Source organism: Podarcis pityusensis (assembly GCF_964106645.2).
Source record: "Podarcis pityusensis genome assembly, chromosome: 6".
In the NCBI taxonomy this organism is placed as follows: domain Eukaryota; kingdom Metazoa; phylum Chordata; class Lepidosauria; order Squamata; family Lacertidae; genus Podarcis; species Podarcis pityusensis.
This window is the reverse complement of record NC_138030.1, coordinates 52665504-52801014: the sequence shown is the minus strand read 5'-3', so window position 1 is coordinate 52801014 and position 135511 is coordinate 52665504. Positions and strand designations below refer to the sequence as shown.

The following is a 135511-nucleotide window of genomic DNA, read 5'->3' as shown; positions in this document are numbered from 1 at the left end:
TCTGGTATCTCACCTGGCAATTAATTTTTGTTGAAATCATGTTCTCAGAACATGTGTCTGGACTGCAGGGTCAGCCCAATACATTGTGCTCCCAAGGCAAAGAACAAGATGGCGGCCCCACCCCACCCTCACCCTCACCATCCCATGTACACAAGTCAGCTGGCAATTGGATCTTGTTTCAGTACTGGCAATGTAAAGTGTCCCCACTAAATCTGAGAGCAGCAGGTTCCTTAGACGCAGGGGACGCTGTGTGCCACACACAACTCTGTACTCCGACCTGACCCCCAGCATCTACCACATGAGGTTGTTTTCTCACCTTCCTGTAGGGCTGGCCTGGGCAGGTTGCATGTTAGAAAGCACTGTGCGGGCAAAATAAGACCACAAATGGATTTGCAAAGGAGTCCTAAGATTTGCTGGAGGAAGTAATGGGATATAATATCGATTTAATAGTTAATAAATCAGCCCAGAAGATAAGCAGCAACAAGCAATGGAGGTCACATCCGCACCATTTCTTTAAAGCTCTTATACCACATTAAGAGTTGGGAGTAGGGAGGAGACCCCTCACTGAGCTACAGTTCCCAGCACCCTTGAGAAACTACAGTTCCCAGGCTTCTTTGGGTTTAAAGTGGTATAAGAGTGTTTTTTAATGGGTGGTGTTGATGTGATCACTATTGCTGCTACTGTTTTCACACACAGAGGCCTTACCCCTTGTCCCACTGCTTTCTCATGGGGGAAACTGCTCTTTAGCACTCAATCAGAACAAACGGCAAATTGGGTTTTCTCTAGATTGACATTTGCTCCCATTTGGCACTAAAGAATGGGCTTTCAATGGGGCAAGGGGAAAACTGTCCGGGCTCATGCCTAGAAAGCACAGATCAAGCAGAAAAACAGCTCAGACCAGTGCTTTCTAGGCACAGGAGGAGCAGAAGTGTGAACAAGCCACCTCTCTCTCTCCCCCTCTCTCTCTCTCTCTCTCTCTCTCTCTCTCTCTCTCTCTCCCAACTTACTAATGAGGTTTGTTAGGTCCCTGCTGATCATCTTCTTAAAGCATCCTGGTTCAGCAATCTAATCTTATAATTTTATTTCCACAATCTGGGATTACTGCAGCCTCAGGTTAGTGACATGTGAAGTGGGTTAATTACTAGCAAAAGGGGAGAAAAGAGAGTGGAAAGCTGACGAACAATGGCCTGGACCGAAACATCTGAAGCAAAATACAAACTCCATCTAATCATGCCATGCAATTAAGAGAACCCAGCGGTGCCCTCCAACCAAGCATCAAACCCCTGCCACATCCTGCAAGTTTCATTACTCATACAATGAAAATATTGCATAGATACACCTCTTTTACTTGAGTCGGTGCCAGCCCTTAGCCCAGTTTAAAAGTTTAAACGGTCCAAGGTAACCAAGAAAGCTGCAGCTTCTTGCATATCTCACCCCATTCCTCAACTAGTCCAGTGTGGTGTAGTGGTTAAGAATGGTAGACTTGTAATCTGGTGAACCAGGTTCGCGTCCTTGCTCCTCCACATGCAGCTGCTGGGTGACCTTGGGCTAGTCACGCTTCTCTGAAATCTCTCAGCCCCACTCACCTCACAAGAGTGTTTGTTGTGGGGGAGGAAGGGAAAGGCGAATGTTAGCCGCTTTGAGACTCCTTCAGGTAGTGATAAAGTGGGATATCAAATCCAAACTCTTCTTCTTCTTTTATCCATTGTTCTTCCCCACTTGCTGTAGACACCAGAAAAACCTAACCTTTGCTCCAAAGTAAGGGTGGAAGGAAGGTAGCCCATGGAAGATCAGCATAGGAGGTGCAATGGTTGCATCCTTTCCTATTGCTGTAGAACGTTTAGGTATTGGATGAAGTTGTACTTAGAGCAGACCCATTGAAATGAATGGAGAAGTCACTTAAGTTCATAGGTTTCAATGGGTCTACCCTGAAGATAGGTACAGTTTCTGGGTATGGAAGATAGGTACGGTTTCTGGGTGAAACCCTTACTGTAAACACTGGATTTTCTCGAGAGCAAGGAATACTAAGATGCAAAGAGGTTTTCATTTTAAACTAAACAAAGCCTGGAAGCAATGTAAAGATCCCCTCATTCTAGCTAAAGGGTGGAAATGGCTTCCATATGAAGGATGGACCTTCTGCTGTCAGTCTGGAAAGTTGCCACCAAGAGGACTTGACCTCCCTGCTGGATACAATTTGCTGATATAAACACTTCCTGCTTCTTGCTGTAGCCAAGCCAAGTTTCATACAGGGAATCAGGGAGGAGAGACACCCAATCATGTGGGACTTTCATTGGGAACTCCCACAAGTATTTGGAGATGGTGTTCCAAGAATCTGTAAGTGGTTTCATTCATTAACTCCTCCCCTCACCACAGAGTGTGTGCACACATGCAGGCAAGCAGACTCATGCACGAACACATAAACAACACTCCTTCCTCCCACAATAGCTGCTATCCAGAGCCCAGTTGCTTTAAAATGGCCTAGACTCAGCCTGGCCAGGGGCAAGAAGCTTTGTGCACCATTTAATGGAAAAATTAATGCAACAATTAAGGGAAAGGGAAATTCTAGCAAACCAAAAATGGCAACTTATTTCATACAAAATGATTTTGTTTTACCAGATGCTTCTCAAACAAAGAACATGACTGGGACCCTCCAACAGCATACACATCTTTATGTAAATATGTTGTTGTTGTTTAGTCGTATAGTCGTGTCTGACTCTTCTTGAACCCATGGACCAGAGCACGCCAGGCACTTCTGTCCTCCACTGCCTCCCGCAATTTGGTCAAACTCATGCTGGTAGCTTCGAGAACACCATCCAGCCATCTTGTCCTCTGCCGTCCCCTTCTCCTTGTGCCCTCCATCTTTCCCAACATCAGGGTCTTTTCCAGGGAGTCTTCTCTTCTCATGAGGTGGCCAAAGTATTGGAGCCTCAGCTTCACGATCTGTCTTCCAGTGAGCACTCAGGGCTGATTTCCTTAAGAATGGAGAGGTTTGATCTTCTTGCAGTCCATGGGACTCTCAAGAGTCTCCTCCAGCACCATAATTCAAAAGCATCAATTCTTCGGCGATCAGCCTTCTTTATGGTCCAGCTCTCACTTCCATACATCACTACTGGGAAAACCATAGCTTTTACTATACGGACCTTTGTTGGCAAGGTGATGTCTCTACTTTTTAAGATGCTGTCTAGGTTTGTCATTGCTTTTCTCCCAAGTTGCAGGAGTCTTTTAATTTCGTGGCTGCTGTCACCATCTGCAGTGATCATGGAGCCCAATAAAGTAAAATCTCTCACTGCCTCCATTTCTTCCCCTTCTATTTGCCAGGAGGTGATGGGACCAGTGGCCATGATCTTGGTTTTTTTGATGTTGAGCTTCGAACCGTATTTTGCGCTCTCCTCTTTCACCCTCAGTAAAAGGTTCTTTAATTCCTCCTCACTTTCTGCCATCAAGGTTGTGTCATCAAGGTTGTGTTAGGATATATGTAAATATATCCTAAGCTAAATATGTTATATGGTTATTTCCCTACATTATTTCATTTAATTGTGCAACATACGTTTACTTGTGACATGTCCATTGAACATGATGTATAATAATATTTTTTTATTGACATACCCTCTTTTATTATTACTATTTGTTTCATAAAATTTATATACCTCTTGACTGTAAAGAAAAACCTCGAAACAGTTTATGTTTCTAATCCAAATGGTTGGCTTGGCATAATTATGCCTACATCTTTATGTAATGCTCCTTACATATAATTTTTTCTTTTGCGTTATTTCTTTATATTCCTACGGTATATCCATTTATTATATTCAACATTTTTCTGTGTATGCTGCATAGGTTTTGATGTAACCCATGATGCTTTATCCTGGATGACTTGCTGTCATCTATGTTATATCTTACTATACTGAAAAATTCCAATAAAAATATGATTGGTTGAGTTAAAAAACAGAAAACTATGTACACCCTTGCTGCTATCCACAATGCAATCTCATGATAGTTTTTACTTGCCTGTACTTAGACACCTGCCTTTGGCAATTGGTATGGACTTGCTGAGTCTCTTCCTGTCACTTCTGGGGTTGCGGCGCTCATCTCGCTTTATTGGCCAAGGGAGCCGGCGTACAGCTTCCGGGTCATGTGGCCAGCATGACTAAGCCGCTTCTGGCGAACCAGAGCAGCGCACGGAAATGCCGTTTACCTTCCCGCCGGAGCGGTACCTATTTATCTACTTGCACTTTGATGTGCTTTCGAACTGCTAGGTTGGCAGGAGCAGGGACTGAGCAATGGGAGCTCACCCTGTAGCGGGGATTTGAACCGCCGACCTTCTGATTGGCAAGCCCTAGGCTCTGTGGTTTAACCCACAGCGCCACCCGCATCCCACTGGGTGCTTAGCCTTACCCCCCCCCAAAAAAGCCTTAAAAATCTTAATTCCTTTGAAAATATCATGCATACAGTGAGCCTTTTAGGAGCAAACTGGGATTAAAACTCTGTTCTATCCCCAAGTGTTTCCTCTGTCACTGATTAACTTAGATGTATCACTTTGTTTCCCGGAGTAGGAGGTCTCTGATCAAATTTACACACAATGTTTCTTTTACAAGCACCTTTTATTTGGGAAGTTTGTTTTTTCTTGGTGCTTTGTTTCCATATACAGTGGTACCTCGGGTTACATACACTTCAGGTTACATACTCCGCTAACCCAGAAATAGTGCTTCAGGTTAAGAACTTTGCTCCAGGATGAGAACAAAAATCATGCTCCGGCAGCACAGCAGCATTAGCTAAAGTGGTGCTTCAGGTTAAGAACAGTTTCATGTTAAGAACAGACCTCCGGAACGAATTAAGTACTTAACCCGAGGTACCACTGTATAAAATGAGAGCAATGTCTTTGGACCTGGTACTCCAGTCCCAAACACAAGAGAGACTGTTAGGATATCTTTGCAGTGAAGAAAGAGCACTCTAGTCTTCCCATAGTCAGACACATTCACTTTTAATTATCACTTCACGTATTCCAAGTCACGGGCCTGGCATGTTCTGCAGCTAAGCACTGGCTCAGATTAAGCCCCATGCTCTTCTAGATCTCTCTCTGGCAGGGATTCATCTATGGAGAAGACTGCAGTGCTCGGTTATCCCATAAGCACACAAAATTAATTTGGAACTCCATTTTTCTTGGCACGCTGTTGCCAGGATGAACCCTCCCCACTTCATAGTCTCCTTTTCCCAGAAGCTCACCATCTGAATACATGGAGCAAAAAGAGGAGATGAAAAGTCAGAAAGAAAAAGAGAGAGGCTCCAACCTATCCAGGGAAGCAGTGGCTAGTGTGGCAACAGATCCTGCTGAGCCCATTAACACTTTATTGACAGCGGATTATGTGATGCACATCTCCTTCCTCCTTTGCTTTGTTAACCATTTCCTTTTCCACCCACTCCCCTTTTTCCTACTCAGGCCAAACCCTGAAACCACGAAGTATTTCAAAGAGCTGGGGATGTTGAACACAAAAGCAAACTCATGGACTAATTAGTTGATTTTGAACTGTCTCTGCTGCCTCATTCAGCAGCTGCCTGCTCCTTTGCCAAAGTCCTGGGTGACTGTGCCAAGTTGGGCAGGCAAGCAGCTGCCGTGCCAACAAAGCAGCAAAAGAAAGGGGAAAAAGAAAAACCCAAGAGAGCAGCCGAGGCTGATGCCGGGGATCCCAGAAAGATCCCTTGAGATTTCCCACATTGGACTTCCGGTGTCTGTTCCACCAATGATGAGTACATGCACTCTATACACTTGGAGGGAGGAGAAGGCTCCGGTTATATTTTGGTGCCTGTGTCCCAAAACACCTTCCGGTCATGCCTCAGGCAGAGCTTTGCATTGCTCTGCTTATAAAGCCCACTGGGGATTGCTAAGAAAACTTCTACCTACTATGCTGAAGAGAAGCTAAGGAGGTAGACAATAAACTGCTCATTCTTAATTAATCCCTGGGAGACAGTGAGCAGAAGCAGGCTGCTTTTGTGAAGCTGCTGCAAAGGAAGAAGAAGATGTTGAAGCTGTGAAGGACAATGACATCTCACCCCAGATCCAACCCAGTAGAGTAGCTCACTAGCAATGGGTGGCTTGTCCTACTTATCTCCTCTTGCCACAACTTGCTTATCTGTGACCAAGGGCAAGGGGTGCAGGATTCCCCACTGCCTTACAGTGGTCTGCTCAGGTGTAGCGGGGCTGCCAGCAAGGTCCGAGTCTCCTAACTGGCAACTTCAGCCTATCAAATCTCCTGATCTCCCAGGTACTTTAAGCCGGGAGCATTCCACAAACAGCCCTCAAGTGTATACAGAAATCAGTACAGTCATTTAAGAGGTGTATAAAATAGGGGGGGACAGGAATTATTCATAATCAGAAGGAAAATAAAACACAAAACCAGATTATTGGTCTAACTAGTCATGTTTTGGGCAAACTGACATAGCAAAACTAACAGTGTCACCTCTGACACTGGTATACCTCCCAGCTGCCCTTACTCCTGGGTGACGTTTGCCCCCCAGTTCCCTCCCTCTGCATTCCAGCCGCAACCCCCACCCTACCCCACACACCCATGTCCTCAGGCTCCTCTGCTGTCCCCCTCACAACTGCTGTCACCATCCAGCTCACCCACTTGCCCACTGCCATCACTGTGCACTGAGCAGCCTGTCACAGGATTCCCCACCCACAGACTTCCATGGTAACCATAGAGAGAGGGAAAGTGGCAGGCGAGCACCTGGGCACTGCCATGTTGATGGGGGCAGGGTGGGGAAAGTCTTTGTTGCCATTGGCAACGGCTTGTGAAAGATCCCTGGGCAAGGAGCATCTTTTGGTTCATGTGAGAGTGTGGGACCAAAAAATGGGACATTCCAGGATCCAATCAGAAACAGGAATAGTTTCTGTAATTCCACAGTTTCCCACTCAAATTGGGATGGTTGCAGGGTATGTGTAAGACTGTGTACACACCTTTAAAGGACATTTTGCCCCTCAAAGAATTCTGGGCAGAATATTGTAGTTTACCCTCACAGACTTACAGTTCACAGCAACCCTTAGCAAACTACAGTGCCCATAAATATTTGAGGGGGGAAATGCTTTGAATGTGCTTTAAGGGAATAATGTGTGAACAGTAGCCTGTCCACCTCAAGGAAATGGAAGCTGAGTGAGTAATGTGGTATTTAAAGGGGCAGCCTGAGGGTAGCCAGAGATGCAACACAGAAGCTGCTGCGTTGAGGAGAAAATGAGCATTGCTAGCCAAGGCTTTTATCTTATTGGCTCCTGTGGAGAAAGGTGAGGTGGCTCAAACAGATTATTATATTGACTCTGGGAAGCTTACCAAGACAAAGTTTGAGAGCCTGCTCTCACTTAATCACACAGGCAGGGAAGAAATGGAGCAATTCAAGATGGATTTGAGGCCTAGAAACTGCACTGAGGCTACTTAATGCTAGCACCAGAAGCAGAACTAATAAATTACATGTGTAAGCCACCAATACTTCCATTCTTTTCATTTTATAGTGTTCACCAGGACAGCTCTGTGATGAAGCCTCAAGGGGGTAGGAATGTATAACACCCCTTATCCCCCTGCTTGTTTGCTTCACTAGTCCAGGCAGCCATCGAGTTGTTACTCACCTGGCTCCTGTACAGAGGTGTCTGCTAACCTTAGGCGTACTGAGATAGTGCTGCCCCTTGATGACAGCATCCATCTCAGTGCTAATCAGCTCTTCGGAAGGACAGCCCTGCTGCCTGTGAGACCAGGAATGCTGAACGAGCACACCTGACACTCCAATTGCTATGTGTTTCTCCAACAACCCAGAACATTTCCAGGACATCCCAAGTAATATTAATCCCTTCCAGTGAGTACTGTCAACCAACTCTAGGTTGGTCTGTTCTAAAGGTGCAATCTAGTCTAGCATGTAATGGTGGCATGAAACAAGGGCCCTCCCCTAATAACTGGTTTTCAAATGTACATGGTGGGTCTATTTAGATATGGTGGCTAATAGCCCCAAGAGGCCTATACTTCCATGCAGTTTCTGTGCATTAATTCTAAGCATTAAAGTAGTTTTAAAGAAAAATCAGCTGCATTGCTAGACCGTAAGAAATGTTAATTGAACAAAATGTTTAATTGACTATAATGTGAGTATGAGAGCCTTGAGACAAATGCAGTGCTGGGATGGATGCTTTAGAAGGGGAGATAATCCCAGCAGCCCTGTCCCAAGGCTTTTAAAAAACGCCTTGACTCTGATAGAACAATTAGGAAGGGTTGGCTGGTCCCTTGCTATATACTGCTTGAGTTCCCCCCATGCCACAGAGAGCAGGAGGTGCATTTGATTGTTTTGAGAGTCGCTGCATTCATCATTGCTATACGAGACCTCATCTCAACCCATCATAGTAAGGAGGGACAGTATCTATGTGGGTCAGGAAGATTAAACGGAACAGGCAGTTGTGAACTCACTGGAAGGGAATTCAAGTCAAGAGACTTGGGGGGGGCGCCTCCGTTTTCCTGCTGCCAAGGTTCATGCACACACCCTGGACTAGAGAAGTGGGTGAGGGGGCAAAGATATGACCCATATGGTGAGCTGTTTAAAAAAACAACAACCCCACCGAATTCTGTCCCTGACAACTAGCATTTATTAAACACATGTTAGTGTTTAACCTTGTGCTGTCGTCTCAATAAAAGGGATGGGGAGAAATTTGGCTCAGGTTACTTTGTTATGTGAAGCTGCCTAATCTGTGGTTCGCAAAACAATGATTGACCCAAAACACAGCTCTCTGAATTTTGCAATGCTAAGTAATGTGTGCCAAAAATAGGTATATTAAAGAAAAGTGTGTTTAAACATTTGTTATACCAGTGAAAATATAACAGAGTCATTACGTTCAGGAAATTGCTTGGAAAAAAATGTGTATAATAGGATAAATTGCATATAAAGATGTGCGTACTGGGAGAAATGCACAGTAAAATGCTGACAAATTCTCACGATTTACAAATAATAATACTAACTGCAAACTAATCCCCAAAAGTGGACCATTGAATTTAGGTTGGGGGGAAATGATAAGCCAAAATTGACAGATTTGTCCAGCCTTACTCAGTAATCTTGGTTGTAATCCTGTTATCTGAGGCTGTACCTGAGCGATAGTAGCTTGCCTAAAGTGACCTAATGAACTTGTGGCTGAGGTGAGATTTCAGCTGGGATTCTTCTGGTTCAGAGCTTACTCTAGCCCTCTGCAGGTGTTCAGCTTGGATATGCAAGGGCGAAAATGTGCAGAGGGATACGGTATGTGCATGAGCCCCATTCCCAACGTCACCAGGCATGCCCCCTCCACTTCCATCCTTAGTTGGTGTAAGTTGGTGTTCCAGAACAGGAACTTACAAGAATCCCCTTGCAATTGGAAACTTTTCTCCGAGCAAGAGTATTGCAATAGTATTGTAAAAGTAGCCCACTTCAGGGTTTTACTGCAGGGGTATCTAACACTGTGCACTCCAGTTGTTGGACTACAACTCACATCAGCCCCAGCCAGCATGATGGGAGTTGTAGTCCAGCAACACCTGAAGGACACAACATTGGCTACCCCTGCTGTCATCTCTTCTTACAGGAATGCTAGAAAATCCACATCAAGGGACAAAACCGAATTGTTTCCTCAAACTCTGAATTTATGCAGCTGATTCCCAGACTTAGGGGCCAAAGATCAGGGAGTTGTTTTGGTTGTGTATTCTTTAATTAAGCAGAATGATGAGTGTTTGTTTTAGAAACGAGACCTGATGTTCTCATTGATGTAATAAAGGATTGGTAATGTCACAAACACAGTTTTACGATCCTGGACCCGATTCCTAGGTAACCATTGGGACATGTCCTTGAAACTCCCCTGAGCATAAGGCCTACAATAACCTAGTAGTCCTTTTTATTTAAGCATTTAGACATATTCGATTGATAGGTGCTGTTGGAAAAGATGAGAACTGCTAAGGCACTAGGATGAGAAAATTATGTTTTCTGTTGGGGTGGCAGCGGAGGCTAGGAAACTGGAGATCATAATCTGTAGAGGGCAGGCTCTATCGCTGCTCCTTGCAACTATATTTTAAGAATTTCAAAGTGGATTAAGATTCTGCTCGCTTAAAAAATAATGAGGCAGCTGGGGACTTTAACCACAGCATGCAAACAATAAGCTCTGTTGGTGCTGCTAGATCAACACTTAAAATAAAAGGAAGAAGTGGAACCTGCAACAAAATGTTGCAATGTATTGTCACCTCTAAATCAAGTGCTCCTGTTCAGCGTTTGAGCTAGCTTTTCCTTCCAACCAGGGCTCATTTTCAATGGATTCTCAGCATTCCACAGCTACTGAGCATGCTCAGCCTTATTTGGGTTGGGGGGGATTTTTATGCCCTATGGGGTTGTTGTTGTTGTTGTTTTCAGTTGGCTAGTGCCAGTCCCTAATCTGGCCACCACATTCCACATCTGATTTCTAAATGTGTATCGCTTCTAATTGCTCCCACCTTTCCCAACATGATATAAATTGCCCAATATCCCATGGCTGTGCAGGTGTGTGTGGGTGTGTGAGTGTGTGTATACTGGCTTGGATTGCTGGAGCCTAGGAATCCATTCTCTGCATCAAGGATAATAAATCTGCAAAGCAGAAAGCCAAACAAATGCAGAGGTGATGGGCTGGAATGCTGCTAGGCAACTGCTAGGAACAAGCTTATGCTAGGTTTGGTTTACATTGGTTGCCACGGGCATCCCTGCTGTAGGCCTCTGCTGTGCCAGCCTCTTTTGCCCTATATTGATGTCTTGTCACAGATAAGCAAAGTGTGTTAGAGCCTAGGGAGAGACTGGGAGCTGCCAGAGTTGCACTTTGGTTGTAACTAAGACATATCTCACACCATGCACCCTGGCTACAGCCTGCTAGATGCTGCCATTAGTAATTCTTTGGGTAGTCTAGGAGCAACTGCACCCATCCATTGCCTTGAGGTTTCCTGGGGTGCTGAGGCAAGGAGAGGAGCCCCAAGGATGTTGCACAGCCCAAATAGAGAAGACCCCAAGAAGAGCCTGGAGCCATGCTCAGCCTCAGGCTTTGGTGAGTCCTCAGGGAAACAGAGTCCTACAAATGTGGGTCAGCTACAGAAGATGCCTCTCTGCTTTCCCACTGCTCACGCCCAAGCCCCTGCTGTCTTCCAGTTATCTGGTTGGGTGTCTTTCCTCACAGTCTCTCTTTCCTCTATTAGGGCTCTGTTTATAAGCACACTTGCTCCACTGACCTAAGCCCCAGGAGCACAGCCAAGAAGAGAACGGATGCATTCAAACACAAGACAATTGTCTCTTTTTTTCTTCTACTGGTTAACTCATGAGACAGGTGCCGAGGCAGGGGTGGCACAGATCCACGGGTGTGTGGGTGGCCACATATAATGCAATGCACAGCACCGCGTATCGCAAATGCCGATTGGACAATCCCTAGCAAGAAAAAAAAGAAATTTGAACTATTTGAGTGAGCAGGGGCGGATTAGATGGAATATTGGAGGAAGGGGGGAGGACAGTGTGGGTGTGTTTAGCATGCCAGCCTCTGCTTTTCTTTTGCTGAAAAGAGTTCTTTCAATTGCTTTTCATCCAATTAGCCAGAGACAAGGGGCTTCTGTACAGCAGCTAGGCTAATGCCCACACTGTCAGCACATTAGGGAGAGACTTGCTTCCAAATGTGCCCCCCTCCATTAATATCCTAGACAATTGTCCCTTTTTTATACACCCTGGCACCAGCTTGGACCCAATCATGCAAATGGGACCTTGTCTCACGGGAGGGGGAGACTGCATGCTCAAGAGAGTCACGGTCGGAGGTTGCTTGCCCTGCCTGGGTCTTGTCTCTTCCTTCCTCCCTGGCCAAGTAACAAACCCCTTAATGTTCCCCTGAGGCAGAGATGGCTACAAATGGAAGCAGAATGTGAAACACTCGGGCTGTGCCCACTTTGCTGGCTCAAAATGCAGCTAATTGTTCTTTTTCTTAGTCTGGATGAAAGCAGGTTTGGAGGAAAACACACCATAAGAAACAACAGATACAGGATAGATAGGGATTGTGGCGAATGTCGTGTACACAGCTCTTCCCAAACCAGTATTGGAGCACAGTGGCTGCAGAGTAACAGGTATGTTTACACAGCCTCAGAGTCATTCACTGCGAGGAAGGTCCTTTCTCCCAGACTGCTTGTGACTCTGAGGTTTCTGTGCCTTTGCACCTTCTCATTTGCTTGGGCTCTTTGGCCTTGAAACAATTTAGCAACAAGTAAGATTTTGTTGAAATACATCTTAGATTGGGGGCCACTAGGGGGCGCATTGGAAGATGGCTGACAATACCATCTCTCCGACCCACACGGGGTAATTAAGAGGCTGTTATGGGAGTAGGCAGCCTCCCTTGTTGCCCCAAGGAAATGGGGAACACTGCCCTTGCCTGCTGTGCCCATAAATCACCCCCTAATTCGAAAGAAGGGGGTGAGGGCCCTAGGCAGAATGCCCCCGTGTGGACCTCGGCTCTCCTGGACGCTGTCTCTGATCGCGCACTAGTTGCAGCAATTTGGAATAATTAATTACAAAAGAAGCAAATGCACATATTTCAAGTGAAGAAGGGGAGTGAAGTCTGCTAATTTAAGTGACCTCTGCGAAAGAAGACGACGGGCTGGAGAAACAGGAATATTTTACAATGAAGATACACCAAAGGCAGGGTATGTTGACAATGGGGCTGAATGGGGGGGGGGGACCTTTTTTACTTTCCTTCTATGTGATTTACAAGAACCCCTCCTCATTAGAACCGTTGGTTGAACTGACCCAAGCAGGATGATTAAGGTCTGTGTGGAGATAAACTTTAACCAAAAGTATGCTTTATGGAGACCGAGAAGCAATAAGAGCTTTTGGGAATGGCGCAGCAATTAATTCGGAGTCGCCATCTTGCCAAAGGATTTATAGCCGGGAGGAAGAACGGATTTGTTTTCAGACTGCATTCCTAGTGAATCTCCTCAGAGGTTTTGAGAAAGGAGGCAGATTGGTGAAGATTAATGACGCTAAGACTGTTTTGATGTATGGAAGTGATGTTATATGGAAAACGTCTGGATATGGCTACTGGATAAAAAAAATAATATCCACGCAGGATTACAAACTGTTCTAACCAGCTTGCGGAGACTATCAGAGGTCACAAAGAGAAAGGAAAAATATATGAAAATAACAACAAGAGATGTGGAAAAATAATAAGAAAGGACTGGATAGTACTGTGAACATCATAAGGTTAGATTTGTGGACATTAAAATAGCAGTAAGAAGCAAGAAGTTGATTGGATCCCTTCGGAACTTGGAATATGGGTACCCCCAACAAAAATTTATAATTCGGCTGTGTAATTTGGAATTTATGTAATTTGCTTTGATTTGATGTGATTGGTCGGTTAATAAAAAATTATTCTTAAAAAAAAGAAATACATCTTAGATTGCTTGAATGCTTTTATTTTTGTTCAGTAATGCAGGTTCCCAACCACCACCACCATGACAGTATGTCCCTGGAAGCATGAGCTGCTGTGAACTGCACTCTGCCAGATACCACTGCACTCTTTCTGCTTTACTGGCCTCTCCTTATTTAAAACATTTTAAAAAAACACTTTTTTTTACAGAAGGTAAAAGTGAAAGGACTTCTGCCTGCATAACGGGACTTCTCCCTCTCCTCTCCTGGTGTGCATACCCACCAAACCTGCTCTGTGGAGTTTGGGGAACTCCAGAACAGATTTTGGGGTACAGAGGAGAGGCGGTCCTATTGCACAGGCAGAAGTCCAGATGGGGTGTCTTTATTGAATTGCTGTGCTGTAAAGCACAGTGCTAGCAAGATCCAATCCACCACACACACCCTTTGGGGCCATGGGCCTGTGTCCCAAGACTAAGTACCTAGTAACAGGCTGATGGCTTACACCAAGTCAAACCATTGGCCCATCTAACTCAGTATTGTCAACACTGACTGACAGCAGCTCTTTAGGGTTTCAGTCAGGAATTCTTCCCAGTCTAGCAATGCTCCTGAACTTTGCCATTATTTTCAGGAAACTGGACTGTTTCTCTCCATTCTGATCAGCTGGCAAACCATTATGTGGTCTCCCAGTCATCCCATATCTATGGTCCCATGTCCAGCTGCAGCAGTAATTTAGCCCATCAGTAATGTAACTGACAACCATAGGCCCACAAGCAGCATTGCCTCTTTTTATTATTAAAAAAAAAATCTTTTTATTAAATTTCCAAAAATAAAGAAAAACATTGCATCTTCCTTTCCCAGCTAGGCCCTGAGAACGTTTCCTTCTACTCTGAGGCTCCAGCTGTTTAGGAACAGGGCTCTGGGAGGAATATCCTGCCCTATTCTGTATAGAAAAACATCTGAGGCTACCTCAGTGTTCATTTAACCATGAATACATTTCAGTTCCCCAAGGATATGTGGGCGGAATTATTTTTAGCTCCAAAGATAGCGAAGCAAGGCCCCCCAAAAAGGAAAAAATAGAGCGAGGAATTGACTGCTTGAATGGATATTATGCTTTTGAAGAATAGATTCCACAAGGCTACACATCCAAGGAATGTGCTTGCCTGTGGTTAATGTGAATCTCCACCAAGCACCTTGAAGGCATTCCTTTTTCTGGTCAGCCCCTGTTATTATAGTGCACATGCTAGGAGCATATGAATGATCTGAAGTATGTGGTCAATTGCTATAGTCTCCTTACTATTACTTACTAGGGGTGTGCATTTGTTTTGGAGGAATCCTTAGCCAAATCAGGCACATATGTATGGGACAGCTACATATTCCTGCATTGCAGGGGTTGGACTAGATGATCCTTAGGGTCACTTTCAGCTCTACAATTCTATGATTCAGAGAGATTCAGCAGGGTGGGTATCCCCTGATGTGCCCTGCACACCAAACTGAGTGGCTCTCTAGGGATGCCTTGTTGCTCCTGAAATCCCAGAGCATTCAGACTGTCTGTCTCTTTAAAATCATTTCATTTCCCCAAGTTCTCCATACAAGCGCAAGTCTGTGGCCCATAAGCTGACCTGTATACAGTATACAGTTAAGTAGTTAATTCATTCCGGAGATCTGTTCTTAACCTGAAACTGTTCTTAACCTGAAGCACCACTTTAGCTAATGGGGCCTCCTGCTGCCGCCCCACCACCACTGCACGATTTCTGTTCTCATCCTGAAGCAAAGTTCTTAACCCGAGGTACTATTTCTGGGTTAGCGGAGTCTGTAACCTGAAGCGTCTGTAACCTGAAGCGTCTGTAACCCGAGGTACCACTGTATATGAGGCAACTGGTTGTTTTTATATTTGCCTGCCTTGCTTTTAACTTTGTATTTTGTTGCTATTTTATTGTATTTTATTATATGTTACCGTATTTGCATGGTTGCTGTTAGCCACCTTGAGCTCCATTTGTTGGAAAGGTGGAATACAAATTTAATAAAATAAACAAAGTCTTCCATCTCCGATCCGTGCTTGGGAGAAAGAACCCAAAAGGGTACTCTGAGCCAAGCCCTCATTGATGCTTGAGAAAGGGGTAATGCAACAGGCACAGCTATAAAACCTCTCTCTGCCTTGCTGACTGTATGTTGCTAGTACAACACTGTCTCCTGCCCAGTTCTTAGTCTTGTGGTCTAGCTCTGACTCAGTGGCTGGACAGCTCCCCTGATGCTGTAGAAATATTGCTCCTTACTGTGCTGGACTCCTCACTGGTAAGTTGAGGAGCCCAAGGCACACAGCTCAGAGTTGGTGGGAACTGAATTAGGGAGGGGTGAAAACACAATTAAATACATTAGCAATTCAGAGTTTACTTAACATTTTATGGAGTAGTTGTCTTTGCATCCAAAAGGAAGTGGAAATCTCAGCTAATTCCACAAAATTTAATATGCTGGGCTCCATCTGCAAGTGATTGTGTCTATATAAGAAAGCAAGGAGACGTCACTGAAGGGAAGACTGGAAATTTTTATTTGATAATATGATTTGCATTATCCACTGGAATGCACTGGGATTTGTTTTTCACATGCACAATTGTAGTTTTAAGAATCAACCTCAAGAGGCCATCATTCCCAGCTATGCAAGAGAAATTTTCATGAGTTATAAAATGCTTTGCTCTCTGCAAACAGCACAATGAATTCTCCTAGGTGACAACACCGGAAAATCCCATCAATTTTGTTATGGGAATGAAAATATTCCAAAAAGGGCCAACATCCTTAAACTCCACCTAGTGATGTGTGCTGTAACAAGATGAACAATACATTAATATTCAAGGCAATTTACTCTGCATTCTAACAATTTGGAGAAAAGCTTCCTTCTGGTCATATTGCCTAGAGAACCTGGATTTCTTTATTTGCCTTATTCTGCAGCATATGGCTTTGTTCTCTGTTTTGAATCATTTGAGGCCATTTCCTGTGCTGGGTTTGGTTTTTCCCAGCCGTGCACCTGCTTGGGACATTCTGTGATCTGGATTGGGTATGTTGAAGCAGCTGCTTGGGCTGTCCAGTCTCTGGGCAGGAAGTTGGACCAGATGAACATTGTTCCCACCCAGTTTTCGAATTCTCAATTTCTGGGCATATTGTCCAAGTTTTGCAGCAAGTAGGAGTGAACTATATATTTTAAGCAAACTCATCCCAAATGTTAAGTGTTCACATTGTAAGCATCTGTTTGTTCTTCAGTTGCTTTGAAAGCAAATGTTAATCTGCCACAGTTGTGTGCACTGATTTTGATTGCACATTTATTCGGATGAAATCAAATATGTACGAAATGTCATTTTCAGGCTCTGAAGTCAAAGTTTGCCTTTATGAATTGTGATGTAGACTTTATACTGGGCTCTGATTTCTAGTGACAGATGAAATTGGCCATAGGCTGCCTATAAGTTTAACCAACATGGCCTGATAAAGGTGGAACAAAGAACAAGGTGCTTATCATATAACCAAAGTGGTGAATCCAATGAACTTTGCAAGGGCCCCTTTGTAGAACAGTATTTGTTGTTGTGTCACATTGTAAAATGAATATGGCAGCAAATTAAACAAACCGAAACAATTCCTGATTTCCAAGCAACCCATTGTTGAAACTTGGGGAAAGAAGCATAAAGGATTTTATTGTTCTTGGGGTTGGAAACATGGGCAGAGGCATTAGACATCATTGCTTGTGGAATCTATTCATAATCTCCACGTCATTCACTGACCCACACTACTGCTGAAAGCTGGCTTTTTGTCCTTTCAAGCCAAGGTATTGGTATACTGACATGCATACAAAAAGCTTTAAGGGTGGATATAACTGACAGATGAAGCAATATAGGTCTCTTCACAGAGGGCAGCCACTGCTGCTACTGCTGCTACTGCTGCTACTGCTGCTCTCATTTCTGAGTTTGGATTCTTCAGGTTTTTAAGACCACTTAGTTTGTATCAACCCATAGCAGCTCAGAAGAGGATGGGGGGGGGGGGGAGAGGCATCGGGGGTCAAATTAGATTGGCCATCATCAATCGCATGATTGAAATAAATGTGTCTTGTTCTTTAAATGCATGTAGTTTGTCTTTAAACACGCTGTTTAAATAGCGCACGTACACACACACACACACACACACACACACACACAGTGGTGCAATCAGGATCGGGACTCAAGCATGTGGGGAAGGGACTAGCCTTTTCCAGCCCCGTGTCACAGTTTGAATGAAAAATGCCTTCCTCTCTAAATTTTGCTCCCCACCCCCAAAAGTAGCAGTTTGGGAAGGAATAGTATCAGGGTGATAACATAGGGGGAAAGGATTAAAGTCCCCCTCCCCATAATTCAAAGTCGAATCCTTTTTTCTTTTTTTTTTTAAAGTGACAGTTGCTGTTATACAATTAAGGGTTCTGTGTAATTTCACCCTTTGCAATTCAGCATTACATGGGAAATCTGTGTGTCTTCCTAGCGGCCTGAGAAAAGAACAAGTCCTTAAGGTTGTTGATGCAACACTTTGTGGTGTTGTGTATGTGTGTGTTTTCCTCCTTAGAATTACGTTGAAACCTTCAGGAGAGGACCGTTGTGACTTCAAAACCAGAATTCAAATGCACAGTGAACTCTGTCATATGGCTGGACACATCTACCTTCATCACACGGCATGCATAACTGAGTGCTGAACGTTGTATTGCAGCTGAGGAACTGGCGCCTTTAAGAATGATGAGCATAACAGACACGGAAAATTTAAGTGAGCCTTCACAGAAAAGATGGTAAGACCAGATTGGCCGGTGTCATTTTGGCACGCAAGATTCTGAAAGAAAATCTAGGGAGAAGATGGATGCTCCTCAAATACAAAACCATGTTTAAAAGGATTTCAAAGAAAATACTGTGAGGATTGAGAATGTAGCATGCTGTGCTGTGAAAAATGGTTTTGAAACTTGCAGGATGAACGTGCACAGTGGCTCAACAGAAGCACTGCAAAATTATGTAAGGCTGACAGATATCTGGTGTTACTGACAGCACCTGTCCACCCTGCTTTTATGAATTTGACATTGTCTACAATGCTGGCAGGTCAAAAATTGCAGCAATGTGGGGCATGGTGCAGCAGGGCGGAGGGAATAGCAAATGAATTGTCAAACCTTACAGGGAAGAGACTGGAGGATTTGCATCAGAGAGAGTCCAAAATTGGTCCTGTTTCAGTCTTAGTCAAAGTGGGTTAAAGGGACCATTAATTTAAACAAAGGGACCATTAATTTAAACAAAGCCGAAACTACTTCAGCCTGCTCCTTTATTCCCTTTCTAAAAAAAGAGGAAGATTAGATTTTTGCTTTAGCAGGAGTCAAACGTTGGCTTTATGACATCCCCACAAAATCAGGTAATTCCATCTCCCTCTTACTACAGGGTAAATTGCATGGGAGAAAAGCTAGTCAACTTCTTTGAATCCACACCAGAAACAAAGCACATGGGGTTGAGGAAAACCCAGGTCCCTGGATATCAGCCTGAAGGTAGTGACAAAAGCATATCTGTCTGTGTCTGTGTCCCTCTGCGGAGCTGACACTGGAAAATATGCTGGCTCCCGAACATTTGAGCACACCCTCAGTTCTTCTCCCCAGGATTTTCACTGATCAACTTCCCCCAATCTGGTGCCCTTCAAATGTTTCCACAACAACTACCCTGTTTGCTCAAGCCAGCATGTAGCAAGGGTCAGGGATGATGGGTGCTATAGTTCAGAAACATCTGAAGGGTACCAGGCTGATGAAGGCTGGCCTTGTAAAATGTGTGAACACTAGAGAGAGGCAGTGTCCTGTCTCCAAGCATGATTCCTGCCCACCCCCCATTCAAGCTTGGAAAGAGATCTGGGGCTTGTTTGTGCACCCTTCAAGGTACTTAGGCTCCCTGAAAGTGTGGAACTGGGGACGGGGAAATAATCCCCAGAGACATGCTACACCTTCAGTGCAACAGAGGCACTTCTAGACAAACTTCTAGGGGCCACATCTCAGTGGAGGGAAGAGCCAGGGGTAGAAGTGGGCAGAGCAATAAATGTAAATGTTACCATTGTACAGAGTAGGCACAAATACACACACCTCTATCCTCCATCCAAGCAACCAAGAAGCATTTTCAGAGTTCAAGGACACATTCCAGCCAGACAAAAACACCCAAGGAGGATGCAAAGTAGGACTGGTGAGGGCTGTGGCCACAGAAGAATGTAGCTGGGGGAAAGCAGTCTGTAGGGGATCCCTACAGGCCAGACAGAGAAGTCTGGAGGGCTGCGCTTGTCCCCTGGATCTGAGTGTTCCCATTCCTGCTCTAGCCCTTCTCAAGTGCCTTTGATGCACACCAGGACAGCAGGAATGGTTACTGCCCCCGCCCCCACTCCTCCCTGATTTTCCTCTGCTCCAGCTCAGGTGGAGGCAGCGAAGGGCAGAGAGGAATGCTCATCATGGTGAGTGCTGCAAACAAACCGGAATTTGTTTTCCCATTCCTTTCTTAAACCTGGGACTTTGCTGAACTATTGAGCAAAGGAGGGATAATCTCCCCATCAAGGTGCATAATAATGAAACAGATGAGAAGAGGAAGTGGTGTCAAAGGCGTGACTCTGCTTTCCATCTGAAATCCACAAACAACTCTCCATTAACATGAACAGGAAGAATAGGGGGCAGAGTTCTCCCAAGGAAAGCCATGTGGGTTGCATCAAGGTATGTGCGCCTTGTTGCTCTTAAGATGAAGATGTTTCTCCAAACCTCATGGATGTGTGGAAGCAGTGATGTGCCACACATGACAACGCAGCATCTCTCTCAGAGACTAGAAACAATATTGCACAAGACTGAAGGATGTCATGATGGAAGGCCAAGAACCCCTCCAACAGGTATCGCTCAACCCAAGAGCTGTTCCTAGAGGTGGTTAATGACAAGGAAGAACCATGCAACTCTATGTTGTGTCCACCAGCAAATGCAGCAAACAGAAGCAACCATTTTGGCAAGGAAAACAGATGGTCCAATCCAAAGTGCAAACTACTGTAGCTGCATGAGGCCCTGAGCCCATAACCTGCTAGCCCAGGCAGCAAGTCTGGGATGCTACAAGAATGTCACATCGTCTTGAGACTGAACCCACTGCCAATGGGCATCATACTCCAAGTGCCTCCTGCTATTCAACTTGCAGTTCTCCATGTCAACTTTGCTGCTCCTCAAGGCCTTTGCTGCTGGGCTGCTCAACTGCTTGGCAGCTGCCAAGGGTAAATTAACCTCAGTGCTTTGCTCCAGCCCTGGGACATTTCTGCCCAATATCCCATTGGCCATTGGTGGTGACTGCCCAGCAGCTCTGTTTGGTTCACTTGAACTCTGGCTTTTAACGGGGACCCTCTCAAGGCACGTTTTGCTTTTCTCCAGCTCTTTCTCACCCTTGGCAGGAAAAGCCCTATCTAGGTCAGTCTTTGATCTTTCCAGCTCGGCTCTGGCCAGTGGCCTGCCTGGGGTGGAAGACATTATGGGTTCCATGGAAGAGCTTTGCCCATACTCGTCCATATCATCAGCAAGTGTGTCCAAATAGCTGCCAATGGAGATACTGTCCAACTTGTCATTGGGGTCTTGAAGGCTGTTCCAGCTGCCCCGCCGGGATGTCTCTTGACTCTCCACCAGGCTGTACTGGCTGCTGGTGAGGCTGCTGCAGCGGCTGGTCAGCGTCCCTTTCTCCTCCAGGAGCCACTTCACCGCCTCTATGCCCTCGTGCACTGCTACTAGCTGCTGTAGGATCTTGATGTCTATTGCTCTCAGGTAGGCCTGTGGGATAGGAAAGAAAATGCAGTATGAAACTATAAGCTGCAGGAGATATGGAATGGAAGACCTTCTGGAAGGTGAACTGGAGATACTTCATATATGTATGTATAGCACAGGAACATGAGAATCTAGCTCAGTCTTGACTGCACTGACTGGTGGTGACTCCAGAGATTCAGGAAGGGGTTTCTCCTAGCATGATCCTAAGTGGAGATGCTGGGAAGTGAAATTGTGGCATTCTGCATGCTATGGCCCTTCCCCTTGGCCACTCAGTGCAAGGGCCCTGCTTCCATGAAGAACCACCAAAGTCTGACGATGCAAATATAAATAAATACAGTAACAATGCCAACTGGCAAGGGGTGGTTCTTGGCACTGGACTTCTCTCAGTTCGACCAGGAGCTTCTCATGTGCTCCATGTGGCAGGCAACAATGAAAATGAGGGAAAAACACCAGGTGGCTGAAATGAAATGCAGTGACAACAGAGGTCTCACCAGAATGCCCCATGTATCGCATGAGAATTTACTGCCCCTCAGGAAGACAATTCCCCCCCCCCAAAAAAACCCTGTTGGGCCTGCAATAAATTTCACTTAAGCTACCTAGAATCCCCCCTTAAAAAACAAAAAATGGCCATTACATCTTTCCTGGTTTTGTGGTTGAGTTTTTCCACAGAAACCATTTTTTCCTGTAGCTACCTCATTTCCACAAGCTCCCTCAAACCTTTCCCCCTCCCAATGCAGTGGCATGGTGAAGATCAGAGGCCTTTGTATATAAACCAGTGGTAAACAGCTCCTAACAAAAAGCATAATCCAGCATTCTTTGATTTAAAAAACACAGTTTATGAATCAGTCCCCAGGTTTCACAAGGAGAAGCTGAGTTCCGTCAAAGTTCTCCCAGTTGTACGCAGCATTTGCTCTTGAATGCAGCCAGCACAAAACTCCACGATGCTGCCACAAACTCGGAAGAGAGGCAAGGATCTTGAAAAGCTAGCAAATGATTTGTTTAGAGAAGTTTTGATTTATTAGGCTAGATTCAAAGGCAGCGGTATTGGTAAATGATTCCAGCTGGACAAGATGCCATTGAACTAGCTGATGAGGCATGTGAGCACCATGGACAGAGGAGAAACAGTTCCAACAGCACATAGCGAAACGGGAAAACAAACAGCAGGCCTGTCTTCACCTAGAGACCAAGTGCACCACCGAAGGCCAATGAAGACCAACCCACAGAAAGCATGAAAGCCATCAACTAAGGGCAGCTTGACACATTATGATTTCTGCAGGCAACACCAGCATTACATTAGTGCTTCCCACAGCAGATGTCAAAAGTGCAGGTATAATGTTGACCTGCATCTTTGTGTACAGACGTCTAATCCAATCGGGGTGCATAGCATTTGAAATGTACAGAGTTACTGCAAGAAGCACCAGTGTGATACTTGTGTTTCCTGCAGCAACTCCAACATGAAGAGCTGCTCTGAAATGTATGTATAAACATTGAAACCCTCCTTTTCTTCTTCTAAAAGAAAAAGAACTTTAACTAACTAACTGATACCAAAAATCAGTACTGGGGATGACTATTAGAGTGCCAGATTCCAATGTATTCAGTGGAGAATAATTAGTACTAGACCAGATCTGTTTCAGGTACAGATGACTTGAATAGATGTAGATATATTCTCACAGTTTCTGCTCATGAGCTCAGACATGGAATAAATCCTCCTTTTTTGGAGAGTAGAGTTACTGGTAATTGGCCAGGGCACTCAGTTGGGCACTTAACAGGGAATGGCGAAGTGTTAATCGTGTCCACTTTTCCTTCGATAATACCCCATAACTAGTTTTGGGTTACAGGTTTCAAGACATTTTACATGGGCTTGAGGTGGCAAAATAATATTTACATACCAGCAGTTTTGCACTTCCATTGCAGCTGGTCTTGGAAAGGGGAAGTCTGAATGAACAGATGGAGGAACTGTGACTAAGGAAATACTTGTCCAGGAAGTGCTTTTTAAAAACCAGGAAAAGACCAGAGAACAAATGGCAGGTCTGCAGGACATGGATCCTATTGCACAAATGTATAGTTCTATTTTTGAATAAAGGCAAATAAACAGAACAGCAGCTGTTCTTTAAAGAGATGTGACTGCTTTGTAGTGGCAATTCCCAGTGGGCGGAATGAATGTGTTCAGTCTGAAATTGGATGGATGCAGGCAGTGAGCATAGGCTTCTGAATAGTTTTCCAGAGTCTCTGCTTCCATTGCATCTTTTAAAACATGTTAAGACCTAAATTGCTATAGGTTTAAAGAAAATACAGTGGTGATAGGGCCTACATCTCTGGACTGCACACTTAAATAAAAATGGCTCTGACTGTGGTGCAGATTGTTAGGGGAACAGTCTAAATATCCTACTGCATGTGGACCACAGGGATACTCTGGATATGTCCCCCTGGACCTTATAAAAACGTCTGTGCTGATGTTCCCATAGAGCAGCCTTCGTCAACCTGGTGCCCTTCAGTTGTTCTTAGGCTACACTTCCCAGCAGTCCCAGCCTGGATGGACAACAGTCAGGGTCAGGGATGATGGGAACTGGAGTCCACTAGGATCTGGAGGGCACCACAATGGCTACCCTAATGTGCTAGGAGCTAGCAATATATCTCCATGGTATATCTTCTATGCCCGGGGATGGTAAAATATGTAAGAATTCAATTTGATTGATTAACAAGGGACAGAAAACCACCACAAACTAAGAAGGAAGACAAAGTCCTTTGTGGGCCAATAATTATGTAAACACACCCAGTTTGATGCTGGCAGAAACATATAGGATGTTCCACTGAATGGGTCATCAGGGTCTTAACTGTGCAGCAGAAGAGTTCTTTGAAGTCCCTTTCCAGGACTGTGTCAAACCAATTCACAAAACAAAAAAACACTTGTTTATTTTTTAGTGTAGGGCGTTTAAGGCCACAATTCATTTCAGTGGTATATTACTGAAAAAACCCTGCCTCTTAATGACTTCCAAGTGAATGATCAGTCGAAGTATAAGCTCACAGCATGTTTCTTAAACTTATTTGTTTACATTCATAACACACCTATTTTTCATCTAGAACCCAAGCAGGAAGGCATGCAATTCCCAGCTAGTCACCCATCTAGGCATGGACCAGACCCAGATCTGTTTCATTTCAGCAAGGAGGTGGCCTCACGTGCCTTCGGAGTACAATGAGACATTGCATTATTAAGGACGCTAGGCATTGCAGCAAGTACAGGATTCAGGGCACTAAGGCCAGTATTCTAAATACCTTACTCTTAAGTGACTTACTTTTGAATAAACAGAGTAAGGTCTGGGCTGAAAGATTGCAGTGAAGTTATCTGATAGTGGTGGAGCTAGGGCTGTACAAAAAGCAAGTTTTAACAACCAGCCACCGAACGCGAAGTGGCTCCTTGAAATTGCTAAAACCATTGGGACCTGCAGCTTCTTGTACCAATCATGTACAGATGACAAACTCCCACCCCATCTCTAAGAACTGCATTAATCCACATTTGGGTACATCTGTGTAACATATTTGCATGGCAAGCACAACATGGGTGGGGATACCATTGCCCTGAGCAAGCTTCCACCCACATATCCAAAGACAGATAAGGAGTCTCATGTGGAAACATGTTCTTCACACCTGATTCCATTCTGCCGCTTTCTCTCTTACACACACACACAATTTAGGCTGAGTGGGGATTTGAACCCTGGCCTCACAGGTCCTGCACTCTAATCACTACACCACACTGGCACCAAACATGCAGAACCACATGTTGTGTAAAGGTAAAGGACCCCTAACAGTTAAGTCCAGTCACGAACGACTATGGGGTTGCGGCGCTCATCTCGCTTTACTGGCCGAGTTTTTCTGGCTCATGTGGCCAGCATGACTAAGCCGCTTCTGGCGAAACCAGAGCAGCACACAGAAACACCGTTTACCTTCCCGTCGGAGCAGTACCTATTTATCTACTTGCACTTTGATGTACTTTCAAACTGTTAGGTTGGCAGGGGACATGTTATGTAGGACATATTATTTTTTGTCCTAAAAACAAGCACCTGTCTATCCCCCCGCCTAATAATCCAGGGCAACAGTAAAAAGGAAGAGGCTAACCCTCCTCCACCAGTATATTAATTATTATTATTATTATTATTATTATTATTATTATTATTATTCCACTCAAACACCCACCAGTCATTGCCCCTTATGGTCATTTCCAATTCCTGCCTGTAGGGTGTGTGTGATTCAAATCTCGGCACAACCATGAACTTACAAGTTGGCTTTGAGCCTCACATTTCAATGTAGGACACACCGTACAACATTCCTGTAAGGCAGGGGAGGGAAAATGGTGGCCTTCCAAATATTGCTGGACTACAGCTACGGCTGATGGAAGTTGGAGTCCAGCCACTTGTGGAGGACCCAGGTTCCCCATCCCTACTCTAAGTACATTGAATACCCAAAAGGTACCATATATATAAGTATAAAGTTAAGTGCAAAAAGTTACATTGTGTTGTTTCAGATCTTGGGCCTATATATATAGGCCCAAGATCTAAAGCAATGCAGTGTAACTGTTTACACTTAATCTTAGCCTGAGAAAGAAAGGAAGAATACAGAAATTGAGACAACCCGGTGATTCTGAGTTCTGTGCGCCAAGGCCTCTCAGCTGTCATATTTATGGGCATGCTAAGTTCCCCTGCTCTCTTACACTGACAAGTACCATATCTGCCTGCATATCTGTTCAAAAGCAAGATGCTAAGGAGAGCTTTAGCAAAATGGGCCATGATTTGCAAATAATGTTGAGTAGTACAAAGAATTGGTTGGGTGTTGTTTTTTTAAAAAACAGATACTGGGATTTCATTCCTCCCTGCTTGATATCTCTCAAGTGCTGCTGCAGTGGCACAGTGTTCGCCCCAAAGACACTTGGTATTAATATTAATTAGTGATTAATGGGGATCAAGCAGCACATTTTCTGGTTTGATCCAAATCCCAACTTTCCCAGGGATTAAGAACAGACACAAACTTCCTCTTTGTGTTTGCCGCTAGTAAAATCAGGTCCCTCTGTCTTTTAGGATTGTAACCAAATTGAGAAATCAATTGTGCAAAGTACAATTAGAATCCAGCTGCACTGGCTGCGAATTAGTTTCTGAGCCCAAGTCAAAGTGTTGATTTTGACCTATAAAGCTTTAAATGGCTCAGGAGCTGCCTCTGCCCGTATGAACTGACCAGACCCTGCGATCATCATCTAAGGTTCTTCTTCATGTGCCTCCTCTGCGTGAGAAGATGGCAACATGAGAACAGGCCTTTTCTGCAGTGGCTCCCTGTTTGTGGAATGCTTTCCCTAGGAAGGTTTGGCTGGAGCCTTCATTATACACCTTTAGGCACTAGGCAAAAAAAAATTCCTCTTAAACAGACCTTTGGCTGATTAGCATCCAATGCCCTTTTAAATGTGTTGAGGGAGGGGAGATTATTGGTTTGTTTTGGTTCCTACTTATTATGTACAGTATTTTGTGCTTTTCATGTTGTAATTTTGTGTTTTGACTCGCCCTGAGATCTGTGGATGAAGGGCAGTATACAAATTTAATAAAATGAATGAATGAATGAAAAATTTGGCCTCATCAGCGTATGTGCAACAAACCCCTGACTTCAGTCTAAATAGAAAATATCCCACTTGTTTCAAAAAGACTTGATGCAATCCAGCAACTGGTCTAACTTAAGGGCGAAGAGCAGGAGTTTTGATGAGGCAAGAAGTTCCCAGTGCAAGTTATATCTCAGCTATAGCTCACTAAGTGGTCACAGGTTACTGTCATCCTCTACCTTCATCTCAGTTAGAGGATAGTGAAACTGGGCCATCCACAAATCTTTGCAGAATTCACTACTGCAATTACAGCTAGCTACCCTGTCGCGTTCCTGGGGTTAGTAATTGCCCTTTGGGGCAAGTAGCTTGCCAGACCCACTGCTTATTCCACTAAGAAACATCTAGGTATGTGCAAATGGATACAGGCAGGCTACACTGATATTTTATTTTATTTGCATTCATATGGAAGGGTGTGCCCAAGGCGGTGGGACTTGCCATATTTGGAAATCAGTCTCCAAAGTTAGCATTAGCTCTGAGCTAATGTATCCCAACTGTTTTCTTCCCCCATTTCTCAGCATCCTTGCAAATAAAAAAACCTCAGCATTTGAAACTGAATGGATGATAAATGAAGCTGAATGCCGCCTTCAACCTCCTCCCCGCAGTCTTTCTACCAGTTCAGAGACCTCAAGAGCATCTTTCTCATGCTGTGGAGCAGATGTATCCCTTAGGCAAAGAGCCAGCCAATCTGTGGAGGACAAGAGGCTGTACCCTTGTATACTATTTTCTCCCTGAGGAAGCAATCTAACAATAAACCACATTTCTTATTGTTCTCTTTTTTTATGCTGATGTCTGGGAAAGGATCACTTCCATGCCAAGATCTAAGTGGAAGATAATAAAAGGCTCAGGATAATTTCATCAGCAATATCTATGGATTAGATTGATATTCCTGCCGTTTATTGCATTTTTGTCACATTAACAGGCAAGTTGGAAAAGGCTCCCGGCAGTGGGTATTTGAACTCACCTGGAAGTAAGATCCACTGAAGACAATGAGACTCACTTCTCAGTAGGCATGTATATTGGATTGCATCAAAAGTTTGCAGACAACAACATTTAGCATTTGTACTGTGCATTTAAAGTGTTTGAAGCATTTCATAGTCATTATTTTTTAGCAATTCTCAAAACATTCCTGTAAGGTGGGCCACTGTTAGGATCCCCAATTGCAGAAGAGAGGCTGAGGCTAAGACTGAGTGACCTTAGTAAGCCCATGACTGAGATGAGATTTGAGCCATGAGCTTCTCCGTTCATAGTTCACAATCTCAGCAACAACACTTTGCCAGCCTCTACACGCCCATTATATTTATATAGCATGTGTCTGTATATGTGTAAATGTATATAGTGCAAACTGCACTCCTACGCATGCTTACTTGGGAGTATGTCCCACTGCATCCAATGGTGCTTTACTTACTCTATGTATCCTTAGCTCTTCAGCATCAGTCCATCACCAAATATCCCATTCTAGCCAATATCTCAAAAACATATATAGAAAGAGTATGTGCTTAATCAGTCCAGATTTCCACTGAAATCAAATTTCCACTGAAACATTGGCTGAATTGACACCATGGGTCCCAAGACCCTCAGTTGGTCTGTGAAACGGGGACTCGGGACTTGAAACGCCTTCCTGCCTCCAGCATCTGAAATGCAGGGAAGCATTCCAGTTGTTGTTCAAACCCCATCGCTCCCAACCAGCATGGCCAGTGGTTGGGGATTATAGGAGTTGTAGACCAACAACATCTGGAGGGCCACAATCCCACAGCCACTCTCTCATGGCAGGGGATGGCAGGAAAAACATAGAAAGGGAAAGACTGGTTGATTATTGCTAGAAGCACCGTTCCAGCAGAGTCACTTATGACAGGCAATACATGGTTTGTGCGCATTAGAACTGGTTTGCTGTGACCTGAGGTTCAAGTGGAAGCAGCCACTTATCACAGATGCTGCAATACTGGAGTTCTTGCATCAGTAGGGGGTTGAGTTGGATGACCTCTGAGACCCCTTCCTATGATTCTAATAATCAGCTACTACATGAATTGGACTGAAAAGATGCACGTATAAATGGTTGGGGTGCAGTTAACAAATGTAATGTGATGCAAACGTAAAGTAACAGATCCTCTGGATAAATGGAGCTCCCTCCCCAGCAAAGAAATGATGCACACTTATTGTCTCCAAACATTTGGGTTTAGAAAACGCAGATTCTCAATCCCAAACTGGAAGGCACAGCAGAGGCGGAACTTGGATAGAGTTGCCCATCACTTCTCTCGCACACAAAAGGAGGACTGTATGAAGAAGTGGATGGTGGCAAATCCTAGCAGTGAGGATGGGAAGGCACTGTCCACCTACCCCCCGAAAGGCCATGTAGCCCAGTGGGTACAGCATGCGTTTAGAAGGTCCCAGGATCTCTGCCAGAGCTGGGAGGAGACCTCTGCCAATCAGAGCAGGCATGCAGGGCTGGACGGACCAATGGTCTGAGTTCATGGGAAGGCTTTTTATATATACCACTGAGCTGTTAGGATGGGAATGAATCGTTGCCCTGTTCCACGAGAGCAGGGAGGGCGTGCTTCTAGCTCCATCGATAAAAAGAAAAGAAAGGGAGTTTCGAGTCGTGCTTTTCCCCTGTCACCCCACAGGTAACCCCAAAAATGGGGGCAGCAGAACTCACCAGCTCCAGCTTCAGTGCCTTGATCTTCTCTCCCAGGCCGTGGCGCAGACCCCGGCTGGGGCTGCTCCGGAGCAGATGAGCGGCGGGATCCTCCCTGAGCCAGCGGAGCAGCCCGTCCGGGGCCTTCTGCCCTACTTTGCTCTCCAGATCCTTCAGGTCGTGGGGCAGCGGGAGCTCGGCGCAACTCCCCGGGACCTCCATGCCCAGGAGACTGGAGCCGCCTTCAGATTGGGGCAAGGGGCCCAGCCTGGAGCAGTAGGAAGCCAAGGACCCCCCTCCCCAACTCCTTCCCAAAGTCAAAGCGGGCGGGCTCTACATGCGCTCGCAAGTAGCATCGCGCCTCGCTGCTTAATCAATAAATTGGCAGCCAGCGCCTCGGCCTGCACCCCAGCGCACCCCAAAGATCTGGGGCGGGGCTGGGGTGGCTCAGCAGGCGGCAAAGCCTCCCGCCCCAAGGATCCGGGGTTGGCCTCACTCTGCAAACCTCTCGGCTCCCAACTCTCCCCACTTTGCGATCTCTCTTTTATCACTGCTCCCCATCTGGGATTTGGCCAGTTATGAAACCCCCTTTGCTTCGCTCCCGCCTTCTCAAGGAGAGGCGGAGGGCAGCGGCCGCCCTTGCTTTCTCCTTCCAGGACCTTCGGGAGAGGCAGACACCCACTTCTGGCATGAGTTGACAGGGGGCTCCCTGCAAAAGTTGCCGCCCCACGCAGCAGCAGCGGGAGAGCGGGGAAAGGGCTGCCGCCCGAGCTGCGAAGCTGTCTTTTTTCCAGGCAGCCCCGAAGGACAAAAGAGATCCCTCGTCCCTTTAGAGAGTCTCCTCCCGCGCGGGGCCGTCCGGCAAAGGCAGGTCACCCAGTGACGTCCCGCGCGGCTCCTGCTGCTGCTGCTGCTGCTGCTGCTGCTGCTGCTGCTGTTTCAGCCTCTCCCACCTGCCCGAGCAGGGATAGGAAAGCACAATGCAGAGAAACAAACTGCTACAAGCCCGGCTACCGTAATGCACCTCGGATAAGCGCATCATGACGCTGCTGCCTTATTTCCCCGCGTGGGGAGCCATACTAATAAATGACACTAGTAGGCAGAACGGTTTAAAAGCTGAACATCCTGTTTAGCCTTCTCGCTTCTCCGTGCTTCTCCGTTGCGCGCTGGCTCTCCACTCTGGTCTTTCTTTCTTTTATTATTACATTGATAGCCTGACTTTCTTCCAAAGTTGAAGGCAAGGTGGCTTGATCTCCCTGCCAAGCACTGACCAAACCTGCTTAGGGTCCGCAAAGTTGCTGTTGCATCATGCGCTGGTCGGGCTATGTCCAAGATGTCGTCCACAAAATCCATCTACTATGATTTGGACAGAGACCGTGGCTGCAGACAGACAGCAGTTTCTAACAGGGAGTTTCGTGTTGCGTTGTGCACTTTCCATACTATCCTTTGCGCAAACGGAAGAGCGCTGAGTAGGAGGCACTGGAGCCTGGTGCCCGTAGGGCAAAAGACAGGGAGGCCAACAGCAGGGGGAGACAGAGCCAATGACTGGTGGAACTGGAGCCAATGACAAGCGGAGTCAGCTTCTCCTTTTGTCCACACCATTCTCTCTGCTGTGTTCTATTAATTAGGGCAACCCAAGGAGACAGAAGCCCCTGCCTAGACTGGACTTCTTTGTTGGCATGACTATCACCATCCTCAGTTGCTACAAGGAGGCAGAACCCCACTGCCCATTCTATGGTCCTGAGGGGCCTTAGTCATTCTCAATCCAAAGCCCACCAGCAGATTCTGCCTCACTGATTTATATGCAAGAAAGAGACCTGAAGGGACGAGGCTGGAGGTCTCTTTGTGATATTACTTTTCTCCATGACAGGTGGAGACATTAATAATAAATCCGGGCAGATAGGCTTACTCCAATGGTTTTCAACCAATGTGCTGTGGCACCCTGGGGTGCCTTGAATGATGATCAGGGGTGCTGCAGGCAACACCAACCTCCTTCCCTCTTTCTTTCCTTCTCTCCCTCCTCGGATGCCCGCTTGTGTCTCTGCCTCTGCATGCAAGGCTGTTTGCTGCAGCAGGCCTGGCTACAAGCTCCCTTGGCAAATGATGCCACTGGGGCTGGCCAGGGGGTGCTGGTTGCCAGGAGCTGAGGTGGCCTCGGAGTAAGCAAGCAAGTGGACGAGGGAGCCCAGCCAGCCAGTCCACCAACCCTTGCAGTTGGGAATGGACGGACAAGTGGGAGGCTGGGCAGGCAGACAGGTGCTGTGCTGGCCTTTCTTGTGCCTGCTGTGTGCAATGCCTGCATGGGAGCTGAGTGCCAGGTGCTGAAGGGGTGCCCTTCTGCCATGCAGGCCTGGCAGCACCCACTGCTGCCTCTTTGGGGCAGGGCAGGAAGCCCAGAGGAACCCCAAGGATAGTGGAGGCTGAGTGAACACTCCACAAGGGAGGGTGTTCAAAAAAGGCTTGAGAGGCTGCCAGCTCTGCAGGCAAGGGGTGACATAACTGGGCTCCTGAGCCCCACAGGGGTGCTGCAGAAAGAATGTAGTTGATCAAGGGAGCCGTGGACTCAAGGGCCCCATTTCCTCTTTGGCAACCTTCTGAGGGCTGCATTCATGTGGTGGGTGGAGCTAGAGGCAAAAGTAGGCAAAGCAACAGGTATGCCTTTTCCCTTTGTACAGTAGGCTGCACACAAGTTATAGGTTTCTGTACACACACCTATTTGCAAGTACCTGCCTATCCACCATCCTAGCAAGGCAGAGGCATCGTCACCACTCAAGGACATATTGCGCCCTGGCAGAAGCACTCAAGTGCAGCAAAGTGGCCTCAGGAGAGTCCCAATGGCCAAACAGAGAAGCATGCAGGACCACAGTCATCTGCTGAATGTACCCCACTCCTGATCTAATGAATCTTATGGAATCTGCATGGGGCAAAACTGCATGTGATGATGACAGCAGTCTCATCTCATTAAATGCAGGGCCTGCCCCAGTCAGGTGTGCCGTAAAGGAGACAAAGGTGTAATCTGAGGTGTGCAGAGGCAAGGTGGATGACATCTCCACTGCTTTCCTCTCCCTGCCCCACCCTGCTCTGCCCCTGCAGTCTGTGCCCCCAAGGTAAGTTTTCTTCCACCTGGACTTGAATACTAGAAGTCAACCTAAATAGGAGAAAAGTGACTGGCAGGGGGAACAGTGGCTGGGGAAGTGTTACACTCCCATGACTCACATTTTTTTGAGCATTAAATTGCATTTCACCCCTGCTTTATTCATGATTAGGGAAGCATAGTGTTTAAAGTCACTGGCGTACATTTGCCCCTTGTACGTACATAGAATAAAGGTGGTTATTTGGACAATAAGAGGTTTCTTTGAAGCTTGTTGGAATATTTACCAATAAGCATTGTTTGCATCATTTTGGATTCTTTGTGATTGTTCTAGTGACACGACCCTCCAACACTGGGGGCCCCTTTGGGGAATGATCAACGTTGCCCTTGAAGGGAAATTGATTCAGTTTAGAATCTAGACCAGCAGGGGATTTCAGATCAATGAACCAAATCAGCTATCCCCTTTCATCATCCCTAAGCCAACTCCTTTGACAGGTTAAATAACAAGATTGAGCCATCAAGTGGGGAGTAAGGGAAGGAGGCGTTCTTACTTCTGCATAATTCTGTGCCTCCCAACACAGGAAGAATATAAAGCATTAAATTGGCAGCTTTCCCATAATGGATCACTTTCTGCTCGCTGCACTCTGTGGCTTCATGCTCTGATGAAACCAGCTGGCACATGGCAAGGCACTGCAGCGCTAGCACATGGTTGCAATATCTCATTGATGCAATTTCTGTGGGAAGACATCTAAGCAGCCATGGATCGCCTTCTATCATGCAAACATCCCAGCACCTTTCAAGGCTCCAATTGTATCTGGCACCTTTTTCTGGAAAAATAGCGCTCGCTCTCTCTCTCTCTCTCTCTCTCTCTCTGTGTGTGTGTAATCTTCTGAACCGCCCTGAGATCTTTTGATGAAGGGTAATTATGTAGGTAGATAGATAGATGATAGATGGATTGCGCTTTAAGTTTGTTATTTCTCTCTTTGGAAGAAAGCAAAGCAGTTTTCCTCTGCATGCCATTGCTGAGAATCACAGATGGGCAGACTGTTGTCTCAAGTCTCAAGTCACCTCCTAATATTCTGCTGGAATGCCTCTAAGGGCATTCAAAGTTTTGACATTCTAATTTGTTTGTTTGTACAGTATGGTGGGCACTTTCAAAATGCTGGTGCCATGATAGATGTTATTTCAGGGCAGCTTGTGTAGTGCAGACTTCAAAGCCTGGGCTGGTCTCACTCCAGGCACAGCAAAAGAGCCTGCTTGCACTGGAGAAAGTGGGTGTTCACTAGATGGAGATCCTTCATTCTTCAGTATAACTGTCCCAATAAAGGAGAGATGTGGCACTGGAATCACATGAGCAGCTACTTAGGACCCCTTCAGACAACCTTTATACTGTGCACTCGTGATGACTTGTATTGAGGCAGCTATACACTGCCTTGCTTTTAATTCTGTTAGTGCTTGCAAGAGTTCTGGGGCAGACGTACTGCTTCATTTCCAACCAGTGCATGTCCCATAACATCCTGCTGAAATCCTATAACAAATCCTGTAACGTTTATAGCACAAATGTTGCAAGGTGTCCCACTTTTGTTGCAATGCTGTGATAACGTTGGAGAAGCAGCTAATAAAGCAGCATGATGTGTGAACAGTCCACTATAAGTTTACCACTAATGCACTATTATTGTATCAATGGCATTGTAATGACATCCTTGTATTAATTGTTTCCCTAACAACTATTATTGTATCAATGACATGTTGCAGAATATACAAAAAGCAAACAAAGAAATGCAGCCCCCACCAGTCTGGAGGGACCCTCAACCACATTGCATCCTACTCCTTTTTCATCATATATTGCTGTAGAAGCATCAAGCATGCAATTTCCTCCCCAGAGGAATGGGTGGTTACTAATCCTAAGAAGTGTCTAGGCACCTAGTACCAAGATGGGATACTGAGTTGGATGGAAGGACATGCTTGACCTGGTGAACCTGTTCATACTTTTTGACAGCTGTGGCCTCTTCTTTGTCCTGGAGTTTCTATTTGTCAATTACACCAGTCTGAATGGCTAGTAATTAGCAGAGCGATCTGGCTTCCCTTCTGGGAAATCACCCTGCTTAATACAGCTAGACACTACAGGGCGATGCCTGGAGGAGCCAGCCAACCATTAAATTGTTAATCTGCTTTAGGGGGCCTAGCAGACTCCAGCCCACCCATGCACAGAGGAGAGGGGGGTCAGAAAGGACAGAGGAAGGTGATAAGGTGCAAAGGAGGCCAAGGATCTCCTGCGTTTAGAAGTTGTGTAGAGGCAGCAATTTCAGCAGTAGCAGCTGCACCAGCCAAAATTCCATCTCCTAGCCCAAATGGGCAGGGGAAGAAGAAGAAGAAGAAGAAGAAGAAGAAGAAGAAGAAGAAGATATTAAAGCCCCAGTCTGCCTTGGCATGTGCTCACCCTGGAAATGAATGCAGCTATGACCCTGTTCCAAGCCTGGCCAGATGCAAAGGATGGTAAGGTGCCTCTACTTTTAATTTCTCCACCCTTGTATTAACTGTTTCCCTCTTCTCAAGGGCTCAGGAGCAGCTGGCCACCCTACCTGTTCTCTGACACTGCTTGGAAACAGAATGAAGTATTCTGACCCCACACTCTGTAAGAGAGACTCTCGTACATGGGCAGCGTTCTAGTTACAGACAACTAAATAATGAAGCAGCTTCTCTGTGAACTAATGTAAAGGTCAGATTGAATGTTTAGCCATACCAATAAACTATACCTAAGATCAAATTCATTTTCATGTCTTGATAAGCACTACAGGGGGTAATTCAACAGAAAGTCATTGTGCTTCATTCATGCACCCATATACAGTACTGCCTTTCTGCTATGGCACCAAAAAACGATTCACAATTTTTAAATATAAAAACAGGCAGAAGTTCTCTTTGGCTGGCTGGTCAGGAGCCAATTAAACTTTTTTCTCTGGTATCTTGGATGAAGCAGAGAACAGACACAGACACAGACACTCAAACCTAACAGGGGGAAACGATTTCCATGCATCTGTAAATAAGCTGTAAGACACCAAAACAAAAACTAATGAAACTATTTAACTTTACCTTTGAAGATTTTTTTCCTTGAACAAGGCTGCTTTGCTTCTGTCCATGTTATTATGCCGCCACCCAGTGGTGTAATAATGCAATCTCCCCCTAATTGAAATTAGGACTGAATCCGTATAGGCTCAACACGTGAAAGCAAGAGGAATGTGTCTGCTTTCCTTGCATCCCACCTCCACCAGTTGCAGTAGCCCTGGGTGCACAGAGCCTATAGCCCAATGCATGCATTATGTGCAGAGTATAGTTGCACAGAGAATGGAGCAGGGCTGCACTTTCAACCTACTTCCAACGCTGGGTCTTCCTTCTCCAACAACTAGGTGTGCAGAGTTAGCTGCAAGGAAAGCCCAGCATGGGAGCTCCTGCTGAATGGGACTTCTCTAAGTAAACTTGCGTAGGATTGGACAGTAGTGGTTTTTTGACAGCTCCAACATGGGAATTCTTCTGTTATTGGTTTCACTCTAAAAATGTCGGTACGACTATCATATTCTCAGGGTTAGCATTTTTCTTTCAAAGTTAATGACTTAATAACTATTGAGTTCAATATTTCATTTTAGGAAATTCTAAAAGCTGAAATTATATATTGTGTTTCCCCAGAAGCCTCAGTGGGGCTTGCTTCTCAGCAGGCACTTGTAGGACTGTGCTGAGAACCACCTGTAGCTGAAAAGGGCTCCAATGAGTTTAAACCATCACTGCTACTTGATGGAGCAAGGCAAGGGAGCCTGTGGTGCTACAAATATTGCTAGACTAAAAAACCCATTACCCCTGCCTATTGGCCATGCTGGCTGGGGCTGGTGAAGTCTAACAACAGTTACAGGACCACGGGTTCCACATCCCTGAATTAAGTTGGGTGGGACTTTTGTGTTGTTTAGATGGAAAAAAAGAAATAGGAGGGGCACTGTGTGAGAGAGGAAATTGGGTAGGCTTTCCCCCCCCCTTTGCATCTCCTTTCCTAATGTCATTTTAAAATAAGGTTACCAGACATCCCCGTTTCCTGGGGACAGTCCTCGGATTTACAAATCAGCTCCCATCTATTTAGTAGGAAGTTGGAAAGTGTCCCCAGATTCATTGAAAAAAAATCTGGTAACCTTATTTTAAAAGTTCTATCCTTGAGGCAAGGGCACTCATACTTTTAATCCCTCTCCAACCTTATTCCTCTCTTTGAGCTCTTGGAATAGGACATCCTTAAAGCACTGCATAAACCCATGACATACTAAACACTCGCCTGATAGTGTTAAGGGTGTAGGTAGCCTTCTGGCCAGCAGAAATGGCTGTGGCTACCGTCATCTTTTATCCCCCCCACCCCCTGCGCGCGCCACATTCATCCAGAAATGTAGCGCAATCGAGGCTCCCCTTCTAGCTGGGGGCGACTAACGATCCTACTGTGCGCGTTTTGAAGTCGCACCAGCCTCTGAAACTAACGTGTCGTGTTTCTCGGGATTTGCACCCACCCAGCAGAAGTCGACTCCAGGAAATCTGTCGCTGCCTTTTAGGTAACTCCTTAGTGTAGCAACTTGTTACGTGTGTGTGTGTGCGCGCGCGCGCGCCCTCTTTCTCTCTCCCTTTATACACGTGTCCCGGCGAAGATGCTGCAGAAAAAGCAGCTTGGCTTCGGATCGAGGTTTCTCTTTTTTAGCCAACCTTTGGGGGAACAGATCTTGGCACGCCTGCCTGCCCTCGCCTGCTCGAGGCTCCAGCCTGTGGCTTAGAAAGAAGACTCCTCGTCTTCCTCGCCTGTTGCGCTCCTTCGAGGAGGGGCCGGCGCTTGGATCGGCGGCCAAGGGGGCCAATGGCACTGCTGCGTCCCTGCCATGCGGCGCCTTCTTCCGCCCATCGACAGCCAAGCCGAGACCTCTGCGGCTGCTCCGCCCCTTCTCTCCGCCCGCTGGCTCGTCTTGTTCTGCCGGAGCCACTGCCTCCGCCGTCTCCTTTAAGAGTAGCCTGCGAGCTATATATCCCGCGCCGGAAGCGGAGGAGCGCGTCGGGTTCATCCTCGCCGAGAAGGTCCCTGTGCCTGGTTCGCGACGGGGAGGAAAAGGAAGAGGAGACCAGCAGCTGCCGCCGCTGCACACTGTGAGCGACTCCTGCTTATGGGGAGAGCGCTGGGCTCGACCCGCTGTCAAGGCCGTGAGTAGATCCACATTCCCTTGGAACTGCATGCAGCGTGCTGAAACGAGAGATCCCTTCTGGCAATCCGCTAACCCCCCCTTTTCCCCAGGCGCTGTGATCCATTTTGCACCATCACCATCCACCCGCCGCCTTTCGGTATGCTTCTTGTTTTGTGGAACCTGTCGTCGATCCCCTTCCGACGTTTACTCGGCCTGCCCTTCCTAGTAATGGTGGCAGCGAAATATGGGGGAACCTCCGTATTCCCAGAGTTTACTGCTTGAGGCTTATTTTTAAGCCCCTTTCCCAGGATAGCCAACACAGACACCCCGCCCCCTCCAAATGTGTTGCACTCTGTTCATTTCAGGACACGCAATGCCGATTCGGGTTTGCTTTCCATTGAGGGAGCTGAACATGGATCGTGGTGTTATAAAAGCTAACTAAAAATATCCTTTTTTTTGCTGTAGTGTACCATAAACAATACCCTCTGTGTGAAAAGGAGTAGTCAATAGTGCCCTCCCTTATTCTTTTAATACTTGCCTGGAAGCCGGTCTTGCTGTTTGTTTTTGACTTATTTTCAAATACATGTAGCTTTTGCCACTGAAATGCAGGTAAAGGGTTACTCGCTGCTCCCACTCCAAGAGCAAGTTTTTGTTAAAGAAGGCAAAGATAAGTAAGCACATAATTTGTTCAGCTTTTGGCAAGTAGTGACAGGCTTCCATCTTCCCAGAGGAACAGGAAGCTGGCTTATCTGGAATCAGGTCATCCAGATCAGCACACTAGTAGTTTCTTTCCAGGTTTTTGGGGTGGAGTCTCTCACAACCCTATCTGGAGCCCCCAGGAACAGAAGCTGGGACCTTCTGAATGCAAAACATATGGGAGCTACAGCCCCTCTCCGCTCCTTTGGGGAAGGTGTGCACAGATTCTGGTTTTAGGCATATCATAGAGTTCAAAGAGGACCTCAAAATTCATCTAGTCAGGCCTTCTGCTAATACAGGAAATCTGCTGCTCATGGGTGGCTGTCCAGCCTCTAACAAAGGAGAGTGTACCACTTTCTTAGGTGGGCTCTTCTGGTGTTGAAGAACTTGTGCAGTTGTGAAGTTTCCCCTAAGAGTCAGACTCCACTTATGAGTTATCTGTAACAAGCTTTCATGTACAGTGGTACCTCGGGTTACAGACGCTTCAGATTACAGACTCCGCTAACCCAGAAATAGTACCTCAGGTGTTGCTTCAGGATGAGAACAGAAATTGCACGGCAGTAGCGGAAGGCCTGATTAGCTAAAGTGGTGCTTCAGGTTAAGAACAGTTTCAGGTTAAGAATGGACCTCCAGAACGAATTAAGTTCTTAACCCGAGGTACCACTGTATTTGATTAATCCACTGGTCAATGTAGTGAGGAGATGTTGCAAGGAAGTAGAGGTGTCAAAATGGTCAAGTGTGAGAAACTATGTCACCTCTAACACACACCCTTGCTATCCTTAGATGTTGTCCCATCCAAGTCTCTGTCCTGTCCACCTGCAGAAAGTGTTAAGGATCTCTGGTGATAATTGTTTTTTTCTGCATCCTATTATCTTGCCATGACTAAAACTGTGCCCCGTGAGCTGGTTCACATGTAGCGCTAAGCCAGATCATGACTTGGCACAAATCGGAGGGTCCCTGGAGAGGGGATTGTTGCAAACAAAGCCAAGGTTTAGCTTAGGGTGTTGCCCTCACCTGTGTTCATGCATCACCTTGCTCCTGGCAAACCTTGGCTTGTGGTTTGTCTTAAGTGAAACAAACCATGATCCCAGGTTTGGACAACACACTAGGCCAAACCACAGTTTGGCTCACACCAGTGCAGCAACAGCAGGATGGGAGGAAGAGCAAAGCAGCAATAATATACTCTCTGGGAAACCCCCCCCTCCCCCAATGCTAAACATAGTTTGACTTGGTGCTAAGTGGGAACCAGCTCACTGCAGCTCTAAAGACCATCTAAGTGGGGCTTGGGCCTGGAATAGGACCACTGGTTCTCCCCTTGGCCCTTTCCTTCCAGTGGCCCCTCATTCCTCTGCCCCACAGCTCCCCAACAAAGGAAGACTTCCTTCTATCCTGTTCCTTTGCCAAACTATGACATTTTGACAGCTTTCAAGTGATGTAACAGAATAAATTATGTCAATGAAACACTTAATGGACACTTGCATTTTCTTTTAATTAATGGAGCAGATATTGTGCTGCCTTGACATAGAAATGGACCTCAGACCTTCGGAGCAATATTGCATTTGACTCAGCCAATTTCACTCCTTCAACTTCTTTTGCTTTCTTTGCCCTGCCAGGTCTTGTTGGTGGTAGAATGCAACTCAGGGAGGCCAGATGCTGAGCGCTGCCTCATGTAGGTGTCCAGTTCCATCCGTTTTGCCCTACTACGATGGATGAGTGGAAGCCCAACCCACTAGCCAATCCGCGGAAGAAGCGCAGCTGGTACCTGGCCTGGAAGTACAAGCTGACAAATCAGAGGGCTCTGAGGAGGCTCTGTCAGGTGAGAGAGCAGGTCCCTTGGACTCTTGGTTGTGCTTTGCTTGCTGGAGTAATGTGCTGCATCAAGTGCAATTAGGGTTGGTGTTATTATTAATAGAAGACTGTTGACTTTAAATGCTTTTGGGTGATGAGGTCTGCGCTTGAGGAAACCTACGAGTGGAGTGAAGAAGATAAAGTGATTCTTTATAGGTACCAAAGGATATCTCTGCATTGTTTCTATTAAAAGGGCAGGATCCTGTGGCATTTTGAAAGCTAGCTGATTTTATTGTAGCATGAGGTCTTGCTTACAAAAGCCCTGGCCTGTGAAAGCTCATATTACGATAAGTATTGGTCAAGAAGGTGCCATGGGATAGTTCTGTTGCTGAGCTTGTAGCAGATGGGTGCAATTACCCTTGACCACCTTTCAGCAAATGGAAAGGGAGTTGCACTTTCTCCCTCCCTCCCCCATCTAGCTATATCTATACCTATAAACCAGTGGATTTACAGTGATGCTGATAAAAGTTTTTTTCAGACTGTCAATTCTGCCTTTTTGCTAGCGGCACTGAATGGGTTTCAGCTAAATGCTGCAACAGAAGGAAGAATGGAAAGAGTAGTTTCCAGAGACAGATCTTCATACTGGATCATGTCTCTTTGCAATGTTTCTATTTTATTTCTTCCCCCACATATTTTTTTAGATGCACTGCTTTGCTCCCTGTTCTCTGTAGCGCAGCTTTTTCAAGAGATCTGTTTACGCAACAGAAGGTTGCTACTAAGTTGCCCCCCCCCCAAAGGACAATCTTGTGACAATTTGAGGAAGAAAATATTTTTGCAAATTTTTAATATACTGAGACGTAGAACCCGAAGCGAAAGGTGGCAAGAGTTACAGCAAGGACAGTAAACAAAGGTGGGGGGGATAAGCCTGAAGGAAAGAAGCTGATAACTTCTAGGGAGATGCTGAGGCTCAAGGCTACCTGAAAGGGGTTTGTGGTGCATATGGAAGTTTTGAAAGCCTTTTCAGTGCTACTTCTTTATATGCTGTTGTTAAGCATTGAAAGCACAGCCCTTGCTTCCTAATCACAGGTGACTAAGGATGGGGTGGGGTTGAATGGTAAAAGAGATGCATTCTGTTGAGTCTCCAAAATACTGAGTGAGAACTGCAACAAAATATTGCAGCATAGAATACTCCAGCCATAGTTGCTTCCATTATATTCCACTCCATTCCCCACCCCAGAAGTCAGTCAGCGCTCTGTAGCCACTGAACATGGTCAATCCTAACTGGAGTTTTTTGCAGGGCTCCCCCTTAATTTTTCTTTCTAAATAATTTTTGAACTTCTGCAAACCGTAGGCTTGTCCTCAAGCCTGTTCATACCTCCCCTCTTGTGCACAGAGAGTGCAGTTTTGCATATCTAGGGATCCACACTTGGAGAATGAGCTCAGTATTATAAGCTTTTAATAATCAATGTCTGTGGCATCTTGTAGTGCTTCATAAGCAAGAGAGAGGTGCCTGCCCCAAAGGAGCTTACAATCTAAACTTGAAAAGTGGGGAGAGGACTGGAGAAAATAGCGTGGAGAGGGACATATATATGGGCAAATGGAGGTCACCCATATTTTCAGGAAAAATTTCCATTGTTATTATTTTTCCTCAGAAAATGTTTCCTAAATTCATTTGTTTACTAAATACAAGTAAAATAAGCATGCTAAAACAGATGACCCTCTAGGACATCAGGAAATTATCAAATCCAAATAATCCTACACATAATTCGCCGAGGAATTGTTTTTTGGAAGATGCACATCATAAAATGTGCTAAAACTGGGGATGAGGATTTAGGGGGCCACATGGGAAGTGTGGACTTTGAGGAGGCATTTGAAGGGAGAGAGTGAGTTAGCGCTGCATGCAAGTTCAGCAATGGAGAGCAATGACCTCAAAACACTTACTGAAATTTTCAAGTGTTCTTGTTTCAAGAATTGCGCAACCTTCCAGCAGCCTTCAAGAAACGTGACATTGCAATAGGCAGAGAGGCATAGCAAATGTGTTCCAATATCTTTTCTGGATCCCATGTCTCCAAACAGCAAGCTTAATACAAAGCTGTCAGTGTTGAGGGGAAAGCTGACACCTTAATTGCGCACAGACAGGGCTCTTCAGGTTCGGGTTCCCATAGAAACCCATGTTGCCCTGTATTCCTGCATCATCGGGGAATTGTTCATCATGGCACCCGCTGTGGCAATAGGCAATACTCTGTCAACCACAGTTCCATAACAACGTAATGGAGGCAGTGGCGTTGGGCCTCCTCAAAGGGATATCTAAAAATTGAAGGACCTGTCACTGACTGTTGAACAATATGAGTCTTGGTATGGGAAAGTTGCTGTGTTCTGAAAACCTTTTGCTGTGTCCTGCAGGAGATTAGCAGAGTTAGAGGCTATGTAAGCATCTGAATTATGGGTCTTGTGGTTAGTGTATCTTCTGGGATGTTTTACCTATAAGGAAAGAGACAGCTGAAATTCTGCACTTCTAAGAGACACTAAAACTTGCAGCTATGGCAACCTCAGTTTCCATAAGTTAAATCATATTTGCAAATGAGGCTGTACTGAATACACTTAAATCTTACTGCCTGCCATGTGCTCCAGAGGATCACCGGGGCAAATTGGAGTGGTGGTGCAGAGACTGCAGAAGAGGGGAGAGGGATGGGAAGTCCCATTCATACAAGCTAACATCCGTTGCACAAGAAGGCTGCTTCAGTTGGCAAATGCTGCATAGCTCTGAGAACCTTTTCCAGGCCAAGGGGTTCTCTTTTCTGTCCTCTCCCTTTGGAGAGTTGGAGTCCTACATCATCTGGAGGTTCCCCATTCTTGATTTGGGGCTTTATCTTTGTGAATATAGGGTGGCATAATTATTAACTATTTCTTATGGATATATCACATATTACTGCATAAATCAGCTTTCCAAGTTGTGCAACCTTTTGGTTCAGGGGCAATAGGCGAGCAGGGGCTACACATTTTATTTTTAAAAAATAATTAGTATTTCTTGAATATTTTCTTGAGTTACAAGACAAATAAAAAAGGAAAAGTACATATAGCACCTGCACTTTCAGTTCATAGCATTTTTTACAGTTCAGTATGAGACACTAATGTCATAGAAATCTTTCAGTTGGGGGGAAAGAAAGGGGAGAGAAAGAGGGAGGGGGAGAGATTTGGGCATTATTTTTTCATTCTGTTGCATAGTGTTAGTGTAGGCATTTGTGTCATCATCACAGGGGTAGGTCCTTTATTTTACACATTTATTCATATTCATTGGCATTGCAACCACTTTGCAACAATTTGTGGAGACAAAGTGGGTCCAGATTCCTTCCAAGCAGCTGGTTTTCACTGACCTGAAATCTGATGTCACTTATGTCAATCTAATGTCAACAGCAAGTCAACTTGATATTGGAGAATGGCCATCTGATATTAACTACAGATCATTGTACGACAGTGCTGCTACACCCTGTGCTTGAAAGCTAAAAACTGCCTGTAATGACAATGGATCGTTTTCAACACCACCCATTTAAGAGGTGCCAGATGTTGGGGGTTGGGAGTGTTTGTTTTTTAATTCTGCTTGAATGCCTTGCAAAGAGAATGTTTGTTCATAATGATCTAGCAATTCAGTGCCCTCTGGCTTATCTTCCTAGTATCGTGGGCTAAACCGAGATTGAGAATTGTAGTAACAATAGCTATTTTTCTTGGATCAGAGTGAAGAGACCGGCAATTGCTAAGGAAGCTTCTGTTTGGAATACAAGGCTAGCAGACAAATGTTTCTGCAACAATCCAAATGTCAGAACAGGCTTGTTTTTCTGCTACGTATTTTGTAGGTACATTGGAAATCCTCCTTGCGGCATGCCACTTGGCCTTGGACTCTGCTGAGTGCAGTTTATTTAAAGAATTGTGTGCCACTTGACAATATTGCCATTATCAAATGTTGGAAGGCATGCAGTATCTGTCACATGACCCCAAACTGATTTCCATTTCCAAATGCCAGCAACTCAGTTCTAAGGAATTTAAATAATGTCTGGTTACTTTCGGGAGAAAACCGAATATATTTGCACCTTTATGCATGGGAAAGGGAATGTGTAATTATGGGTGACAAGCTTTTAAGAAGGTAGGAGGGCCCCCATTGCCATATAAGACACTGTAAAATTTTTCTGGGGAAAACAACTCCTTTTAGATGTGAATGGAAGTAGCAAGTAGAAGTATAGGTAAAAGGTACATCAAAAAAATTCAAGAGCTATGGTTCTGCTCTTTAGCCAACACTACATTTTTGCCTTCATGTCCTGCTATGCAGGAGATACTTTTCAAGACAGAAGGACTTCCAAGGCATCAGATTAGTAATACTTACGGTCTAATGTTAATTGCTTTGCAGATGGGGGCTGTTCTCTTTTTGCTAGTGACTGTGATTGTGAATATAAAGCTGATATTGGACACTAGAAGAGCAGCCAACGAAGAGGAGGAATCTTCTCAGGATTATGGTGTGTATGGAGTGTTGTGTCTAGGTGATAGCAGTAGAATGTACTTTACAGCAGAGGTCAAGCTGGTATCTCCCCTGCTCAGCATGCCCTAGCATGTGATATCTCCTGTCCAATGGGTAGCTTGCAACATTCCTAGCTACAGTAGTGTTGTTCATGGTCTGCTGCGGCTTTACATGAAAAGTCCTTTAAAGTGTATTCTTCAGCTGGTTTGGAGAGAGAGAGAAGAAATTCCTTAGAGAAAGATGTATGGATGTAAGAGCTTAATGACACCTTCCAGTTATTCAGATCCATCCAAGGAGACCTCTAAGAACCTCAAACACATGGTCAAAGCAGACATTTGGAGCATTTCTGTTAGATAATGAAACCTTTAAATGGAAGGAGAGAAATATTCAAGGGACATCAAGTGGGAGGCTGCCACTAAATATCTAGTTTCCCTGAACTTGGGGGTGAAAACATATGTTGTATTATGCTCCTCTTGGAATCTAGATCTTTGGATTATATTTTCTGGGAGTGAGTTGATTGTGGGGGTTTTTAAAACAGAGTTTATCAGTAGCTTGAAGTAAATGGTTTGTTCCCCCTCCCTAGATGAAGGCTTGCAGAACCCAGAGATCCCTCGACGACCTGTCAACAGCAGGAAGGTTCTGGATATTGAGGTGTACTCCAGCCGCTCCAAAGTCTATGTGGCAGTGGATGGGACGACGGTGAGAGACTCTGCTGTAGCTATAAGGGGAGATGCAATAAATGGGGAAACTGGAAGTTCTCATATGCATGGCTTCAGAGCAAAGGACAGCACCTTTTGAAACGGAGAGGCTCGTTACACTTTGCAGCACAATCCCACATGTTGAAGATGGGGAACCTATGCTCCTCCAGATGTTGGTGGACTATAAATTCCATCACCCCTAACCATTGGCCATGGTGGATGCAGCTGATGGGAGCCGGAATCCAACAGCATCTGGAGAGCTGAATGTTCCCCCATTCCTGCTGTATGTGTTTACTTGGAAGTAAATGCCACTGTGTTTAAGAGGGCTTACTACTTGGTACATGGATTTAAGATTACAGTGCTTACCTACTATTTCTTTCTGCCGGGGCAGGGAACTAACGTCCTTCAGCCACAGCCAGCATGGTCAGTAGCGAAGCATGGTGGAAGTTGTAGTCCAAAATCTGGATTATGGGAGGTGCAGTCCAGCATTAAGCTAACCATCTCTGTTTTTATAACTGTATTTCACCAACCACTGTCGTCTGATGTGGCATTTGCACCTCAGCTTTCAAGTTCTTCAGTGTAAAGCAGGCTTCCTCAAACTCAGCCCTCCAGATGTTTTGAGACTACAATTCCCATCATCCCTGACCACTGGTCCTGCTAGCTAGGGGTCATGGGAGTTGTAGGCCAAAAACATCTGGAGGGCCGAGTTTGAGGAAGCCTGGTGTAAAGCTTACTGTATCTCTTGTCTACACTTTGGGTGGTTTTCCTTAAACAAGAAATGCGTTGGTAAACTCTTTGGGGCCACAGGACTTCAGCAACTAGTGGGGGACGTTCCTGCAAGAAAGCTTATTTGTGCCAAAGGGGTGTGGTGGCAGCTAGAGGGATAGAGTATTATTATAGTTTCTTTTATCATAGTACAGGTTTTGGAAGATGAAGCCCGGGAGCAAGGCAGAGGAATCCACGTGATTGTGTTGAATCAGGCTACAGTAAGTGATTAAGCCATAGATTGACTTTCTGAAAGAAGCTACTTTGCATCTCAGAAGCCAGATGTATTTACAATTGTTCGGAAGTGACTGGTTAACTGTAGGGAAGTCGCTGAAATTAGAAATAGCTCTGATTGCATCATTGATTCTGAAGCCTGCTCTTCTAGATTTGGGACCCAAATCCCACCCGTTCTCCTTATCACTGGTGGCATCCTAGCAGGCAACAGCATGACGGAAATCTGCAACAGAGGCCTGCAAGTCACCTGTCTCTTTAACAACCCCACAATGCCCCGTGTGGCGCTACATTTGGGCACCATGGGGATATCCAGAATGGCAGCTTCCTCTCCACCCTCTGCTGCTGCTTGGCAGACTTTAAGCCAAGAAGCAGGGGTTGCCGGGAAAGCCATGCTCAGTTCCCAAGGAGCCTTCCCAGATGCCCAGTCTTTTTTAGCCCCTTGACCATGCCAGGTACTGCTTCCAGCCCTGTGGCTTGCTTTAAGAAAAAAATTAAGTGGTGCATGAAGATACAGCACTCATGTTGGCGTGAGATAAAGACCAGCCTGTTTGCTCAGACACTAGAGGACGCCAATGTTAGTCTGCTGCTCCAATGGGAAGCTGCAAGTGGCTCTGTGGAGGACTTGTTCTACTTGCTCTTTCTTTTTAACCAACATAATTTTAACGGAATAGCAACCCACCCTGGAATCCTATGATGAAATGTGTGTGAAAAAATATACTTTAAAGTGTGCATAGAAGTCCCACCGTGTGTTTATATAGAACATGAGGAAGATGCACATTGGCTTCAGTTTTTGGCTGACTCTGTTTCCAAAGAAGCAGCTGGTTGTGTTTAAAACTCATGTTGTCATTAGTGGATCTCAGCAGTTGAGCAGGACTCATCCATCCACTGAGGCCACCATCTAATCTGCTTTTGTGTATGAATGCTTAATAGGGTCATGTGATGGCGAAGAGAGTCTTCGACACCTACTCTCCACATGAGGACGAAGCCATGGTCCTCTTCCTTAACATGGTAGCTAGAGGCCGCATTCTTATCTTCACAATTAAGGTAGGTGGGGAGGCTGGAGTTTTGGTTCGTTCTTTTTTTTCTCTGTTCCATAGAGATAAAAAGTGCAGATGTGCTCAGTAGCTTTTTATTTTCTTTCAAAGTCATGTGAAATGAAATGCTTCAAAATATTCGGAGTAGGCAGACTTGGACTAACTTTAGCTTTGCAGCTACTGATTTATTTACTTTCCTGTGGCTATAACATAATATGGACTTCTATTTTATGCAGTTGCTGTACATTTACTATTGTGAATGGTATTGTTTTGTATTCTCTTTACTTAATGAATGATATGCTGGGTGGCTCACCCAGAGTGGCAAAAAACTAAAGAAAGTCTAAGGCTTAAATATATTTCTTGATGAAATAATTAGGATTGTATCCTAATCAGAGTACATCCACTGAAAATAATGGACCTAAGATAGTTGTGCCCATTAATTTCATTGGACTTTCTCTGAGTAGGACTAGTGTGTAATGCAACCTCTTATTCACAAGATCGTGCTCTGCAGATGTTCTTGAGCCAAACGATTAAGTGACTGTGGTGGTACCTACTAACTTGTTCTCAGCCAAGACAACAAATCCTGTCATGAGCAATGGGCTGCTGGAGTTGGCTTCACTTTATGGTTGCATCCCTGTTGCTCCTTAGAAATCAGGAGGCAACAAAGGGGAAAAGGAGAGAACACTAAAGGGTTGGCCTAGCTGCCAACATCTGTCTTGGGTGGCTGAACTAACTAGTTCCAATTGCAGAAGCTAAGTACTGCTGTTATTCTTGCAGCACCCATTTATGGTAAAGTGGTGCTGAGAATAGGCTCTAAAACTCTGGAAATTTATCAAGCACAGATTTTTGACCTTAACCCTTTTTTTTTTTTTTTTAAAGTGACATTAGTTGTGCCTCTGTGACAAACTCAGAAGGAAAAAAATTGATTGTTATTACAAAAAATAGAGGGGAAATTCTATGTAATTACAGCCTAGCTTTTCTTCCATTTTTCAGGATGAGGGCTCCTTCCACCTTAAAGATACAGCGAAGAATCTCCTGAAGAGTTTAGGGAGTCAGATTGCGGCTTCCCTCAACTGGAGGGACATGTGGACATTTGTGGGGAAGAAAGGAGGTCAGAATCTGTTTTTTTCCCCTGACCCATATTCATGGGAGAATGTGGGAAAGAAGTTCCTTCTTCTACACCACAATAAAAGCAGAGGTGTCTCCATTCCTCCAGTGCCACTTGGTCACCCTAGATGGGTGCCTTGAGCAGCGGTCCCAGTAGGGCACAGAAAGAGGGCAGGCTTGGCTTGATTTCCTTGCTGAGGGTCATGGATCTTGCATAGAAATGGGGAACATGTATCCTTCCAGACCTTGCTGGGCTCAGTCCCACCATCTCTGACCATTGGCCAGAAGAGCTGGTAGTTGAACAGCATGTGGAGGCCCAAAGGTTCCCTACCTGTTCTACAAGTTGCATGTTGTTGCAGCAGCGGCAGCCTAGTGCCAGGTTGTACGAGTGGTAATTATATTCTGCAGACGCTGACATGCATTCTTCTCTCTAGGTGAGGTTTATGGTGAAAAATACGCCAAGTCCCCAGTGCTTTCCTCTTGGGGAGAGCCTGTCTTGCTGAAGACTGAAGTCCAGCTAACTTCTGTGGAAGGTATGGCCTGCTGGTTCTTCATCGCCGTTCCCTGAGCATCTTCTTAAGGGGGGAGTTGCAGAGGCAAGGGTTGGGATGACCCAGTGACACCATGCATTTAAAGGGTTCTTTGCCCCTCCTCTAAAGCATCTGTAGTGAGAACCTGGTAGAGGCTTGTCTAGCTCATAATTGCCTTCGTGTCTCAAAATAACCCCCTTTGTTGTACTCTCAGATGCCGAATGCCACTGGCCTGACACGGAGCTCAACCGGCGGAGGAAGCGGTTCTGCAGTAAGGTGGAAGGGTATGGCAGTGTCTGCAGCTGCAAGGACCCCACACCTATAGAGTTCAATCCGGACCCAGTGAGTAGGCCTGAGCGAGAGCCCCCTTCTTCCCCAACCTCTTCCAGGAATGGAAGTTGATGAGGAAGCACAAAGGCCTTCCTGGGATCTCCTTAACTAAGCAGCCAGCTGAGAGCTCTGTAAGACTATGGATGGAAGTCACCAAGTGACCTGTGAAGACTCTCAAATATGAAAAGGCCTACTGCCCATCATGCTCTGCCCAGTTCTCAGCCACTTCTTCCGCATTATTTCTAATTCTCAAAGTGATATCTCTCAGTTCCTTTTGCTTGCATATCTGCGCCTTAAATCCAGTTCTGCTGGATCTCTGCCTTTGATACCATCGACCATGATATCCTTCTGGGGGAGCTGGGGACACTGTTATACAGTGGTTCCGCTCCTTCGTCCTGGGCCGTGTTCAGAAAGTCGGGGGGGATGAGTGTTCAGACCCGTGGGCTCTCACTTGTGGGGTGCCTCAGAGTTCTGTCCTCTCCCCCATGCTTTTAACATCTATATGAAGCCCCTGGGAGAGATCATCGGGGTTTGGGCTGGGTGTTCATCAGTATGTGGATGATACCCAGCTCTACCTCTTTTAAATCAGAACCAGTGAAGGCAGTGAAGTTCCTGTGTGAATGTCTGGAGGTGGTTGGAGGATGGAGGATGGAGCTAACAGATTGAGGTTGAATTGGGAAATTTTTAATGCCTAACGTTTTACAATTTTTAATGTGCTGTATGCTGCCCAGAGTAGCTGGGGAAACCCAGTCAGATGGGGTATAAATAATAAAATTTTTATTTTTATTTTGACAGCCAAAAATTAATCCAAATTGTGAGGGTCTCTTCCCAGTTCTAGGCTGCTTAATTTGTAAGGTGGATTTCAAGAGCAAATGGGAAGATTGTTTTTTTGGAAACAGTTGAAGGGTACCTGGCTGATGGAAGTGCTCTATTTGGCGTGTCATAAGAAAATCTGTACTATGCTAACTTAGTTTACCCTTATAAATGTTCCAGAGCAAGAAATTATATGGGTGTGAATAGGAAGAGGGAATGGGTTTGGGGGACAACTTGTGCTTTTCCTCTGAAACATCTGCTTTAAGGATCTTTCTTCCACTTTTAGCTCAAAGACAACAAAGTTTTTGATGTTCCAGTTGCTGTCATTGCAGGAAACAGACCTAACTACCTGTACAGGTGAGTTGAGACTGCCTTGGGCCCATTGACAGGGCACTTGGCTGGGGTTTCTAAGCACAGCAGTCGGAAATTGAAAATTCAGCTTCAGCCCTTGCACGTTTATTGATAAGTGTAGAAACCTCAAGTTTCCAAGTTCCTTTATAAAGACCCATATTCCTGGCATGCATCTCCATGTACCCTTTAGCTGGGTGGTGGAAAGGAGAGAGCAAGCACAAAACAATGAGCCACAGAGCTGACTGCAGAATATCACCTAGGACAGCCTTGTTGGGCTTGGAATGTGGGAGCCTTGGCTTCTAGCCCTCTTCAAGAGTTGCAATTAGGATTGAGTAAATGCACAGGCAGGATAACAGGGACAAGCAAACTAGCTCCATCTCCTCTCTGCCACAACCTTCCAGCTTGTGTAAGTTGATTATCTGATACAGGGAAACTTCTGTACTCATGGAGGATCCCTGTTCATATTCCTCCATATTCCTGTTCAGAACCCTGATGTTCACTGCTTCAGAATAGTGGTTCTGCCTCAGTGTCTCCCTGTAGGCAGAAAACTAGCAAATGGGGAGAAATATTCCAGCTAGCTTTCTGTGTGCAAGACTTTGGAGAGGGGGAGACGTGCCCTCTTGCTGTGTAACATTTACTCTTGTTTTTATTCAGTCATTTGTTCCTCTAAATTATACAACAGGAAAGATCATTAAAGAATTTAAAAAAATGTTCCTTTTTCCCATAGGATGCTGCGATCGCTGCTGTCGGCACAAGGAGTCAATCCTCAGATGATAACAGTCTTCATTGATGGATATTATGAGGTGAGTCCCTTCTTCCATTTCATCAAGAACTTTGCATCCTTTCTGATCACAGAATAATGTGCTTTAAAAAATCCTTCAGGGCTGACCCAGGAATTGAGCTTGCACCTTCTACATCCACCTATTGACAAAATATCCCGTCTCGTTCTGTTGAGGTGCTACTGCTGGTTTGCTGAGATCTTCCTTTCCCCTTCCTGCTCCATTACTTGAGAGAAGCAAGTGCCTCTTCTATGCTCCCTGCCCCGCTCCCAGTCCAGTGAGAAAGGCAAAATGCAGCTGTGGAGCGTCAAGTTGTTGTTTGGGCTGCCTTTTAAAGCTTCTTCTGAAACCCCAGCTGCTCTGGAATGCAGCAGCCAAATTAACATATGAAGCGTCTGGTTCATTTCTGGGCACAATTCACAGTGCTCACATTAGTTTTTAAAGCCCTAAATGACATAGGCCCCAAATATCTGAAAGACCGCCCCCTCCCCATAGACCCTCTTGGATGTTGAGATAAGCAAAGGGGGCCCTTTTGGTCCTTCTGCCACCCTCTTGCTGACCTTACTGTGAAAGACAGGTAAGAAAACTAATGAAAATAACTTGAGGTGCCAACTTTACCTGGGGAATAAGCTGCGCTAGGAGTTCACTGGAACTTACTAGGGAGTAACTGACAGAGGAGTGCAGCTTTTACTGCAATTACATCAGACAGCTTGAGGTAAACCTTCACCTTAACTTCTTCCTGCTGCTTCTCGTGAATGCTGATCATAGACTCTGGCTTACTAAAAGCACTTGGGAACCTTTCTTTCATTTCAAGGGCAATAAACACCGGTTGTCTTCCTGTACCTTTCTGGTAGCAATACCTTATTGATCCTTGAAGTCTGTTGTGCTCCTCTTTAAGGAGTCAAAAATATGTCTAGCCATGCTTGCCTTGCCCTGATAAAAAGGAACCAGGGTTATGGGAGTGTGAATCTCATATGTTTCCTTTCCTTTCCAGGAGCCAATGGATGTGGTGGAACTATTTGGCCTGAAGGGAATCCAGCACACACCCATCAGCATCAAAAATGCCCGAGTCTCCCAGGTGAGGGACCCATTTTTCTCTTCTCCCCTTGGAAACCATGCCCATGCATTGGGGCAGCCATCTTGCTTGCCTACGAGCCCCATTACAAATGATTGCCCTGAGTAACCATGCTTGGCAGCTGTGAAGCAACTGGACCACACAGAACTTTTAGCTCAAGTGTACCAGTCTTTGTTCTCCAGCAATGTGCCTGTGTCTGGGACTGAGCTTAAAAAACCAACCTGGTGTGACTCCAGATGAAAGTTGCATGAAACTCCTGCTGCTATGCCTAAGTATAATAGAGGTGACCTGCTCTCTGGCTGAGGTTAACACCCTAGATGGACCACACTTGTCAGGCAGGGATAGAGACATATGACTTCTGTAAAGTGGTATTTCAGTAGCAAGTCCGAGTCACTGATCTGAATCAGTCAAATTCTGAATAGTGTTGTAACAGATGGCATTGTTTTCTTCTCACAGCACTACAAGGCCAGCTTGACAGCAACATTCAACTTGCACCCGGTATGTGATCTCCACCACATTTCCCCACTTTCCCCTTCTGAGAGTGACTTAGAAAATTCTACCTTTGATTATATCCTTGTATGCAATCACTGGGGAGGATATTCTGTCCTGAATAAATGATTCTAATGATCACCTGTCATAGAACATGATGTAGCAGAGGCTTTTTTAGTTCAGCATGCAGTTAACAAACATGCACAGTGACATAACTGTCTCTTATATAGTACTTTTGGAGGAGGTGGTACCTTCATGCACTGATCAAGTTGACATAGTTCTGAAACTGAACTGTTGCTGGGACCACCTGGTCCCCCAAAATTACTGCATCCCTTGGGTGAGAATGTTGCTTCTGAACTTTGTATTTCATTGGTCTTGCTCACCACCTTCACTTTTCTCTTTGTGCTCCACCTTTTCTGTAGGATGCCAAATTTGCCGTGGTTCTAGAAGAGGACTTGGACATCTCCATTGACTTCTTCAGGTATTATCTGAACCCATCAATGAGCCCTAGCTGGGTCCTGATGTCTTTGCTCATTCTGACCAAAGTTACTTTGGATCAACTTGCTGCATGACTTAGAGAACACAACACCATTGTAAAGGGAGTATGAGACTGGTTTCACAAGCCAGCCCATCAGGAAGGATTCTGAAGGGCTGGAAACTAGCCGTAATTCAGACCATCCCTTTATGTCAACCTCCAGAAATGTGTGCATTAGATTAAAGGGTAAGGTATAAAATAAATAAAACCCTTGTGGTCATACTTAGTATTTACTCAGATCGATCCATTCCTTGCAAATCAAGACTTTGTTCCATGTGTAAAATAATGTCACTGACCTTAGGTTGATCAATGATCAAAAAACCTCTTTCGTCAACCTGATTAAGGTTGGCTTAAACAATGTTTCTTCTAACTGTTTTTGAATTGTTGTCTTTTGATGTATAGCTTTCTAAGCCAGTCCATCTATCTGCTGGAGGAAGACGACAGCTTGTACTGCATCTCTGCCTGGAATGACCAGGTGGGTCTTGCTTTTGATTCTTCATTGCACTTTCCTGCCTCTTCCCTTTTTTTTTGTATCACCCTCCTGTGATCAACATACTTCTTCCTTCCCTCCCGCCACCTCAAATCAGAATGAAGGACTTCATGATATGCTCTTGTTACGGAAGTTTGCTTAGGTGCTTCTCTTTTTGGACAATTAGGGTTATGAGCACACAGCGGAGGATCCCTCACTCCTGTACCGTGTGGAGACCATGCCAGGCCTGGGCTGGGTGTTGAGGAAGACTCTCTACAAGGATGAGCTGGAGCCCAAATGGCCAACACCAGAGAAGGTCAGTGTCCTCTCGGTTTGTCTTTCCTTGTAGAACAAGGCCTTCTCTTTCTATTGCCAAGTGGCTAACCTTTGCAATAGCCATAAATACTAGAGATATCCCTTCGTAAGAGCATCAGGGCTGTAGACCTTCAGTTTTTATCAGCCTTTTAAAATATTTTTAAAGGGCAAGATATACTTGTTCACATTTTCTAACTTTTAATATGGAAATAAAGTAGAATGTCCCCCAAAATGCTGTTAAATTTTGTAAAGTTGAACAAATGGAGCAGGTAGGAAAATGATCAGTACTGAAATGTTTGGAATTTTTGGAACCTAGACAACTGTCAAATCCCCTGACCATGTGACTAGGTCCTTTCCAAGAAGCCCTTTCCCACAATGGGCTCGACTCCTTTGTGCTCTCTTCCCTCCAGCTCTGGGACTGGGACATGTGGATGCGGATGCCAGAGCAGCGGAAAGGCCGCGAATGCCTCATTCCGGACGTGTCGCGCTCCTACCATTTTGGCATCGTTGGCCTCAACATGAACGGCTACTTCCATGTGAGTGTCAACCTGCACAGACAAGCATCAGGCAATGTGTGCTTCTGCACTTGCTGGCTGCCTTCTGCTTCCACATCCACTGGTTGTGGTCTCTGCTCGCTTCCCCTTCTTTGTTCTTCTCAAGGAGGTCATGACATGTGTGTTACTCGCTGAGAAGGACGGTTGGAGCAGTCTGCATTTCCCCAGCTGCAGTTCAGCCTTGGAGAAAGAAGCTGCTTCTTTTCATCATCTGTGCATATTGACCTCCCATGCACCTATGTAAGCATTTGTAGGCCATGAGAACTCAGCAAAAGCTTCATGTGCAGAGGAGGTCTGTCATAGGAACATAGGACTGATTCAGACCATGGGTCTCTCTAGCTCAGTGTTGTCTACACTGATTGGCACATGCTCTACCACTGAGCGATGACTCCCATCCTTGGAACCAATAGGAGAAGGCTGAGCCTTCATGCCTAGCTTGGCAGCCTCAAGAGAACTCAGGGGTCGCCACTTTCAAGAAACAGAGTGTAGGGCAGAGGTCCCCAAGCTAAGGCCTGTGGTCCGGATAAGGCCCGAGGGACTCGTTTATCCGGCCTGCAGCAATGCCTGCTGCTGACACCTGCTCTTACCGGCTCTGTTCTGCACGTCTACCCACTTCCGGGTCGGAGGAGCACCGGAAATAGCTTGTGCACGTGCACAAGCATTATTTCCTGTGCACATCCTGGTCGGAGGAGACCCGTGCACATGCACGCAAGCTATTTCCGGTGCTCCTCCGACCCGAAAGTGTGCTGGAAATAGCGTGTGCGCACGCATATGGGCACCCACTCTCCCACCCTCCGGCCCGCCACGCGATCAGCACTGGAGACACCGGCTCGAGGCGCAGTAAGTTTGCTGACCCCTGGTGCAGGGCTAGATCATCTTTCATCTGAGCCAGTACAGGAGTTCTATTCAAGTCCTGTTCTTATGTTGAAAGCACAGAGCTATCATCTTGTGAGGCATGAGAGGAAGTTGCACTCTCTGCATCTTTGGGAGGATGTCTGCAGCAGGACTGCCTGCCAGTACAAAGGGGCTATCCCAGCAAGCGGGAACCCTGAGCGCTCGGGGTTTCATCTCATGGGGACCACCTGCTTGGCTTTGGGAGGCTGCCCTGCTGCAGACATCCTCCCAAGGCTGTGGACAGTGCTGGGGAGGGGAGACTGCGCCTGGCCCTGCTCTGTGATAATTGTGTGTCCTAAATGCCCACATAGGGCAAATGGCTTGTGTCCAAATAATTTTTCCTGAAAGTCAATTCATGGAAAATAATGGAACCTCAGTTAGTCAATGTGGTGACTCTGCTCTGAGTAGGTCTAGCATTGGATACAACTCTTATGTGTTCTTATGTCAATTTGTATGCTAGCTCCCAAGTTGCCAGGCTAGTCCAGTGACCCAAAATGAACTGATGCCTCCTGTTTATTCACTTAACACAGCTGCTTTGACTACTCCCTGTGACCATTCCCATGCAACAAATCATTTATGGATAGTTGTCTGCCATGGTGCAGTGTGTTTTTTGATGTGGAGACTCAGTATCTGTGCATCAAGCTAGATTCCCTCCCGAGTGTGCTCCAGGGATATGTGGAAATAAGGGGTTATACGTACATGAAAGGTGACTGATGACCCCTAAATATGTGTTTGCCTCTTGGTTTTTCTAGGAAGCCTATTTCAAAAAGCACAAGTTCAACACTGTCCCCAGCGTCCAAATAAAAAATGTGGAGAGGTGAGTGCAGTATGTCCAGCCTCTGCAGAATGAGCCCTAATATACCCTGGGGCACCTGGGACTGACTTTCTGAGCCAGGCTTAGGGCTTCCTGGCTTATGTACCTCTCCAGCTGAGACTCACTGCTTTAACTGCACCAGAATGCCCTAAAAGTTGGTAATAACATGTTGCCTCTTTTGTGGGTGGCCTTTAAAAATCATAGAGTGGTAGTCAGCTAAGCTTTACTCAGAGTAGATGGATTGAAATCAATGAAGATTGCTAAGGTAGGCCTATTAGTTCCAGTAGGTGTACTCTGAGTAAAACTTACTTGACTATTACTTCTAGGAGATTAATACTAGCAGGAAGGTGGTTTCTTCATAATAGAAAAAAACACACATTTATTTTCCTGTCCAGCTGATGAGTTGTGTTTCCTGGGGTATACTATCTTCTTCCCCGTTTTCTAGTTTTTACCCCAACCCACGTCAGTGTTCCTACAATAGGGTCAAAATGCTGATGGCTATCCTAGAATGTCTTTCATAGTAGCAAAGGTGGACTGTGGAATTAAATAGTGGTTTTATTGCAGTGGATTTACTAAGCAGGATGCTGACACCCAACAAACTGCCTCTAAGGTGTTAAGCATCAATATTTCTCTTCTCCCCCCACCCCCCTCTGACTGACTGTCTTTATCTTTCCATTGCCCAGCTTAAGGAAAGATGCATATGAAATTGAAATCCACCGGCTGCTCAGGTAACTTGAATGCTAGGAAATCGGACACATGTTGATGGTAAATGATGATATTTTGCAAAGTTTTAAAGAGTGTGTGTGTAGGAACTGTTTCATGTTGGAGATGAATGCTTGTTTGTCTGTTGTTGGGGAGGGTATTATGTTTTTATTCAGTTTTACAGAAGCAAGCATCAAAATTATGCTGATACATCTATACAGCTCTTAGAGTTGTTTGGATCACGGGCAGGCTGTGTCTGCTGTCGTTGCGTGGATTGATTTTGCTAGCATGCCATGCCTACAAGAGAGGTATTCTAGTGTCCCCATTTGTGGAAGGTGTGGCATCTTGTGTATGTGCTGCAGCATCAACTGTAAGAGGAAAAACAATAAGTGGTAGCCAGGAATTTTGCACAATTGGATCATAAGGTTATCAGTTAATCTCTGAAGTGGGTGGGTGGATTTTAACCAATGTCATTGTGAAAGGCTGGAAGCGTCCCATCTAATACGCGAAGGGGAAGGGTGCCAAAGAACAATGTAGTCACTTTGAATGTTTTGTCTGATGTATGACTACAAAGCTTCAACAATAGGAGCAATGTGAGCCCTTCCCACAAACTTACGGCCTTTTCTTTTTTACTTTTCCCCACAGACTAATTGGCATTTTTAAAAAAATTGCTGGAAACCCCTGTGTGTGTTCATACATGTGTGTCTTACGGCTTTTATCTCTTCACTTTGCCTGTCCTCACGGTCCCGGATTTATTTTAATTCCTCCTTCAGTGAGGCAGAAGTTCTGGATCACAGCAAGAACCCCTGTGAGGATTCCTTTGTACCTGACACTGAAGGGAAGATCTACGTTATGTACATCAAGATGGAGCAGGAGGCAGATTTCACCACCTGGACTCAGCTTGCAAAGGTAACTTCCAACTTTTTTGCCTGCCCAGCCTGTGACATAAGATGGACAGGGTGGGGTTTCTGTAGGCCTCTAAATCCAAAGCCAGTGCAGAACGGGAATTGGAAGGCAACCCATTGACTTAGATTCTGGAGCTTCCATCACATGGCTGATTCAACCTTGATCGCATGTTGCTTGTATGATGTCCTCTCTCCACTGTCCTTAGTGCCTCCACATCTGGGATCTAGATGTCCGTGGGAACCATAAAGGACTGTGGCGCCTCTTCCGGAAGAAGAACCACTTCCTGGTAGTGGGAGTGCCTGCCTCTCCTTATTCGTAAGTTTCCTTCGTGGGCAGGGGAAACTCCCCCTGGTCCCCATGTTAGTGCCAGGCTGCTTAGTCTCTGCATGTTTCTCCCAGCATTTCCCCAGCTAGCAATCAAATCAGATCCTGCTCCCCAAGCAAGCTACAGTAGTTGAGCCTGTCCAGTCACATGTTTTAAAGAACACCAAGGTTGCAGGTTCGATCCCTGTATGGGACAGCTGCACATTCCTGCATTGCAGAGGGTTGCACTAGATGATCCTCAGGATCCCTTTCAATTCTATAATTCTGTGTCTTCATAACTTGCTGCTGCTGATGCCACCTGGCGCTTGGAACAAAAATTGCAAGGAACTTGGAAAGAAGCAGAGGCAATGCCATTCTTCGGCACGGTTGCTTGGTGGCTATGTGCACCAGGTAGCTGCACCAGAAGGGCTGCAAGAATAGCTGACTCTGATTTTGGGAGACCATAGCAAGGTGACTGAGAAGGGATTGGAGGCAGCTCCAATCCCTTGGGGTGGCGTGTATTGTGTGTAGTCACGAAGCAGACATGAAAGGCCAGAATTCCTCTCCAGGCAATTATTAAGAGGGGAGGCCTTGACTCAGTGGCAGAGCACGTGCTTTGCTCACAGACAATCCCTAGCATCTCCATCTATAGAAAGGATTAAGTCAGGCTTCCTCAACCTCAGCCCTCCAGATGTTTTTGGCCTACAACTCTCAAGATCCCTAGCTAGCAGGACCAGTGGTCAGGGGTGAAGGGAATTGTAGTCTCAAAACATCTGGAGGGCCAAGGTTGAGGAAGCCTGGATTAAGTGGAATGGGGATGCCTGAAGCCTAGTAATGCTGCCTCCAGATGGACAACACTGGCCTAGATGGACAAATGGGCTTATCTGGTGCAAGGCAGCTTCTTATTTTCCTCTCCATGCTGCCCTCTCTGGCCCGAGACACTTCTTTAGCTCCCCCACCCCTTTCCCTTTTTTGTAGCCAACTCCTTTTTTCTCCTTCTCCTCCTAGATCCAAGAAACCCTCCTCAGTGACCCCCATTTACATGGAGCCCCAAGCCAAGGATGAAGCGGTGGGAGCCGTGGGAGCAGGAGCGGAGCAAACTTGAAGCAGGGCTTGGGAGTGTTGTCCGTGTTGCCTTCACAGCCTGCTGGGAAAAGGGGCTCAAGACGCCATGGAGCTTCGTGGGAGATTTGTGTGCCGCTTTCTCTGAAGGACTTGGGAAGAGGGGCAAAGACAAAGGGGGGAGGGCTCCCTGCTGCCCCAAGGCAGCTGCTGAGTGTGAATACGTTGCACTGGGAAGGCAGGAGCAGGAGCCTTTAATATTTTTCTAAGCCACTGCAACAATACAATTTTGTGGGGTGGGGAGGGGGTCGGTCTCATTTTTAACACTGACGCTTTACTAACGGTGGCCACCCTTTCCCCCAAATTGTGGGTTAGGCCAGAGGGAGCTGTTTGGAAAGGTGATTGGTTCCCCTTTTAGGGAGCTCTTCTCAGACCACTACTTCAGGATATATACATTTGTTGTTGTTATTTATTAACTCTGTGTGTTGGTCAACATCCTTCAAAAGGCAGCTGTCCTGCTTATGTTTCTGGTGGTTTCCAGTTTAGGGGGGATTGTGATGGGACTCTTAAGCCCTGGAAAGCATGTGGAGCCATTCATTCTCCAGGTAGAGGAACCATCCTGTACATGGCTTGGATTGGTGGCTACAGAGCAGACAGCTCGCCTGAATTTGGAGAATGGCTTTTGTGCCGGAGGATGGAGAAATAGACCTTCATGGCCTTCATCGTCGGGACTTAAGGACACAAACCACAAATGGAACTGCATGTATCGGTACTGTGGGCAACCTAACCTGGATGCTCAGGCCCAGAATTCCTTTCCTCCTGTCTCTGCTCCCAGTGGATTGTGATGCAAGAAGGGAAACATCAAAATCTCTGGCATTTTATCTACCTAGCAAGTTCTCCTGGCTCTAACTGAGGCACCTCTTCTTGACTGAAATGCTCAATAAGAGCCAGACTGGCAACAACAGGTAGAGGCCCAAGGCTGCGAGGCTTGGTGGAGTTGCTCTTCTGTACAATACCCACAGAAAAGAGCCAAGAAGTGGTGAAGGTGTGTGTGTGTGTACAAAAAGTGCCTTGAGGGAGTATGTGCTGGCCTAGAAAGCCTGCTCAGAAAGGGAGAGTTGAAGTGAATGGATCAAGCCAAACCTCAATTATGTTTGCTCCATTGGAACAAAGCTTCTGTGAGCTCAAAGATCCAAATGCAGGAACACTTGTTAGTCTGCAGTGTGGATGACCTGTGGCAATGGCCACCGTTAGTACCACTAAGCAAGGTCAAGCTCACTCCTGTCCTCCATCCTGTGGAGCTGATAGGCTTTGTGTCCTACCCTGCTCAGTTCAAGCCAGTCTTGCTCTTTTTGAGGCCTAGGTTGCTGAAGCATGTTGCTTGGAAAGGAGGCGCTCATAGGACCTCAAGGAAGTTCTGAAGAGGCTTCTTGGGGAAGTAGGTTCTTCTGGAGTCTGTGTTGGCTGGGCAGAGGTAACGGGGAAGGGAAAGGGCAGAAATTCAGGGACAAAGAGGGAATAGTGGTTTTCCTCTTCCACATCTGGTGCCTTATGAGGTGAGCGAAGTCCTTGGGGTCTAGAATGTAACTTTCTGTACAATGATTCAGTGAACAGCTAAAGGAAAGGGAGCACCACCTACAAGCAGATGGCCAGGTTCTAGTTTAATGTAATCCTTTCCCTTCCATTTGGTGGTGAGGTGTCTTTTTGTTTTGTGTTTCCTCTTCTTTCTCCACACCGCCAAGCTAACCATACATAGTTGATGCTGCCCGGGTCTTTAAGAAAACAAACGAATTGGGTGTAGAGGACTAGAAAAGGGGAAAGGTGGCATTACAGCATTTAAGATGTCCATAAGGCAACTGTGGCCTCCATTACTAAGGTACCATCTTCAGCCAACTCCTGAACCTAAGAGTGTCTTGCTTCACCTCACTTGGTCTGTACATTTTCCAAAAAGAAACCCTTTGGCTTCTATCCACGTCTAGTGACTGAGGGGAGACCATAGGGAATTTTGGATGGATGACTTTGGTACAGTCACTGATTGAATGCCGCTGATTTATGGGTTAGTGATGCTTTACTGCAGGGAACCAAGACATCTTGTCAGTTCAGTCCATACCATCTCAGGGGAAACTGGTGGGTGTGTCTGCCTCTGGAAGGTGGGCTTCTCTTGGCCCTGCCTGTTGGCCTTGATGCAGATACACTCAGCATATTGCAGCTGCAAGGTGAGCGTAACCCAGAGCTGAGAGTGCAGCAGTTCCTGCCAGAGATGAAAAGGAACGCTTTGGCTGCTGCTTTCCTTGATTGCATCGCTTGCCATCACATTGCCAGTGCATCATGTTTCACTGGAGGTAAATATGGACATGTATTTCCCCCAACAGCTTTTGCAGGTACGGTAGAGCTAAAAGTTAGAGCTGTGCTGCATTTTTGCAAAAGGATAATTTTTCTGTTATGCCTTCCTTGTCTCTCCTTGGCAAGCATTGATGCAGAAAGGGAATCTGTTCCTGTAAACAGGCACCTGAAGGTTCCTGGATACAACTTTAGCATGCGTTTGCATTTTTAGAAACACACAAGTTTTGCTGCGGAGTCTTACTACTGATGACATATGGAATGATCCTCATAGTGAAGCAGCTAGTACTTTCGCCATTTTTGTGGCAACATGGTATGGAGCATGGTTTTTTATGTTGTTGGGTTTTTTGTTTGGTTTTATTTAAGGCGCACAGCACCCTTAATAAGGGGAAGGAGCAACTTCTAAGCAGAGTTCAGCAACCTTTGCCCTCCAGAAGCACATTACGTTCCTTTTCCTTATTTATTTGGTAACCAGAATGGGGGATGTTTTGAAGCCGCCAAATCTCCAAGGCCCTATTACACTTGGCACAAAGTGCAAAGAGTTGGGGCTTCTGCAAATGCACAGCAACAGCAGCAACCCTGAAGGCTTTTTTAGTGATGGCTAACTGCAGCAATGCTGAATTAGCTAATGTGCTTCTTATTAATTTAAAGAAGCCATTTCCCCCCCTTCAGAACCAGTCATGGGATTTCAGGGGCATGGCAAGTGGAGATCTCAGGAAGCCTAATGCCTAGACCAGCCTTCTCGAACCTGGTGCCTTCCAGATGTTTTGAATGACAATTCCAGTCAGCTGCAGCCATCACAACAGTGCTGGCTGTGGCTGATGGGAGTTCAAAGCACCTGGAGGGGCACCAAGTTGGGGAAAGGTGGCCCGGATCTACAAATGCCTTTGTCCTTGATGGAGAGCAGAGCACAGGCCTCTCCAGACTTCATCTATATGTTTGGCGTGAGTGTTTAGTTGTGGGCAGAGGGAGGGGCTAGTTGCTTTTTGCAGCAGAAAGGCATTTCCTACCTATCAGGTGTGTAAAATCAGGTCACTCATGATCAAAGTTCAGAGCACACTTTTGAAGGGGCTACATCTACCTTAAAAGTGTTCATGAGGTGTCTTCTGAAAGGAATGGTGTTCTGCTCTTGGCACTGGCAATAGACACAGCTCCTGCCCCACCTGACCAAGTGCAAAATATTTTATGGTGAGGACATCCCAAGATCCCACGGTAACAGCATCATTGCAAGAAGATTGTAGTTTGTGACTTTGTGAGGAGGCAAGAAAAGCAGAGGTGGGTTGGGGTGGTTTCCCCTGTTCAGCCTTGCAATTTTCCACTTGTGAAACAACTGGAATATGTCAGAGGGTAGCTGGAACAGTTGCTCTAAGTCACTACAGTGGTACCTTGGTTTAAGAACAGCTTAGTTTATGAACAACTTGGATTAAGAACGCTGCAAACCTGGAAGTAGGTGTTTTGGTTTGTGAACTTTGCCTTTGAAGCAGAACATGTTCCGCTTCCTGTTGAGTGTGTTCCATTTGTAAATTGAGTCCCCTGCTGCTGTGGGAAAGCACACCTTGGTTTAAGAATGCTTTGGTTTAAGGACGGACTTCAGGAATGGATTAAGTTTGTAAACCAAGGTACTACTGTACTTGCCCCTGGCAATATGCCAGTGGGAGCGGGAAGAAAAATAGCAAGGATATAAATTTAATTCAGTTTTCACTGTGTGTGACTTTTAAAATAACAAGTTTCCCCTTCATAAGGTTACCTGTACTACAAGTGCTGCTTCTAAAACAACCGTTTAGGGATGGGAAATGTTTGATCTAAAGCATTTTAATCTTTAAAATATAGTCCAGCACCATGGACATGAGACTTTTGACTGAAATGGAAGCTAAATGGCCATATGGGGGTTGTGTATCTTGCTGGCATTGGATTTCAGTGGGGTAAGCATGCCTTTCTCTGGATTACACCTAGCAGCTGCAATCCTATGCTTGCTAGTTCTAAAACCTCTTGGCTTCTAGGTAACCAGGGACTGCTTATGAGTAAACCTCCTTGGGATTGACCCAAGTGTGAAACAACTGGAATAAAATGTGTTCACATTCAGCTTCAAATTCCCATTTAAATACAAACAGTATTTAATCCCTTTGATTGCAGTGACTTATTCTCGTCAAACTTTGCAAACAAGTCCAAGGATCATAACCCCTGACCTTGCTTTTTGCAAACTATGCGGGAAAGGATAGCTAAAAGTTCATCAACTGTTCCTCTCTTCCAGTTTATTTCAGCCAGAATCTTTCTGGTTGTTAGTGACAGCATGCTTGATGCTTTGTCTGATCTATCATGGAAATTACTATTTTCTTGTAGCTTCTGGAGGGTTTGGGGGTTATTTTGATGGTGGTGGGAAGTTGGAGAGGAGACGGTTCTGTTGCAAAGCAGCTAACATTTTTCAGACCAACAGTTGCCTAGGTAACATGCCATCATTTGCCATCAGTTTTTCTTGTTTCTGCTGTTCCCCAAACTATCCATTGATAATGCACGACGACATCAGAATGTAAAGCTGTCATACCCTGTGGATGTTGGTACCATATGTTAGGCTGCTTGGTGCCAGGTGCTTCAAACTGGTGTAACTGTCCTCTTAAATGATACCATCTAGGACTGAATTTGACATTCTTGCCACTATTTGGTTTCCACTTGCTCTTCTATCTCGTTCTTTATTCCTTGCTACCACCAGCACTCTTGTTTTGCTGTAGTTGTCTTTAACTTAATGCAAAGGGCAATGCAGTTTCCTGGGCTGGGTGCACCTTATTCCCTGGACAGACTTGGATTTCATTTGCATGCAGCAACAGGCAAGAACAGAGGCTGCTGTGTGCAGGGTGACTGACTGCTTTTGGGAATCCAGTTTTGTGTGTGTTAGGTTTTTTTGTTTTGTTTTCCGAAAATAAAGGTGGCGGAACTACTAGCATATCCTTTCTTTTCCCTACTTCCATGGATGGTCATATCTTGCACTGTAGAAAAGCCTGTATATTTTTAAATGTTGCTCAGGAAAAATGCTGCCTTCACCTGTAACCAGTGGGCACAAATGATAAAACGCTGCCCCAGTTATATACGGTTTCCTGGCTGATCATCTCAAGGCAAAACTTTGAAGTGTGACCAGATGCATCTGTTTAATGGCAGCTGCCCATAAGCATATTTTGAGAGGAGAGAAAGGCCAGTTACACACAAACCATGGTTAACTTCTTTTTAGAGTCCTGCATTAACCACAGAGCCTAGGACTTGCCAATCAGAAGGTCGGCGGTTCGAATCCCCATGGCGGGGTGAGCTCCCGTTGCTCGGTCCCTGCTCCTGCCAACCTAGCAGTTCAAAAGCACGTCAAATTGCAAGTAGATAAATAGGTACCGCTCCAGCGGGAAGGTAAACGGCGTTTCCGTGCGCTGCTCTGGTTCACCAGAAGCGGCTTAGTCATGCTGGCCACATGACCCGGAAGCTGTACGCCAGCTCCTTTGGCCAATAAAGCGAGATGAGCACCGCAACCCCAGAGTCGGCCATGACTGGACCTAATGGTCAGGGGTCCTCTTACCTTTACCTTATTAAAAGGCCTTTAGTATTGAGAGCGCAGTTGAGCGTCAAGAACATTGGCCTTGAAACGGGAAACGTCTGTTCCAATTTCACCTTGCACACAGTCTCACTTGGTGGCTTCTACAAAGGAAGAACACACTTAAGATTTATAAAGTCCCTGGAACTCTCTGCATGGTTAATAGATAAAAATGAGCTTAAAACAAGGAGATCCTTTAAAGTAGAATATGGGGAACCCTTTTCAGCCTGAGGGTTGCATTTCCTCCTAGGCAACCTTCCCAGGACCACAAGCACTCTTTACTTCTAAAAATAAAAGAAATGCAGCCCTATGTCTTTGCCATCTTCTCATTTCTAACAAAAAAACCTTTGGTCCCTCCAACTTTGCCCTGTGATGCAAAATCAGGCAATTACTGTGTGGCTCCACTAGAGGTACTCAGTCTTGCATAATGCCCAAAAGATAAACTTGAAAAAGTACCATCTATTTGTGTAAACAGGAGAAGGAAGCAACTCCTGCTTATAAAAGACTGACTTCTTTTTTAACTACCAGGAAATACCACTATACTGCATCATGGTCAAAGGCTTATCAGTGGGATGTGATCATGGCATCGGCTTTATGGTCTTTGATCTTTCTGCTTTCCTATCCTTGCCTGCAATACACCAAGAATATGTGTTGTGAGTCTGGCTGAAGGCAAAATGGATTGATGGCAAACTTCAGTGCAGTTCTTGGAAGGAGATAGAGTAAATGTATCCAAGTGTCTGTGAAAAGTCTCTCTTTCTCCTATCAGTCTTGTGGACTACAAATCCTGGCCATTGGCCATGCTGGCTGGGAGTGATGGGTGTTGTAGTGCAGCTACAACTGTTAGGATATGAGTGTTGCTTATGTTCATATTATGGGGCAACATGGTCCCTTTGCATCATTTATCCGGTCAGCAAACACAGCTGTGCTCAAGTTGATTTCAAAGGGATTTACTTTGGAATAATTTAGTGCAGAGATCATCATATATTTTGGACCAGGTGACACATTTTAAATTCTGACAGTGTGCCGGGGGTGCCAGCCACAACATGGCTGCCATGAGGGGCATGGCATAACACAAAATTAGATAAGAGTACAATAGCTCTGAAGCATGGAATCAAGAGTTAGAAGGGATCCTGAGGCTCATTTAGCCAAAATCCCAGTTTTTCCCCTAGTTGTAGTTCCATCCGAGAAGAGGCTTAACCTGTTGAATTTATGCCAAGAAAATTAGAATCAAAAGGTTAGATGCATTAAAAGGGAGCAAGGAAGTGCAGCTCTTTAGGACCCATGGGATTCCTACTGCCTGGTGCCCCAACTCACTCATCAATCACAACTCCTGGCTTCAATCATTGGCAAAAAAAACTACTGACAGGCAAGAGCAGCTAGACTGGCTTATTTCACATAAATCTCTTAGAAGGCTATCTTCCCCTTTCAACAATGGATAACACCCCTTTGCTTCTATCCACTGATCTGACATCTTGGTACGACTCAGCCATAGTGCCTTGCATGACACAATGTAAGGCAATTATAAGGAAAATATTATTTTGATCATATGACAAGTCACCATTAGGGACTTAGGGAAGGGAGGGTGGGAATGGGGCTTCACTGATTGGTGTTTTCGGTTTGTATTTTTCATATATAGTCCATTAACACTCTCTCTCTCTCTCTCTCTCTCTCTCTGTGTGTGTGTGTGTGTGTGTGTAATATAAGAGGACTAGAGACCTTTTTTTAAAAAAATGACAGCTCAGAGTCTGGGGCACCATGGTGTGTCTCTTATTCGTGCCTTCTCAGAAGTAAGGCTTGCTTAGTTTAATGGGACTTACTCCCAGGTGATTGCGGATAGGATTGCAGCCTTTGCACTCTTAGGGTTATGACAATGGTCTTAAAGTCCATGTAAATTAGAAACTGGAACAATCTACAGGAAATTCTTGAAGGGGTCAGAGAAACCAACACCCATTTGGTTGCGTGTTTCCTTTTAGAACATTTTATTATGAACTTCCTGTGTTTCTGCTTGTCCCTCACTCGAATGCTATAGCTTCCTTATTGTACAAGGGAGTTGCAGTTTCTACTGACACAGTTCTCCAGCCACTGCCCAGAATAAACTTGTCAAAAAGTAACAGAAAATTCCTGTAGATCAAGGAAGTATACCAGTGATTTACTGAAAAAATCCCCATGTAATGGATGTCCCTGCTGCTGCAATCCCACAAAGGCTGAGTTAACAAAAGTATTCAGGTGCCTTTTGTGGCCCTCCATATATTTCTATAAGATCAAGTGTTTAAATGGTAATACGGTAACTTCTCTTGTCGTTATAGATGCAGTCTGGAAAACGGGTTGAAATTAGTACCTGATGTCAATATCAGATTTGACAAATCCCCCCTCACTCTCCTAATTCTGCATGACCACAAGCAAGAGAGTAAAAGTGCTTGTTTCCTTTTAAAAAAATAATAATTAACTGCAGCTTGTCCTTTTGCCTGTACCATCATTAATTACAGTTTGAAACTAGCCAAGTTAAAACCATGGGTTACAAAGCTGGCTTGTTTCAACAAACCATAGTCAAAATTGCCCCACATTTTAGGATTCAGATATAATACTAAACCACAGTTATACAGAAATGAAAGCAAACTTTGATTCCCCTCCTTCTGCATTTGAGATTCGCTGTGCCTTGCTCCTGTCAAGATAAGCCATTGTTTGTTGTGATGCTCAAACTGTCCCATAGTGTGCAGTCAACTTGTGGGTACAGAGGATTGTGTAGGTAAAGTACCATATTTTTCCGTGTATAAGACTAGGTTTCCCCCCTAAAAAATAATGTACAAAATTTGGGGGCATCTTATACACGGATAGATCTCCCATTTCCTTAAATCGGAGTCCCCCCAAATAAGGGGGCATCTTATACATGGGGGTGTCTTATAAACGGGAAAATATGGTATATCTACTTACTGTGGCTTCACCAAGTTGGTTGGGTAGTTAATTAGTTTAGGCAATTCATTTCATTTCATATGTCATTCAGTTTCTCAGTCCAAGGGTGTGTTCTTTTTCCCACAAACACTATCAATACCATTTTTTCCTATTGTATTTTCTCTCTTACCATTATTACATTAACCAGTGCAAAGCAGCATTAAGAAGCAAGAACTGTGGGTGAAAAAGGTGATAAGGAGTAGAAAAATCAATATATTGTGAGCTAATGGCACTAGGAGCAAACACCTAAGGGCACTTAAAACTGATGCCTGGATAAGATTGGCTTTTGACGGGTGACGTAGCTCAAGGGCACGGCAGCTGGATTGGGTACTGGGTGGCATTTTCTACTAGGCTGCAAGAGCCTGTGGTGTATGATGCATAGGTGGATAAATTGTTATCTATAACAGGAACCCAAACTTTTGCTCTGGTGAATTGGTTTTGCAAATTGGCTAGGTCTGACGCAGGTAATTCAAGCTGGTTTGCATCCATGATAAATATACATAGGTTAATTTATCATAGGCTCAAAGCAGGTAATGTCATTGTAAACGAAGGGGGGAAACTACACTAGAAACAACACCATAATACAACTAAAATAGGTCCAATCTATGGTTAATCCAAGTACAAATAGAGAAATCTTTTTTTTTTTAAAGTAATGTTTATTAGGAGTTTAAAAGTTACAAAAAGAAAAAAAAGAGTTAAACAAAGCAGAACAATACAATACAATACCTAAAAAACAAAAAACACTACTTATCTTAACAAAACAAAAACAAGAACAAAAACAGAATCTGTCAGGGAACTGCCATCGGAAGGAAGGGAAGTGAAAGGGCTCACACAGGTTGGGAGAGACTCAGCAGCTGAAGAGGGAACCAGTAGGGGGAGAGGAGCTGAGCTGAGGGAAAGGGAGCTGGAGGGATGGCTCAGAGACACTTCCAGCGAAAACAGTGGGGAGGTTTCAGGACCTCCTGTAGGGACACCCACTCCTCGCCGGAAACTGTCACGCAGAGAGTCCAGAAGACGTGTTTCCGTTAAGGAGCTTTTATGTTGGAAGCGATTCCGAAAGCAACCACTGTCGGAATCTGCCAGCGACTGACGGAGCCATGTTTAAGGGGCTCCGTTACAGACAGAGGTTTGCAAACTTGACCAAACTCTGAGGGACTAGGATTTTACACACAAGCAGCTCATCGTCCCATCACAGCATTCCGACAGTCTTCGTGAGCAGCTTGTGCAGGAGAAGGCATCATGAGCAACCCAGCCGGAACCGGAGAAGCAGGAGCTGGAGCGGGTCCAAGCCTGGAAGAAAGGTACCGGGTGTTGGAGGTCCAGCTAGCGCTGCAGACGGCGAGGCTTGAGGAGAGGAGGGCTCAGGATGCAGACAAAAAGGGGAAAGACACCCAGCTCGTCAGAAAGGTACCAGGATTGGTGCAGAAGTTGGGGGGGAGCCCAAAGACTATCATGGCTTTCGGACAGAGATGCAATATGCCCTCAATCTGCAGTTTGATGAATTCCCTGACGAGGAATCACGAGTGGCTTTCGTGATTGGGCATCTTGAAAAGGGGGCGAGAGACTGGGTTAGACCCCTGATGGCAGCGAATAGTGACGTCCTAAAGGACACGATGAAGTTCTTTCGCGCCATGGATCTGATGTTTTCCAGCGATATTGAACAGGGAGTGGTCCGCAGACAGTTAATGGCTTGCAAACAGGGGAGCCGATCTGTCCGTGAGTACTGGACTGAGTTCACCATGTTGATCCATAAATTGGGGTGGGATCTATCGGCGGAACCCATTCAAATGCTCTTTGAAGAAGGGCTTTCTTCGGCTGTGAAAGACGAACTTTCCCGGGCGCCCAGGGCGGAGTCTATGGACCAGCTGACCAAATCAGCGCTGACCATAGGAGCGCGCCAGGAGGCGAGAGCATTGGAGAGGCGGGAAGGGAAGGGGGAACGTTGGAAGGAGTTCCGCATTCCAGACATTCCAGAGCCAACTTTCCCGCCGGCAGAGCCGATGGAAATCGGAACAGCGCGCGCGCGCGCAGTTTCAAAGCCCAGTGAGGGGGGAAAGAAGGAGGGAAAAGGCGCCCGGAAATGCTATCTCTGCCAACAGCCAGGTCACTTTGCCAGAGTCTGCCCCCAGAGGAAGGAATGGCAAGGGATGGTAGGAGCTGTGGAGGGAAGAGAGGAAGAAATACCGAAGCAAGTAAAAGCCAACGCCTGGCTGCCACCGTCTGGGCACAGCAGCCAGGCCAAAGAGCAGTGAAAGTGCCCACGCCAGAACCTCCTAAACCCGCCCTAGTGATAGAAGTGGCGCTAGAGCTGCCAAACGGACACCCTCTAAAGATAAAGGCGCTGTTGGACTCAGGCAGCTCCTGCAATTTCATGAGCAAAGAGTTTGCAGCTGAACACCAGATACAGACGATCCCTTTAAGCAACCCCCTGCAGGTGACCACGATCGATGGCAGGGAGCTGTTGGGAGGAGAAGTCAGCTTGCAGACCGTCCCAATGATAATGAAGGTGGCAAGGCACACCGAACTGATAGCGTTTAATGTGGCCACCTTGGGAGGAGCTCCCATTATATTGGGGATGAGCTGGCTAGCGTTACATGATCCGCTGGTGGGCTGGCATCAGAGAGTGGTTTCTTTTGGTTCAGCACATTGCTTAGAACACTGCAAAGAGGGAAAGGGTTTGGCAGGGGCCCAAGCCACCCTAGCAGGGACTGAAGTAACGGAGAACGTGAAGGTACCACGACAATACGCAGATCTCCGCGACGTCTTCAGCGAAAGGGAAGCTGACCAACTACCCCCGCATAGACCCTTTGACTGTCAAATCAATTTACTCCCTGGGGCACAGCTCCCTGTAGGCAAGCTGTACGCCATGTCAGACAGAGAGATGCAGGAGCTAAGAGAGTTCATTGACAAGAACCTGAAGAGAGGGTTCATCAGAGAGTCCAGGGCGGTGGGGGGCAGCCCAGTGTTTTTTGTGGATAAAAAAAACACGAACAAGCCGAGGCTTGTGTGTGACTTCAGGGCCTTAAATGCAGTGTCAGAACCAGTGGCTTTCCCTATGCCCAGGATTGACGACATTTTGACAAGGGTCAGGAAGGGAAAGATTTTTACTAAACTGGACCTAAGGGGGGCGTACAACCTGATACGAATAAGGAAGGGGGATGAATGGAAAACCACCATGTTCACCCCTTTGGGGGCATTTGAATATTTAGTTATGCCCTTCGGCCTACAAGGAGGCTCCGCGTGCTTTCAATCGTTTATGAACCACGTCCTGGGGCCTTTGCTTTACAAGAATTGTGTGGCCTTCTTAGACGACGTGTTGGTGTATTCTGAGAATGAGGAGCAGCATGTGAGAGACGTCAGAGAAGTGTTGAGCAGGCTGCAAGCCAACCAGCTGTGGGTGAAACTGGAGAAGTGTCAGTTTCATACCAAGGAGGTGGAATTCCTGGGGTATCGCCTGTCAGACAAGGGATTGGCCATGGATCCCGGCAAGGTCCAGGCGGTGCTGGAATGGAAAACACCCAAAACAAGGAAGGATGTGCAGAGGTTCCTAGGATTTGGGAACTTCTATCGTAAGTTCATCCGAAACTTTGCCCACCTGACGGCGCCCATTACGGACTGTCTCAGCAGTAAGAAGAAGTTCGTTTGGACTGAGGAGGCGGAGCGAGCATTTGAGGAACTAAAAAGGGCCTTCGCCTCGGAACAACAACTCCTGCATGTGGATTTACAAAAACCGATGAGAGTGGAAACTGACGCATCAGACAGAGCTATTGGGGCGGTGCTTCTGCAGCCAGGGAAGGAGGAGTCAGAGTGGAGACCGTGTGCCTTTTTTTCGCGAAAGCTGAACAAATCCGAGAGGAACTACACGGTGTATGACCGAGAACTACTAGCCATTCATGAGGCGTTCCGGAGATGGAGGCACCTGCTAATTGGCGCACAACATAAGGTGCAAGTGTGCACTGACCACAAGAACCTAGAGTATTGGAGGACGGCACGAGTGCTCAACCAACGGCAAGTGAGATGGGCCCAGGAGTTCTCCAAATTTAACTTTGAGATTTGTTACGTGCCAGGCCCAGAGAACATTAGGGCGGACGCTCTCTCACGCAAACCTGAATATTTGGAGGGGGAGGGAGCACCCGAAGAGAGACATGTCATTCCAGAGGACCGCTGGGTGTGTGGGGCGGCATTGGTGGGACAAAGAGAACTGGTAGAGGAAACAGAGAATGATGAATACGCCCAGAATAAGCTCAGAGGTCTTAGGGGTGAGGGAGAGGAACCAGGGGGTTTCGAGGAAAGAAATGGAGCTTTGTATTACAAAGGGGCACTGTATATCCCTGAAGGAGACTTAAGGGGGAGGGTACTCAAGCAGTTGCACGACAGCCCCACGGCGGGGCATTTTGGACAACACAAAACCATGTGGTTGGTCACCAGGGAATTTTGGTGGCCTAAGGTGAGGGAAGATGTACGGGAGTATGTAAGAGGGTGTGAGCAATGCCAGCGAGCCAAAGGGGAGAGGCGGGCACCGGCGGGGCTATTAGAACCCTTACCAACCCCAGAACGACCTTGGGAGGCAGTGTCGATAGATTTTATGACTGATCTGCCGAAGTCCAAGGGGAAAACAGCCATCATGGTGGTGGTAGACCTACTAACAAAGATGTGCCACTTTGTAGCCTGCTCGCATGCAGTCACGGCGGAAGAGACAGCGAAGTTATTTGTAGAACACATTTTTAGGTTGCACGGGGTGCCATTGAGGGTGGTCTCAGACCGAGGAGAACAATTTACTTCCAGGTTCTGGAGGAAGCTCATGAGCTTACTGCAGGTGGAGGTCAACTTTTCGACTGCCCGGCACCCTGAAACCAACGGGCAGGCGGAAAGAGCAAACGGGGTCCTCCAGCAATACCTGAGGTGTTATGTCAATGACAGAGAGAATGACTGGGTAGAAAAGTTGGCGCTGGCGGAATTTGCCTACAACAATGCCGAGAATGTGTCCACAGGGATGAGCCCCTTCTTGGCTAATTATGGGTGTCATCCCAGGGCTTTCCCAGGGGGAGAAGGGGAGAGATGGGGTGTCCCGGCAGCCGAGCATTTTGTAGAAGAAATGGAAGCAATCCATCGTCAGCTCCAACTCAACTTAGAAAGGGCGAAGGAAGAATACAAGAGGCAGGCAGACAAGAACCGAAGGGAAGGTGAAACCATAAGGGTGGGAGATAGGGTGTGGCTGTCAACCCAAGGGTTGCCGTTCAAAGGAGGTTGTAAGAAATTAAGACCCAGGAGATTGGGTCCCTTTGAGGTCATTCAACAGGTCAACCCAGTGGCTTTCAGGCTCCGGTTACCCAACCACATGAAACTGCACCCAGTATTTCACAGGTCGTTACTGTCACCGTATGAGGGGGGACGAGAAGGGATGGCCACTCGGGGACCGGTCATAGAAGAAAGGGAATGCAGCAGCCATGTGGCAGAAATCCTCGACGCCAGATGGAAGGGGGATCAGGTGGAGTATTTGGTAGCGTGGGAAGGAGAACCGGAGTCAGAAAACACTTGGGTAATGGCAGAAGATATCAATGACGAGGTATTGATAGAAACGTTCCATCAAAGGTTCCCAAGGAAACCTCAGCCTGTGGAGAGGTTCCGGAGGGAATACTTTGGGACCACCGATGAGGAGGAGGAGTTGGAAGGATTCTCGGAATCGGAAGGGGAAGGGGAGATGGACTCTGAGGAGGAGGAGTACTTCGAGACCAGGAACCGCAACAGGTGGAGAGAAGTGTTCGGGACATCGGAAGATGAAGGAAGTTCATTCCGGGGTTTTGCCTCCTCACCGCCCGTAGAGGAGGGGGCGAGAGGGGATGAAGGGGGCCCTGGAGGGGAGGTGGATGTCAGGGAACTGCCATCGGAAGGAAGGGAAGTGAAAGGGCTCACACAGGTTGGGAGAGACTCAGCAGCTGAAGAGGGAACCAGTAGGGGGAGAGGAGCTGAGCTGAGGGAAAGGGAGCTGGAGGGATGGCTCAGAGACACTTCCAGCGAAAACAGTGGGGAGGTTTCAGGACCTCCTGTAGGGACACCCACTCCTCGCCGGAAACTGTCACGCAGAGAGTCCAGAAGACGTGTTTCCGTTAAGGAGCTTTTATGTTGGAAGCGATTCCGAAAGCAACCACTGTCGGAATCTGCCAGCGACTGACGGAGCCATGTTTAAGGGGCTCCGTTACAGACAGAGGTTTGCAAACTTGACCAAACTCTGAGGGACTAGGATTTTACACACAAGCAGCTCATCGTCCCATCACAGAATCAATTAAAAACACATCCAATATTTCCATATCTTGTCTTTCATTTACTTGTTTCGACGACCTCCTCACACCTCCCTTTTTTGTATTCTAGTTCAGTTAGCTATTTCAGCAAATCCTTTCCATCTTTCTCAGTTTTTGTCCTATAATTTATCTTAACACAATCTAACCTTATTTTTTTCCCCTTTAGCCCATTAACAGTCTATTTTTACTTAATTCTTTATAACATTTCTGCTAAAGCCATATAACTTCATTCCAGCATCCTTCTAACATTCATTAATTTTACAGTGTTTCTGTCGATAGTCTTTAAATTTTTTCCAATCTTCTTCCACCGACTCTTCTCCCTGGTCTCGGATTCTGCCAGTCATTTCCGCCAGTTCCATGTAGTCCATCAGCTTCATCTGCCATTCTTCCCGGGTGGGTAAATCTTGTGTCTTCCAATACTTTGCGGTAAGTATTCTTGCTGCTGTTGTAGCATACATAAAGAAAGTTCTATCCTTCTTCATCACCAATTGGCCGACCATGCCCAGGAGAAAGGCCTCTGGTTTCTTCAGGAAGGTATATTTAAATACCTTTTTCATTTCATTATAGATCATCTCCCAGAATGTCTTAATCCTTGGGCAAGTCCACCAAAGGTGAAAGAATGTACCTTCAGTCTCATTACATTTCCAACATTTATTATCAGGCAGATGGTAAATTTTTGCAAGCTTGACTGGTGTCATGTACCACCTATAAATCATTTTCATAATATTTTCTCTTAAGGCATTACATGCCGTAAACTTCATACCTGTGGTCCATAACTGTTCCCAGTCAGCCATCATGATGTTGTGTCCAACATCTTGTGCCCATTTAATCATAGCTGATTTCACCGTTTCATCCTGAGTGTTCCATTTCAACAGCAAGTTATACATTCTTGATAAATTCTTAATTTTGGGGTCTAACAATTCTGTTTCCAATTTTGATTTTTCCACCTGGAAGCCAAGTTTTTTATCCAAATTATATGCCTCCATTATTTGATAATAATGGAGCCAATCTCACACTTTGTCTTTTAATTTTTCAAAGCTCTGCAGTTTTATTCTGTCTCCCTCTTGTTCCAAAATTTCCCAATATTTCGGCCATTTGGCCTCCCAAATAGAGAAATCTTAATCACGTCTGGGAAATAATGTGTAGGTTGGACTTTGTGCTTTCAAGAAGGAAGTTTGAACCAGTGCCACTACATTTTGGGGGGTTGGTGGAGGAGAGATGATGGGGGAAGTGTTGGAAACTTCCATGGGAATACAAAACACCCCAAAATTTTGAGCTTTCATTTAAAAAGCAAGGTTGGCTCCAGCCCTCTCTGAGTTTATACAACTGGATCCCTAACATGGGAAGCAACTTTTGAACTATGAGGAAATCAGTTTGCCCATTGCACTGTACCTTGGGGGAGCCTTTCAGGGGAATATAAACATCTATAAACCCAACCTTACTTAAAAAAAAAAAGTCACAATAACATCTTTATATTGCTATGTACTTCTCTGTTTACAAAAACAGTGAATAATGATCAATCTTATTTTTCAAAAGGGACACTAAAGGCAGAATTCAAAGAGCTGTACACTGTATTTATTTATTTATTTATTTATTTATTTATTTATTCATTCATTCATTCATTCATTCATTCATTCATTCATTGCATTCATTGCATTGCCATCCCATCTTTCCACCAAGGAGCTCAAGGTAGTATGCATAGTTTCTCCTCATTTTATCCTTACAACAACCCTGTGAGGTAGGTTAGGAAGGCTTAGAGTGAGTGGCCGGCCCAAGATCACTCAGTGAGCTTCATGGGGATTCAAACCCTGGTCTCACAGATCCTACTCCAAACTACGCCTCATTGGCTCTTGTATAGAGCTTCCATTCACCTAATGAAGCTTGCCCTCTATATTTCTGACATAGCAATATTATGTGGTTGAAGACTGGAAGGGAAGAACACTGTTCCTCATTTCCATTGCATCTAGCTTAGAAATGTGGTAGCAGAAGAAGACAGGAATAGTGAAAACAGCAACTAGCCAAGTCACAGAGTCAGGAGTGAATTTCTATGCAAGAAGCAATATTTCCTGGTTTAGACTAATCCACGCAGAGCATGATCTTTTGTCCAAACACAGCTAGGCTCACATGTTACATCCCACCAACAGCATCGTGTGGCATTAGATCAGGCACCATCCCTGAATACTGGTCCTGTTAGCTAGGGATTATAGGAGTTGTAGTCCCAAAACATCTGGAGGGCCCAGTTTGCCTATGCCTGGATTAGATCATCTGCTTCTTGTTTGAAAACTGCTCTTCAACCCCAGCAACTGTAAGATTTCAGTTAACCATGTGCTTTGTGGGTTTTCCTTTCTACATATCAACACAGATTGACAAGTTAGTGACACACTGTGTAGCTACCGCAGGAGTTGTGTCATGAGGTCCATCGATATTGTTACAGCAACCTGCATATTATACGAAACATTCTCATGCATCCAAGATTTATTTACATTCTTGGCTCCCACTGCTGTTATGATCTGATTTTTTTCATTACATAATGTCTCCAAAGATAATCTCCATATCACGGGTACGTGGCCTTCTGCCAAGCTCTGTTTTCCAGCATTACACCCCAACCTTCCAACTACCAGTAACTAAAATGCTGCTTGAATACATTTCTACTATCCCTCTGCTTATTTGCAGGAATGATGCACCAGCAGTGTGGCATAGGAGTTAGAGTATCAGGCTGCAGAGATTCAGGGTCAAGTCTCCACTCAGCCATGAAATTCCCTCACTGACCTTGAACCAAGTGATCTCTCCACCTAACCTGCCTCTCAGGGTTGTTGTGAGGATAAAACAGAGAGGATAAAACAGAGAGGGAAGGAGCCACATGGACCACCTTAAGCTCCTGAGAGAGAGAGAGAGAGAGAGAGAAAGAATAGAATAGAATAGAATAGAATAGAATAGAATAGAATAGAATAGAACAGAATCAAAATCTAATAAAATAAATGCCACTATGAATGGATGGCAGAATTTAACAAATGGATGTAAATACATAAGCAGAACAGTTTCCGTACACACAGCAGCAAATACTTGGCAAGCAAAGTCAGCCCCTTTGTGAACTATTGGAATTTGTGTTGTGGACATGTGGACCTATCTGCACTCTCCATTTAGAGCAGCAACAAGCATGGCTTCCCCTGAAGAATCCTGTGAACTGTAGTTTGTGAAGGGTTCAGAGAGTTGTTAGGAGGCCCCTATTCCCCCTCACAGAGTCTCTCTTCCTGGGAAACTCTAGAAAGTGTAGCTCTGTAAAACCAAATTCAAAAAGCACCAACTTTTTGATGCAAAGTTCTGGGGAGTGTAATGAAGAGCACACACCCAATTCTCCTGTTTAAAAAGCGGACATGGTTTGCCCAAAATGGTGGGCAAATCACCAAGGTCTGAAGGGCCAGATTAGATCTGTGGGCCCAGGGCTCCACACCACTGGTCTACACAGACTGATAGCATCCCTCCAGAATTTCCATCACAGATTTCTCCCACCTCTTTCTGGAGATGCTGGAGACTGAACTTCGAACCATCTGAATGCAAAGCAGATGCTCTGCAAATAAGCTTCAGTCCTTTTTCTTAATTATTAGGGATAATGGCAGCTGTGGTCCAGAAACACCGGAAAGACTATAGGTTCACCACACAGACTGCTACAAGGCATCGGAACCACAGTGTTGTTTTTCTATAGTCCTGCCTGTTGCCATAATATTTCTTCTCAGCCTCTTCATGAAAGAGCTTGTTTTCTAAATGGCGAGGAACTGTAGGCAAGCATGAGTTTTAACATCAAACTGAACTGATCCTGCTGCCTCAAAGTGTTTTGTTTTTTACAAATGCCCTACTGGAACAGCTACATGAGAAGACAAATTTGATGGCTGATTCGATTAGAAATTTTGAACAGGCAGTGGGAAATTTTGAACAGGCAGTGGGAAAATATGTGGAGCCCACCCAGGAATTAAATCAGGAGTGTGCCGTGACAGAACAGGCCCAACAGCAACATGAGCTTTTGGATTTGACAAATGAACTTGGAAAAAGCCAGATTTGGAAAGAAAAAGTTTGGTTTGGTTTGGAAATGGGGGGCTGGATAGACCCCCCTATGCAGGGATGTTTGGACTTTTCAAGTCTGGCAATGGGCCGTGAGATGTCTGGGATTGTGGGGGCTCCTAATTTTGGAGGGATTTTGAAACATGTTTTTAAATACCACATGGAATTTAGTGTGGATTATGGAAAAGGGGCTGATCTGTCGAGAAGGGTTAAAAATATTGTTAAGCTGGAGTTCCCACGAGTGAAACGAGCAGGAGACAAGGGAAAATACAGTTACAAATATGAAGAAGAGCTGCGGAAGGGACATGGAAGAGACTTAAGGGCCTTGGATATAAGGTTACCAGGTTAATGCGCTAGATCGATGGGATAATAAGGACTGACAAAACCCGGGACCAGGAGGAAGGGACGCTGGATGAAGATTGGATTGTTTTTATTTCTTTTTCTACTACTAGGATTGTTTTATAAAATTGATGAATGTTAGAAAAATGTTGGAATGAAATTACTTGGCTTTAGTAAAAATGTTTAAAGAATTATGTAAGAATATTATGGTTATGAGAAGTTGGTAAAAATAAGATTTAAGTTTTAAGTTTCAAGGTTTTTTATAGTAAGATAAGATTAAAATAGTTTAAGGTAATGTAATGACAGAATTTTATGAAATATGGAAAGGATTTGCTGCAACAATTAACAACTAGGATACAAAAAAAGGGAGGAGGAGGAGGTCAAAGAAAGAAGGTAATGGCAGTTGAGGATTTGAGAATAATGGATTTGTTTTTAAATGTTTGCGGTGTATTTTTGTTTTTTTTGAATTTGTATTGTTGGATGTGGTTTGTGTTTTTCTTTGTTCTTTCTTTGTTCTTTTTCTACTTTGTTTTCTTTTGTAACTCTAAAAAAAATTTCCAATAAATATCATTTAAAAAAAACAAAACCAAAGTGTTTTGTTTTTTAATTGTTGTGTTTCTCGTTCTTGCAGCACACAACCGTATCCTTTTAATTGGTAACTTTTTCTGGTTTAATGATAAACCTAATATAGCCAATGGCTGCGTCATGGAGTCTTAATATACTCTGAAGGGCTTGTTCTATTCTGTTATCATCGAATAAAATCCAGCTGGGATTTTGAAGAAAGTTAATGGGAATTTTTTTGTGGGGGTTTTGCAATTTGTGAGTTCCCTCATTTACATTCAGATCCCCTGAGAACTTCTGAAAACTTTTGACTGAGCTTAATGAAATGAAGTTCAGTCAAACCATGTTGAAACAGACTGTGTGTTAACTGTAACAACAAACAAATCACTTGTCGCATAAGGATCTGACATTGCACAGATAATAAACAGAAAAAAACTGATGAATAACAAATCCTAAGTAAAATAGAGAATTAAGTGATATTTAAGAAATAAGTACATGACAATTATTCTCATTTTACAGATTGATTCTTCAAAATCCCAGCTGTGAAACTGGCTATAGCAAAAAAAATAAATTTTTTTTAGAGTTACAAAAAGAAAACAAAGTAGAAAAGAATAATGAATGATATATTTAAAGGGAAATTGAAACAAGAATTGCAAAAAAACAGAGAGCCTCCAAAATGAACCAAAAACCAAAAGAGAATGTGTCTATTGAAGAAAAAGATTGCTTTCCAATTTGCTTTAATGCAATTTGCTTTGAAAAGAAAATCCATTTTTTTCAGCATCTTGTGACGTGTTCTCTTTGGTTTACAGGAAAATTGAACCCATTTTCATGGCAATAGCTATTCAAATTTATGCTGGAATATTTGCATAAGGAACTCTGTAATTCTATTAGGCGTTCAGCTCCATATGTGTGAAACGAAATGTGGTCCCCTTGACAATGATGTTTGTGCTCCAGAAACTATCCCAGCCAAAGCAGTTCACACATTGTTTTGGAAAGTGCAAATTAAGCAGGTTTGCTTTTAATGAATCAATTTTTTTCCCCATCACTTATTAAGTGTTGCTCTTCTCTGTGGTCATTTGAATTGCATACTATGGGTTCTTGCTTAGCTCCTCTTCAGCGACCTCCTAATACTTAATGTAAAGTTCAGCGCACTAATTTTGTGTTGCTAGGAAAGTTTATCACCTCCTGTAAGAAAGAATTAGGTTCCGCCTAGACAACTGAGTTTCCCTCCAAAAGTAGTCATGATTTGGGAAACGTACAAGATAACCTGCTAGTTATTTCTCACAAGGGTCATGGTCCTCCCCACTTTAAACTGGGCAAGGTAAACAAAATAGCAAACATACAAGAACTTGGAGGAAATAAAGAGTTGTATGAAAGAATAAAGGTGTTCTGACTCTCATCCAGGAAGACCTTTCCACTCTCCTTAAAGATAAAGGTAAAGGGACCCCTGACCATTAGGTCCAGTCGTGGCCGACTCTGTGGTTGCGGTGCTCATCTTGCTTTATTGGCTGAGGGAGCCGGCGTACAGCTTCCGGGTCATGTGGCCAGCATGACTAAGCCGCTTCTGGCGAACCAGAGCAGCACACGGAAACACCATTTACCTTCCCGCCAGAGCGATACCTATTTATCTACTTGCACTTTGACGTGCTTTCGAACTGCTAGGTTGGCAGGAGCAGGGACCGAGCAATGGGAGCTCACCCCGTCGCAGGGATTCGAACTGCCGACCTTCTGATCGGCAGGTCCTAGGCTCTGTGGTTTAACCCACAGCGCCACCAGCGTCCCTCTCCTTAAAGATACCTTGGTCCAAAATAGTACTTTAACTCCAGAATTTAATGACTGGGTAGCTCACAAGCTTCAGCAGGACCCACTTTTCACCCTACATTCTCAAGGACCAGCTTCACGCTTTGCTGGACTACAGACCAAGCAACTGGTAAGAGAGATGCTGTAGTCTTGCTGGTACATGATATGAATGGGGAGGCCGTAACTCTCACATGGTACATATCTCTGATCCCTGGCTTATGTTCCACTAACTTCAGGACAAGGTATACCCTTCCCGTCTTTCTTTACTTATTTTATTCTGTGAACTGCCCTGAGACCTCCAGTGGTATATAAATTGAATAAATAATAAATAAATAGTGTGAGTCTGAGGCCCATTGCTGCACTCACTCTGCAGGCTTTGGGTAGTTAGGGATTATTTTACTTTTAAGCTCCAAGTATGTCTGTGCTGTATGATCTTCTGCCTGCATGTATGCAATCTTGCTGTCTGAAGCAGCATCCATATACTCTTGTCTCTCTCATTTGATGTTACACACCAATTTTTATTTCCTGACATGTGAATTTCTTATTGGACATAAGGTTAAGGACAGAAACCCATATATTCATAAGGGATGCGTGCATTGACTTCCTAAACCTTTCGGGGGGTGTTGCATAGGGAACAGGTGGACACACATGCGGGTTCACAGATACACTTTGACTACCCTAAGGTAAATTTGTGAGTAAACAGAGCACACAAAATCTTACTCCAGTCTTCTGACCCAGGGTATTACTGTATATCATCGCAGAACATGCAAGTAAAGTTGTTTAAACACATGATCACATTACCTGCTGCTGTTCTAAACCTCCTTTGTGTCGCAGAGCTATTGAATAGCAGTTTTATCTTACAGCAAATATTTACATGGCTATTTATCTTCCCTCTCTGGGAACATGCTACTCACTATTGCTCTAGTTAAATTGTGATAAGCTCATGGCATCCAGGGTGTGGTGATCAAGTCTTTGAAAAGTCTCAAAGACTTTTCAAGCGGACTATAATGAACACGGATTACGGATTGATCCACCAAATAAATCCTGTATTCTGAAAGAGACTGACAAGGAATACTTTTTTGTGCTAATCTCTAAATGTATATATTTGCTCCTTCCTCTGAGGCCAGTAAGTATCCTGTCCTGTCCTCAGTTCCCATATTGCTGGTAGTGTTAACAGCAGTTTGACATCTAAATCCTTGCATGATGGTTTCCCAATAGTCGTCAACAGTATAAGCCAGTCCTTACTTCAAATCTCACCTCAGCAATGTACTTTGTTTGTGGCCACCCCCCTTTGACAGTCCACTCTCTCCCCAAATCTGGGTCATCCATCTGTAAATGGATTTAATAATAGTAGCCTCTGAAAGAATGTATCCAATTTCAACAAGAAAGAAAAGTGGGAGGCATCTAAAAAAGCTGGTGTGGCTCCATAAAGAGCTTACAAATTAGCTAAGATTTAAGAAGGGCATGCATGTATAAGAAATGGAAGAAAAGGGAAATCACAAAGAAGAGTATATATGAGTAGCCAACAGTTGCAGGAAGGTCGTCAGGCAGCCCAAAATTCAGAATGAGCGCAGGCTTGCAAGAGTGGCTAAAAATAATTTTAAAATGTTCCTTTGGCTGTGTTCAAAGCAAGAGGAAGAACAAGTTGCTTACATGTGGCATTATAGTCTTTGGAGTTCCTAGTCTCCAAGCTCACAAGCCAAATAAAAGAAAGGGAAAACGTGTGCATACAAAAATAAACCCACAGCCTGACCCCCAAGTCAACCACACCAACGGATCGCTTTCCCTCTCACCCACAGCAAAGTGTGAGGGTCACATGACCGAGGGTGTTTCACAACTCTAGTGACATCACTGACACGCTAACTCCAGTTTGCTAACTATAGTAACCTTTTATCACACTCATTTCCTATTGCAAGTGTCCTGGAAAGGGACCTTTTTAATGCCGTTCAAGCTGCTGTATACGTGGAAAGTCCAGTCAGACTATATCCAGTTTCATTTCCTCATACCATCTCATGACACCTCTAGGTTGTCCTAGCATTTGTTGCTGCTGTTTGGATTTCCATTTGATCAAGATTTTTTTGTTCTTAAGGATTACAAAGAGTAAGGCTACCATGTCCTCTAACCTGTGTGTGTCATTCCATCTGAGGCAAGGGGTCAGAACAGTCCCAATGCAATCCTAATTGCTACAGTCACTACCGCATTGACCTTGCTTGCTAAGCATTGCAGCATTGTAGGAAACGTAACATTGCAGTAAAGTAGGAAAAGGAAACCAGGGGCAAGAAACCTGTGGCCCTCCAGGGGTTACTGGACTACAGCTCCTGGCATTTCTTTCCTTTCTTTCTGTAAAGTTTTCATTTCATTTTATGGTGGATATAAAACGGAGAGAACAATTATAGCAACAGACGAAAATTAAAAGATGAAAAACAAAACTATAAAATAGGCATGGACTCCTAAGTGGTGCAGCTAGCATATTTGCAAAAGCTCAGCACGGTCTGGTACAGTTTCAGATTGGGTGGGGGACCGTGTCTTGCGGTTGGACTAGAGTTGGTTCCCATCCAACTCTATGATTCTATGACTCCATATCTGAGTGGTGATATTGCGCATGGGTTTAAATAACCAAGTCCAAGTAAAGACTAACTCCTGACATTTTTGTTTTTTTTTTTTTTTAAATGATATTTATTAAGATTTTCAAAAATACAGAAAGTAAGAATTAAAATACATTTCAAAGCCTTATTTTCAAACATCCACTTTCCGGGACTCCCCCCTTCCCCCACCCCTACCATATTCCTCTTTCATATTGTTGGCTCCACAAGCTCTCAGTTCTAATTGAAACTTAATTTGTTTAGACCATTATTCGAATTTAAAATTTATACACTCCTCATCAATACCCTTAATAAAAGACAAAAGTTCTCTCCCAGGGCCCACCCCATTTTCATTCCACAATTTCCCTTTTTTTAATGATAAGGACACCCCACACAATAGAAATATCAAAAATAAGAATTAAAAAGTATAATAGATGAAAAAGAGACAGTTCAAAAATAAAAGAAGTTAACAAGCCTTTGGATGTTAGTTCTCCCCCCCCTGTCCCCGGTTTAATTTCCCCCTGACCACCAAACCGTGTTATCCGCCTGGAATTCTTAAAGTCCATAAATCACCTATTTCCCCCAACTCCTTGCTGGCTTTTTCTTTTTATAATTATTATTATTATTTTTTTTTTAAACACTTAACTTCAGATCTATAATAAAACTCCCCCCATTGTTCTTTCCAAATTGTAGTCCAATTTCCTCTTGTTCCGCTGCGAAAACGTTCTAATTCAGAAGCTTAGTAACTCTGCAGGGATTATTGTTATTCAGGAACAAAAACTTGCGTTCAGTCCCTTCCTTTCTTCAATAGAAAATTCTATTGTCTCCTTTAGCTGAACACCCTGTAGACAAAATATTATTTCCGTTTTGCAGCTTTCCCAGAAGATAACCAGTCCTGTAAAATTCCAATGGTATTTTTCCACTTACGACCATCTTTGTAATGTCCCGAAACTCCTCTAGGGGGATTGTTGTAACTTTGTTTTCTCTAGTCCAAAAGTCCGATTGTTATCCATATTTTCGCCATTTTGTATCCAAGTTTTAACGAATTATAGCAAATTGTAACAAATTTAACCAGCAAAGTTCTCATAATAAAATCCTCTCTACTTTCCGACTTTGACAGCTACTTTGACAGCTGTCAAAATCTCCGACTCTTTTCACCAGGCTCTCTCTTCAATCACCCCGGTTCCCAGGGGGGGGGGTTACGTTTCTTCTCCCTCAATTCTTCCTCCAGCACAGTTCTTATAGTTCCCCATCGTGGAATTCTTAGTTTTTATCAGCAATACGAATCTTTTTGGACCTTGGTTACCCCGTCCTTGTTTTGGAAGGTTTACAATAGGGGGGGGGACTGACTTCCTTTTTGGATCCCCCCCCGCTCGTGTCCAATCCGAAAAAAAAAATTCTTTTTTTTCCTCCTTTTAAACCCGGTTTCCAAATTACTCACGGGTTGTTGTTAAGAAGTCCGAATTTTCAATGGAAGAAGTCAGCGCTCTCCGCCGGATGGCATGCGGCTGCGCTCGGCAGGGATAGCAGAGGACTCAAAGCACCACGCTTCTCCCCGGCACCCGATCCGTAGCCTTTAAAAAGGCTCCTTCACGGGTCGGGAGGGCGCTAACGGTGCCAGCCGAGTCTCCATGTCCACGGCCCTCGTGGCCGTGGTTTTTAAGGGTCCCCGCATCGCCGGTGCGGTAGGACCCAGCCCCTGCCGAGCAGGCTCCCTCCGGAGCTCGGAGGGAGTCCGCCATTCGGCGATGGCGCCAACCCGGAAGTCCAACTCCTGACATTTTTGACCATTGGTTGGGCTGCCTGTCTGATAGGAGCTAGAATACAACATCTTGAGGATCATCTAGCCCCTCCCCATCTGTGAAATAGATCAATGCACATATCATCATAGGATTGTAGAGCTGGAAGGGTCATCTAGTCCAACCTCCTGCAAACCAGGAGTCTTAACACTCAGTCTCCCATCCAATTAGAAACCATACCAGACCCTGCTTAGCTTTGAAAAGGTGCTAGCAGGTTTATTGCTGCACCACCAGGAGGTGCCCAGAATCTCATGTTCAACCCAGTGCTGGGTTTTTAATCTGTGTAAACAGGATGTTGTTAAAAATGCATGTGTATCCTGTAATTTGTTATAAGACACTGTTTCTCAACTGAGCTTCACACAGGCTGGAGTTCTAAAGATGTTCCCAGTTCATCTTTAGCCAAGGTGTTAAGACCTTTGTGTGGGGTAAATATATCCCTGTCCCAGCAAGACCCCCTGGTGTGAACACAAACAGAAATGAATACAACACTAATGAAGCTGTGCTGATATGAAGTGCTCAGTGGGATAGAGTTGTGAAATAGCGGGAAAACTTCATGAGGTGGGGATTTCACTGGCAGTAATGTGGACATACCCCTTGCCTGGTGAAAAGAGAGCATGCCATAGAGCACACAGAGAAGAGAGAGAGAGAGAGAGAGAGAGAGAGAGAGAGAGAGAGAGAAATGGGTAGATAACAGAAAATGGGTTAGAACAGGGATGGGGAACCTGTGGTCCTTCAGATGTTGGACTACATTTCCCATCAGCCCCTGCCAGCATGGTCAGTGATGTTACGGTAAAATCTGGGTGCGAGGCTGCTCTGCCACGCAGCTCGTCGGACTAAGTCCGCGGGTCCCTGCGGAGGAAAATGAGCTCAGCCGGAGACAGGAGCAAGCTGCAGAAGATCCAAGTTTATTGCGCAACAGGTTCAAGGTGAGATTGAACAGCGAGAAAGGGGTGACATGAACTTTTGAAACTTCCCTCCATGTCCCAGAATACAGTGCAAAATACATCCCAGTTACATCATGAATACATTAAGAAGAGGTTGGGTTACACAGGATTAACATATGGAGGAGAGAGGGGGAATATGCAGAGCTGGAGATATGCGCAGATAAGCACATCCTGAGTACCGGTGATGCGAAGACAATGGTCCATGTATGCATAGTCTGCCACCTGGCATTGCCCGGAGGAAAGGCTTGGCAGAGTGATTTGACAGGATTAGGGTCTTGACACCTTGCTTGAGGGATTATGGAGGACAGGGGAGGTGTCATGGAGTCCTAGAGAAATTGAGCAAATTGGCACGTTGATTTTCTATGAATTTTATAGATTTTAGTCCCTTTTGACATTGACAGTTGGAAATAAATGGATATATTGTAGCAAAGAAGAAGGTGAAGAAGACATGCCCCCCCTTCCATATCAGTGATAAAGGACAATGGGAGTTCTAGTCCAGTAACATCTGAAGCCAAAGGTTCCCAATCCTTGGGTTAGAAAGGGGGGGGGACTGTTAAAAGTTCTAACAAAAAGCTTTCCCCATGGTTAACGTATTAACATTGTGTGGCCCTCTACAAATTAATATATAGGGATTTGAATTGTGCCCTTCTGATCTTATTTGTAAACCCCCCTGGGAGTCTTTTCCCCCCTTCACCAGCAGAAGGGGAGAGTAAAAAAATGTTTAGTGTCAGTTGTTTGGGACTACAGCTCCCATCCGCTCCAACCAGCACAACCGGAGGCTACCAGGTGGAAGATGTCAGCTTTAAAGGAAGGGAAGGAGAAGGAAGAAGAATCAGGGTTCAAGGCACTTTGTGTGTTTGCCCTGAGAAGGCAAACAAAACCCTTTTTCAGTTCAAGGTGACTGCCGGGTGAGCAAGCAACCTTCAGCACTCCAGGAAATAAGATGTCTTTAATAACTGCTGTGCCCTTGGAAACCTGTTTTCTGTGGGTGGGGTTGAGAACGAGGTAGAAAGAACACTGCAGGAGTTGAATTGGAATAGGGCCACACAGGCTCATAGAAAAGAAGCCTGCCATTATGGAGATTTCCCGAGGCAGCCTTCCTTTGAAATATTGGGGCAATCTAAGAAGGTACAATATCTACCATGTAAGCCAACTCCATGGCTTGCGACTGGTCACCAGGCTATTTATTGCCCCTTCAAAACTGCTGTTTATTCCACAGGAGCAAAATTACAGGTATATGCATCACATCTTTTCTGTATTGGCCCTAACATGTCTTTTTTTTGGAGGGGGAGGTTATAACCTCAAGCTAGCGATCAGAAAAGGACAGAAATCTGCATCAATCTGAAATGAGACACAGGGAAACCAGAGGAAAGGAGTGGTGACTCATCACAAGAGGTGGCATGAAATCAGCTTGGAACATTGTCTAATGAAGTGTACATGGTCAACATTTCTCTCCTGCCAAGCAGCAGGAGCATCACCCATAACCAATCAATTAAAAAGTGGATTTACCTATTTTTGTCATAATAGAGAGGCAGGACTCATGCTCATGTTTTTGCAGGCTTTTCATTATCCAGCAACCATCCTTACCTGATTGTATCAAAGACAATACATTGCAGGGAGGAAGCCAAAACAGGGCAATGCCTGAGAAGTGATGGTGGTAGAATAAATATGTTTTTGCAAATCAAGTGCAGGGTTATTTATCTGCAACCACATCCTGTCCCTTCTTTCTCTCATGCGTGCAATGTGATGTTTTGTCCAAAGATCTTTACAAAACGGGCCTCCCACTGATCCTCAGTGGACTCTAGCAAAGCAGACAGACACCAGCATTTCCATGTCAACACAGCACCATTTGCATGGCTTTGCAAATGTGGTAGGTGCAGGGCAGTAAAAGAACAAATCACCAGCTATGCTGAGGACACAGCTGATATTGTGCTGGTTTCATTGCAGCAGAGTCAATGAATAACTCCAAGAACAGTGCCACACTAGAGTCAGTTGAGCTCTAACTTCTCCATGGTTGCTACTGTGATATGGCACATTTCTCGGCTGCTGTCCTCAGAACCTCAGTCCGGGGAAAATTAGTCAGGTCTATGAAATCAATTGGACTTGCTAGTCACAAATTGCTTGCCCTGTTGGTTTTAAGAAAACTTAGGTACAACTTGCTTTTCATAAAGCAGCCTTTGCCAACAGGGTGTCCTCCAGATTTTTTGGGCCACAACTCCCATCATCCCTGACCATTAGCCATGCTAGCTAGGGCTAATGGGAGTTGTAGTCCAAAACACTCAGGGGAAGGCTGCTGTAGATAGCTGCCATTATATTCAGCAATGCTCTGTACGCTGTCTATTTCGACATATCACAAGGCTTAATATTCCAGTTTTTTAATTAGCAAAGACCTTCAAGGCAGTTCCCCACAATAAATGTAAATGGGGTTGAACTTAATCTGAGTTATAATGCAAGTATAAAAGCTACACTGACAAGATTTTCCAAGTTAGACTGCTGCAGCAACAGCAAGGAAGTGTTTTGTGGCAAGTTAAACATCTACTCTGACATAAACTTCCATGAACTACTGTCTACTTCATCAGATGCATGAAATGGAATCCTGAGATGCAGACACACATATACAGGTGGGGGGGGAAGAGACTATAAAAAGAGAAGTCAGAAGAAAACAACATTCAGAAAAGTACAGAGAGCGATAATTACATATTTAACAGTGACTGTTCTCAAAATACAGTTGTTGACAGCGCAGAAATCCTGTTATCGTTAAAACAATTAGCACATATAGTGTGATAAAAATCCACGGTGCCAATTCAATCCATGTACATGGCTAGCATGTATGTTTGATTACTCTTCCACCATTCATCCTGCATTAACAAAATGGTACAAAAATAGAACACAAGAAGCTCAAAAGGTTTTAAGAGGGGGCACGTCTGTAACATGCAATTACATTTCTCAGCTATTGCTTTACAGTGTCAGCTCCCCTGCTGTCTTTTGGAGGCAGTCAGGTAAAGTTGTCATTGGATAACAATAGGGAACATTACTCTGTCTGTTTGTGATAGTATTGAATCTCCACTACACAGAAAGAGTTCAGACCTATATGAGGTGGGTCTGTCTTGTCAACCCATTCAATTTATGATGTGTGATTTTCATGCAACACCACCCTACCCATCACCCCACATGGCAACGATATGACGTGGACCAACAAAACTCTGTCAAGCATAAAGCTCTTTGAATAACCTTGGGCTGGTTGCTATGCGATAGACTTATTTGCCTTGCAAGATTGCAGCCAAGATAAAGAGGGAAACACCTCCCCACCATGTATTACCCTGAGTTCTTTGGAGAAGGGAGTGTTGGCCAGAAATATGATACTTGCTTATAATAATAGTATATGAATTGTGGATGACAACCTAATTGTCACTTCTAGTCAGTCAGAGGATCAGGAACATTTTCTTCTAGATTCGTTTGTATGGGACAAATTTATAATTTTCCCACTCTCCGTTCTTCCTTATATCTACAGCAGAAAGTTACTCACCACCTTTATTTTTCAATTTTGTTGTTCTGTATGGGACGACAATAAAGATTATCATATTGTATTTCACAACCTCTGTGGCATATGCAAAATCAGCTTCTCTGGAATGGAAGAAACTTCAAGTTCATTTGCATTTGTAAACACTGCTTAATTTTTTTCAGAGCAATTGCATCTCAGTGTGAACCAGATGGTACACAGGAACAGCAGCAGATACTCATATGAACATAGCTGGGATGAGTGGGTGCTTTCTCTGCGCATTGCCTGGCTCATGGTAACATTCAGGGTTGGCCCTTCCATTAGGTAAATGAGGAAGCTGCCTCAGGTGGCAGTGAGACAGTGGAAGACAGAGTTGTGTGTGTGGCTGTATACACACCATACATTTAAAGCAACATCCCACATCTTGCAAAGACTCCTGAGAACTGCAGTTTGTTAAGCGTAGCTATGTCAGGGATAAACTACAGTTCTCATTATTCTTTTTTGAGGGGTGACTGCTTGGAAGAAGCCCTGGGGAAGAGGAGGCATGGAGATAGATGGCTTTGAGGAGGTGGGGACTTTCAATCTCAGCAACTGGTTGATGGAGTAAGATCTACAGGACATGAGCTGCTGTGCTCATTAGGCCTGAAACTCTGTCCAGTGTGAAGATTGTGTTTCACTAATGAAGAGTTAATTCCAGCTTTGAACTGGGTGATGTATTCATCAACTGGCTGTGACAGTGGGGGAAGAGATCCTTATCTTTATTGAGCAAACCAGATCAGCCCAAAATATTGACAAAGTTGCCTTTAATAATTTTGTAACTTAAAAAAAATCGTACATGACTGAAGGTCATAATAGTTTGGAGGTAACAGGAAACCTAGGCTAACAACATTCTGCAATAAATTATTATTGCATCCAGCTGATGAGGAAGGCATGATACAATCTTATTGACATTGACATCTTGCCCAAGCGGTAACTACACAACGCAAAAGAGAACAACAGCAGCAGTAATTATATCCACGTGATTCCGCAAACACAAGTTCTCTGTGAGATTTCTTTTCCATGGATAACTATCTCACACCATTACTCCCACCTGCTAAATCAGTGCTGCAAATACCTCCTAGTCATTGCATAGGAGGTTCAAAGCTCCTAGAAGCTGTCAGCATGCAACAGTGCTCACACTCCAGGAGCGGCTTTTACTGGCTGGCTAAACCAAGGGAGGGTAGCTGATGGGTTTCAACCCTCAGTGAGTTAAGGACTTCCCCTGCATGTGAAGACAGGCTCTGGCAAATTGAGCAGATGAGACCAATAGCAGGTGCAACAGTCCAGAAGGCAGTTTCTGCATGTGCTATATAAAGGGAAGTAAGGAGTAAATGGGGCTCATCGACCTGGGAAGGTAGCCCATCTAGAAGGAGGAAACCTCCACTGCCTTGCGGGATATCTTTGGGAGAAGAAAAGGCTAAGCAGTAAAACCTACACAAATTCTGAGTGGAGTCCCTAAGACGGTTGGATGGCGGCGCCTTGTACGCCTCCTTCTGGCAACTCCTGCAGCCAAGCTGGTACCAAATATATTGCTCTGCTAGCCTTGGACCACAACAGAGAGGCCGAGAAGGGGGTCTTGTGCCTCGAGGAGGTCACTTCAGTGCTGCTAATGCAGTGGTTTGATTTCACCCCCAGAGACCCACTCCATTGTCTCTCAAGACAGTTGAGTGCCAACAATTAGTTGTGTAATACAAAAATAGTGTGTAGCAAACTTACAAACAAATAAAAAGACAGAATTAAAAACTGAGCAGCAAATAACACTAGTAAAATTAATGACCTCAAGAACGAGAGAAAATGAACAGTTCTAATAGTATTTAGAAGAGAAAAACAACCCCCCTTGCTAAATGCAATCTTTTAGCATTACATACACAAGCATCTAAGTAACAAACAGATAGGCCAAATCAGCTAAGTGAGAGGGGGTAGTGTTGTAAGTTTGGGGGGCAAGACTCCCCTAAGGGTTAGAGTTTAAGCCAGGGTAGGCAACCTAAGGCCCGTGGGCTGGATGTGGCCCAATCGCCTTCTCAATCCAGCCCACAGATGGTTTGGGAATCTGTGTGTTTTTACATGAGTAGAATGTGTCCTTTTATTTAAAATGCATCTCTGGGTTATTTGTGGGGCATAGGAATTCGTTCATTTTTTATTTTTTCCCAAAATATAGTCTGGCCCACCACATGGTCTGAGGGATGGTTGACCGGTCCACGGCAGAATAAGGTTGCTGACCCCTGGTTTAAGCAAACCTCTACATTCTTGAGTCTAGTAGGGGCTGGAGTTTAAACCAGTTTTTCCATTTCCAGGAAACTGCCTGGCAGAAGAAGCATCAAGAGGTAATCACTGAAATGGCAGCGTCATTAACCCATTAAAAAGGCCATTAACAGAGACTCTCTGGGCCGGCAGAAAATGGGGAGAGCTACTTCCTGAGGTGAGAGATAGTAGAGACAAAAGGCCACAGTTTCAGGATGGAAGGGCAGAATTTTAGTGGGCAATGAGGTAAGTGAACAGGAATAAAAGTGTCAGTTTTGCAAGCTAGAGAGGTGAGGGCACCAAAGCATGAGGCAAGCAGTTTTTTATGCTGCAGAGAGGGTCAGACCCAATGGTTGTGGTCTCTTTACATTGGAGGATGCAGCAATGGAAGGAACAAAACTCTTAAGATGTGAATGCTTTCCTCTCTCCCCATCTAGACACAGGTTGCATATATGTGTAAATAATCCATGTACCATAAAGGCACAACAGACTCTGCTGTGCCTCTTTTTTCCAAAAGCAAACACAGACCCTGGGTTAACGCACCTGGGACCTCAGTATCTTGCACAGCCAGAGACTGCAGTGTCAGGTAACAATATTAAAAGAAAAACCCTTTCCCTTTTGCCTCCTCAAGGAAGGTCAGGAGGTTCAGTCCCTGCACACTCAAAGCAGCTGTGTTTCTGAGGAATAATTCTATGTCATAATATTCTCCCCACTTCTTCTTTTACACACAAAAGATATATTTATAAATAGAACCAATGTGCAAGAGGGGAGCAGGGCCATGCCAGATAGAAACAACCTGATGTTGCAAACATATTGGCCCTGATCCACAGAACCTTGCATGCGCCCCAGTTAAACAGGCACCCCATGTTTAGGGAGTGAGGAGGGGAGGGTGAAAGTATATTTCTTCCAGCCATGCTTGTTAAAAAATATCTATAACATATTAAACATATAAGTAACCAAAACACACACACACACACACACACACAGTGCCAATTACTTCCTGTGAATTATCAGGGGAGACTGATCTGGTTTCAGGCCTCACCCAAAGGCAATTGCTGCTATTGATCAATGTTTGTGCTGCTGGGCCATTGAGAAAGAGCATGCAGAAATACACACCCTTCCATAGAACTCCGCTGGGATGACCTGACACTGCGTCTTGTGAAAATAGTTTTCTTGATTAAAATAGAACTTTTCACATGAAGTTGCGAGTGGAGTAAGCATTTCAACATAGAATTTAACAGGCAGCCAGAAAATGAATGTGATGAGCTTGGGAGAACCTTTTGACATTCCACAATCATAATCAAAGTTTCAGAGACACAGTCTCATGTTCACCCACAGCAGCTTTGCTTCCTTGTACAATACCACCTTCTCTTGGATATGACAAATCCATATTCACCCCCAGTGCTTTTTTTTTGGAGGCGGTATGTGCCGGTAGGCCTTACCAGCACCTCTTTCGCCCCCTGCACTACACCTTGGCCTGCTGCCACTTCCACAGCAGCAGACACAGCATCTTGGAGGTGCTTCGACACAACCCTTTTACGATCGCCAAAGCACCTTCCAGGAAGGTGCCTGGCGATCATAAAAAGGTCATGCCAGAGCAGAGGCACTTTGGGGCAACACTTTTACAATCACCCAGAAGGCACTTTTCCAGGTTTCATCTGAAGTTTAAGTCCCACACCACAGTGCAAAGCAGCAAATGCTATCACAGCACTTCAGACCAATTGAAGTTATTTTTAATTGAACCTGGGCCTCTCTGGTCCAAGTCCAACACTTCACCATCAGCATTCCAGTGCATTTCCAAGAATGATTTTTTAAATATTTGTTTTCATTACACATATACGATAGCATTGCATTCCATGTTTATCAGACAAGGAGTTTCCCCAGGTTCTCATGTCAATATGGTACCTTCAAGTGGCTGAAACTCATTGGCATCTGCACAGCACTGCAGATGGGTATAACTCAGGTGTGATGACTGGCAGGGTCTGACTCACCTGCCTCAGCGGAGATCTTTCCTGCCCCAGCAGCAATCGTAAGCAAATGAAGTCCTCAGTGTTATTACAATGCAAGGGGTACCTTACACCTCCTAAATATAAGTACAAAGTTCCATTTCTGTTGTGCCAAGTATTTCATGTTGAAAAGACCCACACACAGGACACAATAGTAAGCCATGGCACTACCTATGAAGCTGTCCCAAGAACCCATCTTATTCTCCAGTGTGTCACTTTTGAATGTTAGTGCACTAGAGAAAGAAAAGAACAAAATCAAATGGAAAGTAATCTGAATGAAAAGAATGAGAAGAGAAATGAACATACCATTTTTGGCTATCCGAGATCATAAAACCTTTTAAAATCAATCCTGAGTTCACTTGGCATCCTCAGTTATCTATTATGATCCTGTCCAAGGCTGATTTTTTGTTTCCAGTGGTGTTTATTCAAAGTTGCTTTCCCTCCACCAGCTGGACTGCTCTTAAGCACCAGGAGTAATAGATCAACTGCAGGGCCTGAAACCAAGATCCTCTCCCTCCCCACTTCCCCCTTCTAAAAAGGTCTTCAATGGAGAGAAATGCTGTGTTTCTACAGATGTTCCGAATAATTTTTTTACATTCTCTACTGTGCTGCAAAGCATCCATGACCACGATATATAATTAAATAGTAGATTTTATTGCAATAGTCAAACATGCAAAACAAAATGATTTTGTAGTTAGATTATAAATTAAATTGTATCCACAAAGTGTACAAAAATAAAGGGCTAAGTCAATATACAACAGAGATAAGTTCTATGGGGGGGCTCCTTCAGGTAGAGCCAGCTCAACCAGACACCCATACAGGTTTTGGTAAGTCACACTGATCATGTCAGCATGGAGGGGTGGGGTGAGGAATGGAAAAAGGCAGGCAACTCCCCATATGCACCAACCTGTGGAGAGAGATTGAAGCATCCAGTGCTTTTTTTCTAAAAAAAAATGTTTAGGGGTACTCTTGTTTTGGCTGCTCCCCCTCCTACTCACCCCCTTCCTCCCAACAGCCCCCAGACAAGGGACTTGAGGTGGTGGCACTGAGAGGACTGGAAGGCCCCCGGCGACATAGGGGTCGGCTTCAGCAAGGAGGGGCGAGTGCTCACAGGCTGGCTCTAACCCGGCAAAAGGAGGAGGAGGAGCAGCAGCAGCACCATCGCCTCCACCGCGGCCGCCCCCAGACTTCCCTCCCTGGGCACTGGCAGGGAGAATGATGGAGCTCCAGTCCGCACTGCTACTGCGGAGACAGCTGGCATGTCGATCTGTCCATCTGTCAGTCAGGACAATGCAAAACGTTTAGGGGTACGTGTCCCCCTCCGTCCCCATAGAAAAAAGCACTGGAAGTATCATATCACCATTCTTCATACCCACGCACCTTTTCTCCCAGCCATTTACAGCAGCATATGGGTCTTCGCTAGTCTCCTGTGTTGTGCTGGTATTTTGTGTTGTGGAATAAAGGCCATGTTGGTTCCCATTTATACTCCATGGAGATGGGAGTCTTATTATTTGCAAATGAATGCAACCGGAGCCTTTGAAAGCTACCAGCAGCATTCTGGGCCATTTACTCTCCTAGAGAGTATTTCAGGATGGCAGGTATCAAAGCCAGCGGAAAGCCCCCTCAACTCTACTGTGGCAGAGACCGTATTTAGAAGGCAGAAACACTGCTGGTTTTTCTCCCCACCCCACCCCCCGTCTTTGATTCAATTATTACCGGCTTTCAATATAAAAGCTGCTTGTGTTACAGAAGCTTCATATCAAACCACTTTTCATTTATGTACACGCTACAGATTCCAGCTCGGTAGAGTCAAAGAATTAATCACACGGCATGCCTCAGGCCCGAGAAATGTTTGATTGATGTGGACACAGGTTAAGGAAAGGTTGCTATGCGTGCCGTTCTCTTGCCCCCTGCCAGGGCGATCCTCCTAGCCTTCTAGCCCAGTCATTTCTCATCCAGCCGGCAATAAAGGTACATCGCTACAGCCATTGCTGCAACCTGGAAAGAGGAGAAAAAGCTTGAGTTTCTACATATCCCGCCCAAGTGCTTTACACAGGCACTGTAGAATTAAAGAAAGTGAAGGCAGCTCCTTGTGCTCCTTATTACATCAAAGAGGAAGCAGGATAACACTGTAAACAAAGACCTGGCACAGCCTTAAAAAGAGAGAAGATTTGATCAAATTTCTAGCCTGCAATTTAAGATCAGAGAACCATCCAATTCAGGATGAGAGGAGCTACCCTTCCTGCCCACACATTAACAACCAGTTTCCACCATATGAGAAAGCAATATCTTCCTCCAAAATTCTTGGGTTTTCCTCCCACCCCTGGGCCAAAAGCAGCCAACAGCATGCCAAGGAAGTCTGCCCAGCAAGGACAAGGCCAGGCTCCTCCACACACAATACAGTAGCACTTGCACATCTGTTGTTCAATATGACAGTCACCTGGAAGAGGTTCCTGGTGTGGGAGCTGGAGTAAGGGATCAAGTCTTTAAGAATCCAACAGCAGACATGTTCCTTCCTACCCTAGCACTGCTTATTCCTTTCTCCTCTTGCAACTTACAGGACTATTCACATCACTATATATCTAACTGTGAAGTAGTAACATGCTGCCCAGTGTGAAATGGGTTGTTTGCCATTTCATGTTCTGGAATGAATAGCCACGGGTGGCTCTTTAGGCCTAAGCTTCAAATATCCTGTGGCATGCAAGCAAGAAAAGGTGCCAGGATTATGATGGTGGTAACCTTTTGATCATCAAGTGGTCACCGGGTACATGACTAGGAACCACAACCAGCAATAACATCTACCGTTACATCTCATCATTGGGGGCAAATGCTTCAGTACAAAGAGCATCGTCTTTCGTGGCCACCAGGTCACAACAGTTGAATGGTGGCAGCAGCAGCACAAATCCATTCAGTCAACCTACCTCCAATGCACAGATCCCAGCTGCAACTCCACCTACTACACCAGCATTCTTGCGTATTTCGGACAGTAACTGAGGGAAGCAGCCCTAGGAATTTTTTGAAAAAGAAAATAGTATAAAAAGTAAGTCAAATCCATTGCAACGCCGTTTGACATGATCAAGCAAGTGACACAAATCAGAAATGAGTAATAGTTCCCCTTAGAGGAATTTCATAGGGAAATTACCCAGATGCTCCAAGAAGACTTTGATTTTTGGGGGGAGGGTGGGTTCAATCATTTGGCAAAACTCACTGACCAAGGCCACGGGAAGCAAAGAGGGAGAAAAGTATTACCTACATGCAAAGCTGCAGAGGTTTCCAGGTGCTAGCCAGAGTCAGCAACAACTTTAGACTGTAGTAGCACCAGATGGCCAGTCGTCATAGACGACACCCAGGAGCAAGGCCAAAGGACACCCACCCATCATTATATGGGTGGTGAGGGGAAATACAACAGACCCACTTGAAATTTGTTGTGGTTCCCCAGAAATCTCATCCCCAGAGACTCTGGGAAGTCCCCCAAATCTGCCAGCAAATTCTAGTTCAGCTGGAATTCACCAAAAGTTTTGTGTAGAATGCTTCTCAGCAGTGAGATTGACAGTTTGTTGGAAGATGAACTGTTACCCTCATGGCAAGATGCACTTCCCCAAGACAGAGGCTTCATAAATACCCAGCATCTTCCCTCAACACACGAGTCAGCAAAGGTTATTCCCCACCTATTCACCATCCTTCACATCAAAATGCAGCGAGAAAAACAACAGCACTTATTTGTTTTCTTACTGGCATATCTTTTGCCTTGGCAGCGACTTCAGTGCAACGAGGCACACTTCCACAGCAGAATTGTGGATACTCGTTGTTTTTCTCAAAGTAGTAGGAACCAGTGAAGTCTGTGTAATTCATTAGGCCACAGCATTTCAACTGAAGAGGAGAATGTAAAGAGAGAGAGAGAGAAAGGGGGGGTAACTCACCACAGTATAGCCTTTACATCCTAGAGTCCTAAATGGCAACTGGTAATCAACTAATTGTCCCAGTGTCTCATTGGGAGAGCCTTTTCTTCAAGACGGAGAAGAACTATGTGGTAACTTAGACAACAATGACCCCTCTGAGACATGAATCTGCAAAGAACTGGAAACGAATGACTCACACTTACTCTAACACTCCCTCACATTCTTTCTAGAAACTGTAAATACAATGTACATACACAGAGTGCTTACACATCATGCACTACAAGACCCAACATTTCAACCAATTGAGCATGTCTCTGAAAAGTAAGAGATTTCGTAAATGCCTCAGCAACAACCATTTTGCTTTCACATTATTGCATATTTATTTATTTATTTATTTACCGTATTTATTTTTCAATTAACAATCATCGCGCCTCAGATTAACCTCATTGGCTATGATACTGCCACTGTGCAAAACTGCAATATTGCAACTGTATCAAATTTTGTTTCACACTTTCTCTCACGTTTCAGAACTTTATGTCCACATCTTTTGTTCTACCCTTAAACTGATCAGACTCTGACATTGAAATGGTTGCTTGATTGTCTTTTGCTACCTGTATTGGAAGTATACACTTGACTCCTATGTCAGTAAGAATTTTTACGTAACATACCAATTCATTACACAGATCTGATATGCCATTATATTCAGCCTCTGTGGAAGAATTAGCTACACTCCCTTGTTTTCTAGAGTTTTACCCAACTAGGGAATTGCCAGATTTAAACACTAACCCAGGCACTGACTTTCTGCCTGGTAAATTTGCCCAATCGCTGTCTACAAAACACTTTAGTTCCTCTGGTCCTGAGAACAACAACTTAAGACAATAATCACGTGTTTTCATATGTGAAAACATGATTTAACCCTTTCTAAGCCACTTCAGTGTGGGACGCGGGTGGCACTGTGGGTAAAACCTCAGTGCCTAGGACTTGCTGATCGTAAGGTCGGCAGTTCGAATCCCCGTGGCGGGGTGAGCTCCTGTCGTTCGGTCCCAGCTCCTGCCCACCTAGCAGTTCGAAAGCACCCCTAAGTGCAAGTAGATAAATAGGTACCGCTTTATAGCGGGAAGGTAAACGGTGTTTCCGTGTGCAGCACTGGTGCTGGCTCACCAGTTGCAGCTTCATCACGCTGGCCACGTGACCTGGAAGCGTCTTCGGACGGCGCCGGCTCCCGGCCTCTTGAGCGAGATGAGCGCGCAACCCTAGAGTCGGTCACGACTGGCCCGTACGGGCAGGGGTACCTTTACCTTTAAGCCACTTCAGTAGGATTACTTACAAACTTACTCAATATTCCAAGAGAATTACTGAAAGAGGGATCACTTTGCAGCTTAAAAAAACAAACAGCAATCCAACAGCCTTGCCTCCTAGGGTTACCCATTCCTCCAACATATTAACACAGGCAGCCCTTGCAGCTATCTGACTAGGACAGCAGCCCAAGCATTAGGACCTAGAGTTCACTAAGATTCTTCCCTTGCTTGTTATGTGTCATGGCACTGGAATGGGCCTTTCAGCTAACATAGCAACCCTAGGCTCAAACTTTCTTCTAGGCAACTAAGCCTTCAGGATCAGACAACCCAGCTTGCTCCCAATAGTTATTACGTATATATAGTATCTCCCTATTCTCCATGTATTCTCCAATAAGGCCGGCTCCACTGCAATGATAAACTCAGCTGTCCTGCTGGGCAGTTCTATCCTGAACATTCAGGAACTGAAATTACTATTCACCTTCAAAATTGGTTCTCCAGCTTCTGACATGTATTAAAACCCCTTGTAAACTCTTACTGCTCTTCTCTAAATGCTCTCTTTGTACCCACTTCATCATTTGCAAATAAAAGCCACACCCAGTAGTTTTAAAAGACAGGCTGAGTCCAAGAATAAGAATGCCATTGTCCCCTTTGGTATCGTGCAGGATACTATAAAAACAACCCTGGAACGCACTTGGGTTTCCATCTAAGTCAAGCAGAATACCAAGGACAATCAATCATCACTGCCACTTTAATGATTCTTCATAGTCCCAAGCTGTTCTGTGGACCAACTTACATCTTCCATTGTTTTGTTCCATACTGTAGTGAGGTCGGGGGACTTCCCATACTCTTTTTTCAATAACTGTGTCACTGTTCCTTGAAGTATAGTCTCTGCCTGGAAGGAGGTGGGAGATAATGGACAACAGCATGTCAGAACACACTGGTAAACGCAAAGCCCAAATTGCAGGCAGTGCACATCCCGAACAAGATCTGTTGGGAACGGTAACCTGAATTCCTTTCCTAAAGAGCAACATTTTTGGAGCTTTTGTATATTTAGGGTTGTATACATTTAGGGTTGCCATATTTTGAAGAGCAAAAAAAGAGGACGCTATGACGACTCTCACTTTAAATACCCTTACTATATGTAGGCTATAGAAGCTGCGATATATTGCTGAGGGGGGACAGAAGAGAAGAGGAAAGCAAGTCTTCAGCCACTGTTATGTCTATATCTCATCCAGAAAGTATAGCCAGAGACATTTTGGCAAATTTAAAAAATCCACCCGGACAGAAATTTTACCCCTGAAAAGGAGGGCATGTCCTGGAAAGAGAGGACACATGGCAACCCTATTAACCCCTAAGCCTTAAAAGCCAATCTGGTCTAAACCCTATGCCTTAAAGGCCAAACTTTAATATCTTTTTTTATCTGTCTGCCCCATTCTTTTTATGATATGGGGCTGTGGGGTAAGAAGGGCCCCAGATCTTCCCTGCCTTATTTCCCCCCCCCCCCATACTCTCACCCAATTCACCTTTAGAATAGCCAGGATCACTTTTGGTAAAACTGCCTGAAGTTACCCTCATTATATTATTTAGTAGTAGTAGAAGTAGTAGTAGTTGTTGTTATACACTGCCCTTCATCCAAAGATCTCAGGGTGGTTCACAAGATAAAAAAAGATATTAAAGTTTGGCCCAGTCACCTTCCATTTTATACATGAGCAAACATGGCTGTTCAGTTACTTTTAGGCTGCATACATCCTATAATTTTAAAGCACATTGGAAGCACATTGTTCCTCCTCAAATAATTCTAGGAACTATAGTTCACCCCTCACAGAGTTACAATTCCCAGCAACCCAGCAAGGAATTCAGGCTATGCTACCTGTGGATAACAACTAATTTTTTTTTTGTCAGGGATACACACAGCAACAACATGATATATTGCTAGGAAAAGCAGGAACTGAAAACAGATCGTTCTGAAAATGGGAGGTTGAAGTGCAAATATTAAACCGTGACAAACAAAGCTGGTCTTTGACTCTTATTTACATTTAAGTTAAAGAACCCTTGCAGGAGGGGGGAAGAGAAGGTTTCAGGTTTCCTTCACCCTTAATTCCCTTTCGATGTTAACAATTAGGATCTCCCTGAAGCTCTTGCAAATTAGCCGGACCCATGATTCTGTGTGTATCAGCAAAATAATCGAAAGTTTAAATGAATTTAAACAAAACAAACATGGTTGTTGCCCCATCACACCCAGTTTGTTTCTAGACAGATGAAGGTCCAAACTAGGAGCAGCCATCTCTTCTCATAGGTCAAGAAAATCATTCTGGTATAAATTTTAATTTCTCAATAAATAAATAGGAAAGTCTCTTTGTATTGCCGCATATGCCTTTATTTGGAGATTTGTGTACCACCCCAACCTAGAAGTTCCAAGCCATTAAGTAAATTAAAACCAATTCATTGAACGAAGGTATTTAATGTTCCCAAATGCAACATACAAAAACCATTAAGATATGTAAATGTCAAAAACACTGATGTAGGGATTTTGCTACTTTCAAGAAACTTTGGCTTGAACTACTCTTTGTAGCATTGCTCAACTGCACACCTTCCCCTAAAAGAGCCATGTGATACAGTGGTTGGAGTGTTGTTCAAGGGCTTGGGAGACCAGGGTTAAAATACTGTACCCACTCCACCATGAAGCTCAGCAGGTGACTCTGGGCCAGTCATGGTCTCTCAGCCTAACCTACCTCACAGGATTGTTGTGAGGGTGAAGTGGGGAGGGAAAGGACCATGTCTGTAACCCTGAGCTACTTGGAGGAAAGGCGAGGTTCTAAATGTGATTGTAAATAAATAAATAATAGCATAGCATTATTTCAGCAGAGGCTAGGAAATAAGGTGTGTGTTTTGTTTTGTTTTGTTTTGTTTTGTTTTGTTTTGTTTTGTTTTGTTTTGTGTTTTGTTTTGTTTTCCCCCAATACTGAAAGCCTATCACTCAAAGAGGGAGTGTTTTGAGACTTACAAAGGCACTTACACCAAATGCTTTGAAGCAGCCAGAAGCTGAAACATCTACAGGCTAGGACAGCTACTTCAAGACTAAGCCACTTGTTCCATACTCATCCCTCTACTCCATGTTACTTACAAGAGAAGTGTAGACCAGGGCCACCACTGCAGCAGCAACTTCTATTATGAAGATGATCAGGACAATTGAGAAGAACTAGGAGGGAAGAGAGCATAGGGTCAGATTGTTCACTCCATAAAGTGTCAAATACAAGAAAAAAGCAAGGACTGTTTGGATCGCTTGGACAAGTGTGCTATACAGCTATCTTACCTTTCCAAGGATACCTAGCTACAAGTCTTCAGGAATTTGCAAATGGCACAAAGAGGGACTATCAACACCATGTTCTAATGGGGATTTTCCACTGCTCTGGACTTCCTTATGTAGTATGAGGAGACACAGACCTGGATCTCCCACAAGAAAGAGACACAAGCACTTCTTCAAATCATAGCCTGGCTTCCTAGATCTTTCAGCATACTGAAAGACATTTTCATCTCAGTGCAGCAGTTCTGACTTTTCTCAGATCACTCTAGAACACATATATAGCCACAACTTCCTCATCAGATGAGAAGGCTTAATATTCACATGTCTGTTTTCTCTTAGCAAGAAGAGGAAGGAAATGGGGATCAAGAAACATGATGGCAACTCCAAGTACCACTATTCTCTCTATGGGTAAAAGATTTGATGACTTAGGATCCCTTCCTTCTTGAGTCAAGCATTCAGACAGGTTGTCTGACCCAGGGGTAGCCAACCTGGCACCTTCCAGATTGGTTGTTGACTACAGCTCCCATCATTCCTGGCCACTGGCTATGCTGCCTGGGGCTGATGGAAGCTGAGACTCCAACATCATCTGGAGGGCCACATATTAGCCAACCCTGCTATAAGAGGGCAGCTTTCCCCAATGTCTTCAGTGCTCAAGTTTATCAACAAGCACTTTTCCTTAAAGCAACACAACTGTACACATCTGCAGCAGGCAAGAGATGGAAATTGCTTAATGTCTGCATTTTACCATGATGAGGAGGCACTTGCTCTCCTTCTGAGCACCACAGCATCCTAGGAAGCCCAACAAAAACAGGACGGCTCCAATGGCAATGAGAAGGTAGCCCACATTCACAAACTGCAGGACACTGGAGGACAAAGGGCCAAACGTGCTGACAAAGTTGCTACTGTCAACACTGACCCAGATCCCAATGCCCAGGAGTGCTCCTCCGCCAATCTAGGAAAGAAAGAAAGAAAGAAAATAGAGTTATTTCAAAATGTAGGTACTGGAAACACAGACAGTGACCCATAATTATGACACTTTAGGCCTATGCAACAGATGGCACCCACCTAGCTGCAAACAGCTCACTAGGCTACATATTGTATGTAGCCTGTCAAGTTGAAGCACTAGACACCTTCCCCTCCACCCCATTTTTGCAGTCCCAGGCAGGCAACAGAAAATGAGATTCATGAGACTTTCATAGGTCATCCTACATAGCTGAAGGGCTGCATTTAACTTGGCAAGGCACAAGGTGTGCAGGTTTGCTGTACCTGAACCAGACAGGTTAGTGGAAACAACCTTTACAACTATTATTAGTCGTATAAAAGACTCTATACAACAACAGCTGCCCTTTGAAGCTTTTTCTTTTAAAAAAGAATGAAACTTCTCACAAGACATTAGGAAATGTAGGCTTCTGCCTGCCGGCCATCATTGGCAAGAGTGCAAGCCTTCTCCTATTCATTTTATTAATAAAACAAAGAGCCACCCCAACGCTGAGAGTGCTTAGGGAAACAATTGGGAATATCAGTAGTAACTATTAATTCCAGGGCATTTCCTAATTTTTCTCGGTTCTCATCAACAAAAATGTCTAGTCATGAAGATGCAGGGGGTCAAGAGTCCACAGATCAAGTTTGCATGAATTTTGGCTTTTGTTTCATATACAATTGTACCAGAATGTTGTTAATCTCTATTTCATAACCTAAGGCTATGCTAGGGACATGTGACCAGAATATCCTTAAAAGTATTAACTGCCAATACAGAGGCCCTGGATCAGTTTAGGACCGTGATCTTGGAAGTGGTGGGTGGGCTGTCTATATGTTTTCCCCTGTGGAGTAGATAGCCAACTGGGAGAAGTGGCACAGGCAAAACTTACTGCCCCCCCCCCCCACAATCCCATTATGATTTGTGGCTTAAGACAGCTTATTTGCTTTTTTTTTTAATGGAACATCCTGATCATAATTCTCCCATATCACTTCTATCTTGTGAAGTACAGAGGGACAACGTGTGTAGGAACTCATTGTTCACTGGTTTCTGGAGTTCAAACAAATAAACTGCTTTTGGGGGAAGGAGAAGCAGCAGAGAGAGATACAAAAAACAACAACATATCCTTGGTTTTGTCCACATTATTTATGCAGTGCTCTCGGTAGGTATATACCTGTGTTTTGTATTGCCTTTTTTATTTTGTAAAATGCACTGTGACCATTTTTGGGGGAAGGGCAGTATAGATATCCCTTAATAAACCAACCATCAAATAAATACTGGTGCAGGTGTTCTGAAGGGATTGGGACCTTAGTGGGAAAGACAAGTCACACACACCTTGTTGAACAGAGGTTCAACAGGCACCACTTTTGTGTTTTAATCTCATCTATCATATCTATAACAGCTAGGAACCTACCCTTTTTCACACAACAAATAGTTTTAGTTGGCTCCTATGTCAGGAATAGAATATTGAAATAAGCAACTGGAAGGGCAATGCTGTTAGGTCACAATCCTATTTAATTCGGAGTAAACCCCACTGAACTGAGCAGGAGTCACTTCTGACTAGACATGTATAGGACTGTTAGTGGCTGAAGAAGCACAGCCTTCTCCTCTCGACTAAGGAGAGACAGGTTAATTCTAAGTTTAGAACAAGGGTGTCAAAACCAGACAGGACTTCTAAGAGCTGTGTGGATGATGTTTCCGCAGGTGCAGCTTCTTACACCTGTATGGCAAGGTGTGCTTTGCCAGAACTCCCTCTTCTACCTAATCATTAGTGGTTTGCGAATTATTTGCAAACGTTCCAAGGTCTCTTGAATTACAGCAAGCCAAGAGGTTGAAGAGTCCCAACACAACAAGAGTCTTTGTTCACTTCCTGATTCCCTCTCTAGGCAAGTCATATCAAAAACCCGCTCCCAAGGCCTTGGTCCCAGTCCTTTGTTTATTTAAAAAAGTGAAGTATGCATTTGGCACCATGCAGAAATGGTCCCAAGCCATTCAAAGCAATTATCCTTGGCCGGAGCTGCCAGTTTTGTTTGCCCTCAAATAAAAGGGCAGGGCTTGCACTGATTCAGTACACACTGAAGAGCAGATTCCAGGTAGGACCTTGTTAATGAAGTGGAGGAAGAGTCAAGACAGCAGTGTTCCACCTTTGTCCTTTGGCAAAGGTGAAAGAGCCAAAGATCAGCTATGGCAGTGGGGCAATGATGGGGCAGGGCCAGAGGCAAAAATGAGCAGGGCAATGAATGCAAAATTCACCCTTGCACAGAGGCAGTGGCGGATCTTCATGCTCCAGCACCGGGGGGGGGGGCAGAGAGCAGGCAGGGGCGGGGCTGGCGTGTGTCCTGGGGGTGAGGCGTGCCATCCGTAAGGGCGTGGTATGTGTCCTGGGGGCATGGCATGCCGCCCGTAGGGGTGTGGTGCCCAGCGCAGGTGGGGGGAACAGCCGCGATGGCACCCCACCGGGATCACGCACAAAGGGCTAGTTTCTACCCACACCCATTCGTCTCCATTCAGTCAAGCAAAATGCATTATCAGAATTCAAGGACACATTTCAGCCAGGCAAAAACACTCAAGGAGGATACAAAGCAGGGCCAGTAAAGTGTGTCACCTGAGGGCCAGAAGGCTTATAGGGCTGTATTTGCCCCCCTCCATGGTGCCTGAGATTCTCCACACCTGCAATTTATTAGAGCAGGTCTTACTTTAAACATGAACCCAACCCCATACCATCAGAAGCCCTTGTATATATACAGCTGTGTGTATATATACACAGAGGACTCTGTCCACACCATCAGGAAGCAACAGGTGGCAGGGTTCCTGATCACGTGGAAAGAGCCCTCCATGCTTATATGTACAACGGTTCTGCTCAGAAACCACATGATCATGCAAAGGGGGAAATGCCATTCATAGTCACTGAGCATGCAACCTCACTGCCTGAATGTACCAAATCCATAGTGTCAACCTCTCCCACATAATTCTTTACCAAGAAGCTTGGTAAAGATGAGAGCAACAAGGGATATTGTTTCCTCTGCTTTCAAGACTCTGAATCAGCAAAATCCCTTTATGAATCTTCCCTTTAAAGAGGAAGTTGCTCCATTCCAAGAACTCTGTCCCCTTGCCAGAGTCTGTTGAAGAAGCCCATTTTGGATCCTGAGAGCAGGAATTAAGGACCACTTCTCTCATGTGAAGACATCTTCCCTATACAGATAAGAGAAGTGGCATATACACTACCACATATGATTACCATACAAATGGATGCCAGGAAGGCATAGCTGGCACGAACTATCAATGAAGCAATAGAGACAATGTGTGTAGTCCTCATGAGGATGTGCAGAGATGCAACACATGACGTTTCCCCATGTAGACAGCAGCCCCCCAGGGTTATAAACAGATCTTCTTAGATGCCCATAGATCTCTTCTTCTGCACTACCCCACAAACGTAGTAAGAAAGCACTGAAGATATACCCCCATAGTCTACTATTGTATTCATTATATTTTAATATTCCTGCTTATAAACCCAGCATTTGACAGCACTTACGGACTGGCCTGTCCTGTGTATTATTTTATTGTTATTTATATTATTTATTAAATTTGTATATTGCCCTTCATCTGCAGATCTCAGGGCAGTAAATAATCTTCCTTTGGGAAACCCAAAGGAGTTCATTTAAAATTGGAGCTAATTCAGGACAAAACTTTTGAGATGATTTGGGTTGTATTCAACTAACTTTTATTTATAGCAAACCCATGGAAAGTAATAGAACTAAGTTAGGCATGGCCATTAATTTCAGTGGGGTCAACTCCAAGTAAAAAGTAGTTAAATGCAAGCCCTCAGATTTGGTTCTTTTGGAATAAAGGTCACTGGGAGCTAATGGTGTTATCTGTGGTGTGAAATTTACTTACACATAAAGGTAAAGGGACCCCTGACCTTTAGGTCCAGTCGCGGACAACTCTGGGGTCATGGCGCTCATCTCGCTTTACCGGCTGAGGGAGCTGGCGTACAGCTTCCGGGTCATGTGGCCAGCATGACTAAGCCGCTTCTGGCGAACCAGAGCAGCACACGGAAACACCGTTTACCTTCCTGCCAGAACAATACCTATTTATCTACTTGCACTTTGATGTGCTTTCGAACTGCTAGGTTGGCAGGAGCTGGGACCGAGCAACAGGAGCTCACCCCGTCATGGGGATTCAAACCGCCAACCTTCTGATCGGCAAGCCCTAGGCTCTATGGTTTAACCCACAGCGCCACCCGCTTACACTTACATACTAGCTAATAATAAAAGGGAAGGTTCACAGAATTAACACACCAACAGATCTTTCTCCCCCATTAAGTTTTAGAGGGGAAAGGGTCCAGGGCTTTGGACTCTACACAGTACACTAGTCCCAAGACTGCTGGATTGTTCTCTCTCGCCACCCACCCAGACCCTGAGATCATTACTTCCAGTTGGTTGAGGTGGGAAGACAGACAGTTCTTCAACTCAACTTCCAGAGCTGTCTCCAGCTAGTTTCTATGGCAACAGTTTGGCCCAAACTTACTAACAAAGTAGATACTTAACTAAGCTATTTACCCAACAAAAGGACTAGTTTGGCCATCAACAGTCTCTCTTTCTGCAGAATCCAATCTTATAGCTAGAACAAAATAGCCGAAAACCTATTTAGTCCAACTACAAACATATTACAGAATGTTGCAACACCCCATGGAACTATTGCTCCGAACATACATACAGATTTCTAAAGCCCTAGATCCCCTCCAGCCTACATAATGCAGATCACCTCACAAGAACTCACTTCAGCTAGAGCCCCAGTGCATTTAGGGAGCCACTTGGAAGCTATTCCTGTGGGTTTGCAGGTAGATGAAAAAAGACAAAGAGTATGCCAAAGGAATTGGCTTGAGCCAACATCAGAGACTTCCTTGAGAGTGTTGCCATTGAGGCACCAGCGGAGTGTGTAGGAGGGTGGCTGCACAGCTTGTAGAAACCCTATTAACAGGGCAAACATGAAACCAACACGACACCCACAGAAACCATAAAACCCACTCAGCCTGTCCAGAGACAAGGAAGGAGGCTTGAGAATACATTTTAATGAGTACCTTGGCTTGCGTCATGATAGTGTTCAAGCTACCCATTGCCGTTTTGTGGGCTTGGCCTGCCATTGCATGAAGGCACACCCGTCATCTGGGATCATAAACCACAACTGAATATCACAGTGCTGCATGAGTTTGCCCCATGGGTGTGGCAGCTGAAGAGGCAGTCAAAGTCAGAGGACGTTCCCCACAAGCCAAGCCCCGCATTAGGCAACCGCTCTATGTTGTTCAGTACAAGGTTTATCTGTGAACCAAAACAGCTGTAACTTGTGTAGGTGGACAGATTCTGGATTCCTTGAATGTGATGTGCAGGACACTGAAAGGCACAGTAAACCAGGTCCAGCACAGAATCAGAAAATGCCAGCAGGTCATGTGATACAGACTCTAGAGATGTTTATTCTGAGATAAAAGGCACACCTAGGTGAGATTCACAATTGGATCTCTCATGGCTTTTTTTTTTTTACATAGATATTAAATAAATTCACCATAACTAAGGAGGAGCAAATCCAACTGGGAACGCTATATTTTAAAATAGTTTTCACCCTTGCAGTTTCCCCCAAATTAGCCTCCCTCCCCTGCCACACAGTTATTTGGCCTGTAGGGGAAACACATAAAGGTAGCCGTTTGGTATCACTGATCTCCAGCTTTATCTGGTTGTGCCCTAAGACACAGGGTGTACCTATGGTATGTCTCAGGCACAGTATCTTTGTAGTTAAAACTCTTCAGTAGCATCAGGGTTCAGCAGGTAAAGACCATTGTCCATCACTAGAATTGTTACAACAATGACGTGCATCTTGTTAACAAATTATATACGGGAAGCACGCTGCCAAAGAGAAAACCTAATATTTCTTAAAGTAAGATTTGTCCAAGCTAAGACTGTTACCAGTCCTTCTGTTTGGGGATCAGCATGCAGTACAGTGCAAAACCTATTTTCTTAAAAAGTAAGTGTCCTTAGGATTGCTGCCTATGTTATATTTTGGCTGTGTATACACCATATGTTTAAACCACATTTCTGCCCCTGCAAACAAAATAATCAGGGGTTTACTCCTCACAGAGGTGTAATTCCCAGCACCCTTAGCCAACCACAGTACCCAGGATTCTTTTTTTTGGGGGGGGGTGTTGAATGTGCTTTAACTGTATGGTATGTATATTGCCTTTATCTCTCAAGATCTTTAAACATGCAGAGTGGAGGCTTTAGTAGAGTTACCTAGCAAGCCTTTAGTAGAGTTTACCTATAAAGTAGGTAAACTACCTATTTAGTAGAGTTACCTATAAAGAAAAACTAGGCATCTTATAGGGTTTGCCTCACCAAGTTATGCTTATACAAGACCAGCTACCTCATTCCTAGGGAGAAAAGGGTTAATACTTACCACAATGGCCAGGTTAAATAAGACCATCATGACCTTCAAGAAAGTGAAGCAGCTCATCTTGATTGCTATAAAAAAATTAAGGAGGAAGTTAACTAACAGCAACTCAAAAGCCTCTTAGTTTAAAGAGGTGTAATCCCAACTCATGATCCAGACATTTGGGCACAGGGTTAGTACATGGTCCAATGCAAAGCAGGTTCACTAGGAATTCTCACTGGAAGATTCAATGTAGTAAGCATGCTCCAAATTGCACCTTCAGAAGCAGGTGGAACTTATGCAAGAGTACACCATAATCCAACATGCTCCTCATGCACACAGACACAGACACACAGACACAGAGAGAAACTGCTACGTTCTTCTTCAACTAGATTAAAATCCCTTTCTCTCTTGAATCAAAACCTCTTTTGGATACATATGTTAGGAAACTTCCTCCCCACTACATTCTACAGAGCATTAGAAAGATACTTTAGTAAATGAAGAAGAAATAGAACTTTAAGCATCTCTGGTGGCAACAGCACCTTTTGCCATAAGGGAGGGGACCAGTTAATGCCATTTTGCCAGGGCAGCAGTGAGGGAAACAAACACCTGGTGAACGGAGGAGAGGACTTTGAAAAAGATCTTTCCCCTCAACCTCACTTTGCTATCTCCACCTGGGAGCGAATCAAAACAAGGAGCCACAAGACAACATCATTTGGTACTATCAGTGGTACTTGGTATTCCTGATCCATCAAAGTGAGCTACCTAGTAGCCTAGTCGTTTACTTTTTTGAACCATGTCAGTTAAAGCAGCAGCTTTACAAACCTTGTACGGTCAATTTTAATAAAAGACAATTTGTCCTCTTCACATTCCTCTGTAATTTTTGTGGGAAGATTTCAAGGAGGAACCACACTGAAACAAGCCGCCCTTAAACGAGCTTTCTGCTTTAAAGGAAGAGACTTGAATCTACTTTGCACACTGATGCCAGTAAACACAGATGAAACACACATCAGTCTCCTTCTTCAACAACAAAACCTTTACAGACCAAAAAAGTTCCATAGACTCACCTTAAAAGGCAACAACCAACTCGAGAAAAAGACCTGGACAACTCCCAGCTACCTTTCCAGTAGGCAAAGCAGTCAGCTTTTAAAGTAAACTGAACCAGCTGTTGTTTCAGGCTATAATAAATATCCCTTCAGCCTATAAGATGTATCCCTTTTTCAGGCCAATCAAATCTCTCTAAGGGCAAAAACCACACCTCTCTAGCACTTTAAAAAAAAATAAAAAAAATTAAGCAACAGGGAGTAGACTAGTTTTCTTTATTCTTTACTGCCCTCTGATGGCTGTAGGTGAATATTTATTAATGCATAAGAATTTTTAAATGTACTTGCACATGCATGTACACCAAGGGCAGCAAAGTCCTGCTACCTGGAAGTGTGTGTGTGTGTGTGTGTGTGTGTGTGTGAGAGAGAGAGAGAGAGAGAGAGAGAGAGAGTGTTTCTGTGCATGCAAGTGCAGTGCCAACAACAGAAATGGAAACTGCTGCCATAGCAGTACATTCCACACCTAGCCATGGTCCTCTCTGCCTTTGCAAGTGACAACCTCTGGTGGTGGAATTAAAGGAGGAGCATAACAAGCCATGAGAGGAAGATACACAGTGCTGGACATGCTGGCTTGCTCAAGCCACTCATTCTGCGACCACTGATGCCAGCAGACATGCTGCCCATCCTGACACCCTGCATGAGCTTCTCAACCAGAGTCAACTGGTGTCAACAAGTCCACAAAACCACCACCAGGCGACAAGAGTATATTCAGGGGCTAGGTACAGTGGTGGAGCTTCATGCTCCAGCACTGGGGGGCGGAGAGCAACTGGCGGCAGGGCTGGTACATGTCCTGGGGGCATGGCACACCACCCGCAGAGGCGTGGCATGCCACCTGCGGGGGCATAGCGCCCAGCGCAGGTGGGGGGAACAGCCGCAATGGCACCCCACCGGGATCGCACTACCAGGGGCAGTGCATTCCCCCTGCACTCCTCTTCCTCCGCCACTGGCTAGGTAGACTTACTTTCTCAAGTGATTTGTTCTACATGGACTGTGCCCTCCTGTGGTGCAACAGGTCAGTGTGTCTGGCTGTTATTCAGAAGGTTGGTGGTTCAAGCCCACCCAGGGGCAGAATTCCCGCACCGCAGGACCTTAGATGACCCTTGGGGTCCCTTCAAACTCTACTGTTCTCTGATTCTATGACTCTAATATTAATGTATGCAGAATATAAATTCAAAGCTATGAAAGCAGTCCCTGCACTGAGCCACTAGGAGGACATCTGTCATCACATAAAAAGCCGTGGAGTGCAACGGTCTACATGTCAGACTTAAGCCTCACTAAGTTCATTCCCTGCCATCTGAGACAATAGTCCATAGCCTTCTTCTGCTTTTGTTCCTCAGTAAGTGGTATTTAATGTTGCCTCTGATCCTAGAGATAGTACACAGCCATCCTGTTTCTCATAAGAACAAGGACAGAGGTCACAGAAAGAGTGGAGCAACAGTCACCTGTGGTGGCATTTCTGGGCCTCCTGCAAAGAGACCACGTGCTTTGCATGCAGAAGATCTCAGGATCTGGGACTTGCCTGTCAGAATAGTTAAGATGAAGCTAGCTAGGCCAAATGTGTGGCAGTTCCATATGCATTTATCCAAGTACTACCGCAATCTTGACAAACCTAACCTGTTTAACAGAAAACACCAGACAGCCAATGGCATAAGATAAAAGTGAACCAAATCCATTTACCTGGGTTTGTGAAATGCAGTTGGTTTTCACTGCATTTCCAAATGTCCCAGACGTGTTGTGACTTCATCTGACAATCAGCTAGTTGTCCCAATGGTGCAGCTTCCTCTAGATGCTCAGCTTTCTTTGAACCTAAGAAAAATCCCATTTCTACAGAAAGGGGACAGTCATTTTGAGGGAAGACAGATACTAATTACTTTAAACGTCAGAGAGTACAAGGAAGCAAGATCGTGTAGAACAGGTCACTGCCATGATCAGAGCTTGAGATGCTTTATTCAATGTAACTTTGAAGGATCATATGGATGATCTATTTCAGATCTCTGGAAGCCTGCTTCAGGGTTTGCCCAAGTCTGCAAGTAGCTGTGGTCACAATACCAGGGCTGTTATTAGGGGATGGCCAAAACAGGGCCATAACTTGTGTATATTAGGGAAAGTATGAGAAAAAAGCATCCATTTGAGAACATGACATGCAAAGGTGTATTTAATTAAGGGAAATGGCTCACAAAAATGTGTATGTTGAGAGGAAATGTGACTAAAATGCTGCCAATTTTGGGTGAGAAAGAAAGGAAGGAAGGAAGGAAGGAAGGAAGGAAGGAAGGAAGGAAGGAACCGATACAGAAATGTTGGTAACTGAACTTAATTAAGACCGGAAACGTAAGAAACTGAATTTGACAAATTCATCAGTTGCTACTACAGGCCTTTGATCTAAATGGGAAGCGTATTCCAAAATTGCCCTGGGGCAGTTTTAACTCTAAAATAAAAGCTAAATCAAACATACCTGTCATCTATAGTTTGACCCCTGAGCCTAAGGTGATCAGGGATCTACTGCCCTTAGAGAGCTAACCACCCTTTGTGGGTGTCTACGCTCAACACATGGATGTCAAGGAGTGGAGCAACAGTAGAGCCCTGGAACACCTTAAATCACGTGGAGCCCCTTCATGCAGTTAGTGCACAAAGTGTCTCGTAAACATGAACAAGGCCATTGGAGGTAATGAATCCTGTGCTCCTGAAAGGTGACCCAGGTCTTCTACATAGTTGTTCTGTCTCTGTACTCATTCCTTACCAGACTCAGATACATGTCTGCAGATCACACTGTATGCAGGCTTAACACACACACACCCTCTAACACTGTGTCCACGTCCATTCATTCAAAACCACACTGACTTCCCTTTCCTATTACTTTCAGGCAGGTGGGAAGCCCCGTATATTCTGCCTCTAGGGCTTTCCAATCAAGTAATTCACCAGCTGAGGTTGGAACAGATACCCTAGTCCTATGACAGTTCATCTCCCACCCTTTTGGCCAGATAGCCATGGCTCTCCCCGGGTTGACTTTATACAGCCTTCCTTTTGCAACACATCCCATTGCTACTGGACTACTGTATACAAAGTGCTAGTTACAGAATTCAGAAGTGCAGAGGGGTTTTGCAAAATGAGGGCAGTCAAGCTGTGGTTATGTGAGAATCTCATTACTCACCTACCCAACCGAACCAGCTCATGTCTTCATCTGATGCAAGGCTCCTACATGGCTAATAAGGAGAAAGGGTTTCATTAGGAATTCTGATTCTTCCAGCCTTTTAAATTACAGCCTGCTGTCGAGTTCTGCTTTCTGTTTCAAATTCCTTTACACATCCAGTTTCACTTTACTGGAAAGGGGAGGTTTTGTTTTGCATGACTATTTTTTTGGCATGAAGATCTAGGTCCCCCTCCCCCCGCCCCGTCCTGACCAAAAAATGCTTCCTTTGTTCTTACTGTGAGATCATTTTTACCTAAAGTAAGTCAACTAACTACAAGTGCTTTATCAGCCAATAAGTGTAATATAGCCACTGATGCAGTATAGTCTATTAGGCACACAGAATCTCTCAATATGTTCCAAGCATGTAAAAACAAAAACCATTCTTAACCATTCTGAAAACTGTATGACAAGTGTTGCTGTCAGGTGAAGCAGAACAAGTTGTGGGTAAATTAATGCACAAGAAGCCCACTCACTGCATTTGAAAAAGAAAAATAACATCAAAAGGCAAGTCATCATTTTTGAGCCCATTTCTCACAAATGAACTTACTAGGTAACTTCCTAACTTAAATGTTTCCACTGTCAACAAGTTGAAAGTTAACTTCATTTCATTTCAAAGACTGTTTAAACTAAATTTATCTAGCTAAAAACATCATCATTAATCTTTCCTATGGCTGTCACCATCCAGTGAGAGGAGAGGGAGGGAGGGAAAGCTCTTCCTTTCACTCTTCCAGTTCCAGCAGATGGCACTGAAATGTATAGGAAAAAGAGCCCATTTATGTTCCTGTGGTGTTGGTGTTATTTTAGCTTCCCTTTCATATAGCTGGACAGCAGGCAAGACTCCAAATGTGGTTTGCAGAACTTTGAGATGAATTGAGCCTCACTGGATTTTAGGAGGACACATGGAAGGAAGTGGTATTTATTTGCTGACCACAGTTTGAGGAAAAAACCTGCTGAGCAAGACATCTGAGGTGGAGAATGGAACTGTAAAATGAAGAGGAAGTAGTAGTTTCAGGAAGGATAGCCAACCTACTAAATGAAAGACACAGTCCAGATTTTGGAAGATTTGCACTTCCAGCTTAATGAATGTGTGTTTCATGCCAGCTGATACAACTTGTCAGGCTTGAAACTATTGTGCTTGATTGAAGCACAATGCATGGAGACCCTGGCATTTCAAGATTTATGAAGGCCACACAGGACCACACTTACCCTTAGCATGTGAACTGTTGTCAGATCAGGTAGAATTCAGGTTGCCATGGCCTTCTCTCCTCTATTGGGGAGAAAATGAGAGCCTTGTTTGGCCAGCAGGCAGGAGGAAACAGTGGGTATGACAAAAGGTCAGCTTCACCCTGCCTTCCAATAGCAACCACAAAATATGGGTCAGTCTACCCAGAGATTTGCAGGTGCCAAAAATCTGCATCACACCACACCCTCCTCTCCCCCACCCCAACGACTGTGCAAATTGTGATTGGAACGTCTGAATTCTCTTCTTCTCTTTGAGAGTTTCCCACCCTCTATAAAAATCATGGAGGTTGCCCTATTCTCTGCCTTCTTCCTGCTGTGGTCAGCAACCATGGAAACCTAGATGGGTCTCACCCAAATGGTTTGAAATGGAAGGTATTCTGTTTTTTGGTTTCCTGATAAGTAAGTGGTACCTAGTTAAACTGTGTGTGTGTGTGTGTGTGCGTGTGTGTGTGTGTGTGTGTGTGTGTGTGTGTGTGTAGTTTCCCACTTCTCAATCTCTCCCTGCTTGGCTCTTCAATAAATGTCCTTATTTTGAACTGAGCAGCTAAACCAATTACCTTAACAAAGGAACCGGTTTGACTGCTTCACAGAATTCCCTTTGATAGATTCTAACATCACAGATACAGGATCATAGGTGTGAGAAGGGGCACAGGGATATCATCCAGACTGACCCCCCCCCCCCCGCCAATCCTATAACAATATATTTCAGACATATTGATACATGCCAGCTTTTCCTGCAACAAAATGTATCCCCCTTATTTCACATGATTTAATGGCAATTATTAATTCTCCTGAATTAACAAGGCTCTGGATAGTTATTTTCATTCAGCTATTTGGCATCAAATGCTTGTATTGCACAATTCTTGGCTTGCAGGGGATTGGAGCAGATGATCCTCAGGGTTCCTTCTAACTCTCAGGTACTATGAATAACTAAGATATTTGGAAAAGGCCTTTTTTCCAACAAAATATCTCTCTCTCTCTCTCTCTCTCTCTCTCTCTCACTCACTCACTCACACACACACACAGGATCTGGATGGATAAGATTAATAATTTCTACTTTCACATGGAACCAACATTTTTCCTTGAACAAAAAAGGTTGAGCTCTGTTTTCCAATAAGCCTCTAAGAAGCGGGAAAGAACAATGGATTAATCAAAAGCGACTCCAGACAGAAACGGAGACACTGTTTTGAAAACACAGGCTCAGACTGAATAGTCCTTGTACGCTCTCCCTTGTTGTGAATGTCGGCATTTCTGTGATGAGAATTCAGCCAAAGGAAAATGAACCTGGCACAAATGTTAATTGTAACAATTCGGAGGAAGACAAAAATTATAAAAGCTGAGCTTAGCCAAAGAGAGTAACAATTGCATTTTGGAAACAATGGGTTGTCTGGGAACAGATGAGAGATGGAACAAGAAGATACCCACAGCAGACAGATGCAGCTGTGCTGGCACGCTTGCTACCCAGGCTAGCCCAGAAAGAGAGGCAGTGTGGAATATTTGAACCTCCCAAGAGCCAAGGTCATATTTGGCAAGTTCTGTGCCATAATCTGCAAAGCAGTTCTCGTAACTGGTAGCTTTATTTTATTCAGCTTTACTTTTCTTTATTAAAATGCCCTTTCTCCATTTTCCTTCCTGTTGGGGCTGCAGTCTGAGGTGAACAGGGAAGCATCTGCCAATCTCCCATTCCCACCACCCTTCTGAGTAATACCCCTCCCCACCTTCTCACTATATAGAAGGATCTGGCAACTTCTGTTTCAGTGTATCTGAAGAAGTGTGCTTGCACACGAAAGCTCATACCAAGAACTAACTTAGTTGGTCTTAAAGGTGCTACTGGAAGGATTTTTTTATTTTGAGGGAAGCAGGAGGTGTACGATGAAGCCGGGACTGAAGAAATCTTATACCAGAACACTGCAGGGTTCAGGAAGACCTCAGGAAGACTCCAGCAAAGCTAGGCCACAACATGAAGTCTGTTCTACCCAGGACGCTTTTATTTTATTTTATCTGTTATTACATTTATATCTCATCTTTCATCCAAAGGAGCTCAAGGTAGCATATACAGTTTTCCCTCTCCCTATTTCAACTTCCACAACTCTGTGAGATAGGTTTGGCTGAACTGGCCCAAGGTGAGCTTCAAGGCTAAGGGGGGATTTGAACCCTGGTTTCCCAGCTCCTGGTGCTGCACTCTAACCACTCTGCCACACTATGACCAGCTTGGGATGGAACAACTCCCACACTGGGAAAGGTCATGGCATTTGGGACTGTTAGAGAAAAGATGAGTAAGAGTTGGCGGGGTAGTAGTTTGTTAAATTATGCATGGATGGAAAAGTGGACAGAGAAAAGTTTTTCAGCTTCTCTCATAGCGCTAGAACTCAGGGATGTCCAGTGAAGCTGAATGATTGAGGACACATAATAGAAAGGAGTTCTTCACACAGGCTATCCATACTCACTAGCCACAATGGCTACGTTATCCATCCACTATGCCTCCAATATGCCTCTTGAATGAATACCAGTGGCTGGAAATCACAAGTGGGCAGAGTACTGTTGTGCTTGTGGGTTTCCTGCAGGCATCTGATTGGCCACTGTGAGAACAGGAAGCTGACTGGACGGGCCACTAGCCTGATTCAGCAGGTTCTACTTAGGTTGCTGCATTAACTAGACAGGAGGTCACTTCATGTCTTGCTCCCAGAGACAACCAGACAGCCTCTGACAGCTTCAGTATGCAAGTCTGAAATTCTCCTGCTCATACAGTTGAACACTACATACACATACTGTATAACAACTCCTAAGCCCTATCTAGCATTAGCAAACAAACAATAGCTTGCCAAATCAGCAGTCCTTTCTGGGAGACTGAGCAGATCTCCACAGGGTCTCAGCTTCAGTCTAACATGGTCATATTTCTCTCTCTTTCTCATGCCAAGAACAAGGGATTGAAATACCTTTCAGTCCAGTCCAGTTTGTTGACCTGTCCAGTCTAGCTATCTAAACTGTTACATAAGATATTCTGGTTCAGACAGGTAACACTGCAGGGCAATGACCCAAACATTATACTCATGTTACATCCTTCTTTAATAAAAGTACCACCACCTCACACCCAATTTGATCAAATACATAAAACAACAAGTTTTACGACCAATGAAAACACGATCTTATACAAACACAAAGTAATTATAAGACGGCTTCCTACTGATGAAAACTAGTTAGAAGTTTACAAATGAAACTGGCCACAATTCTCCTTCCCAGTCAAAGCTGCAACTTCTGCCACCGATCTGTAGCAAAAAGATAAGGAGCTGGTCCCTGTAAACAGCAGCTCCTCTTGAGTATTTGCCATACTGATTATGATACAGAAGACGCAGTTTCTCAAAAATATAACAGTACTGTGCATGGACCCTTAAGCCACTGAAGATTGATGTGCTGCATCTGGACATCAGTAGCAGCTCAATAATTAATAACAGCTTTCCTTCCCCCTGCTGATCTAAAAAAAAGCATTGAAGTGGAAGAACTCTAAGTCTTAAGAATTTTGTGAAGGAAGAAATGTTTGGTGTTTCTTCCTGTACATCCCCACCTCTTTGGTCTTTCATGGAATAAGATGATATAGCATGCACACTCTCCCCCCTCCCACAAGCTGTTCATATCTGTGCAGTTTCATTAGTGTCAGATTTGTTTCTATTTGTGAAGACACCAGAAGGAAATGACAGGTCACTGACAAAGGTATGAACACCTTTGCAAATGTGTTCACACCTGCCTAGAGGTCTAAGGACTCCAATATTGGTGTGAAGCTCGTTTGAGAAACAGGGCGTATTTTATAACAAAGTACAGGGTAGTTTAGCATTTTGGATAATGTCACGTAAACACAGATTAAAAACCCAGCACTGGAAATGCATAGTAAACGCGAGTGTGAACACAGCATTGACTGCAGCAGCCCAGGTCCTCTGTGCTGCTCTGTAACCTCATGTCTCCAGGTATTCTCACATTGCATTCAGTGGCTAATCTAACTGCTGTTTTTGTAATGTCTGCAAGAATACTGAGAAGCTGCTGCAGGCACTCGGGGGGGGGGGGGCTTAAACTAGCACACACCAGTTATTTGCAATATGGACAGTTTCACTGTGATTTACAACACACAGCTGCTTTTCCTGGCGAGTTAAGCCAAATTAATCCAGACTTTGCTACTTGGTGGTTAATAAGCAAAGCAAGGCACTGTGCTCCACAGATTGGGGCACAAATTAGGCAAGGGGAATAGTTGTTTAACATCTCTCCTATGGGTGGGGTATGAAAATATGTTGAAATAGCATTAATTATGAGTAATAAGAAGAGTTTGGATTTGATATCCTGCTTTATCACTACCCAAAGGAGTCTCAAAGCGGCTAACAATCTCCTTTTCCCTTTCTCCCCCACAACAAACACTCTGTGAGGTGAGTGAGGCTGAGAGACTTCAGAGAAGTGTGACTAGCCCAAGGTCACCTAGTAACTGCATGTGGAGGAGCGGAGACGCGAACCCGGTTCACCAGATTACAAATCTACTGCTGTTAACCACTACACCACACTGGCTCTGGGGAGTAAAGGAGGGGGGGATGCAAGGCCCATTTTCATGACCATATCTCTCTGTGTGGAAGTGTGGCTTTTCATCAGCTTCAGCCATGAGAACACTGACAGTACTACCCACACAAGCCACTGTAGACCAGGCTGCTCAGCAAGCCATTCTCACAGTGTTCTGTAAAGAATCCACATTGACTTTGGTGCACATTGGTGCATGACCAGTTTGACACATGTCAACAGGCTAGCGTGACTTTTGCAGCCCTGAAATGAAGCTGGAGATCTGACAAATCTACATGAGGGAGCAAATAAACTAGGACATCTTCCACTAACCATAGTCTCTTGTTTTGTTCAAACCATGAATCCATGATTACTGGAACATTTTGTATTTTTGAGCTTCATATAATTAGGCTCACCAGTACAAAGGTATTCTGTAGCCCCAGTATTGAAGTCCAGCTCTTGAGAACACCAATCTCACCTTCTGGACCATTACAGAATCAAGCAATTCCTATTTTTTCCTATGATACACTGGGTCTCAAACCTACCTGGCAGATGAAGTCCCATCTCTCAACCCTGGAAAACTTTACTTGTAACTCCATGTATGTATGCAAGTGTTTATTGTATGGTTACTCCATAGTAATGGTTGTAGTTGTGGCAAGCTGTTCTGGAAAAGCATGAATATTTTATTTTTATTTTTACATTCCATGAACTAACTGGGATTGCTCCCTTCCTGCAAGTTGAGTCATGGTACTGCAAGCCACTGAGAGGCTCAGAAGGAAGAGTCATGCTCCTTTCCTAAACGCTTCCACACTCTGTTAGCACGTGTCAGGAAACTGACCAAGGCAATTTCCATTTCAAGCCAGTTTATGAAGTACTGTGTTACTTAAACACATTCTAGGTTGCATATTGCAGGGGTCAGGCAACCCCAGGGATCAACAAGTGTCAACTTGAGATAAACAGTCTTTCTTTTTTAGTTTAGCTCTCTGTCCTCAGATGGAAAGCAAGTCTGTTCATGTTACAGCCCATATTAATTTAGAAAACAATGTTGCATCCAGTGTTGGTCATTCTCTCAATCTCATTTGAAACAGAATTGCTTTTTCCTTCTTTCTCCCCTTTCTGTGAAGAGTGTGCAGGGAAGAAAAGATAAAGATCTGTGCTTTCTCACCTCTGCAGTGTGATGGTTCGGTTTCTACCTTCCCCTATACATTACATCAGGTCTACGTGCCCTGCTGCAGCGAAACATTTATGGTGTTCAAACACTAAACCTTCCAAATGGAAAAATCAATTGGTGTGATAAATGGTTCTTGGCTGGGTGAATCTAATGAGCGAGTGACAGGTGTTACAGCAGGATTACTTTTACACATTTTCCAGGGCCAACTTAGCCATTCACTTACCATCTTGTCCCAGATGAACTGCATTTATACAACCATGGATTTTCCCTTGAACAGCTTTGCTATGGATCTGTAACGTCTTGAGAAGTAAAGCAGTTGCAGAAGCAATACTTTATTAATTATTAAAACACCAAAATGAAATAAATAGCTTGCAGTACAGCTTGAGCAGACAAGGTGTTTTGACTGCTACAGCTAAACATTTGTTCAACACCTACAGTGTGCTAGGCTTCTTGGCTGTTAGTGTCCCCGAGCGAAATTGAAAGACAGATTTCAAGAAGCATACACCTACATTGCAGTGACCAAATATCTTGTTAACATATTACTTATAATGCAAATATCTTTTCTTTTTTTAAAGCAAGTAATTCATCCCAGTCACGTCACAGGATTGAAGTAAGGAAACTGTGTGCTCGCCTGTTGCAAATTAGAAAAAAAGAATTCATAACACATCTATTAGCCTCTGCAAGAACAACTATTGCTAGGACATGGAAATCATTACAATTATTAACTAGGGGCCAATGGTATCATGCAATTTGGCAAACAGCATTATTGGAAAAACTGACACAAAATTAAAAATAGCAAGAGGGCAAAAGGAGCACAACAATTTTCATGCAGTCTGGTGTGACTTTATTGATTACACAAATAATGAGGCCTATGGTAGTACAGTACACATAGTTTACAGCATGGCCTGGCATGCATGAAGTACATATTTTATTTTATTTTCTCTTCAGTCCTTTCCTCCCCCTCCTTCCTATAAATTCTAAATAAGTAAAATACATTTTACTTATGGCCACCAATCTAAGCAATACATTTCACTACATATCATTTCATATCTGTAATAATTTTGTATTTATGCTTCGACACAGCTTTGTCAAAATATTCAGAAATCTTTATCTCTGTGTTGTTGCCAGTCCAGTCAGCTTTTTGTGCATGGAATGGGAAGGAGCACACCATTTTGTTCTTCACCTCAGGCGGCAAAATGTCTTGGGCCAGCCATTTTGACAACTTTCATGATATCCATGTGGTGCAAATACGTTCATATTCTGCTCTTGTCTCTGAACATTTAGCTATGCAGCTTGTTATTTATGATGACACAAATAATAGCAAAAGTCACATTTAATTTTGACCATTTAAAAATAAGTACCTTTACGTTTGTTTTTAAAGTGACAATTTACGGGTTAATTTACCGTACATGCTCTGTTGGTCTAAACTGCATCCATAGATATAAGGAGACAAGGGCGTGTGTGGAACAAAGTGTCCCTCATGGTCATCATTTGCAATATAAGGACACTTTGGAGGACACTGTTGCCCAAGAGCCACTGTTCTCTCCTGTCATTCTGAGTGTTGGTTTCTGCTTTCCTTCACTGTGCAGCGAAAGGGCTTGTCACGAGACAGGTGTTTACATTCCACAGTCTGTACTGTTGGAGTTTCTCACGGGAAAGGGAGACTGGATGTGACGTACACTGGTTTCCTGTTTTTCACTGTGTGATTCTCTCCGAGCTGTTGAGGAGAGAGGATGCATTTTCTGCTCCGGCAGAGGCAAGATGTCTTTCTGTAATATACCAGCTTTGAACTGTAAATAAAGCAATATAGAGTATGCAGCACGTACTCCTCATCCTTCCGCTGGGCACGAGACTCTGCTTTAAATCAACACGTGGTTATGGGCTCCAGAAGTCGAATCGGAGTGCCGGCAAAGGATCGGAATGCAGAGGGACAGATCGGAACGGAATCTGCTCTGCGCGTAAAAGTGATTGATGAGGTATGTGCTACTGCTCCGGGCAGCCTGCCAGCTTCTAGTTAATGGCTTTATGGCTTTATGGCTGGACTTTGAACTTTTAAAGCCGTTTTGCCGGGAATAGGCAAAAGGCTCCCAGGCACAAGTCACTATGCTGGGGAAATCGAAAGTAACTTTTAAGTGCGCTTTTGGAATAAAGCAGCTGCAGCAGTGACGCAGCAAGATTTAAAGCAGCATATATGACGCTGAAGGCTAATGCCAGAGTCATGATGGCCCTTCAGGATGCTTGTGGGATTCCTAAGCTCAGCAAGAAAAATTATGCCGACTGGGTTCTGTATGCAGAGGCAATTCTGCGAAAAGAGGGTTTGTTTGAGGTGATTACAGAAACCCCCCCAGCTCCAGTTACAGATGCATGGGAAGCTAAGGATTCCAAAGCAAGGGGAACTCTTACATTGATAGTATCCCCAGAAGAGCTCTGTCTATTGCGTGATAAGACCTCAACCAGAGGAATTTGGGACGCTTTGAGAGAAGCTCACTTAAGGACAGAAGCTGGGTCCACTATGTTTTACTTTAACAAGCTGCATAATATGGCTCTTGCTGAAGGTGGAGATGTGCGTTTACATCTGATGGAGATGCAAAATCTGAGACATGAGCTGCAACAGAGAGGACTCAACTTTCCAGAGGCTGTGTATTCTTTCATGATACTACAATCTTTGGGTTCAGGTTGGGAGTCTGTTGCAACCCAGATTGCTGTGCAACCAACTGCTCAGCTGACAGTGGACTTTGTTACTGCCGTGATTTTAAATGAAGCAGATCGCCGGGGTGCTAGCTGCATGGGCAAAGGGGAGTCTTCACAGACGTCGTCCCATAGTGCAGTGGAACCACCAGATGGCGCCAAAGCTTTGAAGGCAGTGAAATGCTACTCGTGTGGACGTCTAGGCCATATGAAGAGGGAGTGCAGATATCCCAGGGCCAAGACAGAGCAGCGCAGCGAAAGCTCATCGCGCGGAAAAGGCCGAGGCAAAGGCAAAGGTCCGGTGTCTAGGACAACGCAGCACAAGGCTATGGTTTCACGCTTCACTCCAAAGGTTGCAGAGGTCCAGAAGACGTCTAGATCTTTCTTCGTTGTTGATTCAGCGGCAACCCACCACATGTGCAATGATAAGAGACTGTTTGTGTCTTTTACACCGCAGGAAGGTGCGATTCACCAGGCGGATGACCACACTATTCCCAGTAAAGGCTACGGAACTGTTGTTCTTCACAGTTTGGACTTATCGATACAGAATGTGCTTTACGTGCCGGACGCCAAACATAATCTGCTCAGCGTTGGACAGCTGAATGAGCGGAACATTGACGTTTCCTTCAAGAACAAGAAGTGCATCATCACAAAGAAAAATGATTATGTATTGCATGCTGAATATGTTGATCGTTTGTTTGTTTTGTATTATGATGATGTTGAAAAGGATGACACTTGTTGCATTGCAGGTTCTAACAAAAGTTTGCATGCAGAATGTATTCATGATTTTCACCGAAAATTTGGTCATTTGCATTTTGAGGCAGTATCTAAAATGCCTGCCTTGGTTGAAGGTATGACTATTAAACCCTGCAGGTACCACATGAAGTGCAAAGCATGCGCAGCAAACAAGGTGAAAATGGCTGCGAAAGGTAAGGTGTCTAGTAGGCAAGCTACAGAACCATACCAGGTTGTTCATGCTGATTTGGTTGGACCACTAGCGCCCTCTTTGGGTGGAAATAGATACTTCATGGTTCTCATTGATGCATTTTCTAGATATATTTTTGTGTACAATCTCAAGCAGAAATCGGAGGCCTTTCCTAGGTTCAAGGAATTCTGTGCTTGGTTGGAAAATGTGCATGGTAAGAAGATAAAGACTCTTTTCAGTGATCGCGGGGGAGAATTCACTTCTCAGCAGTTTGAAGCTTTTCTGACTGAGAAAGGAATTCAACACGATTTGTCTAGTCCTCGCTCGCCATGGCAGAATGGACTTGCGGAAAGGGCAAATCAGACGTTGCTTCAAGGGTTAAAAACCTTGCTGCATGATGCCAATCTTCCAGAGAGTTATTGGGCCGAATCTCTCTCGTGTTTTGTTTACAGTTACAATCGCAGGTTATCTTCAGCGATTGGTTGTACCCCCTATGAGAAGATGTTTGGCAAGAAGCCATACATCAAACACATGAAGATTTTTGGTTCTGACATGTGGGTTCGCTCACCACAAAACTCCAAGTTAGACAAGCGTGGATTGCATGGTATCTTTCTAGGTTATCAGAAAGGGTCTTACAGAATAATGATGACTGACTCTAAGACAATTAAGCTCACGAGAAGTGTTGAGTACAATGCAAAGTGGGGGGAGAATGTGGGAATTTTCCAATGTTATCCTGATGACGGTGATGAGACTGAGGATAGTCAAAAGCAACCACAACAACCCACACCCACTGATGAAGGTTCTGAGTCTGAATCTGAAACTGAATCGGGTGATTCAGAGGATTTCAAGAGTGCAAAAGCCTCTATGCGACCCTCTGAAAGCTCTGATCAAGAATTGGAGGAACCATTGTTCACAGTAGGTCGTTTTTCTCCTAAGAAGGAAGAGGAGAGTGTTGAAGACTTAAGGCTAATTCGTAGGTCACAGAGAGCCACAAAAGGCAGACCTCCAAAGAGATTTGCTGATGAGTTTGCTACGATAGCAGTAACAGCTGTTAAAAGCTCCAAGAAGGTATTTGAACCTTCAAGTTTCCAAGACATCCAGGGTTTGGATTCAAAGGAAGCTGAGCCATGGTTAAATGCCATGAAGGCTGAGCTTGATTCCTGAGAAAGGAACAAAACATGGGAGCTAGTTCCAGTAGTTCCAGGAATGAAACTGCTTGGAAGCAAATGGGTCTTCAAAGCGAAGACAGATCAAAATGGCAAGATAGTCAGACACAAAGCCAGATTGGTAGCCAGAGGTTTTGCACAGGTACCAGGTGAAGACTATCACGAGACCTACTCACCGACAGTGAGATATGAAAGCATTAGGCTTATGCTCAAGCTAGCTGCAGAGGAAAATCTACACATTAGTCACCATGATATTAATACAGCTTTTCTGTACGGATCTCTAGATGAATCACTTTATATGCTTCCACCTGATGGCGTACAGGTAAAACAGGGATTTGTTTGTGCTCTGAAGAAATCCCTTTATGATCTCAAACAAAGTGCACGGTGTTGGCACACAAAACTCACTGAAGTATTGTTTTCTCTAGGTTTTCAGCAAGGGAAAGCTGATCCATGTGTATTTGTCAAAGAGGAGGGGCAAAAGAAACTGTACTGTTTGTTTTATGTTGATGATTTATTATTCTTTTGGAAAGATGTCGCAATGTACAATAACGCCCTAGCTCAACTGAAAGAGCACTTTGACATGAAAGATCTTGGTGAGGTAAACAACTACCTATCTCTGGAAATAGAGAGAGATCAAGATGGTAACATTCTAGTACACCAGTCACGGAAAATTGCTGATGTGTTAAGCAAACTAAATCTGATGGATGCTAACCCTGTAGACACACCGATGACAACAGGTTATCAGGTAGATGACACTGAAGAAGCATTTTCTGACACTACACTGTACAGAAGTGTGCTAGGCAAGCTAAACTTCATTGCCAGATGTTCAAGACCAGACATTGCTGTTAGCTGTAATTTGCTAAGCAGACAAGTCAACAATCCTAGTGTCAAGGATTGGAAAGCTCTGAAACGCATAGCGCGGTATTTGAAAGGCACTATGCATTACAGACTGAGATTTAACAATCAGAAGTCTGGTGGTCTTGAGATATTTGCAGATGCAAGTTTTGGAAGTGACACTACAGACAGGAAAAGTACGTCTGGAGTTTGCTACATGTACAATCAGAGTCTGTTTGATTGGTCATGCAAGAAGCAAACAACAGTTAGTTTAAGTACTTGTGAAGCCGAACTGAATGCACTATCTTATTCACTTAAGGATTGTGAATGGTTAGTACAATTGTGCAAAGATATGAAAATTCCTGTCAAATGTCCAATCCAGGTTTACCAGGACAACAAAGCATGTTTGGCTTTGCTGAAGTCTGAAGGTTGTAAGCAAAGCACAAAGCACTTGCAATTAAAGTTGCAGCATGCTAGGGAATGTATTCAGAAGGGACTCGTAACGGTGTCCTATATGCCAGGTAATGAAATTCCTGCTGATGTATTGTCTAAGATTGTATCAAGGGATCAACACTGTACCTATGTGCAGAAGTTGGGTTTGTACTGATATTGTACGAACACGCTGCCCAGTGATGTTCACAGAAAGGGGGAGGATGTTGGTTTCTGCTTTCCTTCACTGTGCAGCGAAAGGGCTTGTCACGAGACAGGTGTTTACATTCCACAGTCTGTACTGTTGGAGTTTCTCACGGGAAAGGGAGACTGGATGTGACGTACACTGGTTTCCTGTTTTTCACTGTGTGATTCTCTCCGAGCTGTTGAGGAGAGAGGATGCATTTTCTGCTCCGGCAGAGGCAAGATGTCTTTCTGTAATATACCAGCTTTGAACTGTAAATAAAGCAATATAGAGTATGCAGCACGTACTCCTCATCCTTCCGCTGGGCACGAGACTCTGCTTTAAATCAACACTGAGTGCCTGAAGATGATTTCTGAAAGAGCACTTTAATCTACCTGCCATATCTCTGAATTGAAAAAGGGAACAAAAGCTCCGAAGGCGAAGCCAACAGAATTGTATTTGCTATGGCATTAAAGCAGCTTCTCTTACCCAGGATGCCTGAGAGCTTAATCAGTTGCAAGCCAAGCACCAGCCTGAACAAGAGAAACTCCACATGAATGCAAAAGGATAGATGAATCTTCTTTAAAGAGGCTAGAGGATTATTCTCCCATTTTCTCTACAGATTCTGAATACCCACTAATGTAAGCCACAGGAACGACTTAAATCGGAACATTTTGTGCCAGCCTGAAATGTGCAGCTTGATCACAACCAATAGCCATAATCAGGTGCCACATAATAAACCAGAGACCTGGAACTTTTGTTCCTAGCTCTTATTATAATAGAAACAGACTTGATGTGTAGTATCAGTACAGTGGTACCTCGGGTTAAGTACTTAATTCGTTCTGGAGGTCCATTCTTAACCTGAAACTGTTCTTAACCTGAAGCACCACTTTAGCTAATGGGGCCTCCTGCTGCCGCTGCGCCGCCGGAGCACGATTTCTTTTCTCATCCTGAAGCAAAGTTCTTAACCTGAAGCACTATTTCTGGGTTAGCAGAGTCTGTAACCTGAAGCATATGTAACCTGAAGCGTATGTAACCTGAGGTACCACTGTATATTCATTTATATTCACACTCCCTCCAGGTGCCATAGGAGCCAACTCCTAGGGGCCAAGGGGGCTTTGCCACCTCATAAAATATTTGAGGTGGCTGTGTGTCCCCCTCCCCGAGTTGATGGGCATTGCCATTCAAATGGTGTGTGTACACCACATCATTGATCGATTCTGTGGGGTGGGGCTTACCTGCCGCCCATATTTTATTCAAGTTGGCGTCTCTGCCAGGTGCCTTAAGGCAGCTTACGCGGTCCAGGTGCTTCCTAATTTGTTCCTAATGAAAGAGATGAAAAGTAATGTTCCAGAAATCAGTTCTGATAGACAACTAAGCCACTCATGGGGTTACAGGGATTACTTGCAGCCCACTTTCACAATCTGTCTGTTGCCTACTCCTACTGTTCAGATATAATGAAAGAGAAACTCTCCTTTTTGCAGTATTTGAAGGTTAGGTCATACTGTGCTAAACAAAAAATATGTCATTAATTGAAGGGGAAATTGAATTTCAAAGATTGGCATATTAAGAAGAAAAATATACTGTTGTCAAAGGTTATATATAACAATTTGAGGAACCATACAAAATCAAGTGCAGCAGTGATAGGCAACAAAATATGCCAGAAGAGATGTTGCATTTTTTTGGATCAGTAAGGGTTCTTGGGTTTCAAATAGCTTCAAAATTAGTATTAAATGGCATCAAAATGACATTTATCTACATGGGAATATTAAAAATATATATCCACAGGTGGTAATAAGGCTAGTAAATAATGGTGGCAGGCATGACTAATGAACTCTTTTTCCTACATTTACATTTCCTACCTTTACATTCATTGGCTTATTGAACCCTGTAGCTTTCTAAAACCCATCAGACATATTCATGATTAAGAGACAATATTATATATTTCAACTCCAGCAAAAAGCATGAAAGAATGAATTTGAAAAGAAAGGAAAACAGAATTACTTACTAAGATAAGGAATCACTAGTTGTTAGGCAAGCTAATCACATAAAAATAATAACTGTGGATTTTGATACCACGAGGAATGGATGATCACTAGTAACAGAATATTTGATAAATAAATTGCTAGTCTCAAATGATGAATAGCATTTTGTATAGAAATGAAGAATAAAGCCAATAATAAATAAATAGAGGATGCATGTCAATGCATGCAGCTAAATAATAATAATAATAATAATAATAATAAATTTGTTATTTATACCCTGCCCATCTGGCTGGGTTTCCCCAGCCACTCTGGGCAGCTTCCAGCAAAATATTAAAATACAATGCAATATTAAAATTGTATTTTAAAATTTTAAAATACAATATTAAAATCTCCTGCACTGTGCATAGGAGAGCTGTGTTAAATCCTATGGCATACATTTGAGACTCCAGTTAAAAGATGTCATTTGGTCCACAGGACAGTGTGTTTACTATATACCTATTACACTATGTGCCAGCATTAGAATGCTGTTCTTTGTTGAAATGACTTTGGACTATATTTTTTTGGTTCCCTTCACTTAAATAACCACAACCATAAAAACTGGTTGTGCAATTTGGCACTGGGGGAAGGACTCACTGTCCCTTCCTTGACTCCTCTCAGTCAAGGAGTGAGTTGCTCTTACAACAGGATGGGCCTTCCAGTAATAGGTACATCTAATATGGTGCTAATACCTGCTCTGGGATTGCAAACCTTGATGCATGTGGTTGCTAAGATACACTTAATGTTCCTTAGAAGATTCACTATCACACCAGACCTCTGGGTAATTTCATCCCATTCTGGTACACTCTGCTCCGGTCGGGAGTGCTAATAAATAAGTAGCAACTTTAACATCGCTTCACTTTCAAGAGGAAAAGAGCCCTCCACACCAGGTGAAGGAGCTGTAAAGATGAATATACCTAATTAACTCAAGGCTGAAGGAAAATGGAACACAAATAAATGAGGCCTTCTTCTCTGGGACAATGCTGGTTTTAAGAGCAATGGCTTATCAAAAGCTATATTAAGATAAAAATCGTAATTACAGTGGTACCTCTGGTTACGAACTTAATTCGTTCCAGAGTTCCGTTCTTAACCTGAAACCGTTCTTAACCTGAGGTACCACTTTAGCTAGTAGGACCTCCCGCTGCCACCACCGTGCTGCCACCATGCGATTTCTGTTCTCATCCTGGGGCAAAGTTCTTAATCCGAGGTCCTACTTCCGGGTTAGCTGAGTCCGTAACCCAAAGTGTTTGTAACCCGAGGTACCACTGTACCAGACACCTCTTGATTAATAAACCATTGCCCCAAATACAATTTTACCAGAAGTTGTTACGTAGCTCTTGCAGGTTTCTGGAAAGGGTGTGGGTAGAGGGAGTTGGTGTACCAGCTAGTGTAGCACATCATCTGTGTGCAGGTTAGGCATATAGGAAGCTGCCTTCTACAGTGGTACCTTGGGTTACAAACACCTCGGGTTACAGGCACTTCAGGTTACAGACTCCGCTAACCTGGAAGTAGTACCTCGGATTAAGAACTTTACCTCAGGATGAGAACAGAAATCACGCGCCGGTGGCACGGCAGCAGTGGGAGGCCCCATTAGGTAAAGTGGTACCTCAGGTTAAGAACAGTTTCAGGTTAAGAATGGACCTCCAGAACGAATTAAGTTTGTAACTAGAGGTACCACTGTACGGAGTCAGATACTTCCATCTAGGTCTGTATTGTCTAGACTCTACACTAGCTGGTTATGGGTCTCCAGGGTTTCAGATGGGAGCCATTCCCAGCTCCATGTGGAGACTGTGGGGGTTATCAGTGCCCACTGCTACAGTAATGGACCTTGGCAGGTGCCCCCAAATATTGACACCTGACACAAGCCACCCCCCAATCCACCATGTTATGACTGTGCGTGTTCCAAAATGCTTGTTTTCCTGAATCTACTACGAGTTTAATCTAGACCAGGAAGTACTGGTTGCTGCCTCAAATTTAATTTAATGAGAATGCTGTATTACTCTCAGCATCTGCAATCTTGCAATACTGTCACCGCCTTGTACCAAACCAGCTGTATTTGTGCGGTATTTTGCCCTTTTTCTGTAACGCCACACCATAATCCTGCCATTTTACCAATTCCATGATGCCCAGTGTGTCCTAAAGTCAAATGTACATGAGCTAGGATGGCAAAGTGGTTCTGTTCTTAAGAGCAAAAACCCACCATGCACTGGGAGTCTGAGCAAAGACGAAAGTGGAGAAAAGCAGAAAGGGTTTTTCTAAAGATGAGCACACAATTAACAATACTGAAAGAATGACAGCAGGAGTGTAGCCTAAAAAGGCTGTCAGATTTTTCAGAGTTCGGAAAACTAAACTGGAGGCAAAGTTTGTCCTCCATGTTGCTATTCCTCATCACTGCTTCAAAATCTGGAATCGTCCTCCAGCAGACCCTTACTCTTCCAGCTTACAACACAGGGACCATTGGGTAGGAGTACTACATGGCTCCCCAATCATCCCTTCCCTCTGACTTCCACATGCTGAGTGTGGATATCCGAGTAAGAAAAGCCTATCTGTGCAGTGTAGATATAGCGAGTGAAAGCGGCTTAGGTGTTAGACCTTTTCTGTACTGTCCATCAGTCTGGAAATTCATCACAGTGAAAATGAGACATGGGCAATTTTCTCTCTAGCTGGCACGTTGCAAAATAAATTGGGTTGTTGGCTTTTGTTTTGTTTCTTCATGGCAGTTTAAATCCAGTAAGTCTTTGTTCATTCTGTCCAACTATAACGTATGGAAATACAAGGGATGTCTCATTTGTTATTCCAAATGTTAAGTTGTTAAAAGACATGCTGGCACTGAAAATTACTCTTTCAGTTCCAACATTATTCAGTTGTAAGGAGCCCCTGGGATTAATTGACACCATAATCTCTTCTTGCTCAGGTCTTTCTTTCTCAACCAGAATTTAAAATAATAATAATAAAGGTCCTTGTCAAGGGTCTGACAGTAAAAAGACTAAAGGGGGTGGGATTGGATTGGTGGGGATGGCAAATGTGTGCTCATTCACCCTTCCTTTCTCTACCACCTGCATTCTAATTCAGAAAAAAAACCACATGTCAATAAATAAAGCTGCTCAGAGGTTTCAAGCTGCAATGTCAAACATCAGCAAAAGTGGGAGGAAATGTAGTCCATCTGAAGGGTCACAAATTCCACATCACTGGCCAAAGCAAGACCTCCCCAGCACCCATGTCCAATTCATTCCAGTTAGTATTATTTTCAAGCTTGCTCAACAGTTGCATAGTGGCAGGGTTGAGCTGGAAGCAATACAAGTGCAGGCTGCTTGGGTCTGAATGGTTGGCTCCTTCAGTATGAGAATAGTGCAGTCAACTTTGTTAATTTTACTCATATGCTGAAATGTAAAAGAACTCATTCCTTTCCCACTGCCAAATTGTGCAGCTAAAGAGGAACAGGGAAGTAGCTACAATCTGTCATCTAAATCCGCAGAGAAGTATGCTTTTAAATTTAGTTTTCTAAGTTACTGATTTTCAAGGTCTTACTTTTATTATAAGAAAGTAAGGCTGGGTGTGTGCAGGCAGTGATGTGGGCAAAGCCCTGCCAGCAAACGGGGCAAGTATGGTTGGTTTCATCTAGCCTTCTTTCCTTTCCCACTAAATCTGCAGAGGGGGGAACCTGTGGTCCTCCAGATGTTGCCCATTATCCCTGGCCCAATAGCCATGATGGGTGGAGCTGATGGGAAATGAAGCCCAGAAGTATCCAGGGAGCTACAGGTTAGTCATCCCTGCATTAAGATAAAAAGGGGCACTGACCAATAAGTGACTGGGGATGTGCTCTCGGTGCCTACAGCTTGTTCAGGACTGTTGCCCATCGGGGAATTTCTCCAAAAGCACAACCATGTACGATTCCACGGTCGTCATCCACCCCCCACCCCCCAGCATTTTCTGCTAAGATGCAGCGGCGTGACAAACAGACATTAAAAGCCTCCGAGGAAAGTGACAAACCTGCCCAGTGAGAATTGTATTACAGGAGCCCAAACACAGAATCGTAGAAGTGGAAGGGATCTTGGAGGGTCATCTAGCCCAACCCCCTGCTCCTCCGTGCAAGATCTGCAATGCAGGAGGGCTGCTGTCGGGAGGCCGTTCAGCTCCCGCTTCTTATCTGGGGTAAACATACCCAATCGTATGCAAATAGGTTGCAACCCTTGGGGTTGCGGCAATCCTCTGCACGCTTCCTTGAGAGTTAAGCACTGAAGCCCGACTTAAGGGAGCAGCCATACATTTTTAAATAGCAAACTCGATTGCTGCTGCATTCCTATTCGCCGTCACTTCCTACAGCAGTGCGGCATGCACACGTGCACATGTCTCTTATAACACCCGTTCACGAGTTCCCGGAATGAAAGGGTCAAGTTTCCCAGACGTGACTGTGCACAAATACAGCTAATATCGCCCACGGGCTGCGGAGCGTGCAGGCTGCCGCTGCGTTCGCCGAATCGCTGCTTTTACTCCCAAGCAACTATGCCTAGAATAACCCCCATTGCCGCGTGGCTTCCTGCCCCTAGAGCGCCCTCTTCCGCGCAGCTGAGCAAAGCACTTTTGTTCCACGGGATGCGGACGATTCGCTCCCCACGTCCACTTCGTATCTATCCCCTTGCGCTCGCCCAGCCGACGCTGGCGGGGCAGCGAATTAAAACGCCTGTCCGATGCACGTCCTTCCTTCCTTCCCTCCCTTTTCTCCCATTCTCTTTCCCAGCTTGAGACGTCATGTCACCACACAAACCTCCTTTTTCCTTACTCCCATTTTCTTTCCTTCCTCCCTTCTCCCCCCCACTGCAGAGCTGCCTGGGCTCTCTACATTTCAGGGAACCGAGAGGTGTGTCTGCTGACATCACCAAATAAATCCTGCTCAGCAGTGCAGGGGTGTAAAATTGTTTTCAGGCAGGCGGAGGATGGCGGTGGTGATGCACAGCGACCGGTTGATACAACTGCCTCGGAATTACTATGCATAGAAACGGGGGGGGGGGAGAGAAAGAGGAGCTGCCTGCCGGCAACTTTGGGCCCCATCCTTCTTTCCCCTCCCGCTCCCCCGCTGCCTTTTGCAGGGGACACCCAGAGATTGCGGGCGGGACGCCGGGCGCAGTCCGCGGTCGGGAAGCGCGCCTGCTTTTTGTCCTCTCTGCCCTTCCCTCCAGGTTGCGGCAGCGGGCCAAGTTGTAACAGGTGACACGCATGGAACTAGAGGGGTTCCGGTTCCCAGAGGCTTTAGTGGAGAGTTGCCTGTAAGTGGATGGGTAGAAGAGTATGATTTAAAATGCACCCCCCGCGCGCGTGCGCCGCATCTTGCTCCTTTTTGTTGCTTAAACAGGCTGCGCTCTGGCGATTTTGGAGGGGTGTGCGGGGAGGGTGGAAACTTTCGTTGAATGAGTCCCTGGACTGAGGTTTGCATGCTCCGCGTAGTAGCCTCATTTGCGCAGGATAGATTTTTTTTTTCTGGCCTCCCAGTTAAAACGCTTACCATTTGAGTTTGTTCTATGGGACCCTTGTTTGGGCTGTGGTCCAATAAACCTGTGGAGGTGTTGGTTGGGGTAGGGGAGCTTCTTTCTGGGGTTTATTTCGAAAGACGTTCTCTGCTTGCTCTTCGGTGAT

General features: G+C 44.7%; 4 protein-coding genes and 1 long non-coding RNA gene across 9 annotated transcripts in view; 2 read left to right on the top strand and 3 right to left on the bottom strand.

Annotated features, from left to right (window-relative positions):
* Positions 1-17052: 17052 nt before the first annotated feature.
* LURAP1 (leucine rich adaptor protein 1) lies at positions 17053-30472 on the bottom strand. The gene is made up of 2 exons (XM_081009636.1): positions 29473-30472; positions 17053-21190 (listed from the first exon to the last, which is right to left on the bottom strand). The coding sequence occupies exons 1-2, from the start codon at positions 29671-29673 to the stop codon at positions 20489-20491; spliced, it is 903 nt and encodes a 300-aa protein (XP_080865762.1). The 5' UTR covers positions 29674-30472; the 3' UTR covers positions 17053-20488.
* Positions 30473-37519: 7047 nt separating this feature from the next.
* POMGNT1 (protein O-linked mannose N-acetylglucosaminyltransferase 1 (beta 1,2-)) lies at positions 37520-64759 on the top strand. Its single transcript, XM_081010914.1, has 22 exons — positions 37520-37753; positions 40044-40246; positions 44618-44723; positions 45309-45424; positions 46344-46409; positions 47353-47466; positions 48450-48567; positions 48998-49096; positions 49308-49435; positions 50523-50593; positions 51315-51390; positions 52361-52444; positions 52898-52939; positions 53353-53411; positions 53868-53940; positions 54122-54250; positions 54660-54785; positions 56450-56514; positions 57195-57239; positions 57987-58122; positions 58325-58434; positions 59431-64759. Exons 2-22 carry the CDS (start codon positions 40136-40138, stop codon positions 59525-59527), a joined length of 1971 nt encoding a protein of 656 aa, XP_080867040.1. The 5' UTR covers positions 37520-37753; positions 40044-40135; the 3' UTR covers positions 59528-64759.
* A 30380-nt stretch (positions 64760-95139) lies between these two features.
* On the bottom strand, positions 95140-114668 carry TSPAN1 (tetraspanin 1). 2 transcript variants are annotated; one of them, XM_081009543.1, is made up of 9 exons: positions 114652-114668; positions 113181-113327; positions 110428-110492; positions 103753-103959; positions 102828-102902; positions 100497-100595; positions 98239-98376; positions 97428-97511; positions 95140-96504 (listed from the first exon to the last, which is right to left on the bottom strand). In XM_081009543.1, exons 2-9 carry the CDS (start codon positions 113323-113325, stop codon positions 96451-96453), a joined length of 867 nt encoding a protein of 288 aa, XP_080865669.1. In that variant the 5' UTR covers positions 113326-113327; positions 114652-114668; the 3' UTR covers positions 95140-96450. The 2 variants fall into 2 exon arrangements, with proteins under 2 accessions (XP_080865669.1, XP_080865670.1); XM_081009544.1 differs by lacking the exons at positions 113181-113327; positions 114652-114668 and adding an exon at positions 111468-111616.
* A 7603-nt stretch (positions 114669-122271) lies between these two features.
* On the bottom strand, positions 122272-133997 carry LOC308479138. 2 transcript variants are annotated; one of them, XR_013987489.1, is made up of 3 exons: positions 133871-133997; positions 129098-129182; positions 122272-122925 (listed from the first exon to the last, which is right to left on the bottom strand). It is a non-coding gene; the product is annotated as an uncharacterized lncRNA (long non-coding RNA). The 2 variants fall into 2 exon arrangements; XR_013987490.1 differs by lacking the exon at positions 122272-122925 and adding an exon at positions 128212-128265.
* Positions 133998-134990: 993 nt separating this feature from the next.
* LOC308479038 (phosphatidylinositol 3-kinase regulatory subunit gamma) overlaps positions 134991-135511 on the top strand; it is a 263420-nt gene continuing 262899 nt past the window's right edge. The window contains exon 1 of one of the 3 annotated variants that reach the window (XM_081009375.1): positions 134991-135144. The gene's annotated coding sequence lies outside the window, so the exon portion shown is untranslated. The remainder of the gene's footprint in view (positions 135145-135511) is intronic. The other 2 variants (XM_081009373.1, XM_081009374.1) reach the window with 2 other exon arrangements.

Excerpts from the sequence above, each read along its gene's own strand:
- LURAP1 (XM_081009636.1), bottom strand. The coding sequence starts at position 29,673 with ATGGAGGTCCCGGGGAGTTGCGCCGAGCTCCCGCTGCCCCACGACCTG. Across the intron at positions 21,191-29,472 it reads AGGCACTGAAGCTGGAGCTG|GCCTACCTGAGAGCAATAGA; the intron begins GTGAGTTCTGCT and ends CCTATCCCACAG.
- POMGNT1 (XM_081010914.1), top strand. The coding sequence starts at position 40,136 with ATGGATGAGTGGAAGCCCAACCCACTAGCCAATCCGCGGAAGAAGCGC. Across the intron at positions 52,445-52,897 it reads AAAATGCCCGAGTCTCCCAG|CACTACAAGGCCAGCTTGAC; the intron begins GTGAGGGACCCA and ends TTCTTCTCACAG. Across the intron at positions 53,412-53,867 it reads ATCTCCATTGACTTCTTCAG|CTTTCTAAGCCAGTCCATCT; the intron begins GTATTATCTGAA and ends TTTGATGTATAG.
- TSPAN1 (XM_081009543.1), bottom strand. The coding sequence starts at position 113,325 with ATGGGATTTTTCTTAGGTTCAAAGAAAGCTGAGCATCTAGAGGAAGCT. Across the intron at positions 100,596-102,827 it reads CCCTGGTCTACACTTCTCTT|GCAGAGACTATACTTCAAGG; the intron begins GTAAGTAACATG and ends ACCTCCTTCCAG. Across the intron at positions 97,512-98,238 it reads CCAAGGCAAAAGATATGCCA|GGCTGCTTCCCTCAGTTACT; the intron begins GTAAGAAAACAA and ends AAAAATTCCTAG.